This window comes from Rhamphochromis longiceps, linkage group LG7, assembly GCF_057381845.1.
Source record: "Rhamphochromis longiceps isolate RC_006_pf linkage group LG7, R_longiceps_female_GT1.1, whole genome shotgun sequence".
NCBI lineage: Eukaryota > Metazoa > Chordata > Actinopteri > Cichliformes > Cichlidae > Rhamphochromis > Rhamphochromis longiceps.
Genome location: NC_140563.1, coordinates 26,279,240 through 26,423,418, shown reverse-complemented (window position 1 = coordinate 26,423,418; position 144,179 = coordinate 26,279,240). Strand labels below are relative to the sequence as shown.

Here is a 144,179-nt window from a genome sequence, read left to right as displayed (position 1 = left end):
CCCTGGGATCACTGGGGCACACAAACCCCTTACCACGATAAGGTGGCGATTCACTTTGACCTCCTTATCAACATCCAGCACTGTGTACAGACCTAGCATTTCAGAAAGTGTACAAGAAAAAATATAAGGTTAGACATGGTTAAAACTGAGGAGAAATCGACAAAGCATACACTACACATACATGTGTGAGGCCATTCTCAAGGTCACTCCGACATATAAAATGTAATGTAAATGTAATGATATGGTGAAAATCATTTTGTCTTGGTAACTGTACAGGCTATGTACCAGAAGGTGGCACAAGCACCCAGACCTTGAAATAGCATAAGGCGGAGCACAGTGTAAATGATACATGAAGTGAAGAGAGGTCACTATGCCTACTTACATATCTTACATAAAGCAAAAGACCATCCTAATAAAACAATGTTAATTTTCAAAAGCTGAATTTTTTTAATGGATTCTTATAACATGTACAAATCACATTTAGGTTTCTGCACACAGTCATGTATAAATAGAAATCAAACCTTTCCACACACATTTGAATTAATTTATAATGTTTTATATTCAACATTACCATATATAATATTACTTATCCAAATACTGCTCTGTACTGCTCCTATTAACTTTAGCTAAGAAAGCGCTGTTAAACAACAAAGGAACAATTAGACCAAAGACTTGACTGGTTATAAACTACTGAGCAGTATGAGCAAAGCAGCACTTGTGCACCACTTTTCTGACACATTGTGTAGAATGTGCTGCCACAGGTAGCTGTGCTGTTTACCTGTGGCTCAAAGTTTGCTTGTGTATTTTAGAAGTGCACTGTATCCCCGGAGAGAGGCTTGGGTTTCATGCCTTTTGGAAAGTGCTAATTCAGCCATGTTTGACTGAGCTAGCCTGTGTAGGGCCTGTCAATGCAAGCTCATATCACACGCTCTGTACTGACGGAAAGCTGTATATGCCAGAAGAGCAGCTTCCCAGACAGCAGCTTAATACTCACTTTCAACCTGGGAGTTAAACTTTTTGAAGAAGTGACAAAAGCCTACTTTTTCAGAGGCGCTACAGTGTCCAGAGTTGTACGCAGTGCAAATGTAAAATTATTAATAAAGTAATCAACCTCTACTCGAGTAGAGAAAGACGAAACCTATTCCTGCATATTCTCCTTCTTTTATGTGCTCCTCCTGTTCCTGTTGCACACATAATTGTTTTCAGTGAGGTTAAAGTTGCTGTCCCTTTGGATAACTGTCCTCTGTGCACCAAGGGAAATCTATTCTATTCTAAAATGAGTGAGAACTTGTCTCCAAATTATAATGAGATGGTAAAATAGTTAAAAGGGACACTCAACAATGTAACGTGGACTTTCTATACTGCTGGAAAGCTTTCTCTCGTTTTTACTAGCTATCTTGCTCTTTGTGTTGATGTTTGTGGTTATCAGCACAGTAATACTTAAATAAGAGGTAATCAACAGGAAGTACTGAGCCGCACACTATCCCAGTCAGACAGATGCCATCATGCACCCAAAAGCTATTCAAAAGTTGTTAAAGTTACTTAAGAGGTTCAGCTGTGTGATCACATTTTCTGCCCTTTAATGCTTAAAGGTATGATAGCTTATCATATTGAACTTCGGAGTCATTTCAATCAAAAATAGCTCTAATAAAAAATGTAAATTCTATGTCTAAAATAATAAAATTCAGCTGTAGTTGGGCTTTAATGGAAAACCGATAATGTAGTTATGCCACTTGTCATATTTAATTGACATCAATTGGCAGGCTCAGTGTGTTTAAGGCCTGCAGCTACTGCTGCTCTATTTCGTCTTGTGTCTCTTTCTGGCCTTCTCTGCTGGGGGGGATCTTTTGCAAAAAAAATTTTTTTTTAAGAATTCTTTTTTACATACAATTACAATTTCATGTCAATAGCACCTTTAGACATATATTAGAAAACTGGCAACATGTTCAACCCCTGTCAGCTATATCAATCCAGACCAGTTTAAAATGCACATTGTACTGGACATCTGAGGTGAACGTTATTAGTCATTTTTTTAAATGGCTGGATACAGATACACACCTTTGGTTCAGTCTGTGTTCTCAACTGTCAGAGCTGGCACACACACCGTTTTATCTGAGCAACTTGAAAAGGGATCCAGTTCAAGTGATGAAGTGGGGTATTTTCACCCAGGACTGAGTTACACCAAAGGCTATTTTAGGCAGTGTCACCTCTGTCCTTCCTCCTGGACTGTTGGACAATAAAACAGGACCTGAAAAATGCTTACACTAGTACAGAAGCATTTTAATTCTCAGATAAGTAAACATGTCTGTTAATATACCATGACGCTTTACTCTGAACAAAAATAAATAATAAGTTCATCTAAATAAATGTGTCCATCTGTACCTTTTATATTCTTGTTAACTGAGATATTTTACTTTTACTGAGAATGCTAGATACTGAAAGTCAGTGGTAGCACTTAGTCTCCGTCTTACGGCTCCATACAGTATAGGAACTATTTGGTGAGAAACATTGTCACTAAGCAACCCTGTTAACCTGAACTGAGTTCACTGGAAGGAATTATTTTTACTGCTGGGTAACTTTAGCACAGTGAGAAGTATTGGAAACCAGTAGGACACTATGTTTTTCCATTATAAATATTTTAAACACATGGAAAGAACTTGTGGTATTACATCCTACTGAAAACATGGGGATATTTGTTCATGACACAATTCTTTTGGATGTCTACGCACTGCTTTAACTTTAGGTGTAATCTATCATGTCATGCAGCTCCTGAAATTCATGCATTGTGTTTACAGCTTTTAAATCCTACTCTAATAATCACTGCACTTATCCCCATATTTACCTATCATTAATCTAACTTTTCTGACTGAAACTTGAGACGTGTACCTGTTGAGTCATGAGGCAACATGAGACAAGACCAGAGCGTGGTTCACATGCCAAGATGATGTTCTGTTAAGTCTCGGAGATGACAAGCATTCAACTGTATGATTCTCTATTTCAGTAACCTAGACCACTGAAAACTCAAACATAACATGATAAAGTTAAGACAAAAAGCACCAAAATTGTTTGTGCTTTTAGTGGAACACACAAAACGAAACACAAGGTTTTCTCCACTGCAGTGTGATGACAGATGGGAATGTACAAGCCCATAACATGTAGTCTTTTACAAGAAGTTGGTCCAATATAAATCAAAGTTTATCAACCACTGAATTGAGCCAGACTGTCAGACTGACTAAAGGTGTTTTTTTTAAAAATGGTCCTTGAATCTCATATGTTCATGTGGCACATTTCATCTGCAAAAAGTGCTGGATATGTTCCTAGGAAATGTTCTTCATCAATCTGTCCATCCTTTAATTCTTAAAATGTACTAGTTAGATTTCCATGAAGTCATATTCAGTTTTGGTGACCTTACATTGTTTCCTGTAATGCCATAAGACCATAAAACTTGACTATACTATTACATTAGAGTAGGAAATAAATCTTAAAGCAGTTAAATGGTAAAAAATGGTCTGTATTTATATAGCGCTTTACTAGTCCCTAAGGACCCCAAAGCGCTTTACACATCCAGTCATCCACCCATTCAAACACACATTCACACACTGGTGATGGCAAGCTACATTGTAGCCACAGCTGTCCTGGGGCGCACTGAGTTAAGAAGATGGATGATTAGCAAATATTGGTGGTGTATTACAAAGTGCGGTTAATGGGTCAGAGAAATATGTTCAGCTTAAAGTCAGTTTTCAGAGTTACAAAGGTTGCTCTCTTTTTATCTTGCTAGATCACTATAGCAACTTATGCTGAACACAGAACCCGGAACAGGTTATATTCAGGTTGGAAGTCCCAGGGTTACACTGATGTTGACTTACAGTATAATTTAAATGCTATACAGAGTCTCTGCTGAACTAATATGTTTTATAAAAGCAGCCTGTTGAGCTGTATCTAACTAACACTACAGGAGTAAGCCATGCAGCAGGGCCACAGCAGCAGAAACTGCATCACAGGGATTTACACATATTCAGTTGATGAAAATGCATAAATGTTTTCAAGTTTTGCGCTAATCTGCTGCCAAGTCTGTTTGGAATTACAGCTGATAGAGCACAAATAAGAAAGCCCAGTTTGTTGGACATTTTTGACCAAAATATTTTATCAGTAAACTAGCTGGGACCACATCCTCATTTTAGGTTTGACAGCATTTCTAGTAGATAAGGGTAGATGGCTTAAGCGTGAATTGAGGCTGCAGTTTGGGGAAGGCCAGTAAGGGTACTGGTGGCGGCTCCTGGGACTGGGCAGATCCCCATATGAAAACAAGAATGAACAGCTTGTAGTGTTGGAGGGGTCATATATAGACCCACCTCCATGCACCCCCCTTCCGGTTGTCCCGCTCCTGAAATTCAGATAATTTATCTCCAATGAACAATTTTCCGCCAGCATTACTCTTTGATCTCTGTTACTCGTTCTTCTGTTATGTTTCTGATTGGAGTTGACTGGTTCTGTTTTCTGTGACTGGGGTCAAAAAGAAAGCCACAAAGAATTATTTACACCTGTAAAGTCAGAATGTCTCTTCCTGCTTAAGTAGATTATCCAATTTAACTGTCCATCAAACTGATTACAATCAGAACTGATAATAAAATAGCAGTGTTTATAGAGAGAGCACTTCCTAAAGCCACATTACAAAGTGCTTCACATAATGTAGCAACTTAATAACAAGCAAGTCTTATTACAGTACACAACATTCATAGTTCACTCAGGGATTTATAAACAACAGTCTATTGTTTTAACACATTGTTGAAAGTTTAAAATGTATAAACACTTAAAGTTATAGATACAGAAATTTCATTAATTTCGACTAGCAAACATCACCCACAGGCAGTTTTCTGGGCAGTCTTCATAGTGTATTTAATGGTGACAAAATTCTCATACAAATTTTGGTGGCTGTGAAGTTACATATGAGTGATGTGTGAAACAACACAACTGGAGAACCTTTGCAGGAATAATGAATACAAAAATTAAAAGAACTGGGTTTTAATGACTGTTTAAAACAAAACAAAACATATAGATGTGAATAATCGCTGTATGTGTGACAATATCAGTCGAAGGTTTCATTCAGAATGGCCTTTACTTAAATAGGAGATAGGGTATATGCATATATCAGTATAGTAAGATGATATGTGACAGTAAAGTCGAACACTATTTTTAGTGAGGCAGAGTGTAGATGTGCTTCTGAAGCATATTGTATCATGTCTGTTGGAATCACAATGTCTCCAATGGGTGCGATCTACTCCGTCAGTCATGTCATAGTCCTGATGTAGCACAGTTGTGCCCCCATTGTATTCCCAGGGTGAGCAAACCTCGCAACTAAAAACTGATTATTTGACCACACACACGTACACACACACAGTCACTCAGTCACTCTGGTGAGTGTGTGTGTAGCTCTTTGGTTGAAGTACTGGAGACAGGTGCCACGAACTGGAGCAGAGCCTCACCAACTGCAGTAATCAAGAGTCTACAAATATCCAGCTCTGCCACCACCTCACTGCCAGATCGTAGTCTCCAACGCAAATGTGCTTTAGCCATCCTTTGATCTAGTTAGTTATTCAAGGCGGACTTGCTGATATTCCCCTCCTGAAATAACTCTCTCCTCCCTCTTGCAGTGCCTCCAGGCCCTGCTCTCCTTTCCTTCTGGCCCACCCCTTCCACTGGAACCCAGTAATATTCTCAGACCAGTAACCGCAGCTTCTCAGTCTGGACAGTCACTCAGCTTCTTATCACCCTTTGCAATGCAAACCCAGTTATTTGCTACCAGCCTCCCTTCATTTGTGTCTCTTTTTAGGTTTATCAGTACAGCATATGAAGAGGGACGTTTTTAGTTGTTTTAGCCATTTTAACTCTTTTTAACTCCTGTAAAAAAATGAAATCAACCACATTTACCCTTTTATGTATTTCTCAAAGAAGTCAATGGCATTGTTGAACCAAGTATTTCAGTTATTAGGAGCTCCTAACCAAACACATTTTACCGCCCACTTTCTAAACCCTAGTCTGCTCTGTTGTTCATTTTTACATTCAGCTATCATCTGATGCACTGGTAATGTGTGACGTGAGACGTGCCAGCTCACCAAGCGTTTTAGTGCTTTTATGGGTGATTTTAACCATTTGCTGATTGATAGAACACAACTTTTGTCGTCAACATCGAGGACAGGCTGAATTAGAAGACCATCACAGAGGTTGTGTACAAGAAAGGGAGCTCTTTCAATATGTACAGCAAAATCCTGGAGGCTTTTTATCAGGCAGTTGGTGAGCACAGTGTTTGCTGATTAACTGCTGGAGTTTGCTGATTAACTAGCCACAGGAAGGCTGGCTCTGTGATTGGCTGTCAAATGGTGGTGAGGCCATCACTGAACAAACTGTTAGGCATCATAGATATTCTTGGCCATCCTCTGGACCACTTATTGAGCACACACTGATTCAGCTCACAGCCACGTGTAAATACTCTTTATAATAAAATATGTCTCTCTGGTGAAGAGCTATCTGCTCTTTCATTAATATTTTATTTCCTTTTAAAAATTCAGTTGTGGTTGCTTTGACTTTAAAGCAACCACAACTGAATTTTGCCAGCACCTGCTGGCAATCAGCTGTGATGACTGACCTGCTCCTCATCAGTGTTTTTTTTGTTGCTATGAAGTCTGACTCCCGTGAACCCTGTTGTGTGTGTGTGTGTGTGTGTGTGTGTACTAAACAGCCTGCAATATCAGACCGCTGTTGCTAGAACTCTTAACACCTGACCCTCCACTTTGTTATTGCCTTTGACCTTGCAAAATCCTGTAAATAAACCTGTTGAACCTTTACAGTGCTCGGTGATCATTCCATTAGTTTATGACATTAATACTGCTATTATTGTTACATTCATGTTGCTTTTTTATTATTATATGTATTATTTCAGCTGCAGTGACAGTGAGGTTCATGTGGTATTTCATTATAACATTATTTCTACATCATTTCAACTGCTGTGACAAAAGAATATCCCAATTATTGTAAACATGTATCATTTCATATATATACAACTTTCTTTTTGTTTCCTGCCCTCGCCAGGATAAATATCAACTTCTGTATAGCACTTCGCTGGGGACAGCACAACTTTCACTGCTCTCTCTGTGTACGCTACAGTCCATAGAGGCTAAAAACTATACATCACCATTGTAAACATATAGGAGCGCCTTCAAATCTAAGACACAAATCGTTTCAATTTTTTTAGTTTTATTTATATAGAGAGAAATCACAACAACAGTCATCTTGAGGAACTTGACATTGGAAGGTAAAGACCCTACAATAATACAAAGAAACTCTGGCAATTGGAAGACTCCCTATGAGCAAGTACTTGTGTGAAGGAAGAACTCTCTCCGGCAGACCCATGCTCAGTGAGGGCTGGTTGTCTGCCGCAGCGTTTGGGGGTGAGGGGAGCAAGACAAGACAAAATACTTACTGTGGAAGCGAGCCAGAGATTAATAATAACTCATAATTAAATTGAGAGGGGTGTATAAAGACACGGTTAGTGAAAATGGGTGAGAGAAGGAGAAACATTCATTGGATCATGGGAACCCCCCAGCAGCATAAAGTCTATTGCAGCATAACCAAGGGAGGATTCAGGGTCACCTGATCCACCTCTAACTATTAGCTTTGTCAAAAAGTAAAGTTTTAAGCTGTCACAGGGGCCCGGAGGTTGGTGCAATGATTTGGACCCAAGACCAGATTCAAACACGGAAGGCAATAGTATGATATAAGGGACTGGAGTGCACTGGTCCGAGCTGGGAGACATGGAATGTCGGTTGGATGCACATGGTAGCAGGAAGTTTAAGCTTGACAGCCGAATGACTGATTATGGACTTAACCTTGTAAGGACCGATGTAGTGGGGAGCAAGCTTGCGAGAGAGTGCCTTCAGAGGAATATCCTTAGCTGCCTTGGAGTATACCTGTTAGCCAATTGGCATAGTGGTATTGATGATTAGTGGCTTTGAGTAACGCCTTCCGAGTCTAAGCCCAGGCGCGGTGGCAATGCTGGAGATGGTGCTGGACTGAGGGAATGGCGAGGTCAGCCTCTTCCTCAGGAAATAGGGGTGGCTGATACCCTAGGGAGACAAGCCAGTTGCAGAAGATATGAGGGTGTTGTGTGCATACTCTATCCAAGGTAGATGAGAGGACCATGTCGCTGGGATGTAAGTGGTTAGGCAGTGGAGGTTAGACTCCAGACTGGTTGAGCCTCTCTGTCTGGCCATTGGACTACGGATGGTATCCAGAACTGAGACTGACCTTGGCTCCCAGAGTAGTGCAGAAGGCCTTCCAGACATGCGAGGTGAACTGTGATCCCTGTTCCGAAACAATCTCCAAAGGGATGCCATGAAGCCTGAAGACATGGTTAACCAGGAGCTTAGTAGTCTGAAGGGCTGAAGGGAGTTTGTCATGGGTGACGAAATGAGCAGCCTTTGAAAACCTGTCGAATATGGACAAAATGACAGTTCCCAGAAGAGACAGGTAAACCAGTGACAAAATCTATGGCTATGTGAGACCAGGGGCAATGGGGAATAGTTAAAAGTTGAAGGAATCCTGCCGGTTGTTGAGTTCTGTTCTTACTCCTAGCACAGATGGTACAAGCCGCCACATGCTATATTTTTTCCAGTTTTCTCCCCCATTTCTTTTTCAGCTTAGACATCGTCATACTACATATATAATGTAGTAACTGAAATAACACTAAAAGAAATAACAAAGGGCATCCCTTTCCAGGGCCTCCCACCAGAAGTACCATTTTAATAATGAAATGGTCCTACCTACGCCGGGGTGACAGGCGAACTTAGCAGTGTTGATCCAGTTGATTACTGTGGAATGGGCTGAGGAGGGGACAAAACAGCAGTCAGGTGAACCAGTGCCAGGATCAGGTTCATCCTGGAGGGCCTGGCGAATTGTCTTCTCCACATCCCAGGAAATTAAACCCTCCCTGCAGGTGGCGGGTAAGATGGTCTCCCCTTGTGAGTGATCGGTGTTTGTGGCGAATTGGCGGGAGAGAGCATCCGACTTGATATTCAGAGAACCTGGACAGTATGAGATGGAAAAAGTTAAAACCTACAAAAACACAGTGACCATCAAACCTGGCGGGCATTTAGTTGTTTTGTGGTCCACAGGTAAGTGATATTCCTCTGGTCTGTCCATCTAAGAAAAGGCTGCTCGGCTCAATCTAGTGGGTGACGCCATTCCTCAAATACCAGCTTAATTGCAAATTATTTACGGTCGCCTACATCATAATTTTGTTCTGCCAGAATGAAACAATGTGAGAAGAAGGCACAGGGTTGCAGCTTTGAATGTGGCCTGGACCGCTGGGAGAGTACCACTCCTACACCAGTGTCTACCTCTACTGCACCTGTTCACATTCATCCCGACCCCAAGATGTGTCATTTGTAGACCAATGTGCTAGAAACATTTTCAACGTTTTCTCGGACTTGCAAATATTTTACTGTTGCTTCACTTGGAACTACACTGTGTTCCACATTATTATGCAAATGATATTTTTCTCTGATTTTCCTAAATAGTCCATTCAAATGACAGTCAGCATATTTTTCGAGTCATCAACCGTTAGAGTATAAGTCAAATGTTACTGAACAAACCTCCCAATGAAAACAGTATGTTTTTCAAAAATAAAAAACTTAAAATGCACTGTTCCAAATTATTACGAACACAGAGTGTCAAAACATTTTATAGGTTATAGAGAATTGAAAATGGCTATTTGTCAAATTTGCAGCATTAGTAGATCAATTTTAGTGAAATCAAAAGCCATTTCAATCAAATGCATCTTAACAGGTCAAGTTACATATTAACATAGGAACCCTTTATTGATAGCAGTTTCACAATTCTTGCATCCATGGAACTTGTGAGTTTTTGGAAAGTGTCTGCTTGAATGTCTTTGCAGGATGTCAGAATATCCTCCCAGAGCTGCTGTTTGGATGTGAACTGCCTCCCACCCTCATAGACCTTTTGCTTGAGGATGCTCCAAAGGTTCTCAATAGGACTGGGGTCAGGGGAGGATGAGGGCCACACCATGAGTTCCTCTCCTTTTATGCTGATAGCAGCCAATGATACAGAGGCATTCCTTGTAGCATGAGATGGTGCATTGTCTTGCATGAAGGTGATTTTGCTGCAGAAAGCACAGTTCTTCTTTTTCTATCGTGTAAGAAAGTGGTCAGTCAGAAACTCCACATACTTTGCAGAGGTCCTTTTCACACCTTCAGAATCAGAATCAGAATCAGAAACTTTATTGTCATTGTCATGAGAACAACGAAATTAAGAATGGTCCCCGATCATTGCATCATCCCTAGCAATATCAAAATATAAATAAAACAATAAAATTCAATAAATAAAATAGATAGAATACTTAAAATACTAATAAGATATAACAGTAAAACATTCACATACATTCCCACACACATGCTTCAGACCGTGCATAGATTAACACAAGAGTGGCGTGATGGACATTTTTTTGTAGTATTCAGATGTGTTATTGCAGTTGGATAACAGCTGTGTTTGAGTCTATTCAGGGACCCTAAAGGGGCCGACCAGCTCTCTCCCTGTGATTCCGGCCCAAAACAAGACTCCACCACCTCCTTGCTGACGTCGCAGCCTTGTTGGGACATGGTGGCTGTCCACCAACCATCCACCACTGCATCCATCTTGACCATCCAGGGTTGCACTGCACTCATTGATGTTTTTAACGAACACCTTTTATTGCTTGTGATGCACAGACACACCAACAGAGGGCAGTAATATCTCTTCAACATACATTGTAAAATTACTATTACAACACTCCCACTTAATTTTACCATGGAGTTCACTTACTTGACTGCCATTGCTTATTTCTTTCAAAAAACAACATTATGCACCTATATCACGGTGTTACTAGAAAATAAACATTTTCTCTTTTGTTTTGAACTCACACAAAAAATGTACTGTGTCCATCTTAGACAAAACTATTATTCTTCATTACAGTTAAATGCTCACTATCTTAACATAAGCATAGTATAGGCATGTTAAGCATATGATAACCCTTTTAAACTGAACACAGTCCAATCTTCCCTCTGAGATACTCAAATTTTTGTCTAGGCAGCGGTTTGGTTAACATATCAGCCTTCATGTTTTCTGTACAGCAGTACTTCAGCTGGATTTGTCCATTTTGCACACATTCACGAATGTAGTGGTAACGAATGTCTATGTGCTTTGTTCTTGCATGATCGACTGGATTTTTTGCGATTGCAATTGCTCCTTGATTGTCCTCCAGGATCACTGTTGCTGTGGTTTCCATTCCAAGCTCAGTTAGTAGTCGTCTTAACCAAACTCCTTCTTGTGCAGCTTGGCTCAAAGCAATATACTCAGCCTCTGCAGTTGAAAGTGCAACTGTTGCTTGTTTCTTGCTAAGCCAACTGACTGCACCTCCTGCAAGTAGAAAGATGTTTCCAGTTGTAGAACGTCGATCGTCCTGATCACCTGCCCAATCAGCATCTGAATACCCAACCAAGGTTCCTGTTTCTGTTCTTTGATATTTGAGCCCCATGTTTAGAGTTCCTTTCAAATATCTCAGGATTCTTTTCACAGCTGTCAGGTGTGTAGTGTTTGGATTTGCATTGAACCTTGACACCACACTCACTGCTTGTGCAATATCTGGTCGTGTGGCCATGGCAGCATACAATAAACTTCCAACCATTGACTGATACATGCTTGGGTTTACAGGTTGACTGACATCATCACTCTTTCTTAATTTGACATTTGTGTCAGCTGGAGTTGCTACTGGATTGGCACTGTCCATTCCATACTTTTGTAGTATGTTTTCAATATACTGCCTCTGATGAAGCATAACATGGTTTTTGTCCTTGTCTTGGACCACTGAGATGCCCAGAATGTAGGATAGCTCACCCATGTCCTTCATTTTGTAGTGTTTCTTCAGAGTGTCCTTTAAGGTCTTCATGCTCTCTGCTGATTCTGTAATCAAAATCAGATCATCAACATACACAGCCAATATTTCCAACTCCTGACCTGTTCTAACAAACACACACTGATCTGAAGTACTCTGTGTAAAACCAATACTTTTCATGAACTCTGTAAAAGCTTTGCTCCAGCAACGTGGAGACTGCTTCAGTCCATATATTGACTTGTTTAGTTTGCACACTAGATGTTCCTGCCCAGGTTTGATGTAACCCTCTGGCTGCTCCATGTAGATTTCCTCTTCCAGGTGTCCATTCAAGAATGCAGTCACAACATCCATTTGATGCACATTTAGATTGTTTTGCACAGCAAATGACAACAATGTACGAATTGAACCAAATCGTACAACTGGAGAGAATGTTTCATCATAGTCTGCACCATAAATCTGTGAATAGCCTTTGGCAACAAGTCTGCACTTGTATCTTTCCACTTGTCCATCACTGTGATGCTTAACTTTAAAGACCCATTTTGATCCAACTGCTTTGCGATCCTTTGGTAGATCCACTAAATCCCATGTGCCATTTTCTAGCAGTGACTCATATTCCAAATCAGCTGCTTCTTTCCACTCCTTTGCATTTGGACTTGACATAGCCTCTTCTAGTGTATTTGGTTCTGTGACACAACAGATGTTTGCATAATGATCAACTGTAGCTGCATCAGCAAACTCCTCAAATCCATATCTCTTTGGAGGTCTTCTGATCCGCTGATCTCCTTTTGCAGCCTCACTGGTGACAGTCTCCTCAGTACTTGTTTGTCTTTCACCCGTGTGTAGTGTCACCTCATTCCCCAAACCGAGATCTTTTTCACTTTGTTTGCATTTAAACTCTGTTTCATTGAAGACCACATCTCGTCGAATCAGTGTTTTTCCTTTTTCCTCATCCCACAGTCGGTAGCCTTTTGCATTGGTTGCATTTCCCTGGAAACGAACTTTCACTGCCTTTTTGTCCAGCTTCTTTCTCTCTGTGTCTGGAACATGAGCATAAGCAACGCAACCAAATACTTTCATATGGCTAATGTCTGGTTTTTTTTCATACCATCTCTGATAGGGTGTTTCGTTCTTTAAAGCAGATGTTGGGAGCATATTCTGTGTGTAAGCTGCAGTAGCAACAGCTTCTGCCCAGAATGTGTTTGGCAACTTTGCATGTGATAGCATGCTTCTAGCTGATTCCACTAGAGTTCTGTTTTTTCTTTCTGCAACACCATTTTGCTGTGGTGTGTGTGGTACAGTCATTTCATGGTGGATGCCTTGAGCTTTCAAATATTCTTGAAACTCTTTAGATGTGTATTCCCCACCATTGTCAGTTCTGAGTCTTATTACTCCCTGTCCACATTCATTTGAGAAGATTCTTTCAAACTCTTTGAACTTGCTCAGGACTTCTGTTTTTTCTCTTATGAAATACACTTTACAACATCTGGAGTAGTCATCAATGAAAGTCACAAAGTACTTTTTTCCTCCAAGTGACTCAGTTTGAAAAGGACCACAAACGTCACTATGCACTAATTGCAACTTGCGTTTTGTTCGTATTTCTCCCACTGATTTGTAAGGTTTTCTTGATAATTTGCCCTCAACACAAGCTTCACAAAAAATGTCCTCCTCTTCATTTGTAAAGCTAACTCCTTTTACCAAGTTTTTGACCTTTTTCAGATTTGTAGTGTGACCTAGACGCTGATGCCACATACTTGCTGGAACTGAAGCAGTTGACGCTCCATGACAGGTTGTGCAGTTTCCCTCAATATCCAGCTGATACAATCCGTCAGATCTTTGTGTTCCCATTCCATGGAGAGCTCCATTCTTTCCTCTTATGTAGCAATGAGTCCTTTTGAACTTCACTGTGTTTCCCTTCTTGGCAGCAGCTCCCACTGAGAAAAGGTTCATTGATAATTTGGGAACATACAGCACATCATACATTGTGACATCTTTTCCATTACTAACTCTGAATGACATTTTCATTGTTATGTTGCCCAGACCTAAAGCCTCAACTACTCTGCCATCACCGAGTTTCACTGTTTGTGGTTCTGAAAACTCTTGGTAGTTTTGTAGAGCTTCTTTATTCCATGTCATGTGTTTTGACGCTCCTGAATCAATTAACCATTCTTCTTGTTGTGCATCACTTTTACATGACTCATTTACAACAAAAGCTCCCTCATATGAGTCCTCTTTGTCCTTATACACCACGCTTTTAGCCTTGTGGGCCTTGTATTTCTTTTTAATGCTTGGACAATCACGCTTGATATGTCCTTCCTTCCCACATTTGTAACATCTCCATGAGTCGGAGCTGTTTGCTCCCACTGTTTTTGATCCACTCTGTTCATTTCTATGCATCTGAGATGACATCGCTGATACACTACTGGACACAGTGGTGTTGTCAGTAAGCACTCGCTTTTGTTCCTCATTTATCAAGGCTTGTTGAACAAACTGTAGTGTCAGACTGTCCATCTTTGTCTCCAAAGCAGTAACAACAGTCGCATAGCTGGGTGGCAAACTACCTAGAAGGGTGACAATTTGATCTTCCTCTTCAATTACAGAACCTATTGCCCCTAGCTGATCAGTAAGTTCCTTCATCCTCTTTAAATGATCATTGAGATGTTCTCCTTCCTTCATTTCACACCGGAAGTACTTCTTCTTCAGAAATAGCTTGTTAGCAACAGTATCTCTTTCAAACTGTGCTTTTAGCATCTCCCATGCTTCTTTGGGGGTCTTACAGTTTGTTATCAAGTACAATTGGGGTGTACTTACATTCAGTACCAGCACTGAAAATGCCTTTTCTTTCTTCCGTTCAAATTCAGCTCGCGCTTGGGCATTAGCATCCGCAGCTAACTGCTCCGTCTCCTGTACCATACCCCACAGTCCTTTTGCCTTCAACAGGTGCTCCAGTTGAAATTTCCACGTTGCCCAATTCTCCGGTCCGCTCAGCTTGTCAATAAACAGTCTATCTTCCATTGTGAATCCCACAATTCTGTTTATGACTCCCAAAAGAAAACGTGTTAGCAGCTTCCCTTGGCGACCTCTGGGCCCATAACCTGATGTTTTTAACGAACACCTTTCATTGCTTGTAATGCACAGACACACCAACAGAGGGCAGTAATATCTCTTCAACATACATTGTAAAATTACTATTACAACACTCATCACTGAACAAGACTGTTTAAAATTAGTCTTCATGTAGTTCTCGGTCCACTGCAGCCATTGTGAGCATTAGTTAGGGGTGGTTTATGCACAACTGCTAGTCTCTGGTGTTATGTATGAACCAAGAATTATTGTGTGCTATGCAAGCCATCGCCAGTAGGGGGCACCACGCCCAGTTATGTGTGTATGTTACTTCTGTGTGATCCCAATAAAGAAGAAGTCAACTTGTAAACAAACTGTTGTATGTGCAGTCTGACTCGACATAATCCTTAATAGTGTATTGACACTACAGTGGAAATATAACATAAATTGGCGACGAGTTGTGACATCTGGAGGACTTGGCTGTCTACTGAGCATGAACTGACTGCGTGGCCGAGTTCGGACGGAAAACGGACGATCGCGTGGTGAATTAGCATCGGAGCTAGCTGCTAGCTGCTTTTCGCCGACGAGTCAAAAACGACAGTGTTGGCTGTGGACAGCGGATACATCATGGCTGGAATGATTGGACAGATGGACCCTTTTGATGATGCTGGTGAGCAATGGGCGACGTATATTGAACGTTTTGAGCATTACACCCTTGCTAATGACATTCAGCCTGAGAAACGGGTCCCGGTGCTGCTGAGTGTGATGGGTCCCAAGACGTACAGTCTGCTGCGTAATCTAGTGGCGCCAAGCAAGCCTGGGACAATGCAGTATGACAATATTGTGGGTGTTTTGCAAGCTCATTTTGCTCCCAAACCGCTGGTAATAGCTGAAAGGTTCCGGTTCCACAAGAGGAATCAGGGGGAAGAAGAAACGGTCGCACAGTATGTGGCGGTGCTGAAAAGACTGTCAGAACATTGCGAGTTTGGTGCGTATCTGGAAGATGCTCTACGAGACAGATTTGTGTGTGGATTAAAGTGTGAAACTGTGCAGAAGCGTCTTTTGACTGAGAAGGATCTCACGTTTCGCAAAGCAGTTGATTATGCTGTGTCGGCAGAGACAGCAACACGTGAAGTGCAGCAGTTGAGTGGTTCCCTTAAAGTGAATGCAGTGCTGTCACAAAGAGGTGAAAAATGCCGCCGCTGCGGGAAAATGAATCATACTGATGATGACTGCTGGTACAAAGACCGTGACTGTCACCAGTGTGGAAGGAAGGGCCACACGAAACGCATGTGCAAAGGTAGAGCCAGAAGCAGCCAAGATTGGAACAGGAAAGAGAAAGAGGGGAAACATGAGCTGAAAGGCAATGCAGTTAAAAACAGAGCAAAGGACAAAAAGAGGAGAATTCATCATGTTGCCGCTGAGGAGAGTGAAAGTGAAGGAACCAGACCCGACACTGATAGTGAGTTGGAGCTGTATTCTTTGTCACGAAAAGAGAAATATTCACGTATCTCCCTAATGCCTGTAGTTAACGGGAAGAAAATGGAGATGGAGCTGGATACAGGGGCTGCTGTGTCTTTGATTCCATGGGAACAATATAAAAGTATGCTGAGTCAGTTGCCGCTGCAACCCACTGACATCATGCTGAAAACGTACACTGGGGAGCCACTGGCACCAGAAGGGGTCATCAAGGTGCAAGTTGAACTGAATAAGCAGCGTGCAACTCTACCCTTGTACGTGGTAAAGGTGGATGCTCCACCACTGTTTGGTAGGGAGTGGCTGAGAGTGATTAAGCTGAACTGGAAAGACTTAAAGATGGTCCATGCCAGAGAGCAAAGCGGAAATGACAATCTGGAGGCTGTGCTAAAGAAACACTCTGCCGTTTTCTCTAAGGAGCTGGGCACAATGAAAGGAATTAAAGCCAGATTGACTCTTAGGCCTGATAGTGTCCCCAAATTCTGTCCACCACGTAACGTGCCTTATGCTCTCCGCCCTCGGGTGGAGGCAGAACTGAAACGCCTGACTGAGCTTGGGGTGATCACACCAGTGGAGCATAGTGATTGGGCTACGCCCGTGGTCCCTGTCAACAAGAAGGATGGCTCAGTGAGACTCTGTGGTGATTTCAAGGTCACTCTTAATTCGCAGCTCTGTGTGGATAAGTACCCACTTCCACGCATTGAGGACCTGTTTGCTTCTCTAGCAGGAGGTCAGCATTTCAGTAAGCTAGACTTAGCAAATGCCTACTTACAGATGGAGGTAGAAGAGGAGTCTAAGAAGCTGCTGACTATTTCGACACAAAAAGGGCTGTTCCGTTTCAATCGCTTGCCTTTTGGAGTGGCGTCTTCACCTGCATTGTTTCAGAAGGCTATGGATCAAGTGCTTCTCGGCCTACCATACACCCATTGTTATCTGGATGACATCCTCGTCAGTGGTCCAGATAAAGAGACACACCTGAGAACCCTTGAGGCAGGAGAAGTGCCTGTTTTTCCAAGAATCGGTGGAATACCTGGGCCACATAATTGATGCGGCAGGGTTACACAAATCACCAGAAAAGGTGCGTGCCGTTATGGAAGCTCCAGCACCAGCTGATGTCAGCCAGTTACGTTCTTTTCTGGGAATGCTCAACTATTATGGACGTTTCATACCTGATTTAGCTACGGTCCTGAAACCGCTGAATGAGCTACTCAGTAAAGAGAAGAAATGGCAGTGGACATCAGCCTGCGAGTCAGCTTTCCAGAATGCTAAAGAACGTCTGGCCTCACCAAAAATACTCACCCACTACAATCCTGAACTGCCTCTCCATTTGGCATGTGACGCTTCACCATATGGCGTTGGAGCCGTGCTCTCACATGTCATGCCTGATGGCCAAGAACGGCCAATTGCTTATGCTTCACGAACCCTCAGCAAAGCAGAACGAAACTATGCTCAGATCGAGAGGGAGGCGTTGGCAATTGTTTTTGGATTGCGCAAGTTTCACCAGTATCTCCATGGTAACAAGTTCACCTTGCTCACTGATCATCGCCCACTGACCTCAATTCTGAGTCCAGTAAAAGGTACACCATCAATGGCAGCTGCGCGAATGCAGCGTTGGGCGCTCCTTCTGTCAGCACATAATTACACCTTACAGTATCGGAAGGGGGCACATCACGCCAATGCTGACGGTCTGTCACGTTTACCTCTGCCCCTTGCACAGAAAGAGAAACAGGGAGCAGTTGAGGTATTCTACGCATCTCAGCTGGACACATTACCAGTCAGTGTCGCCGAGATCAGACGTGACACTTTGTCTGATGTCACTTTGTCTCGTGTGCTGGAAATGGTAATAACTGGACGTTTTCCAGCAACAAAGGACACAGATCAAGAGCTGTCACCCTATCTGATGCGCAGACATGAACTCACAATACAGCAGGGATGCCTCATGTGGGGCTTGAGGGTGGTTGTGCCACCTAAGCTGCGCTCTCATGTACTGAAAGAGCTCCACACTGCACATCCAGGGATGGTGAGGATGAAGAGCTTAGCTCGCAGCTATGTTTGGTGGCCTGGCATTGATTCTCAAATTGAGCTTCAAGCTAAAGCCTGCCACTCTTGTCAGCGTGTGCAAAAAGAGCCTGGGTTAGCGCCTTTACACCCTTGGCTGTGGCCTTCCTGTCCATGGGAACGGATCCATGTGGATTTTGCGGGTCCATTTGAAAGTCACATGTACCTGGTGGTGGTAGATGCACATTCCAAGTGGCCTGAAGTGCATATTATGGATAGCACCACAGCTGGTAAAACCATACAAGTGCTACGGGGTCTCTTTAGTCGCCATGGCATTCCCCACGTCCTGGTGAGTGATAACGGACCGCAGTTCTGTTCTGAGGAATTCAGGGTGTTCCTGAAAGCTAATGGAGTCAAACACATCCGCTCTGCGCCGTACCATCCTGCCACTAATGGTTTGGCTGAGCGTTTTGTGCAGACATTCAAGCATGCACTGAAAGCCTCCAGGGGTACAGCACCTGTGCAACAACGCCTTGACACGTTCCTCTTGACATATCGCAACACTCCCCATGCAACAACTAGAGAAACGCCAGCTATATTGTTCATTGGACGCAAGCTGCGCTCTCGACTGGATTTTTTGAAGCCCAGTGTGGCCGGAGCTGTGCGTCGGTCACAGGATGCGCAACAACAATGCCGACAGCAACACTCCAGGGACAGACGGTTCACTGTTGGCGAGCCTGTCCTGGTGCGCGATTATAGGAAGGGAGAGGACAAGTGGACGCACGGTGTCGTACTGGAGAAGACTGGGCCAGTGTCATACAAGGTGAATGTGGGAGCCCAAGGGGTGTGGAAACGTCATGTGGATCAGATGCTGACACGACCTGAGTCAGTATCTCAGCAGGTCACAGTGGATCCTCCGACAAGCTCTCAGATGTCACCAGCCCAGAGTGGTAGTGACACCATGCCTTACCCTTGTACAATTCTGCAGGAAGAGACTGTTGAACAAGTTATGGGGACCACCGTACCTCCAGATACACCCCAGTCTCTTAAATCATCACCGACTGACTGTACACAGGTTACAGAGCCTGTAAGACGTTACCCAGTGAGAGTCACCAAGCCACCCGCTCGTTATTGTGATGGGTGAGCGTATTAAGTAGTTCAGTGAGAGTGTTGGCGTTCAGAGACATTATTCTCAACTAAAAAGTAATTCATACAGAAAGCAACATTAGTTCCAGTTTTCATGAATGTTGTAATATAAAAAAAGAAAAAGGAAAAAGGTGCTACTTTGGTTATGGGAAATGTTTCTGCGGGTGGTGCCACGGTCGCATAGCTTAGTGGGGAGGAGATGTTATGTATGAACCAAGAATTATTGTGTGCTATGCAAGCCATCGCCAGTAGGGGGCACCACGCCCAGTTATGTGTGTATGTTACTTCTGTGTGATCCCAATAAAGAAGAAGTCAACTTGTAAACAAACTGTTGTATGTGCAGTCTGACTCGGCATAATCCTTAATAGTGTATTGACACTACAGTGGAAATATAACATCTGGAGGATCCTACACCTTGATGTTCGCAGGGCTCCAGAGGCACCAGTAGCTTCAAATATGTGTTTGCTGCTTTGTAATGGCCTTTTAGCAGCTGCTCTCTTAATCTGAAGTATTTGTCTGGCAGAAACCTTCCTCATTGTGCCTTTATCTGCATGAACCCGTGTGTGCTCTGACTCAGCCACAAATCTCTTAACATTATGGTGATCACGCTTAAGTTTTCGTGAAATATCTCTGGTTTTGGTTATGTGTCCAAGGCATTCAACTATTTCATGCAACAGCAGAGAGATCCTTTTTCTTACTCATATTGCTTGAAAATGGTGGTCTGCTTAATAATGTGGAACATCCTTCTTTAGTAGTTTTTCCTTTAATTGAGCTCACCTGTCAAACTCATGATCACAGGTCTCCGAGATTAATTCAGTGATCCACAAATCCCTGAGACACAATTCCATCCATGAGTTTAATTGAAAAACAACTTATTTAATCTTTATGACACTTAAACACAATGTGCATAATAACTTGGAACGCGATGTACAGCCAGGTAGCTGCACCTCTCACTCACCTCAAGTCCACCGAGATCCCCCTTCTACAGATCCCCTTCCGTTAAGTTAAAATATCTATTCACCGAATCCCAGAAAACATTGAAGATGTTTCCCAGATGTTGGTGTGGGCCATTACCTCACGACTAGAACGTTAGCTAGGTCTGTCTTCACCTGGCCTCCTGCTAGCATGTAGCCAAGAAGTGACTGAGGGTGAACGAAACTCACATATCTCTATTTTGACACATAACCGGCATTGAAGCATGCTCTGTCTTTCTAGTCCCTGTCAGTACTCTCAAGCAGTGTTGGTCAAGTTACTTGAAAAAAGTAATCAGTAACTAATTACTGATTACTTCCCCCCAAAAGTAATTAGTTACTTAGTTACTTATTAAAAAAATTATTTACAACCTGAATAGGTAAAAAAGCAATAGATCTTTCAGCCCAATTCTATTTTTTTTGTATAATCCATCATATAAAATGTAATCAAATGAAAAAGTTTCTTTTTGAAACTAGTTTTATTAGTTTTAATCTTTTAACTTTATGCGTGAAGCAAACATTAAATGATATGCAACATTCTCTGACTGGAAGAAATTTGTTTAACATTTAAACCTTTTTTCTGCATATTCCAGCATATAAAATAAAATGGTTTTTTCAATTCAATTCAATTCAATTTTATTTATATAGCGCCAAATCACAACAAAAGTTGCCTCAAGGCGCTTCATAGATACAGAGAAAACCCAACAATCATATGACCCCCTATGAGCAAGCACTTTGGCGACATTGGGAAGGAAAAACTCCCTTTTAACAGGAAGAAACCTCCGGCAGAACCAGGCTCAGGGAGGGGCGGCCATCTGCTGCGACCGGTTGGGGTGATAGAAGGAAGACAGGATAAAGACATGCTGTGGAAGAGAGACAGAAGTTAATAACAGATATGATTCAATGCAGAGAGGTCTATTAATACATAGTGAGTGAGAAAGGTGACTGGAAAGGAAAAACTCAATGCATCATGGGAATCCCCCGGCAGCCTACGTCTATTGCAGCATAACTAAGGGAGGATTCAGGGTCACATGGTCCAGCCCTAACTATATGCTTTAGCAAAAAGGAAAGTTTTAAGCCTAATATTAAAAGTAGAGATAGTGTCTGTCTCCCGAATCCAAACTGGAAGCTGGTTCCACAGAAGAGGGGCCTGAAAACTGAAGGCTCTGCCTCCCATTCTACTTTTAAATACTCTAGGAACAACAAGTAGGCCTGCAGAGCAAGAGCGAAGTGCTCTAATAGGGTGATATGGTACTACAAGGTCATTAAGATAAGATGGGGCCTGATTATTTAAGACCTTGTATGTGAGGAGCAGGATTTTGAATTCAATTCTGGATTTAACAGGAAGCCAATGAAGGGAAGCCAAAACAGGAGAAATATGCTCTCTCTTTCTAGTCCCTGTCAGGACTCTTGCTGCAGCATTTTGGATTAACTGACGGCTTTTCAGTGAGTTTTTTGGACATCCTGATAATAATGAATTACAGTAGTCCAGCCTGGAAGTAATAAATGCATGAACTAGTTTTTCAGCGTCACTCTGAGACAGGATATTTCTAATTTTAGAGATGTTGCGCAAATGGAAGAAAGCAGTCTTACATATTTGTTTAATATGTGCGTTGAAGGACATATCCTGGTCAAAAATGACTCCAAGGTTCCTCACAGCGTTACTGGAGGCCAAGGTAATGCCGTCCAGAGTAAGTATCTGGTTAGACACCATATTTCTAAGATTTTCAGGGCCGAGTACAATAACCTCAGTTTTATCTGAATTAAGAAGCAGAAAGTTAGCGGCCATCCAGGTCTTTATGTCTTTAAGACCTTCCTGCAGTTTAACTAATTGGTGTGTGTTATCTGGCTTCATGGACAGATAGAGCTGGGTGTCATCAGCATAGCAGTGAAAATGTATGCTATGTCTTCTAATGATGCTGCCTAAGGGAAGCATGTATAATGTAAACAGAATTGGTCCTAGCACTGAACCCTGTGGAACTCCATAATTAACCTCAGTGTGTGAAGAGGACTCTCCATTTACATGCACAAATTGGAGTCTATTAGATAGATATGATACAAACCACTGCAGTGCAGTACCTGTAATACCTACAGCATGTTCTAATCGCTCTAATAGGATATTATGGTCAACAGTATCGAATGCTGCACTAAGGTCTAGCAGGACAAGCACAGAGATGAGTCCACTGTCAGAGGCCATAAGAAGATCATTTGTAACTAGAGCTGGGCGATATATCGAGTTTTTAAAAAATATCGATATATTTTTATACGAGATATAAGATGTGACAATATCTTTTATATCGATATAGTCTATGTTACGTTATAATTATACTTGTGGAGCCGCAAGTTTCCCTCTCTTTCGTCCACTTTCGTCTTTTCGCAACGTTACTCGGACTCGCCTCTCCTTCACTGAACACAACTCCCCCTCCTCCCCCATCGCTTCACCTGCAGGAAGCGACAAGATGGACACGGCAAATCTCCGTTAACGAGTTACTGGACGGCGTCAACGTGTTAGCTAGCTAACCACGCTAACGAGCTAACCACGCTAATGCCATGCAGCCCAGAGGTGCTGCACGGACTAAAATCCTTTCATTTTCTCAAATGTTGACAGCGCGCCTTATGTATGAATTCGGGTTGTGCTTGATGGCCGCGAACCGATTTTATGTAGAACACGGCGCTCAGCAATCTGTCAAAAAATGTTTTAGTACGACTTTGGTAAGCTACGGAGCTGCACCGCTTGATGGTTTGTCGGAGCATTACGGCTGAGCCTTGCGGAGTGATACGTACTGTGCTTCAACGTAATATTACCTTACTGTGTATAAGGACCATAAATGGCACTTGTTAAGAGACATGGTTGCGAAGCAGATTTCAAACTCCAGGCTGTCAGTCACGCAGTACAAGTTGGGAACAGAGCAGCTGTGAAATCTGTCTTTGTTATTGTGCTCAGCGTCTTTTAGTTTACATTTTGACTGCACAATTGTGAGCTTTTTGTTATGCAGAAAAACAACATTGTTTTCTTTTATTTATGGAGCGTTATTATTTAATAAATGCTCATAATTTATTTTTGAGTAAATTTTATGTACATCTATGCTCTATGTTAATAAAAGTGCCTGTGTGACATCTGGGACACAGCTTTGACTAAGAACTCTCTTTTTGTTCTTACTTTATGGCTTTAAAAAATATATCGAGATATATATCTTATATCGCCATCCAGCTAAAAAATATCGAGATATAAATTTTGGGTCATATCGCCCAGCCCTATTTGTAACCTTCACTAAAGCTGTTTCTGTGCTGTGATGAGCTCTGAAACCTGACTGAAACTCTTCAAATAAACCATTCCTCTGCACAATGTGTTGGTCCTTTTGTGTTTACACACACTTTTTCAAATAGATGCACGTAAAACACAGCAAAAAATAAATAAAATCAAAGACTCAGCGGCCCTGTTGCTCTGTTTTCACCTGTATAGCAAGAGTGGGGCAGGCGGAAATTTGCCCTGGTGCAGGTGTGTCGTAGCGGTCAGTGGAAGGATCAGGCAGTTTCTCTGTGAATTTCACATTCCCGTGGCAGCTGTCGGTGCTTGCTTGGAAGTTTAGGGGGTTTTTTGCTGTAAAAAGAAGTTTTCTTCCCATGCAGTGAACAGCGGACGCTAATGTTTTTGTCACCTTTTACTGAATCAAACTCAAAGTAAGGTCAGTACTTCCACTCTTTAAAAGCTGCACGGTCATACTCTCTCCCGCACTCGATATATTATCCATTGTTGATCTGCACACAGCTGTTGCCACGAAAGTCACACTCGCTTACGTCACTGTCATGGAACACTCTCGCAAAAAAATCACGGTTTTAGTAACGCAGTAATGCAGCGTGCTTACGGGAAAGTAACAGTAATCAAATTACCTTTTTTGCAATAGTAATCCCTTACTTTACACGTTACTTGAAAAAGTAATCAGATTACAGTAACACATTACTTGTAATGCTCTCAAGGCTTTTTAGGGAGTTTTTAGGGCATCCTGATAATAACGAATTACAGTACAGTGGTCCCTCGTTTATCGCGGCAGTTACGTTCTAAAAAATAACTTGCAATAGGTGAAGTCCGCGAAGTATCCAACTTTATTTTTTACAATTATTATATATGTTTTAAGGCTGTAAAACCCCTCACTGCACACTTTATACAGTTTTCTCAGACAGGCAAGAACATTTTCACACTTTTCTCTCTTGTTTAAACACTCTCAAAGTTCAAAACTTCGTAGAAAAATAAGTCCAGTATTATAGAATGAAACCAAAGGCGCCTGCGGTTGCCTTTGACGATGCAAAATGTTTCGTCGACATTGTTGTTGTTTGTTGGGGAGAAAAATTACAAACATACAGTACAGCACTTCAGAGTCGCACTGCTAACGATCGAAGATTTATGTAAATTTGAAAAGCTGAATGCATTCTGTACTGTACAGGAGACACGCCACGAGATTGATTCACAATGGTCTACAGCCAATCAGGACGCAGAACACAATGCGATGTACAAAAAAAAAAAAAAAGCATGCAAAATTGCACAAAAAAATCCGTGAAACAGCGAGAAGGGAGACCGCGTTTTAGCGAGGGACCACTGTAGTCCAGCCTAGAAATAATAAACATACGAACTAGTTTTTCAGCATCACTGAAGGATGTTTCTAATGTTAGAGATAGTGCATAGAAGAAATGCACAAGGGAAGAAAGTCCTACAAATGTATTTAATGTGCGCACTGAAGTACATATCCTGATCACAAATGACTCCAAGAAATCTCACAGTGTTACTGTAGGCCAAGGTAATGCCATCCTGGGTAAGACTGCTCACTCAAAGCTGCAGAGAAACACAACAGAAAGAAAGAAGTCAGAGAAGGAACTTGAGTGAAAGACCGGAAATGATGGGCTTATATAAGGGAACAAACAAGGGAACGAGTAAGAAAATATCATGCTGAAAAGAAACAACAAATTCAGCTTGAACAACCTTTAACCCTAAAGCCTGGTGTAAAAAATATAACCACAGAAAAATGAGGAACAGACCAAGTAAGACATGCAATCCTAAAAGCCCAGAAGGTAAAGGCTACAATCCTGAAATCTAATGTTGAGAGTGTGAGATCAATTAAAACGCCTTTGGAAGAAAAACCTTGAAAGCTCTAGCAACAAATTTATCCAAGGGTCTTGAATGGTTTGAATGAAAAGCGTGCAGCATGTATAGGAAATTTTATTCAAATGTCTAGAAATAATGATAAAAAAAAGTAAAGCAAAAATGTATACACACACACACACACACACACACACACACACACACACACACACACACACACACACATATATATATATATATATATATATATATATATATATATATATATATATATATATGTAATGATCATCTCCCCACCTCTCTCCAGAGACAGAGGTGTCAGTCACGCACTCAGTGTGAGTGTGGAAAATCAGCATGTATAAGTAATGCAGGTACAAACACACACACACACACACACACACACACACACACACACACACACACACACACACACACACACACACACACACACACACACACACACACACACTATATAAATTCACCCCACCTGTCCTCTTGCACATACTGGTGTGTTATTTCACATTTAGGCTACTAACCAACAGCAGTCAAAAGACAGAAGGGCACAAGGGCACCCAATCAGGCGCTTATGAGTGCTACTAACTCCACACCCTCTACCTCCAGTAGTGCACACCACACTAAGTTTCCTTCACACTAACACCAAGTCAGAGGAGAAAACAAGAAAGGAAGGGAAAGAATCTCTTTTTATTTCCCATCTTTTCATTTAGATCCCAGCGTATGTGGATTAGACTGACAAATAAATAACCAGACAAACAGGGCAGCTGTTAACAGAAATCAGTGGAAGCAGTTACAATGTCTGTTTATGGCCAGAATCACTTTACTTGGAATGGTACTCTGAGAGATCTGCATGGCAGCTATACAGGCTTCTGCACAGGTAGGTAAGACTAAGTGTGTTTGTGTACATGTGTATCAGTCACATGTATTTTCATTTGAAATTAAGAATACCTTTTAAAAAAAAAGCCATAGACAGTAAAGTTATGAGGAATAGCTTTTATTTATCAATGGACTTCATGCAAACTGCAGTAAAGAGAAAGTCTTCTGTTACTCCTCTGAGGTTGAAATCAAAACTTGTGGGGTCCATACCATTTATTGGATGTTCTTGTGTCCTTCTGGTGATTCTCTGGGGCTCTTTAAAATGCAGTAAAATGAATCTAGGATTAAATGAAACTTTCTCATGCATATGAAAACATACAGATTGCATGTCTATGCTTACTCTCCTGATGAGAACACGGACAGGGGGTGGGGGCGGGGGTGGAGTTGACTTGGCAGCCTGTGTAAGGTTGGCATGAGTGCCTGTATGCTTGTACACATCAAGACCAAGCAGAATTCTGACTTGGCATTACTTGCAAGAGCATTCAGTTGCAGTTGACACATTTAATTGTGGTGTACTGTAAGGCTTGGAATTCATTACACATCCATTTATGCATAAAATACTTTTTTTCCACAGACAAATCTCAGTTTCCTCAGTTTCCTTACTTATAAACATTTGAACCAGACCACCAGTGCATTGATATGACTTCTGCTGTGATTGGGTACTCAATAAATAAATAATTTAAATCTAATCTCTTGTTTGTTACTATCACTTATTCTGAAAGAAGTAGTCATACTAACAAACTGCAGCTGTGAGTGTCAAAATGCAAAGAATGCCAGTTATGAAAAGCAACTTTTGCTTCTGTAGTCATGGAAAGGTTGCTTGAAAATATCTAGTGCCTCCAGTGCTAGTCAGACTGGAGTGCTATCTCTGCTATGTGGCTGTTATGTGCTCAATGTTACTGTGCATGCTGTGTCAACTCTCCACAGTAATAAGATGTCAGATCAGAGGCATAACAGAGAGGAGCAAAGTAGCATCCAGTGGGCTAATGACACATAAGTGATTTGAGTATGCTATAGGGTAGTCAAGGAAACTGTCACTCTTATTTATGGTTTAATGTCTTGGTAACGATAACATACTGTTTACTTGATAACAGTCTGAATTTACTGTTTGATATTTCTTTTTATGATCTCAGATCCCTGTGTACATTATAAGTTATCTAAAATCATATGAATTATGTCAGTGACTCATACACTTCTTTCTAGTTAGCAGTTAGTGAATGCAGTTCACCAGATTTTAGAAACCAACAGTGTCAATGAGAGTCTTGTAAAACTACAACTGAAGATGAATCCACTCAGCACACATCCTTAATTCTTATAGATGCAGAACATGAGTCAATAAACATGAGTAAATGTTAACTTGCAAAATAAGGGGCTTTGAGACAATTGTTGTTGTGTTTTAGTGCTGTAGAAATAAAGTTGAATTTAACTGAATGAGTCCATTCAACTGAGGGGAGGCCTTGCAATAGTTTTTGTTCGTTTTCTGTCATGGATCACTAGTAGACTTAACAGAAGATGAAAGAAAAGTCTGGAAAGGTTTAGGGCTGAACAACTACTAACTTGTTCGGCAATTTGAACTACAATAGCTCATTTGTTGAACTGGACCACATGGACTAGCCTTCGCTCGCTAAATGTGTTGGTGAGCCTTGGCCACCAATGATCTTATCACTGGTTTGCCACTTTTCCTTCCTTGGACTACTTTTGATGGATATTATACCACAACTGTAGTTCTGGAGATGCTCTGATACAATCATTTAGTCCAGCGGTCCCCAACCTTTTTTGCACCACGGACTGGTTTATGCCCGACAATATTTTCACGGACCGGCCTTTAAGGTGTCGTGGATACATACAACAAAATAAAACTAGTACCGGTACCGAAAAAAAGAAGATTTATTCATAACACACGTGAAAAGACCCAGGAAAACCGAGTAAACGATAAAAACGATAACAAAATAACGCTGAAAACCGATAAAAACCCTGAAAACCATACATTTCACACCTGAGCCTCAACTCTCGCGGCCCGGTACCAAACGACTCACGGACCGGTACCGGTCCAAGGCCCGGGGGTTGGGGACCGCTGATCTAGTCATCACAAGTTAGCCTTCTCAAAATCACTCAAATCCTTAAGCTTGTCTATTTTTCCTGCTTCTAATACGTCAACTTTGAGGACAAATTGTTTACTTGCTCCCTAATGTATCCCATCCACTCAAAGGTGCTGAAATTTTATGCCTGTATATGTATATATATGTTTCCCACTCATCCTGCAAACGGTCTTTGTTGGTCCTTTAAAGACTTGAGGTCCTCTACCAGATGCCTGGGAGCTGAGAGCATAGTATCTTTGTTGTTCATAGGACAGAGATCGATCGATAGATGTCGTTCCTGAGATCTGCTGGAGCCACTTGCCCAGTTTGGGGGTCACTGCTCTGAGTGCCACAGAAACATTGTTGTCTTCACCCTCTACATCTTCTCGAGCTCCTCTCTCAGCCCTCCTCTTTAAAAAAATTCTTTCACTGTACAACTACACCTACCACTATGGCTGTCTTCATTTTACCATGAAATTTTGAGATACTGTCCAGTAATGGACAGTGTGAATAGAAAAGTGCTATGGTAATGCAGATACACTGAAGGAGAATATTGTTTTTAAATAACATTTCATTTACTATTATGTGAAATAAGGCTGTGTAAATGCATATCTGTCCTTTTGCTTCTCCCTTGCTCTGTCTATCAGTCTGGATCATCTAGCCCGTGTGGATAAGGGTGGTGATTTATAGGTACATTCAATCGGAAAGGGCCTCCTTTGCTTCAAGTTTCCATTGCAGTGTGATTTACATCTGGGGGGAGGGGGCAGGGGCTTTAAAACTGGCATGCTTCAGATGCCGTGGGACTGTGGAACTGTTGAATCATGAGTAAATAAATAAGTCTGACAGTCCACTATCAGCCCCTAGAGGCTGAAGGGCTCAATGCCATGTGCCAATAATGTGCCAATACAGTGCAAAGCAGCTACCTGAACTGTACTCCCAGAGAGGCTGATTATCTTGTTGATAGTTTTACATCTTTTCTGCATACGACTCTGATACTGCAGCTCCTCTGAAAAGAAAGACACACATCAGAAGTATTTCAGTCCCTGGTGTAACTCTAAAATGCACATCTTACAAAATTGTTGCTATAGTTGTTACACCATAAAAAAGCCCTCTGTAAAGCTAGAACATCTTACGATTCATCACTAATTGAAGAAAAGAACAACCGCCCTAGGTTTTTCTTCAGAGAAAAATTCAGCACTCTGTCAAGAGTCTGTGAAGGTTCTCAGTGTTCCAGGTCATCGTAGTCAAAGGAGCTCGGAAAGAAAAGCGCCTGGACTTCTTTAAGTTGCTTGAAGACGTTTCACCTCTCATCCGAGAAGCTTCTTCAGTTCTAAGGTCAAATGGTGGAGAGTCCAAGATTTAAACCCAGTGGGAGTTTCCCCCCAAAGAGGGACAAAAGGACCCCCTGATGATCCTCTAATCGCCTGAGCCAAGGTGTGAAACTGGGTGTGGGTCACAATCAGCCAGGGTTTCGGGTGAGCTCATTGAGAAACCAGGCCCCACCCTATCATGTGATTTCCTGAGGTGAGATGGCCCAGGATGTGAGTGGGCGTTAAGGCGTCTGGGGAGGGAACTCAAAACTGGATTATAGATGGCAGACAGTTGGTGTCGTAAACCACCGCCTCTGTTCAAAGATGGTCGCTCACAGTGGACATAGATGGCTTCTTTCACTCCTCTTTCAAACCATCTGTCCTCTCTGTCCAAAATGTGAACATTGGCATCCTTAAAAGAGTGACCTTTGTCCTTTAGATGCAGATGGACCGCCGAGTCTTGTCCCGTGGAGGTGGCTCTTCTATGTTGTGCCATGCGCTTGTGAAGTGGCTGTTTGGTCTCTCCAGTGTAGAGGTCTAGGCATTCCTCGCTGCACTGTACAGCATACACCACGTTGTTAAGTTTGTGTGTTAAAGTGAATTGTTAAGTGTTGTCATTTTTATGCTTACCTCCTCTACATTGTTTCAAACTCTGTGATCAAGGAATTCCTTTGTCCGCCTCCCCAGCCTCTTGAGGTTCTGGGGGGAGGCTGTAGTGTTTTATCACAAGCACATCCCTTGTGAAGGTTTGTTTGATGTTTGGTAAGCTTCCTGCCCTTTTTATGGCTTCACTGTGTTGTGTATGGTGAACCAATACAGGAATTGAGCCATATATTGAGTGTGGGGGAGATTACCTTTTTATGACCAAGGATGTTGTTAGAAACAAATGTGATCAGGAAGTCACGCACATAGACACACACACACACACACACACACACACACACACACACACACACACACACACACACACACACACACACACACACAGTGCCTTGTCCTTGTAACCAAGGGGAGTTTTACGAGGGGAGGTGCTTGTGTAAACTATTGTTTATTGTAACAGTTTTTTCAATAAAAGGCAGCAAGCGGAGGCTGCAGTCGGGGTCATTTGTGATATTATTCGAAGTGCGTTCCTGAGATAGCGACCGATGCCTCCCTTGCGCAAGTAAATCGATTGATTGCTGTTACCTTGTTTTTTCCTTCACGGGAATAAGTCTCTGAGTCAGCGGGGTCTGAGTTTAGACTCCACATTGTGTTTAGGAATCTAAGGAGCTTGGAAAGAAAAGCATCTGGACTTCTTTAAGTTGCTTGAAGACATTTCACCTCTCATCCGAGAAGCTTCTTCAGTTCTAAGGTCAAATGGTGTTAAGTCCCCTCTTAGGGGCTGGGGATGCTTTCCCTAGCCTGGGATGCTAATTGGGGATGGGGCTTGTGGGGTGCGTCAGGTGACCTAGGTGCTGTGCGACTCACACCTGTGTGTCATGGTGGGATCTGGCCCTTTTGGGGCTTGGGGAGGGGATGGATTGGGCTGATCATGATTGCTTCTGCCAGACATGAGGTGACCTTGATGCAATTTGCGTTTATATGTCTGGCAGGCATTGTTCCATCCCCTCCACTGTCCCACCTCCCTCCAGTTGCTTGCTTTCGCCTCACCAATTTGACTGGACCAGTTGGCAGACATATCGGTGGGACTGGTTGTCCTGTGCCTCACCAATGTGGTTGTGCTGGCTGGTGTCTTTATTATCCTTTGGGTCTGTTCGCTGTCCCTCTGTGCTGTAGGCCTCAGTGGGGGCCTGGAAACTGGTGGAGACTTTCCTGCTTGTGTCTGGCAGAGCACACAGGTATTCAGGGTTTCTTGGTCTTGGTCTTTTGATTGGAGTAATGATATCTTTACAGTATAACTCACCACAATGCTTGTTTTTGTCTTTGTGTCATTGTGGTACATTTTGCTACTGAAGTGATGGTGATAATGTGGAAGATCATAGGCATAACTTAACAAATGGAGGGAACAAAATGATACATCACAAGTATATCAGTTCACTGATGTCTCAACCTGGCATGTTTGGACCCAAAATGCAGAACTGAAGCCAAACTTAATGAACAAACTAACCTTTATTCATGTGAAGTTGGGAACCAAATGTCCAATGAGCAGAAACCAAACATCCATGAATCCAAAAAAGAGAAAACACATGGCGGAGCGGAGACCTCTGGCAGAGACGAAGTAAAACCAGCAGACGAGGAAACTAGGGGTGCAACGATACACAAAATTCACGGTTCGGTTCGATACTTTGGTGTCACGGTTCGATATTTTTTAATTTGTCATTTATTAAAATTATAAATATATATTTTAACTCAAAAGTACAGTTTTTAAATTTAATGTTGCTGAAACAACAAAGTAATAAAAAAATAAATCTATCTGATTGAGAAATCACTCATCTTTGGAAAAGAGAGTTTATTACAGAGAAATGGCTCTTTCCAAAATAAAAGCTATACTATACGCTTCTTCTGGGCTATATTCTCAGCAGCATATTAAACATATCAGGTCCCCATAAGGAGAATCATGTGCTAACGGCTGTCTAAATGACTCGGGTAAAGTTTGTACCATGCGTGCTTGTTGTTTTTGTCTGCTTCCACTTGTCTTTGCACTAGGATGATGTCGGAGTAAATGTGCAGTCATATTCATTTTGTTCCCACTAGTGCTGTCAGCGTTAATCTCGTTGAAATGACGTTAACGCCATAACACGGCAAATCTCTGTTAACGACCTACCGCGGATCACCCCGTGCGTGGGGCTGGACGGCCAACACGTTAACGAGCTAACTGCGCTAACACACTAGTTCCCACCAATGTAAATGAGCATTGCGTGGCACATCCGACATACTGTTTTACTGTAGTCCATGACGCGCTTACCTTCAGGGTCATACGTCACATGAAAACCAAAATAGTTCCAAACGCCACATCTGAACTGGGGGGGGGGGGGGGGGGGGGGGGGGGGGGTCAATTTGCCATGTTGCAATAACCGTATGACTGTTCCCACCACTAACACATGACCCTACGCTGTGTTCACTGCATCATTCCATGTTTTGGCACTGATCACCACCTGCACTCATGTATATATCTATCTATCTACTTAGCACTTTTAATTCTTATTCCCATTTTTATTTTCATGTCTATTTAAGCTTAATTTATAACAGTATGTTTGCACTGAAGCACCGCAGCAATTTCCTAATGTTGTAAACCCGCTCAACATTTGGCAATAAAACCCTTTCTGATTCTGATTCTGATTCTGATTCTGCAACGAGAGCTTACCTTCTGTCTCGCTAGCTTGCCCTGCGCTCAGTGAATCTGCGTTCGACTACTCCGCCTAGGCTGCACTGTCGAGGGCAGATCCACTGAGCGTTCAACACAGACAGCAACGTAAGAGGGAAAGTTGATAAAATGAATTAAAAATTTTGTATTGTTCGATACATATGCGTACCGAACCAAAAGCACTGTATCGAACGGTTCAATATCGATACGAGTATCGTTGCACCCCTAGTGGAAACCTCTGGCAAAGACGAGGCACGGCCAGCAGGTTTGGAAACCTCTGGCAGCTGCTGCTGGGGCATGGGAACCTGGGAGTGGATGCATTCAGCTAGCTCCAGAGCGTGAATCCCTTCCCTGACTTCATGCAGATGTTTAATAAAATCAATAAAGCCTTACTAATTTTGGTCCTGAAGCCAGTCATTTCATCAAGTTTGGGCTGCCGACACCGGCACCCACAGTTTCTGTGTTGCTGCAACATGTTTTGCGTTTAGATGGTACTGTAAGGTTGAAGTGCTTCGGTGGTATGCAAACTCCATTTTGCACAGTTTGCACAAAATCACGCTTTTATCAAGGCTTCCGTCGAGCAGTCTTTTGCAATGAAATTCGCCTCTGATCTATGGCAAGCCATTAAAATGCCGTTTAATTATTCCGAAAACAGAGTTTTTTCTGCCACTCAGATGGGGTGTTCAAGGCGCCAGTCTGTGGCGTAAAAAAATGGTGTTCTGTTGGGACAAACTGCGGGGTTTTTCAGCGTTTTGAATAATTAAACAACGTTTTTTACGCCATTTCTTAACCAAACGGGTTAGAAAAGTGGCGATTTTTGGCTCTAATGGCTTGCCATACTGATCAGTCCTAGCGCTTTCTTCTGATTCTTCCATTTTTGAAGCCATGTGCATCAGTGTAATCGGTATACCAGGAAATCATGCATTGACAAAAGTTCCCCATTGCTTGGAATGCAAAGTGTGATTAAATGCGTTGATCTTTTTATGCTTTTTTTTTTTTTTCAAATTAATTAATCACAATTAACGTATTAAATTCCCACCCCTAATAATTATATAAATGAATCAGTTTGGCACCTGTCATTTAATAGTGATTTTATTCAATTGGAAATATGTAATTTTACTATGACATTTTATTAAGTGGGCAAATAGTGTTTCTTGTTTCTGACCTGTGTGTTATCAGTAATTTATACACTGATTATAATGAGAAAATGAAATAGACTACATACTCATGAGTGTTTTGTTGCATTTTGCTGAACAAGTTTTACCTAGCCATTGCAGTCTTGCAGCAGTAAACACATGTTTTTCTATAATTTTAATTGAAAACTAAATTAGTAAATAAAAAATTAAATGTAATGTTTCTAAATACCATGAAACAGGCTTACTGGGAGAAAATGGAAAAAAAAAACACCACTGGTTTTACAACAGCAGTAGTGAGTTGTGAGCAGCGTCTATGTGTGCTGCTCTGCTCAAATGAGTTATACATGGAAAGCCAAGACGTGCATATCAGTGTACCAGCCTGCTGTCTGAAGGCATCAGTGAAACTAGACAGCTGGAGCAACACTCAGGGTTCTCCCCTCATTATTGTGGAAATGGAAATGTGCGTGGGTGTGCAACATATAGCTGTGTCAAGCCCGGGGAATCCTCTCTGGGAGAGCAGTATGTCTTTGATTTCACCTGTGGATTAGGAGTTCCTGATGGGAATGTTATGGCATTTTTCAGTTGTTGATGTGATTTTCTTTTATTACCTATGTGTGTGCGCTTGTGCGTGTGTTTGTGAAATAGAGAGAGAGAGAGAGAGAGAGAGAGAGAGAGAGAGAGAGAGAGAGCGAGCAAACGAGTGAGAGACAGTAACAGAGAGACAGAATGACACAAGCTGAAGGGCACAGTGGTTGAGAATGTTCATCCTTAATCCCAACTTTCAACCAGCCAGCTCAAAGCCAGCTCTCCAGCCCATATGAACTTTAAAGCATGTTGACTCTTCTCATGAAGTCATAATGCACATATGTTTGCACACACACAGACACACACTAACAAGATAAGAAAGTAGTGACTGAAACAGAGTAATACATAATATATAGATTCCTTCAGGGTAGACGAGGACAACAGAATGAAACCAATGAAAGCACAGGTGTGGATTTTTTGGGTGGGACACAACAACTCTGACCTGTGAAGCAGTTATGGGCTGTGCTACCTAATTAGTCAGTCAGACGTTTATTCTGGTCAGCGGCTCTTTCTCCACAGTTCTTGGTATCTTCAAATGTAGTGCTGCACCAATGGTACTGCAGCCTGCTCCTCCTGGAAACTGATGTGGTTGCCTAGAAACAATGGTTACAACCCGCCATCCTTTAAAAGCAGTAAATTACTTTCCACATTGTCTTAGAATTTTATTTTTCAGAAGAGCTGTCAAAAACCAAATTGTGAACCCAAAAACCGAAAAGTGCTCTGTGTCTGTCAGTCTCCCTTACTGGCTGCCTTTCTGATTTAATTGTGTGTTTAGCATCACTTTTTTGTAAGTAGAATAAATTTAAAGGTGAATAAATTATTATATGGATCAACAGATGAGTACTTTCATCCTGGGAGTTAGTAAGACTGAGTCAGATAAGCAGCATTGAATACACTGTAGTGTTTTTTCTGGGTTAGAGTACGGTGGTACTGAATATAGTCTGTGCCCTGCAGCTGCCCTGCTGGTCTTGTCAAAGCCTTTTTATAGTGGCAGTCTTCTCAGCACCACAGCACAAATGTTTTCTGGAGCTCTTTATCCTAGAGGGGTAGGATTACACATGCAAAGTCACGTGTGCGCACTTAAACACAATAACACACACATATAATCACTTTTCTATAAAAATACTTTTCTTGTATTTTATGGTAGGAGGAATGTGTTTATTGTTATGTTTTTTGCATGTGTTTTATGATCGTGTAAAACAGACTGAGCAGAAATGACACACACTCTCAGGATGACATTAACTTTACTAATACACATGTCCAGCAATGACACACACACCAGCACGCGTGCCCCCTCCCTGGCCCTGTGAGTGTCACTCCGCTGTGTTTAGACACAGTATCGTTACAGCCTGTGCAGAGAGAAAAGCACACTGATGCTATAAGTGTGTCTGTGTGTGTTTGTTTGAAGTACTGCTTGCATGTTGCTGAGGAGACACTTCGGCTCTCAGACTGTCCAAGTTCTCATTGATGATCCCGTTTCATTTTGTCGTTTGTCTGTTTAAAAGTTTGTTCACCTTTCCTTCACTCTTTTGATTCGTCCATCTGTTGACTGGAACAGGACGAGGTCGACCAAGTATGACGGCCACCTTAAGCTCCTCCAGCGGCTTAGAGGTCCTCCTTTCCACTCTGCAGGTATGTGCTCCTGTATGTGACGTGTTGGTATAAAACACTGAAATAACAAATCAAAACAATTACTTAACTTCCATATTAGCTTTAATGTATGCTGAGCCCCTAATAGTCTGTTAGGGATATAAAAAAAAGGAGAAAAATAAAAGAAAAACTAAAATATGTTTTGCTTTGCCTCAGCTGATTTACTGAGAGGAATATCTGAGGTTTGCGTGTTTGGAATATTAACAAGATATGATTTTTGTACTTTGCGTGTGGTATATTTTGCAGGCTCGCATTGGGTAATTGCTGCATCAAACATGTATCAAATATACATCAAGCTCGATCCACATTCATATGCTGTATCATGTTCACATTATTTGGTTTGTGGTTGACACTGGATCCTTAAAAAGTTGAATGACGTAAAAAAAAATGTCAATAATATTGGACATAAACTTGGGTCCTGCATCAGCATTAAACTAGGATCTTTAAATAAAAGACATGTAACTGCAACACACTCATATGGAGCAGTGATGAAAACCTATCTATCTATCTATCTATCTATCTATCTATCTATCTATCTATCTATCTATCTATCTATCTATCTATCTATCTATCTATCTATCTATCTATCTGTCTGTCTGTCTGTCTGTCTGTCTGTCTGTCTGTCTGTCTGTCTGTCTATCTATCTGCTTGTTAAGGTATTGGTGAAAGGGACCGTGATGGTATGATACAAAACATCCCTGGGGTGCTACAGTTGGATACTGGGGGGTATAGGGGTGGAGAGATTGAAACAGCAGGTGGCATTACTGGCTGAACATCATTCTTTAAAAAGTGGCGGACTAACCTCACATTTTTAATGACAACACATTCTGACTACTGAGTCTGGGCAGTTCTTTCAAATAGTGTTTCATACCCACAGTCCTGAATTTACAGTTCAGTCAGTCTAAACCTAATCCCAGCATCTGAGAATGAACAGATTTCCTGAGTGTGGATGGACTGCCAGAAACCATTCTAACTGCAGATGAACCCTGAGTTGCTGAATCGGACTTAATAATACAATTCAAAGTACAGTTTTTAGTGACTGATCTTTATTAAGTGTTCCTCTGAAGGAACCTCAAAAGCCACGAAAGGTGGTCATATAGGATATCTCCTCTACAGAGAAAGTTTCTTTCAGCACTCCCCTATTAGCACAAAACAAACGAGGAAAGGAATATATTGGCTTTACATTGAACATATTCATGCAGCTCTTATCGATTTTTTGTTACTGCTAAAGGACACAAAGACAGACAATGTGAAAAATGAAGCGCACTACATGATTCAAAAGCTTGTAGAACAACCTTCAGCAGCATTATCCAGAAGCTATCATTTTCTGTAGGACTTTATCAGTCTCTGTGATCACTGAGGAGGAATTTTGTTCCATTCTTCTTTACAGTGTTGCTTCGCTCATTCAGGCTTGCAAGCAGTCATTTATACGCAGCTCTCTGAAGGTCTCAACACAGCATTTCAGCCAGTTTCAGACAAAGTTTAGCTGTCTGACCGATGGCCTCTCCTTTGACTCTAGAATATTTTGGTACACAGAGGAGTTCATGTTAGACTCGGTGACTGCGCCGTTCTTGGGTCCTGTGGCTGTAAATCCAGCTTAAATCATCCCCCCTCCACCACCGTGCTGACAGCTGGTATGAGGTGTTTGTGCTGATATATCGTATTTGGTTTTCTCCAAACGTGGTGTTGTCCATGAACACCAAGCATCTCCAGTTTGGTTTGTCCAAAGGCATTGGCCTTCATACCTCAATTTGATTTTACTTTACAAATAGATTTAGAAGTCCATTTCACACTTACAATCAAATGAAGACCTAACTGTGCTGGGAAAGTAAAGACAAATCTTTAAAATGAATACTACTATTACTACCACTACTACTAATAATAATATTAACAGTACCATAGCACTTAATTTACAAAGCACTTTTAAAAACAACAACCGGGCTGACCGAAGTGAGCAGTTTTCTAAAACATCATAGGCCACAAAATGTACAGAATTACACAAAAAAATACAAGGCATGTAAGGAAAACAAAGTGATAAAAGTAAAGACGTAGGCTTTATCCTTTTAATTTAAATATATTTAATTAATCTCACTCGTCTTAACTTAAATGGTCTTATCTTTCTTTCTTTCTTTTAAAAAATTGCAGTAAGTTTCTCATCTCAGGCTAACAGGACACTTACTTGTTCTCTTTCTTTTAGGGGAAATGACATCGAGCTTTCCTTTTTTTTTTTTATCAGGTGAAGCCTTTCTTTGTTATTTACTTAATTTTAAACGGTCATCACTCTCATAGAAACACTAAGAATGTTGTCCATTTTCTGGCTGAGTAGCTTTTCTACTCAGACTTTCTCCTTCTGTTTTGCCTTAGAGACGCACACTTCTCTCTTACATCGTCACCTCCAGATGAACCTGTTTCTTTGTATAGACAAATGGGGAGGGGTGGCTTTATGCAGATTATAGGCAGTATGTAGGATTTAAAATGACTGTGATTTATTAATATACGCACAGCAGTAAGAAAAAAACTGTGGCATAAATCTAACATGACTTTAATTGCAAACTCTTTTTTTGTAAGAAATTTCTCGTGCATTTATCAGCAAATGAGGCCCATTGTTTCAGAAGTCTTGTGGTTTGTTCAGGTTTCAGCTTTGCAAACCTATGTTACCTTCTGCAACCCTTCCTAACCTCCTTGCTCAGGGTTAACATTTATCATTGCTAATTGAGGCCTGTAAAGTTTTTTGCAGGTTCTCTTAGTATTGCATGCGCTGACCTTTGGGTGAAAATTTGCTGGGATGTCCACCTTTGGGAAAATTGTCAGCTGTCTTAAATGTTTTCCAGTTGTGAATAATAATAATAGCACTGTGGACTTCAAGTTGTTTGCAAATGAGCTCATAAAGGTTCCCAGATTATTGGGAATATTTATATTTTTTGTTACTGCCTGTTAAAGCAGCTCTTGCGGAATCAAACCTGTAGACATGATTATTCAATTTTGTGTTAGGGCAGTTTCTAAAAACTGTCAGATGAGAATCACAGTCTGAGGAACAGACATATTTAATTACTGTCACAGAATTTCCTCCCTTCTAAACATGTGAAACTTCAGAAGGGTAGAAATATTTCATGGGTAGACAGTCTGAGATACTGGCTCATTCAGTTCTCTACATCAGTGTAATGGGTCAACTTTGCTGTGAGTGCTCTTTTTTCACTGAGAGGGTGAAAAAAAATAATTAAAGCTCATTTAAAATTATGTATCTCAGTGTTAACTGAAAAGTCACACGTTTTCATATATGTCTGGACTATAAGACCTGAGCCAAGAAGCCACTGTCAGAAGCCTCATCATGGTTAGAATAGAACAGAATAATCCTTTAATTGTCCCAGAAGGGGAAATTTGGTTGTAACAGCAGCCAGAAAGAAAGGTTGAGTGCAGCACAAGCACCATTTTTATATGCAGGGTTTAAGTTACAAAAAAGTAAAGACAGTGCAAAAACAAAGCTCCCTCATCAAACATAGGGCCTTTTTTTAAAAATAGCTTTCAGGCTGTCACCCACTTCAGACTGGAACATGTGGTTGCAGTGAAAAGTGGCAAGTTGCTTCAACTGGTTAAGTTGACATAACCTGTCTATCCTATTTAAGATGTTATTACCTTTGTGTAGCAATCTTTGCTCAACACAAGCCTGTACTATTTTATTACTTTTCACACTGAATAGCTAGAACTAAAGACCAATGCAATTTGAGAAAATTCCAGTCGAGCGGCGTGTAAAGAAACACAAATTTACGTATTTACCGACTACTACACAAGAAAAATCTCGAGTCTTTCTTGTATAGCCCAGTCTGTTCCACTGGAATACCAGATGAGATCAGTGAGTTTGCAGGAAAATAGATGAGCAGAAGCAGCAAGGCAAGATCAGACTCAAGATTATGAATTTTACAGGGTAATGTGGAGGATTAAACATGAGATGGCCTCCCACAAGACCTCAAAATATTTTTACCTTAAATTTGACCATGAGCTAAGGTTGTTCCAATGGTTCCTAGTCCCTAGGGAAAGATCCTGTTGCGGAAACAAGACTATAGTTTCTATTTGAACAGGCAGATTGCTGGCCATCTAAACAGCCTGTCTGGATGCAACACATTAAGTTATTTATATCTGGCATCAGATATTCATCAGCGGCCTCATTTGGACATTGGAGAAGGTTTCTTCTTTAACGAGGGAGATGTTTGGCCACCTTAAAAGATTTCTGTTGAAACGGCAGAATTTAACACTTACATCACCACGGACTGCCATTTGGCTTTTTCTACCTTTAAAACCCGGAGAGCAGCCAAATGGCTTTTAGCTAAGCTTTAGCTTCAGCCAAGTGGAAGCTAAATTGGCTAGTCATTCATATGTATATTAGGTTGTTAGCTGGGAATTCTGGAGGGAGGGGAGTGGGGGTGTGTGGATGAGGGGGTGGGGGAGCTGCTAAAAGCTGTGAACTTCCTTTTGTGTTTCATCTTGATGCATTCTCAATCATCCAGGGAAATAAATCTCCAAAAGTCACCAACTTGGAGTGTTTCAGTTTGCCGTCTTAGGGAGAAATCAACACACATGGGTGTAGGTCCTTTGTTGCTGAGATTTATTGATAAAAACAGTACAAAAAACCAACCATTTGTACACATATTTACAAATAATAATAAAAAGTGAGTGAGTACATTTCAACATTATACCAGTGGTCTGATTGATGCCACAATGGAGCAAATCGAGCAAAGACTGATAAGTTCGCTGCAATTTCCAGTGTGTGGGGATCATTGGTCACCAACTGCATCACGTGCTACAACCCTGGTCTACATATCACCGTTGATGAACAGCTTTTCCCATCAAAGACTCGGTGCTGTTTCCTGCAGTATATTGCAAGTAAACCTGACAAGTTTGGGATCAAGTTTTGGGTGGCTTGCGACCTAAAATCCAAGTACATTTGCAATGTCTTCCCATATCTTGGCAAGGACCCCAATCGTCCCACTGGGGAGAGACTTTCTGAAAATGTAGTAATGAGGCTGATGGAACCATTCCTAGACAAGGGCAGAAATGTTACCACGGACAATTTTTTCACATCGCTTTCACTTGCGCAAAAACTTCTTAGACTGAAAACCACCATCCTCGGCACAGTCAACAAGATTCGCAGGGAAATTCCTCAATCCACTAGTGGATTGGCTAGTCATTCATATGTAAATGTGGTGGAGCTTGCAAGAGAGTTGGCTCACTCTCATGTAGCTGAGAAGAAGGCAAGAAAAGAACAGTTGCTTCGGACACAACCCTCCACACCTAGTCCTGGAAAAAGAGCCATGTGTCAGGTCAAACACAAATGCAAGAACAATCATGCCACTGTGCGATGTGTTCACTGCTACAGATACACATGTGGTAAAGGCAGACTACAGATACCATGGCAGTGCCAGGATTGTGAGTGATTGCTGAAAATGTTGAAATGTACTCACTCACTTTTTATTATTATTTGTAAATATGTGTACAAATGGTTGGTTTTTTGTACTGTTTTTATCAATAAATCTCAGCAACAAAGGACCTACACCCATGTGTGTTGATTTCTCCCTAACATGGCAAACTGAAACACTCCAAGTTGGTGACTTTTGGAGATTTATTTCCCTGGATGATTGAGAATGCATCAAGATGAAACACAAAAGGAAGTTCACAGCTTTTAGCAGCTCCCCCACCCCCTCATCCACACACCCCCACTCCCCTCCCTCCAGAATTCCCAGCTAACAACCTAATTTACATATGAATGACTAGCCAATTTAGCTTCCACTTGGCTGAAGCTAAAGCCTACCAGCCATTTGGCTGGTGGTGGGTTTTAAAGGTAGAAAGGTAGAAGCCTGGGACTCCTAGTGTTAATCAGCCAGATTGGGTAGTTGATAAGACCAGCAGACCTCTGCTCAGTCGGATCGTTTTGAAAATGTGGGATTAGAATCTCTGAGAAAATCCATCTGCATGTACATGTGGAGTAAATGTGACATAAGAAACATGTATATAAACTAATATCCTAGTGTCCATTAGTTTGGAAATATTGGACACATTTTATGTATATAAGGCCACGAGTCCGTCATGATTGGCTCCAGCTCCCCTGCAACGCTGATAAGGATAAAGGGAAGAGAGGTGTGTGTATAAAAGGTTTTTTTTTAAATATGGTGTCATCCACTGGAACTGTTTGTGCTCCATTACATGAAAGGAGCTGAATTTAACAGGAAGTAGGAAAAAATGGAAAAGCCTAAAAATATTGCCAGTGTAATTAATATGAAGACATTTCACAGCCAGGATTTCAACAGGCTATAGAAACATTTCTTCACAGTAACATGTCAAGGTCAGTGCCACTTTCTGCCCTGTCTGCATATAAAGTCCTGAAGCAAGCTATGCTCACACTGTGTTCCAGGACGTGTCAATGCAGGATGCAGAATTTCCATGAAACACATCTACTTGTTCAAATTCAAATTTTATTTGTCACACACACACACACACACACACACACACACACACACAGTATGACATGGGGGTGAAATGCTTGTAGCTGTACAATGCCCGACCATTAAATGACAGAAGAAAAGTTTTACAATATTTACAATTTACTACAAAAATTTACAAATTAACTTAGGAATTTACAGTAAAGAACGTGCAAATAGCAGAAGAGATTATAAAGATAAGGATTATAAATTATAGGAATTATAGGATTATAGGAAATGTGTGGTGGTGCGTGTGGTGACGTGTGTGAGAGTCCAGTCTTATAGTGACGTGTTTGGGAGAGTCCAGTCCTACACCTGGTTCAGGCCCCGAATAGCCTGGGGGAAGAAGCTCCTCTTCATTCTCTCTGTTTTGGCCTTAAGGGAGCGGAAGCGCTTCCCAGACCTCAACAGTGAGAAGAGTCCATTGTTGGGATGGGAGAGGTCCATCATAATCTTCCTAGCTTTGGACTTGCACCGCTTGGTGTAGATGGACAGCAGGTCAGGGAGCTCTGATTGAATGATGCGTTCTGCCGAGCGCACCACCCTTTGCAGATCTCGTCTATCCTGCTTGGTGCTGTTCCCAAACCAGGTGCAGATGTTTGACGTCAGGACGCTCTCGATGGTGCAGGAGTAGAAGTTCTTGAGCGCCTTCAGTGGCAGATGGAAGTCTAAGTCTTCTGAGGAAGAAGAGACGCTGACGGGCTTTCTTAACCAGGGTGTTGATGTGACAGGACCATGACAGGTCCTGAGTGATGTGGACACCCAGGTATCGGAAACTGTCCACTCTCTCCACTGGCGTGCCACTGATGATGAGGGGTTTGTAATTCCTCGCCTGCTTTGTAGTGAAGTCCACGATCAGCTCCTTAGTCTTGCTGATGTTTAGGAGGAGGTTATTCTCCTGGCACCAGGTCTCCAGGTTCCTAATCTCCTCCAGGTAGGCCGTCTCGATGTTGTCGGAGATTGTTAGGTGTGGCTGTGTGCAGGCAGGAATAGGACCCAAGGTGCAGACTCCGGAGACAGACGTGAACTCAAAAAGGCTTTAATTTGGTACTCAAAAATATAACATAACTGAAAAAACTCAAAACAAACTTAAACCAGAGGAATGACAGAACACACAGCTAAGAAAACGGTAGATCGCGACACAGACACTAAGAAACACAGGGCTTAAATACACAGAGGGAGCAATCAGGAAATGAGTAACAGGAGGGAAACACAGCTGGGGCAAATCAGAACTGACGAGACCAAAGAAGCGTAACCTGAACACACTGAGAAAAGACGGAGACCTTCAAAGTAAAACAGGAAACACATAACACAGACTGAACAAAGACACAGACTCACATGCAGGCACTACAGAGGGAACAGAGACGTGGGAACAGGGCAGACACAAACACTGACTGAACACGGGGATATAGGAACTTAAGATACACATAGACGCGAACTAGACAAGGGGATGCAGGTGATAGGGGAGACAGGGCAACTAAAGAAGACAGAGACCTAAGCCATAAGACAGAACTCAAAGAAACCAAAAACTAGACAGTATAAATAATATCATAAACTCAAAAACCCTGGGTCGATGACCCAGGCATCCTAACACTACTACACTCACCGTGTTCCATCTGGTCATAATCAGCTGACTGTGCTCAACTTTGGGATTGCAGGCCTCAGTCCTGACAGCTGATGACATGAAGACAATTATAAGAGATTCACAAAACATGAGAATTTGCAAAACAAATTGCAATCATTCCACTTTCATATAAACACAAGCAAGAAAAATCAGCTTTGTTGAGTGATAAAATCATTCAACAAAAACAAGAATAACAATATGTAGTGACAGTCACTAAAAAAGTGCAAAAACCACAACCATTAGTAGCAGCTGGGTTGTTTGGATTGTATATGGAGTCCACATTCTGATTTAGATACTGTGTGTCATGCTTCTCTGAGGTTCATCACTAACTGTAAATTTCAGACACACCACAGTTATACTCTCAGGTGGGAGGGGCTGCTTTGGCCAGTCGGAGGAACTCTCATTTATACAGTTTTATATATAAGGCAATACTCAGATTGCTGCCTTTCTATATGTGTTCCCTGCTTGCAATGAAACATGCTGATCGTTATTCTCTTCGTCCGCAAGGTTACTTGTTGCTTTCTGTTCCATTTGCCCGAACTGAACTTGGCAAAAGAGCTTTTGTCCATTTAGCACCCTTTGCTTATAACGAGCTGCAGAACGACTGGAAAATGACTGAATTCATTTCATTAAGTGCTTTTGAATCTAAACTAAGAATCCTTGTGACCAATTCCATAACATGCAACTGTTTCAATAAGATTGTTTGTCATTTTAACTGAATTTTAGAATTTTTATTTAATTTTATCTTTATTTATTTAATTAATTAATTAATTAATTTTTCATTTATTTTAGAATGTCTGTTGTTGCTGCCTGTGTTTAATTGAGTAATTTTTGTAACTGTGAGACATTTGCTGCTGCCTATCTTAGGCAGGTCTCCGTTCAAAAATATGTTTTTAATCTCAATGGGATCTTCCTGGTTAAATAAAAAAAAAGTAGGTTAGATGCATTCTAACTTTTTTATTCTTTTATTTTGTGGGTTTAAATGTCTTATATTCTCTCTCTCTCCCTCTCTCTCTCTGTGTGTGTGTGTGTGTGTGTGTGTGTGTGTGTGTGTGTGTGTGTGTGTGTGTGTGTGTGTGTGTGTGTGTGTGTGTGTTGTCTCTGCAGAATGTAGGGGATGTGGAGAGCACCTTAAATATCCTCAGTGTCTTGGATGAACTTCTGTCAGCTGGTAAGATCATCTTCTCACCATTTGGTTTCCATCCTTACGTAAAAAGTTGTTGTGCTATGGAAAATGCCAATAAACACACAAAGCCTTTAAAGGCACAGTCTGTTTTTTTAATTAAATATACTAAAAACTAAGTTACTAAGAACTCATAACTGTACTTAAATTCATGTGTAATTACATCTTCCAACAAGCAGATGCAATCTTTTGAACTTAGAATTCATCCGTTCACTTTTTTCCTCCATAAAGATGACATTTGACGACCTCCCCTGTACCTTTAAGATGAGTTTTGACTCCTCATTATATATATATCAATAAAAACATGACTTGATGATCATTAATAAAGTTTCCAGGTTTTTCCAAGGGTAGCTGCATAGTCAGAAACCTAGAAGCAGGTCTGAAATATGACAGAAACCTCTCAATTCAGAAAAGTTCTTCAAGCATTATTCCTACTAGCCTTTCAGGGAGTAAAGAGTTGAAAATACACAGGAGCGGGCAATGGTTTGAAGTCATCGTGCTGCCTCATCATCCTGAATAAAATAGCCGGGATGAACGTCACTGTTCCAACTAATTGCAATTTATGTACGAGGCTAGAGACCAGCTACAAATATAGTATACCAAGGGGGAAAGGAGAGGAGAACTCGTAGGCATTTGTGCTGGAGAGGCAAATTTTAATATGTGTCTGCACCTTTATGTCACAGTGTGGCAGAAGCAGACTGTGTGGATTGACAAAACGGACCCAAAACACAGATTCACAAAGTTTTAGATGAGTAAAAAAACACAAACAACCAACATATTGACAGCTGAGGTAAATAGTGGAGCCGCAACCCACACTCAGAGTGACAGTCTATGCAGATAAATATCAGCCACAGTTGTTTGTCATACAGCGGCCACTGTAGCTAGGATCACACACTTTAATTGGGAGGTGGAAGAAAACAGAGCTCATTTGACTTCAGCTGGCATCTAGGGCTGGGTGTAGCATGTGCCAAATGAATGGATGACAGTAATCCTATTTTTAGTAATGCAGTTATGTAATGCGTTACTGTACTAAATTCTGTAAATACATTAAAATTAATATTATTTTGTTACTTGCGTTACTTGTTTTTTCAGATATATGCACCAGGAAGGATAGGAAGAAAACAGCATACACATGTATGCTGGGAAGACAAAAAATATAGAGTGGTTTATAGCTTTTGAGAAGTGGCAATATGGACATTAATTTTATTTGTATTGCATGAAAGGACATAAGTGCAATGGTGAAATCCAAACAACATCCAAGACAGAAACAACTGCAGTATACTGCTAACAGAACTGTGGCTCTTAGACAGATTGCTAAGAAGCTAATCAACAACAAGTGATGTCAAAGATGAGTGTATTCAGACCCCAGCCCAGCAGCCAGAGGCTGAACTTCTGCAGGTAACAAAGGCAATGATGTGTCTATATATAGACATATAATAGGATCAAATGTGGAAACTGGTTACAGCTGAGTACATAGATAGAAAAACAAATAAAATAGGGGAATCGCAAAAAAGGTAAATAAATAAAAGAAGGGAAAAAAAGAGATTTTATTATCAGATAAGTAATATTTTTCAGAATTAGAAGGTGAGGGCACTTGGAAGATATCTGTGGCTGTCACACCCCTCGTATTCTGAGGATGACTAAGGTTTAAGTCTTCATTTGGAGCAGTAATGTCCTTTGCAATAAATAGAAGTACTTGATGAATGCCCATTTGAATGCGGCTTGTAGCATCCTTTATATTTTTTCAAAATAGTAAAAAAAGGCACTATTTATATTTCAGTCCCTTTCAGCCAAGCACTAACCTCTGCTCTCTGTTCAGGTACAGATCGGCGCATCCACTATATGATCAAGAAAGGTGGTAGTGAGGCTCTGCTGACTGCACTGGTTAAATATGGCCACACTTTCAGTCCCAACTACACTATACTCATACCACTCCTGCACCTGCTAGCTAAAGTTGGACACAAAGGTGGGAATGAACAAAACAACATGTATTGTGATAACTCTTTCTAACTCTTAAAGTTTGTTTAGGAAAGGTGAGATGATCTACAAAAATAGCACAGTGGTTCCTGATTCACTGACAGCTATGTTTGTGTGTGAATAATGAAAGCTTCTCACAGAGATATATCTGTGCTTATTTGTCTGACCAACAATTTAAATCATACTGAGGGTCATTGTATGTTACAATGTACATGGTATGAAGGCATATTCATAACATACCTTCATACCGTGTACATTGTAATATACCCATAATAGACCCATTTTTGTACCTTCATACCTATAACAGACCCATTTCTGTAATATATCTATATACCTATATTATTGCTAATATGTATTTTGTAATATATTTATATCATGGCTAAAGCACTTCTGGATGGATGCAAACTGCATTTCGTTGCCTTGTACTGTGACATGTGCAATGACAATAAAGTTGAATTCTATTCTATTCTAATTCTATGTTGCAATATTAAAAAAAAGCAAAAGGTCTATAATGGAAATACAAAGCAAACTGCTAATACATTTAGGTAGCACTTAGTTATTATTAGCAAGTGCTTAATTCATCATTTACATGTCATTACTAGTCCTTAATATGTCATTTAGAAATGCAGATATGTTTAGCCATCTGCTAATGTTACACCATGTCAAGCGATCACTGCTTGGTGTAACTATGTAGAGCTATTAATGCTACTACATCACTGCTAGTAATAATCACAATTACACTCATGGTAATTTTCCAAAGATGGAAAAAAATCATATAACTTTAATATTTGAATGCTACTATTTTAAGTACTTTTTCATTGGGGTTGCTGTTATTTTTGGATGTTTTTGACTTCTTGCATTCTTAAAATTTTCATCACTTACTTTCACAATACTTACTGTCACCATGCGTATTCATTGCAATGTATATATATATATGTAGACCGTCGTATTGGTATGAAAGCAGAAGAGGCAGGTGCAGTGCTGCTGACTCTGAATCTGCTGAAACACAATGGCCAGCATGCCAGGAGAACTGCTGCCTGCCTCTGGGTGATCCAAGTCTTCTGTTCATCAGGTAAACAATATAGTTGTTTTTGTCACCAGCTTGGAGTTAAATTCATATCCTGGAGGCTTACCCTAAAAATAATCATAGCTGCTATTTCTCTAAATTCTAATCCAAACTTTACCCTTATCCTAAACCCTACCTTATACATTGTCATCCAGAGTACTTTATTATTGAATTCTTCATTAACAAGTAAAGTCTCCACCTTAATTTTTAAGGGGAGAGTATTTCAGAAGCTTTACCTGTTGCTGTGTTTAAACTTATATGTTGATAATCTTAGTAACAGAGTTAAAGTCAGTTGTGTTGTCTTGACAGTTTCTACAGCAAACCTCATAGGAGAAAACCATGGACTGGATGTCATCTACCGCCTCATTCCTCAATACACAACCAAGCATCTGCATGCTATTAAGTAAGTATCCTAAGGGCTTTCTGCATTTTCCACTGATCAGTTTTACCATATAGATACAGTCAGGGCCATAGGCTTTTGAACAATTTTTCATCCAGAATCCAATAATGTTTTTGACACAATTTTTTTGTAATTTTGCTTTCTGCAGTACCGCAGTGGACTCTAAATTAAACAATCAAGGTGTGATTTAAGTGCAGACTTTTAGCATTAATTCAAGTGGTTTATAGAAATAGTTGATGAATTATAACTAGCTGTTTATAATACCAGTTTTGGAAGCTAGGGATCGGAGTGCCAGGACCTCTCGATCCACTAACACTGAAGCCCTATGTCGACTCCTGCGGGTGGTGGGCCCACAGGCGGACGGACCCATGTTGCTTTTCTGGCCCGGCCACCAGATGCTCACCAGACATTCACTCGAGACACTACCCTGGGCCTGGTGCGCTGGACCCTTGAATTGTTCTGGATGAACATTTTTGCAGCACATGATTGGCTGAAGTTCAGAATTCATGGACTCCCTTGGGACGCTCAGCTAGACTTTAACTGTAGATGCTTTCAGTTGCAGCTTGTTTGGGGATCTCTCTGACTACAGTACTGTCTTCAATACTGAAAAGCATGACTGAGATGAGGTTGCTGACATAGAAGAATATCCTATTTTTTTGCCTTGAGAAACCTTTGGGTGAGAACTGCGATAATAAATAAAGCCAATGACAACTATGATAGGCTATATTTGGATAAATAGTTCAAGTAATGGTTTTATTAAATCCTTCGAATTAAAGTCTGAACTTCAATACAATGTGACGGCATCAAGAACCAAACTTATAAAATTGTGTCACTGTCTACTGACCACTCATAGTTCTTTAAACTACAAGCCACATTTAACCATATATGAGAATATTTAACTGCCCCCCATTGATCCATCCATTTTCTTAATCGCCTGTCCAGTTAAGGGTTGCAGTGGGACCAGTAGCCTGTCCCAGCTCTCACTGGGTGACAGGCAGGGTGGTGGTCACCCATACGGAAAAGAAATAGTAAAAACTTATATGTGATTACTCATGAAAGTGGCCACTTTCGCATTACTTTCATACATTGTTTTAGTAAGTATCCAAAACATACACGTTTCATTATATAATTTTTCAAGGGATCTTATATCTGTTTTCACACTTATATGCTTTTCATACAAGTTTCACACAAGACAGATACAAATTTTATAAGATTTATATATATCTTTTCCATATGGGCAGAGAAACTGAGATTTTGTTATAGTCCAGGTATAGTACACTGTCACGGAGAAGTGTAGGCTTTAAAGATATTATCTCCCCCCTGCTTGTAATGCAACATCTGCATGCAGTAATACAACTTCTGCATGTGTGTCTATTTCCAGTTTTAAAGCAGCAAAGCATGAAATGGACATGGTGGACCGGCCTGTCTATTACATGTTTTCCTGTTTCCTGTAATACTGGGTTGGAGATTCCTGCTGGACCCACGTACTCGGTTTAAAAATTCATGGGGATATGACTTTTTGGGCAAGGTTGTGGATTTTTCTTCCACTGCCTTTACTCTGTAAACTCCACTGATTCATTTAAAAAACAGCTGAAGGCATACTGACAACCTTTAGGTAAATTGTTGTTTTATGTTTTTTTTTTTTTTGTTCATTCTTATGATATATTTTATTTCTGGTTTTATTGTAAAGTATATTGTGATTTTTACCTGTAAAAAGTGTTTATAAATGCATTTTACTTACTTACTTGACCTCAGTGTAGCATTTGACACCACAGACCACAAAATGTTAACACAGTGATTACAAAATGTGTTAGCCATTAAAGTTACTGCCCTGCAGTGGTTTGAATCATAGCTCGCTAATATCATTAACTCTAATTTGTTCGTGTAAATGGAGAGTCAAACACTAAGCACTGTTATAGAGTACCACAGGGTTCTGTTTTTGGACCAATTCTGTTTAAATTATACAGGCATAATACATTAGGCAGTATTGGTAGAAGCCATAACATACAGTGCATTCTCATTGCTATGCAGATGATACCTAGCTTTATCGATCCATGAAGCCAGATGACATACACCGATTAGTTAAACTGCATGAATGTCTTAAAGACATACAGACCTGGATGAACTCTAATGCCTTGTTTCTAAATTCAGATTAAATTGACTTTCTTGTACCATTTTACAAACACGATTCTTACTCTAGATGGCATTACCTTGACCTCCAGTAACACTTGGAGCCATTTTTGACTAAATGTCCTTCAATGCGTATATTAAAACAACCACATCTGTGTTATTAGCACAGTTATATTTAATATCTTAGTTACCGGTATATCTAAGGCAGTATTCAGGGTCAACTAATCCAGCCCTAACTATATGCTTTATCAAAAAGAAAAGTTTTCGGGTTAATCTTAAAGAATAGAAAGTGTCTTTTTCCCAGATCCAAACTCTACTTGGTTCCACAGGCTCAGTAAGCCAGCAGTTTGAGAGCAAAGTGCTCAATTGGGACAATATGGTACTCTGAAGCCTTTAAGAAAAGACAATTCAAGACCTTGTATGTAAGAAGAAAGATATTAAATTCAGTTCTGGAATTAACAGGTAGCTAAGACAAGGCAATACAGGAGAAAAATACTCACTTTCCAGTCCTTGTCAGTACTCTCACTGCAGCATTTTCGATCAACTGAAGGCTTTTCAGGGAGCTTTAGGACATCCTGACAAAAATGAACTACAGTAGTCCAGACTGGAAGTAATAATGAAGATGAATCAATTTTTCAGCGTCACCCTGAGTCAAGATGTTTCTAATTTTAGAAGTCAAATAATTTCATGTTCACTCATACATAAAGATTTACTTTGACAATTACAAATGCAATTCGTTTTTTATTTTAATTTGGTGTTGATTCAAATGAGTCAGACGTCACTTTTCTGTTTTTTTCCTAGGGCAGCCATTAATGCCTTTTCTGCTCTGCTGTGCACAAGTAAGTTTTTTTTATTACCTTGAGCATTCCTCAGCTGATGTTTCCATTTTCATCATCACCATCTTCATTACCATCATGTCACAACTGTTTCTCCGGGGACACATTGGCAATGCTTGATTTGTGAGGTCATTTTGTTTTCTTATGATTTTTGTGTCTAATTTCAAGGACCATAAAGATACCTTACACGGCATTTAGTGCAATGAAAATAGATTTAAATAGATATTGCATTTTTTTATGTACTATAGAATTTAACAGGTGGGGATCAGGCTAATATAAACTACTGCTTTCACAAAATAAAAAATAGGGCACTAACAAGAGCTGCATGCTTACTTGAGTTTAAGCTGGTTGACAAAAATGTAAGGCTTATACATTGGGGCAGTTTAGAACACAGCTCTCATATCTGTGGCTTCAAGGTGGAAGAGCCTAAGAGGAAGAGCTTTCCACATGATTCCAAGATAGTGTTTAAGTTATAACTACAGAAGGAATAAGCTAATGCATGATACTGTGCACAAGAACAGAGTCTGCAGAGAGGGATCAAGACAGGCCCATGAATGAGGGTTTAAAATGTTTGGTTAATTGTCACAAATTGACAGAACTTCCAGGAACCATTAAGCAGTTCATTTAAATGCATAAATACAGATGAACAGAACTGCAATTCAACGTTATTACATTTCAGAAGTTATTGTCATTAAAATCTTCTAATCGACAGTTTTGACATATGATCTGTTACTGACATGATCTGAATTTGTTGTTGTTGGCTTTTGGAGGTGTAATAAAAGTATATGTGCATTGCGCAGTGTCATTTTAAAAACTGGAGGTGAAGACTGAATTTACTCTCTCAGCTGTCAAGCTTTTGCTACTATAGTCAAAATTACATTACAAAAAACATTGGAAGTGCAGCTTAAAATTGAAGAAACAGTTTAATGTTTTATTTAAATTGTTTTCAATAAAATGTAGACAAAATAGATTAAAATTTGACAAGGGGTGGACCTCATCGACCCCTTTCATAAAGATGGGAACCACCACCCTGGTCGGCCAATCCAGGGGTACTGCCCCTGATCTCTATGCAACATTGTAGAAGCGTGTCAACCAAGACAGCCCTACTAGGACTCCTTCTTCAGTTTGGTGGCTCCCCTCACCTCTCCAAACATTTTTTTTACAAATAAATAACTGAAAAGTGGGGTGTGCGTAATTATTCAGCCCCCTGAGTCAATACTTTGTAGAACCACCTTTTGCTGCAATTACAGCTGCCAGTCTTTTAGGGTATGTCTCTACCTTTCCATTGTTGCCCTGGCTTTATGTTTAGGGTCGTTGTCCTGCTGGAAGGTGAACCTCCGCCCCAGTCTCAAGTCTTTTGCAGACTCCAAGAGGTTTTCTTCCAAGATTGCCCTGTATTTGGTTCCATCCATCCGTTTGCTGTGTCCCCCACATGGCTTGTGGCAAACTGCAAATGGGACTTCTTATGGTTTTCTGTTAACAATGGCTTTCTTCTTGCCACTCTTCCATAAAGGCCAACTTTGTGCCGTACACGACTAGTAGTTGTCCTATGGACAGATTCCCCCACCTGAGCTGTAGATCTCTGCAGCTCGTCCAGAGTCACCATGAGCCTCTTGGCTGCATTTCTGATCAGCGCTCTCCTTGTTCGGCCTGTGAGTTTACCTGGACGGCCTTGTCTTGGTAGGTTTACAGTTGTGCCATACTCCTTCCATTTCTGAATGATCGCTTGAACAATGCTCCGTGGGATGTTCAAGGCTTGGGAAATCTTTTTGTAGCCTAAACCTGCTTTAAATTTCTCAATAACTTTATCCCTGACCTGTCTGGTGTGTTCTTTGGACTTCATGGTGTTGTTGCTCCCAATATTCTCTTAGACAACGGTCGTGTCCAAATTCATGGGCTGCATCCTCCTGAGGACCCAGCCTTCGCGGTCTACGTGGGCCGGGTCCTCAGAAGGTCGGGTAGGCCGGAAGTAAACGGCTGTGGAATTGGACGGTCTAGCCTTCTGATTAGCGTCACCGCTATCTCGGTGGAGTTTAATAAACTCAGCCGTCTGCTCCTTTCTATCTAAAATATAACAGGACACTGGAGTAAATTCTCGACCATCTCACACTTCTGTTTAATCAGTTTTCTGTTTGACGTTTATTCAGCTGTGTGAAAACCAAGGAGGAGGGGGATTAATAAAGTTTTATTTTATCTAATCTAATCTAATAACTTTAATCTCAGCCAAACCGATTTACTCACAAAAACAACAAAACAAAAACAAAAAAACACTGAAAAAAGCCCAACAATAACATTTTTAGGTTGTCTAAGTGAATTATATATCACGTTTAACCTGAGTAGCGAAAGTCTGCGGTGATCTGAAAATGATGTGCCAGGAGTTGTGCCGTTCTCAGCGGCTTCAGTAACCCTCGAGCTCTCGGCTAGCTATCGAGCTGGTGGGTAACAGACGTCTCCGAAAACGTCGAACCACTTTTGCAACTATGCAATGTCTTGATAAACCGAGCAGATATTTGAAGTTTACACACCCACATTCTCGCCTGAAAATATGTTAAAAGTTTATTTTGTGACCCAGAACGATTAATAAGAGTAATTTTAAAACTTAGTAGCGGCCGCCATTGCTGGAAACTGGAGTTTGGCTGGGCCGCGCTACGAATTCTGGGATATGATAGGCCACGAAGGACACACCCGACCCATCCTTCAAATTCGGAGAAAAGGAGGACCCATTTGTCGGCTGCATTCGGAGGAGTCTACGAATTTGGACAGCCTTCGGTGCGTCGCTGTGACGTAATCGGTCTACAAATCCGTCCTCAGGAGGATGCAGCCCATGAATTTGGACACGACCAACCTCTGAGGCCATCACAGAGCAGCTGTATTTGTACTGACATTAGATTACACACAGGTGCACTCTATTTAGTCATTAGCACTCATCAGGCAATGTCTATGGGCAACTGACTGCACTCAGACCAAAGGGAGCTGAATAATTACGCACACCCCACTTTTCAGTTATTTATATGTGAAACATGTTTGGAATCATGTATGATTTTCGTTCCACTTCTCACGTGTGCACCACTTTGTGTTGGTCTTTCACGTGGAATTCCAATAAAATTGATTCATGTTTCATTCATTAATGTTTCTTTTGGCTGCGTTTCAACTAGCCCCAGATTTATTAATAATATTTATGTGACAATGCAGTTCAAACTATACTACGGAATGACATGAAAGTAATGTGACAAGTAGTTACTTTCTCCAATGAGTAATTAAGTACTCTTTTTAAGTAATGCATTGCAAAATGTAATGCATGTTCTTCAGCAAATGAAAAACCAGACAAAAATATTCAAAATAATCAGCTCAGAATTCATCACTAATTTCCTTGCACAAAAAGGAGGTTTCATGGAAATTTTTGAAGCCTGTACAACCAGCTCCAATGGACCATCACCCATGAAACTCTAATTATGAAAGCCTTTTTAAAGCCTTGGAAAAAGAGAGCAGCAGACATATAGACACATTTTATGCTTGAGCTCAAAGAATACAAGATGCCCTACCATGTGTCGCAGGGGCGACATTTGCAGACAATTCACCTTAAAAGGTAAGTGTGTTGAAGCTAACATAATGTTATGAGCTACTGATGCACTTTTGCCAAGCTATGAAGGAAAAAGCGCTAGTGGTCATCTAAAGTAAACATAACCGATCTGAGAAGTAGCATTAACTTTACATGAGATATGAAAAACTGTAACGCAGTTTTTACAAAAAAAAACAGAACTTTATTTTTATATCTCTTATTCACGTCACAGTTAAGAAAACCTCAAATGACAGCAGCTCTTCTAAGTGATTCTAAGTAGTAACAGGAAAAAGAGGAAGCTACTGTAAAAATTGATAGGATTATGCACAGGATTATCAGTCTGTACTATTAAAGACCAGGATCATGTTCATATGATGGAAACAGAAGTTAGTAAGATGACTGTTCCATAGAAAAGCAAAGAAACCTGATAGACAAACATTATGAAGATGAAATACAAAACTTCAGAAAGAAATAACAAAAAGGTATACAAGTATGTAAACAAGAGAATATACACATGAAGACAAAATAATCCCCAAATGGAATTGACAGATTTTGACAAAATTTTCCAAAATTGTGTCAAAAACAAAATAAATCAATTTAGATTAGGGAAAAGGACAAGTATGTATGTGCTTCACTAACTGCACATTTTGTCATATTACAGTCCTATTCCAAAATGGATTAAATTCCTTTTTCACCTCAAAATTCTACACACAATACCCCTAAATTGGAAAGAGAAAAATGTTTGCTTGACATTTCTGCACACACACACACACACACGCACGCACGCACGCACGCACGCACGCACACACACACACACACACACACACACACACATATATGTGTGTGGTTTGTGTTTGTGTTTTGTAAAACCTCTCCTCCTCCATCAGGTTGGAAGGGAAACACTAGTGCACAGCCATTTTCAGATCTCTCCAGAGATTTTCAATTGGGCTCAAGTCTGGGATCTGGCTGGGTCACTCAAAGACATTCACAGAATGGTCCCAAAGCCACTCCTTTGTTACGGTTGTGTGTTTAGGGTCATTTTCCTGTTGGAAGATGAACCTATGCCCCAGTCTGAGCTCTCAGGAGCAGGTTATCATCAAGGATGTCTCTGTACATTCCTGCATAAATTTCCCTTGACCCTGACAAGTCTCCCAGTTCTGGTTGGTGAAAAAAGACATACGCACAGCATGATGCTTCACTGTAGGGATGGTATTGGCCAGGTGACAATTGATGTCTGGTGCAGACATAATGCATGCCATTCAGGCCAAAGATTTCAATTCTTGTTTCATCAGACCAGATAATTTTGTTTCTCATGAACTGAGAACCCTTCAGCTGCCTTTTGGCTAGGCTGTTATGTGTCTTATGGCTTCTGTCTGGCCACACCATCATGGCCTGATTGGCAGAGTGCTGCAGGACAACCATTTTTATAGAGCAATGCTGGATCACTGTCAAAGTGACGATTCGGTTTTTGGTCACCTCCCTGACTAAGGCTCTTCTACTCTGATGGCTCAGATTGTTTGGATAGCCAGATCTAGGAAAAATCCTAGTGGCTCCCAACTTCTTGCATTTATGGTTGATGGAGGCCACTGGGCTCATGGAACTGTCAAAGCTGCAGACATTTTTCTGCATCCTTCCCCAGATCTGTGCTTTGCTAAAATTATTTTTAGAGCTCTACAGACATTTCCTTAAAAGTTATGGCTTACTTTGCTGTAGCTTCAGTACCTGAACGGCGATATATGCAATTTTCTCTGTAAGTGCAGCTGCCAATCAAAAATGATGTTGCGCATCAATTTAACAAATTAAAATCAAACTTATGATAAAGGAGACCCCTCAACATGATGAGAACAACTAATAATAATTGCTGAAACCATCTTTTGGAAAAATTTATCTCAGGAGAACTTTTACTTTGTCCCCGTTCCATCTTCTAATGTCGAGGGTGTGGGGTTTTTGAACAATACTGCAGCCAGACACCAGGGGGCGATAGAGACACTTTTGTGGAGTTGTTGGGTTTTCCATATTTTCTACACCAGTGGTTCTCAAACTAATGATGTGCGATACCACTGATTTCTTTTCCAATCCGATACCAAGTAAAATTCATGGTGGTATCGACAATACTGATCCGATACCGATACTTTGGAGTCACACAAACCACCTGCAACTCAACACCTCAAAGACTAAGGAACTGGTTGTGGACTTCGGGAGGTCCAGAGAAGGTCCACTGCCGGTTCAGATAGAGGGGGAGGAGGTGGAGGTGGTCAACAAGTACAAGTACCTCGGGCTGTGGGTGGACAATAAACTGGACTGGTCATGCAACACAGAGCACCTGTATAAAAAAGCCCAAAGCCGACTGTACTTCCTCAGGAGGCTGAGGTCTTTTAACATCTGCAGGAAGCTCCTGAGGATGTTTTACCAGTCGGTGGTTGCTGGAGTACTTTTCTATGCTGTGGTGTGCTGGGGGAGCAGCACAGCAAAGAAGGACTCATCCAGGCTGGAGAAACTGATCAGGAAGGCTAGCTCTGTGGTCGGCATGAAGCTGGACACTCTGGTGACAGTGGCAGAGAAAAGGACATTAAAGAAACTGCTGGACATTATGAACAATGCTGGGCATCCTCTGCACACGGCCATAAACAATCAGAAGAGTCTGTTCAGTGACAGGTTGCTTCTCCCAAAGACAAGAACTAACAGACTTAAAAACTCCTTTGTCCCACACGCCATCAGACTGTTTAACTCCTCTCTGGAGGGGAGAGGGAGGGGAAACAGGAGGACAAAGGAGGGGGGAACAACTAAGCTGTAGTGCCTCTTCACCTCACTGTGCAATACCTTGTGCAATACTTTTTGTAAATAGTCAACAGTGCAATAGACTCAATACTTGAAATGTGCAATTCACTTGTATTTTTATTTTTTATTCCTATTTATTCTATTTATCCCCTTTGTATATTTTATTTATATTTGTCTCTGTATTTATGTGTGTGTGTGTGTGTGTTTGTGTATATATATATATATATATATATATATATATATATATATATATATATATATATATATATATATATATATATATATATATATAACAATTCTGTAACTGTAACTTCGGTCGTTGCTGTGCTTTTTTTTGGAAGTCGAATTTCCCAGAGGAACCCACCCGAGGGATTAATAAAGTTCTATCTTATCTTATCTTATCTTTGTACAAAAATGTATTTTATTTATTGTATCTTTTATTGTATCTCAAATGATAGCGTCATCATGATTACAGGACATCAGATTACTTATTCTTATCACTTAATAATGCAGAATTCATCATATAGAAATAAAAAAAACTGAAGTCGTGCGCTATTTGGACTCCGCGAGAGATGTCTGTCTCCCCCTAGCAGCACCTGTCCCTGTCCACTCCTCCTCTTCAGTTCGCCTCAACATACGCTCGTCATAATCTGTGATATGATTTACTCTGAGGTGTTTGAGAAGGTTAGTGGTGTTGCCACAACACCTCACTGTCTTGCCACATGTATCGCAAACTACGTCTCAGCTGTTTGTGGAGGTAAAACACGTCCACACATGACTCCATTTACGCTCAGCCATTGTTGTGAATGCGCACGCCAAGGGGCTGCGACACATTTATACAGCCGTATTTTGCACATGACTATGGAAGGCAGAAGAGAAAGTAGTTCCTTCCAACGTAGACAATCCGAATGATATAGTTTCTTTCCACTCTGTTCCTGTTAATGATAAACTACAAATTTACCCTAAATTACTAAAATATCGATATTTTAATGTGAGAATCGATTCTAGAACATAAATGACTGGTATCGAAGGAATCGATATTTCAGTATTGATCCGCACATCACTATCTCAAACCTTTCACAATGAGTAGCACCTCATAAAATATGTGGATCTTGAAGTACCACCCTTATGACCAACATTAAAGTACAGTAGTAGAGGCCTATTTAACACCACATACAGTTTACATGTGGTGTCACTTATATGAATGTTATTTATTTTAACTGTCATAAACAGGATGTGACAAGTGATAATAATAACAGCTGTACTGCATTAAAACATTCACAGCAGGTAGATTATCCAGTCTCCAAGTGATGATGTATGAATCCTGCTTCCGGGTCCAAACTACTCTGCATTTATCAAGGCTGTTGTGTTTTTAACATGTTTTAATGCTTTATATTTTGTTCTATTTAATCTGAACAAGACCCTAAAAAAGGCAGTGATTAGATTAGATTAGATTAGATAGAACTTTATTAATCCCTCGGGTGGGTTCCTCTGGGAAATTCGATTTCCAAAAAAGCACAGCACCGACAGAAGTTACAGAGTTAAAGAATATTATATATATATATATATATATATATATATATATATATATATATATATATATATATATATATATATATATATATACACACACACACACACACACACACACACACACACACACACACACACACACACACACATATATATAAATACAGAGACAATATAAATAAAATATACGAAGGGGATAAATAGAATAAATAGGAATAAAAAATAAAAATACAAGTGAATTGCACATTTCAAGTATTGAGGTCTATTGCACTGTTGACTATTTACAAAAGTATTGCACAAGGTATTGCACAGTGAGGTGAAGAGGCACTACAGCTTAGTTGTTGCCCCCTCCTTTGTCCTCCTGTTTCCCCTCCCTCTCCCCTCCAGAGAGGAGTTAAACAGTCTGATGGCGTGTGGGACAAAGGAGTTTTTAAGTCTGTTAGTTCTTGTCTTTGGGAGAAGCAACCTGTCACTGAACAGACTCTTCTGGTTGTTAATGGCCGTGTGCAGAGGATGCCCAGCATTGTTCATAATGTCCAGCAGTTTCTTTAATGTCCTTTTCTCTGCCACTGTCACCAGAGTGTCCAGCTTCATGCCGACCACAGAGCTAGCCTTCCTGATCAGTTTCTCCAGCCTGGATGAGTCCTTCTTTGCTGTGCTGCTCCCCCAGCACACCACAGCATAGAAAAGTACTCCAGCAACCACCGACTGGTAAAACATCCTCAGGAGCTTCCTGCAGATGTTAAAAGACCTCAGCCTCCTGAGGAAGTACAGTCGGCTTTGGGCTTTTTTATACAGGTGCTCTGTGTTGCATGACCAGTCCAGTTTATTGTCCACCCACAGCCCGAGGTACTTGTACTTGTTGACCACCTCCACCTCCTCCCCCTCTATCTGAACCGGCAGTGGACCTGCTCTAGTCCACAACCAGTTCCTTAGTCTTTGAGGTGTTGAGTTGCAGGTGGTTTGTGTGACTCCATGCGACAAAGTTCCTCACCAGACTTCTGTACTCCTCTTCCTGATCATCCCAGATACACCCCACGATGGCCGTGTCATCTGCAAACTTCTGAATGTGGCATAATTCAGAGTTGTAGCAGAAGTCAGAGGTGTACAGGGTGAAGAGAAGAGGGGACAGCACAGTTCCCTGTGGTGCTCCTGTGCTGCTGACCACAGTGTCAGACGTGATGTCCTTCAGCCTGACGTACTGTGGTCTGTCGGTGAGGTAGTCGGAGATCCAAGCCACCAGGCAGGGGTCCACCTCCATCCTGTTCAGTTTTTCCTGAAGCATACAGGGCCGGATGGTATTAAAGGCACTGGAAAAGTCAAGAAACAGGATCCTGACCGTGCCTTTCCCCCCATCCAGGTGTGAGTGGGCTCTGTGTAGGAGGTACAGGATGGCATCCTCCACTCCGACACCCGCCTTGTATGCAAACTGTAGTGGGTCCTGGGCATGTTGTACCTGTGGTCGGAGGAGGTTGAGGAAGAGCCGCTCTAGGGTCTTCATAAGATGTGACGTCAGTGCCACCGGTCGGAAGTCATTCAGCTCATTGGGCCGGTTCTTTTTGGGGACCGGGACGATGCAGGATGTCTTCCATAGGGCGGGCACTCTCCCCAGTCGCAGACTGAGGTTGAAGACTCGTTGTAGCGGCTCCCCAAGTTCAGCAGCACACGCCTTTAGCATCCTAGGACACACCTTGTCTGGGCCTGCTGCCTTTCTGGGGCGAAGCTTCCTCAGTTGTCTCCTGACCTGATCCACTGTGACACTGGGAGATGTTTGGGAGGAGGGGAGGGGGGGAGATGTCTTGCTGCTGAGAGAGGGATTGGAGGAGGGGGGTGTCATGGTGTCAGGAAGGGGGGGAAGCGAGGGAGGTAGGAGAGTGGGGATTGGACTCTGTAGTGAGGGTGAGGGTGGGGGGGTTGTGGGCTGGTCAAACCTGTTGAAGAAGTTGTTGAGTTCGTTTGCCTTCTCCACAGTCCCCCCCGCTGTGCTTTTCTTGGTGTTGTGGCCTGTGATGGTTTTCACACCATTCCAGACCTCCCTCATATTGTTCCTCTCCAACTTCTGCTCCACCTTCCTCCTGTAGGTGTCCTTTGCTTCCCTCAGGCAGCGTTTCACCTCCCGCTGTGCTGCTTTCATCTCCTCCTTCACTTTGCTCCTGAAAGCCTTCTTCTTCATGTTGAGGACAGCTTTGACTTCCTGTGTTACCCACGGTTTGTTATTAGGATAACACCGTACCGTCTTAGCAGGGGCGACTGTGTCCACACAAAAGTTGAGATAGTCTGTAAGACAGTGTGTCGCCCCCTCTATGCCCTCACCATGTGGGCTCAGGAGCACATCCCAGTCTGTGGTTGTAACGTGCGGTGGAGATGAAGCCAGCCGCGGAGGTGTGCAGGTGGATAGCGAATGAGCAACAGCTTCTGACTTTCCAAAAAGTACTCATTTATTTACAATATCAAAAATAAGTGCTACCTCTACCACACATTACTGAAGAGCACACTAGTCCGCGTACACACGGGAGCATCCATTACAGGAGGAGTGCGAAGAAGAACAAAAAAGGGGGTGACACCAGTCGTGAGACAGGAGGCGCCGCCATGTGGTGATACACTGCATTACGATAGCAACTGTTACATAGTCCCCCCTGGTGAGAAAAAGGCTGTCCTCAGCCATACACAGCTGGAAAAGCACACACCACACCTAACAGTACCCTATACATAGAGGTTACAGCTAAGATTAGTGCACACACAGGGCAAAAGACCATTTAAAAATGAAATTGGTGAAAATAAGACGAACATGTACAGTGGAAAATCAGTCTTCTTAGTTTTTTCACTTTTTCCTTTTTTTTGTTTTTAAAGTAAATGCCAAGAATGAACCTTAACGCACTAAAGAGCCATAAAACTGGATTAAGTAGAGCAAACAGAAACATCTACATATCATGACTCAAAGTAGCAATGCAACAAGACAGCATCAAACAGGTTTAACCAGAACATTTCACTTCAGATCAAGCCTGGTTGTGTGAAAATCATTAGTCCATCTTTTGTTGCTCCAGCCAGACGTAACTCTGGGGCAACGTCTGAGCCTGAGATTGTAATATCCACCAGCAGCTGGGTGCTGGACAGATCTGGGTGAAACACTCTCTGGAACAGCGCCCACACCAGAAGAAGAGTCAATGTCCGGTAAATCAAAGGGGAATGGCTCAGAGCCAATGTCAGTGTCTGCAGGGGGGCCAGGGTGGGCCTGAGAGTCAGAGTTCAGACCCTCTGCGGTCTCTCTCTCGGCAGGCGATGAAACAGAATGTTCTTTGGAAGTGAGAGAGTCCCAGGTATGGAACGGTTGCATGTTCACAACATGATAAACACCTGCATCCACACCGGAGTCCACCCAAGTGAGCCTGTAATTAACATCACTGAGTCTCTGAGATACACACAATGGTCCCTGAAACAGTGGTGCAAGTTTAGCAGTAAAGTTAGACTGAGCATCTGACCTGGGGTGTGTCTTAACTCTCACAAGGTCACCAACACGAAACGTGGCATGTCGATGTCTCAAGTCATAGTAATGTTTTTGTCTGTCATGGCTATAGTCCAAAGCTGCTTTGGCGTGGTCGTGAGCTTCCTGCAGGGAGGCTCTCAGAGTCTCAGGGTAAGGCACACCCGGTTCATCAACACCTGCTGTAGAAGGCTGAGTGATAAGGTCAAGCGGGGTGTCTAACTCACGACCATAAAGCATCATGGCAGGAGTCAAACCTGTACTGTCATGAGGGGCGGTGCGCAGAGCAAAGCAAATCTGAGGGAGAAACTTGTCCCATGATGTGTGCTTATCACCTACATAAGCGCGGATTGCAGTTTTCAGAGTCCGGTTGACGCGTTCAGTAGCATTTGTCTGAGGGTGATATGCCGTAGTGAGTCTGTGCACCGAGCCTAATGCAGAAACAACATGTTCAAAAAGCTCACTCACAAAAGGAGACCCTCTGTCAGAAATCAGGTAAGTGGGTGTACCATGTCTAGCAAAAATGTCAGTGACGAATTTACCAGCTGCTACCTGAGATGTAGCTTCTTTGACAGCACTGGCTTCAACCCATTTAGTCAAATAGTCAACAAACACGATCAAATAAGCATTACCAGTGGGGGTGCGGGGAAGTGGCCCAACAAAATCCACACCCACATACTCCCAGGGTTTCTGGGGGACAATGGGAACCATAAGACCGGCTGCTTTTTTTTGACTTGGCTTGGTGAGTTGGCACACTGAGCATGAAATCACATAGTGTTTCACATCAGCTGCCATTTTGGGCCAGAAAAACCTAAAACGCAGTCTAGCCAATGTCTTAGAAACACCCAAGTGACCTGCTGTGGGGTGGTCGTGGTAATAGTCCAGCAAGGTGCCTCTAATGGAAGTAGGGGCAAACAGTTTCAGCTCTTTCAAAGGGTGCAAAGCACATGTGGACTTGGGTTCTCTGTGATACAAAAGAGAGTCATACACAACATACTGTAACAAGGTGGCATTGTCCGAGCTGTTCAGAGAGTCTGCTTCAATGTCTCTGAGGAGTGGACCTGTGACATGATCGTCTAACTGCAGCTGTCTCAATTGTGAACGGTCAGCCAGAATGACGGGGGGCAGAGTACGAATGTCCAGGCTGCCCATAACAGCATGATCTGGTAAAAGATCAGTCGGCCTGTCACAGGTCAGAGGCAAAGGGTTGCGTGACAGTGCGTCGGGAACTTTGTTCTGTGCACCAGGTTTGTGCACTATTGTGAAATCAAAGTCCTGCAAATGAAGTGACCAGCGGGCGAGTCGGCCCGTTGGGTTTTGACGAGACATGAGCCACCTGAGACTGTTGTGGTCAGTGAAGATAGTAACATGAACACCTTCAACATACGGGCGGAAGTGTTCCAGAGCCCATATCACAGCGAGGCACTCCTTCTCTGAAGTGCAGTAGGGGAGTTCAGCTTTGTGAAGGGAGCGACTAGCAAAAGCCACAACGTACTCACGACCCTTGTCATCCTTTTGCATCAACACTGCCCCAAGACCAATGTCACATGCATCGGCGTGAATGGAAAAGGGACGGTTGAAGTCTGGAAATGACAGGATCGGGGCTGATGTGACATGATCCTTCAAAGTGTCCATGGCCCTTCGACAGCTGTCGTCCCAGTGGAAAGCATTGTCCTTTCTGGTGATGGCGTGAAGAGGTTCGGCATGGCGGGCATAATTCTGAATGAAGCATCGATAATAGCCAGTCAAGCCAAGGAACTGACGGACGTGTTTCACTGAGGTTGGGGTATCAAACTCCTTAACCGCCTTTACTTTGTCTGGATCGGGCTTAACACCTGATGATGTGATGCGGTACCCGAGAAAGGTGAATTCATCGAGGCAGAATTGGCACTTTTTGAGCTTCAATGACAAGCCAGCAGCCTGGAGTCTGCCCAGCACCTCCTCAAGATCCACTAAGTGCTGTTCAAAGGTAGGTGAGGCAATAACAATGTCATCCAGGTAGACTGCACACGTTTTGTAAATGAGGCCAGCAAGCACAGAGTTCATGAGTCTCTGAAAAGTTGCAGGTGCGTTGCAGAGCCCAAAGGGCAGCACCCGAAACTGGAAGAGACCGCAGTGAGAGATGAAGGCAGTTTTAGGCTTCGAGTCCTCTGCTACAGCAACCTGCCAATAGCCTCGCGCTAAGTCCAATGTCGAGACAAACTTTCCTCTTGCCAGAAAGTCCAAAGACTCATCTACACGAGGCAGGGGATAAGAGTCTTTTCGGGTAACTTGGTTGAGCCCTCGAAAGTCCACACAAAACCTTGGTTCCGTGGCCGCTCTATTTACAATGACTACAGGAGCTGCCCAAGGGCTTGTGGAAGGTTCAATGATGTTGTCCTTCAACATTTGTTGTACTTGTTCTTCAATCACACGTTTCTTAGCAGGTGACGTGCGATAGGGTGGGAGATTGACAGGTGTTGCATTGCCAGTCTCTATGGCGTGCTCAGTGAGAGTCGTTCGACCAAGTTGACCATCAAACAAGGAGCTAAACTTGCTGAGCAGATTGAGTAAAGCATCCTTGTTGTTCTCTGAGAGACTTGCTTCAGACAGTTTGGCTGTTAAGTCTGAGCGAACCAAGTCCAAAGACATCAGTGTTCCAGGTGAATGTGAGTAATCATTTTGAAGGTCCTCTTCATCGTCTGCGAGTGGGCAGGGGATGTCCTCAATGTAGACGGTTCTAGTGGGAATGTGAATAGAAACAGAAGCTCTTGCCATAAAATCCATTCCCAGAATGAAAGGAGAGGACAAATCTGGTATTATTGCAAAACGCTGGTAAAAGTTCTTGTTCATGAATCCAATATTGAGCCAAATAACACCGTCAGGGATACAGGGAGCATTATTGGCAAGGTTAACTGCAGGACCATTCCACTCACTTGTGTTTCTAGGGTGAGAGTCATTTACTTGAATGAGATCTGTTCGTACAGCCGAGAGGGAAGCACCCGTGTCGAGGGTAGCATCCACAGATGAAGCATTGAAGTTCACTTTCGTTCTTAGTGGGGTATTCCAGTGGACTTGTGAAAAATTGTCTTCCAAGTGTCCAAGACTGTGTCCACCCTGTAGTGAATCGGGCGTGTGAGGCTCCGTTAGTAACTGGGGGAAGGTTGGCCTCTGTGAAATGTCCTCCCCCCCCTGTAGTTTCCCGACTGCCTGTATTGTGGCTGGGATGTGGTGCTGCTTAATTCCACCTTTTCATGGCCAGGGTCAGAGGGGCCAGGTGCCGGCAATGGCTGGACTGGGCCATGCCTAGCGGTGTTCGAGGCTCGTTGTGGCAAATGAGGTTGGGTGTTACAGTTTGGGCAGGTGCGTGTGGTGAACCCTGGCTGAGAGCATTTGAAGCAGTAAGGTTCAGGCTTATAGTTGTCTTTGCTACATAAAGCAGGCTGTGGTCTTTGTGGTCCAAGCACTGAGTGAAGCTCATGAGCACGTAGCAGCAGGTCCATTACAGAAGTGACATTAGCGCCATACAGGGCAACTCTGTATTTTTCAAGAGCATGTTTACTAATTAGGTCGATTCTGTCTTTTTCAGGTGGAGGACTCTTCAGTTTGTCAAACTCACTCAACATGTGGGCAACAAAGGTTGGGAGTGGTTCGTCCTGAGCCTGAACACGATCCAAAATTCCTCTCAGGATGCGTTCTTGGTTGTCGGAGGGCAGAAAAACTGTCTTAAACAGTTGACAGAATTGAGCCCATGATGTGATGTGGGAGCTCAATGCCTTGAACCATTTCCCGGGCTCTTTTGCAAGAAAGTGTGGCAGTTCGTTTAGCAATTGCCCATCGGTTAGGTTCAATGAGGCTTTGTATGTGCCAACTGCATTTAACCAGTCCTCAGGTTGCACTTTGCCGTCCCCAGCATACACAGGAGGCTCCAGTTTTGCGTGATGTAAAGCTGCCGCAATCACTCTGGAAGTGCTGCTGAGCTCAAGTGAGTGAGATGGGAGAAAAGGATTTGTAGGTTGAAATGGGTTGCTGGGCAGGAACGGATTGGTACTGTTGGTGGGTTCAGTTTTGTCTCTCGCAGGAACATGAGGTGTCGATGTGGCCATTGGGAAAACAGGAGACTGTGGGACTGCAGGAGGGGGAGAGCTCCCCATTGTGAGTTGGTCCCACTGCCTTAGTAAACTCTGCTGTATGTTCAGTGAGTCACGTAAACAATCACTAAGCTTATTCACCTCAGTTCTTAACTCCACCACTTGTTGGCTAAGGCTAGGAGTCACATTTTCAACTATCTGGCACATAGGTAACGAGGTAAGTTCCATGTCTGAGTCAGAGTCGTCTGGGCAGTGTGCCATTGTGATTTCAAAAAAATTAAGCCGCTCCAGGGCACAGTGTAGTTATTGATATAGTAGTAAAAGAGTCAGATCAGACTAGAAAGACAAAAATGCAAAGATTAATTTTAAATCGTTTCGTTATACTGAGCCGAAGACCAGCACCAACGGTTGTAGTCGGCCAAGTTCTCACTTACATGTGCTACAGTCAGTCTCAGCAGAGGGAAAGGGGAATGGAAAGCCAGCAGAAATGTTCATGTCCAGGCTCTCCACAGAAGAATTAATCCTTAGAAGACGAAACCAACAGCACGTCCAAATAACAAATCCACGGAGTCCATTCGCGTCGCGGAGTCAGCTTCTCTCTTTTTCTTTCTCCCAAGCAGAGCAGCGGCACACCGCGGTATCCAGAAATTAGTCGGGTCCCACCTGAGCTGAGGCTGCGGCCATGGCTGGAGAAAACGTCCGAGCGTCCGCAAAACTTGGGGGATTTCCGAGACAGTTCACGTGCTAGAAGAGAAGAATCCTCGGCGGGATGCAAAAATCGTCTGAAGTCCAAGGGGAAAAAGTTCGGGCGCCAGTTGTAACGTGCGGTGGAGATGAAGCCAGCCGCGGAGGTGTGCAGGTGGATAGCGAATGAGCAACAGCTTCTGACTTTCCAAAAAGTACTCATTTATTTACAATATCAAAAATAAGTGCTACCTCTACCACACATTACTGAAGAGCACACTAGTCCGCGTACACACGGGAGCATCCATTACAGGAGGAGTGCGAAGAAGAACAAAAAAGGGGGTGACACCAGTCGTGAGACAGGAGGCGCCGCCATGTGGTGATACACTGCATTACGATAGCAACTGTTACAGGTGTCATAACAGTCCCTCAGAGCATCCTCCTATTAATTTTTTCTGGGGTCCATCTCCGGATGGAGCGCGTTGTGACCGGCTGCCTTTGGACGAGGGGTGCGTATTGTGGCTGTAGGTAAACCAGGTTGTGGTCTGACTTCCCTAGTGGGGGGAGGGGGGTGGCTCTGTATGCATCTCTCACATTAGCATACAGTAGGTCAATTGTCCTGTTGCTCCTTGTGGGACAATTCACAAACTGGTGAAAAGCAGCCAGAGTAGAGTCCAGTGTGGCATGGTTAAAGTCTCCAGATATAATAATGAAAGCCTCGGGGTTTTGTGTCTGAAGTCTTGCTGTGACTGTGTGTATTTTCTCACAGGCAGCTGTTGCGTCGGGGCCTGTGCTTCGTACCGCACTAAGTGAGTTAGCTGGATTAGATTGTTGACGATTTCGCGTGATCCTGGATCGTTCGGTTCCCCGAAGCCCATCCGGGACTTGCTGTCATAGCAACAGAGCCGTAAGCGTAAACCTGCTGGGGAGCAGGTTTACTTTATGTAAACAGGATTAGATCGCGGCCACGCAGGTATGCCCGCGTCATTCATACGAAAGCAACAGCGATATTCCACCACTGTTTCACCATAAATAAATAACATCACTGTAACCAAAGATAATGCAGCACTTGATCCTTTTATTGATTTCACACAGATACATACAGGTCATTCCCTAAAAAAGGGAAATGTACTATTAACATTCTATTACATGTATGTGATTATTACAGATGTAATTCATATTTCAGAGTAGTAATTGTAAATTACTTCGTGTAATCAAGATGAGAGACCACGGCTATAAAAGCGAAGGTGGATTTGGGAAGTCTGTCGCAGTCATATCCTGTCCGTTTACGCGAGCAACCCATTGCGGAAGGTGAAAGATTGATAAGGAGAGTCCTCAGAATTCAGCGTATATTGCGGGACAGACAGGATCCTTTAGCTCAGCGCGACAGTGTGCTCATAGAGAGATATCGATTTTCCCGTGAGGGTATTATTCACTTAACCAACTTGTTGACGAGGGGGTGCAGGACCACCACCTGTCTTTTTTTTTGCTCTGCCCTTTTCTTGGTTGCTGTTATGAACAAACAAACAGAGTATTCCAGGGTCTCTTTCCAAGAGACGACAAGCAATATAAGTGATAAATATTACCATTCTGTAGAATATTCTTATATTTCACTTTTACTTGTTCCCATGTTCTAGTGGGTCCTGTTGTGGCTCTAATGTGAAAGGGGATATAATATAACATATTATAATATAATATAATGTAATATAATATTGGATAATATGGTGTGATATGATAAATCTACCCTACCGCCTACTGGTGTTGGCCAGAGGGGCCGATGGCGCAATATGGCAGCCTGGCTTCTGTCAGTCTGCCCCAGGGCAGCTGTGGCTACAACCGTAGCTGCCTCCACCAGTGTGTGAATGTGAGAGTGAATGAATAGTGGCATTGTAAAGCGCTTTGGGTGCCTTGAAAAGCGCTATATAAATCCACTCCATTATTATTGTTATTATTGAATTACTTACGAGTTTGATTTGTCAGCAACTTTCTGCCAGCCCTCTCTCCTTGCTTTTGCAGCCTTTGCAGTGTTCCCTTGCGTTTTAATTAAACTCTGAAACTCCTGAAATCCCTCACTCAAGAGTTCTTGCTCTGCTGCCGAAAAATACCGAGCGCGCTCCTTCGACATTTTCGCCGACCAATCAAAGGGTTGCCGATCAATGTTTCTACTATCGATGCGTAGCCCCTGTTGGGCCACCCAGTGATCTCACATTACTTCATCCAGCTATACTAATCGTCAACAACAGGTGTGTTCGGGGAACCGGAATAGCGAGCTCAGAGTTAGCGCGATGATTTGGTCTTGGATGTTTCATTTGATCTTGGATGTAGTAAGCGACGTACGAAGCACAGGGCCCGGCCCTCGGAGGGATGTAAACACACACACAGATCACATGACTGAACTCCCGAGGTAGATAATATGGCCGCAAGCTAACAGCTAGCAGCTCCAGGTCCGGACGGCATACCGAAACTTTAACGGAGACGTGTCCAGGGTTCACTGTCGGCCTCTGACGGTTTTTATTAACACTGTTTATTTTAAAGCCCAGTTTTTAAAACCTTACAATGTAACTACAGCCCAGCCCATGCAGCAGTATATTAATGACTAACCTCGTATTGTGATGAATTATCTCAGTTGTTCTCCTGACTGAAGTTTGGTCCGTTTACATCATCCCGACATGCGATTGCATTTGTCCCTAACCATCGGGAACTGTTATCGAGTGGAAAATAGTTAGTGTTCATGCTCAAGCTTCACTGTGCTAATGTGCTTATATTAAGCTAACCATAGCTGTGTAGCTAGCCACCACGCAGGACATCGTTTTATACCAGCTAGCCCAACTTCAGTAACCCTACAAACGTCACTGCTGTTTAGTTTCCATTTATGAAGTGATAACAGAGCTGTACGTTTTAATTTGTCAGAAATCCCTCAAGCAGAAAATGGTATATTATTTAATCATAAAAATTTTATTGGAGACTTCCCACGTACCACTAGAGGGAGCCCGTGTACCACAGTTTGAGAACCACTGTTCTACACGATCACATTGACATGGATATAGAATAGATCACAAATAACATGGCATGAGACAACTTGCTCACTAGTGAACAGCAAGAGCTTCTGCTGCCTTTTGCAATGGATACAGAAACTCTTCAGAATGACATTATATCTCTGGCGGTTCATTATCCTCTTTGGTCTGCTCAGCCACTTTGCCAACTTTTAAGGTCTTTATGGCAAGAACACTAGCCATCACAATTTTTCCACTCTTGTGCATAAAATGAAGGCTCCCTCTTTTTTGAACTTGAATTTGTGCTAAACACTTGTTGACATGACTGATGACACTATACAGGAACTGCTGAAACAGGAGTAAGAGTATGTGGTTCAATCCATTCAGTCACATTCACAAAGTGAGGATCAGTCTGAAGATAATGGACAAAGAATAGGAAGGAACCCTGACCCTAACCCAGTTATTAACAATTCAGATTACTACTGTAAGAAAATCCAAAACTGGTTATCTGTTACTGATGTTAAATAAATCTAATGATGTAATCTTTTGATGCCCAGTTTAATTTATGATGATGTACAATTGAATTTTGTTAAATGTCTTACATTTCAAAGTAAGTTATGGCAAAACTATTAGCAAACTTTCATGAACCATTGAGAAGCTCCATAATCTGCTGTTTGTGGGAGGAGGCGGGGGTGTCAGTTCAATCCATTACAGTCAAATGGTTGTTGATATGAAGAAAATTAAAATAACAAAAAGCATAAAAGTGGATATTTCGCTGATTGATTTACAATTTGTAAGTAAAAATGGCTTTTTCACATTTTTATTTAAAAGATACACACTGAAATGTTTTACAGTGAGACCAGACCCATGGCTTGGGTGACATCCATAAAAAATTCAACCTGCAGTTGACAGAGAGGGAAGACGGTAAGATTTTTAGATTAGATTCAATACAATTTACTCAACTTCTTGTTCACTGATGAGATAAAAGCTGAACCTTTTGAAAGATTTGACTGTGTTACATTGACATTAAATTATCACAGTATTTCATGAAAAGAATATCGTACCAACAGTGAAACATGGTTGTGGTAGTGTGAGGGTCTGGAGCTGCTTTGCTGCTTCAGGACCTGGATGACTTTCTGTAATTGATAAACTATGAACTCTAATCCATCAGTCCATCAGTTCATGTCCTGAAGCAAGACGTTAATCTAAAACACACCAACTAGCCCACCTCTAAATGACTCAATAATAATAATAATAATAATAATAATAATAATAATAATAATAATAATAATAATAATAATTTTGGACAACAACAAGTCTTCCAATTCATGCTTGAAACCCCTCCACTGTGGCTGAATTAAGAAGAGTGGGCCCAAATTCCTTCTCAGTGATGTGAAAAATTAATTGGCAGTTATGACACTTGATGGCACCTCCTGCTTTAGATCCAGTTATCAACAGTATTATTCCCTTAATTTTTAAATCCGAATGAAAATTTAGAACAGTGTTCTGGCAAAACATCTTATTAAACTTATTAATTTATTTAACTTCAGCCAGGATAAGTCACTAGAAGCTAAAGACTGCCACTTCTACGACTAAAGTCATTTGACTACTGTTGCTGACAGAACAATCTGGTGGAGAGTTTGATGTGGATGTAGCTTTAAGTACTCCACGTACTGATAAAGTAACAGTCAGGTGCCAGCCAGCGTTCAGTGGGAAAGCAGAGTAGAGCCATATTTGTTCTTGATGGTAATGTTATGTGGCCCTCTTAAAGCTTTGCAGAAGGTAAGGTTTTATTATCTGTGAATAAAAACAGAAACCAAGACAGACAATACCTGTAACCAGGTCATTGATTTATTTCTCTATCTAATGAGTCAAGATGAAAACTAGACAGAAGAATAGTAGCAGATTGCAGGTCTATGGCATTGTCATAACAGCACTGAAGGGTGATCTTTGCTAAATACCTCCCTGAGACAATGCATCAGGGGCTGATAAAAGGGTAGGAGGCTTTGCAGCTGGTGAGTCCCACTGATTGCTGAAATTCAGACTGGAAACAAGTATTATTCTCCTAAAACTAGAGTTAACTAGAGTTAATAAAGTAAGTGTGCACTTGCTTTTCTAAAGACGATAATGGCTCTACACAATCAAAGACCCTTCGCCTAATCAGAGAAATGAACCAGTGGAGTGATATATACAGTGCCCTTGATAATGTTTGGGACAGAAAAACATGTTTTGAAGTTTTGTCTTTGTAAACCACCACAGTAGATTTAAATCAACATGATTGAAGTGCAGACTTTCAGCTTTAATTGAAAGGGTTTTTTTAAAAATCTTTGCATGAACTAACATCCACTCACATCCTGGGCCATTTGACCTCAGTAAATTACATGATAGGATTGGGCAAGGTTTCACAATGGGTCCACCTAAAACCTTGGCTGACTGTGACCCACACCTGTTTTCACACATTGGCTTGTGCGATTAGGTAGAGGGTGAATAGGGAGTCCATGACCCTCTTGTGGACACTTCCATAGGGCTTAAAATCTGGGACTTTCCACCAATTGCACTTAGAACTGAAGAAGCTTCTTGGATGAGAGGTGAAATGTCTTCAAGAAAACTTAAAGAAATCCAGACGCTTTTCTTTCCAAGCTCCTTAGACTACAATGACCTGGATGACTGAGAACCTTTACACACAACCCAGTGAGTTTTTTATGGGCAAATGCCCTGTATATGGGGTCAATGTCAGCTGAACCAGCTCAACCTAATGAAAAGTACATTTCAATAATGATTTCTATAATACTAGTTAACAGTAGTATTATGGACAGACATTACCATATCAAGTCCGTGTTCCTGTGTTCTGTTACTTTGTGTTTTATTTTGATAGTCTGTCGTCTCATGTGCATTATGCTTAGATTGGCTTCCCTTGTCTCATTCTTTAGATTCAGTTTAGCTGAGTGTATTTTCCCCGCGTGTTTCCACTTCCCAAATTACCCTCCTATGCATATCATATATTATGTCAGTGTTTCTTTGTCAAGGCATCTGTTTTCCTTCCCCAGTGTTTCTCAGCCCTAGTGAGGTTTTTAGTTTCTGCAGCTTTCAGTTCCTAGTCTAGCCTTTATCGATATGCGGGATTGATAAAGGGACAAAAAAAAGGAAACAAAAAAAGTAAATGGCCACAATTTAGACTTTAATTACGTTATATTTTATAAGTGGTTTAGCAGCAACAGTAATGTGACGCAAAAGCAATTTGACAAACTTAAATGTTATTAAATATATGTATTGTTTTACAGTCAATGGCCACCTAATGTCTAGAACCCATGGAAACCAAATCTCTCTTGAGATGCTTTGCTCGTGGGCCTCTGTCTTCAGTTTTATATTCAGTAACTGAAACGTATGCTCTGTTCGGTTCAAGTGACTAAATTGGCAATTGGAGAATATTCTCTTTTCTTTCCTTGTCGTAAATGCCCTTCATTTGTATTCATGATGGCATTTTTGATTGAAGACTTTTTCAGTGATATACTGTACCTGTCTCCTGAAAACTGTTCTTGGTTTTCCAACATGATGTGAAAGGTGTTCTCTTAATCAATGAAAGATTTGTAATGATCTACTTTATTTTTCAGGCCATTTTAGGCCAAAAACTCACATTTGCCTAAGAAGCAAAGGAGCAGCTGAAGGTTGCTTTCACCTTGGTTGTCTTTCAGGGATTATGTTGGTGAGCTGTTTAGTCTGTTGGCAATTCACTCTATTTCAATTTCTTGTCTTGTCTTGTTAGACTCACATTGAAAATTCCAGCCTGCTAATTCCAAGTTCAACAGTAAACGATTCCAGATATTTAATCAAAATGTTTGCAGTTAATGGACTATCTGTTAAAAATCACAGAATTAAACCTGGAAGTGTGCAGTTCAATCGCATGTTGATCTTTTTTTCAAATCCACTGTAGTGTAAACACAATGAAGCACACAAAAGAAATGACACAGAAAAAGTATTTAAAATCTATTTAATATTTCGTGCAAAAATTCCAAGACATCTCTTGTGTAGATAAACTCGTAACAAGCATTTCTCATGTGTGATTTTGGCACATTTTTCCACACAAAACAACGAGTCTTCCAATCCTGAAAGTTCTGTGGGCTCCTTCTATGAACTCCAATTCTTAGCTTTAATCCTTTGCATAGATTTTCAACTGGATTCAGGTCAGATGATTGGCTGGGCCATTCTAGCAGCTTTCTTTCCCCTTTCCCTGAGACCAATGGAGAGTTTCCTTGTGTGTTTGGGATCATTATCTTGCTGGAACGTCCACACTCGTTTCATTTTAATCATCCTGGAAGATGGCAGCAGATTTCTAATCAAGAATGTCTCCCTACATTTTTCCTTTCATCCTTCATTCAATTGTACGAAGTAAACCAGTGCTGTATGTTGAAAAATGACCCCATGATTTTCCCACCTCCAAACGTCACTGATGGTATGGTGTTTTTGGGGTGATGTGCAGTGCCTTTTGACCTTTGAGCTACAAACATGGCGCATTTTATGGCATCCAAACAGTTCAATTTTGGTCTCATCTGACCAGACTATATTCTTCCAGTATTTCACAGGCTTGTCTAAATGTTGTTCGGTTGTTCGCAGCATCCTTTTTCTTCAGCTGTGGAGTCTTGCATGGTGAGTGTATATACAGGTCATGGTGGTTGAGTGCATTACTTATTTTTTTTCCTCTGAAACAATTGTACCTGCTGCATCCAGGTCTTGCTGTAGCTCTTGGACAAGTTTTCTGAAAAGTCTTTTCACTCCTCTGTCTGACATCCTGTGGTGAACACCTGGCTGTGGCCGGTTTATGTTGAAATGATCTTTCCACTTCTGGATTTTGGCCCCAACAGTTTCTCACTGGAACCTTCAGTAGTTCAGAAATTGTTCTGTAACCAATGCAATCAATAAGGTTTTAAAGACCTTAAGAGTATTCCTCTACTTGTATTCCTTTGTAATATTTCTTTTATCCTTAATTGAACTCTATTTTTCTGTAATTCAGATTTATGTATTTCCCTTTCCTGTCTATATTTCCCACATTCTAACATGTTCAAACCTTTCCTCTTGTCCACAAAATTCACAATTCCCTGTTGTGTGACACCTTGGTAATAGGTGGCAGGATTGCTTTTTAATTACTGATAGATTTCAGCTGGTGTCATGGCTTTTCATGCCTTTTTGCACCTTTGTTTCATCATGTGTTCAATACCTTTTCCCTGTGTCATTTCTCATTATTACACATTTGAATTTACGAAATTTATGGATTAATTTTATATCATTTGGAGCAATGCTTATTTATCTGCTGTGTGTGTGGATTTGGTTTGTCAAGATGTGATATGTGCACTTCAGAAAGATGCAGAGAAGGACCGAGTGACATTCTGAATGGCATCTTAAATATTCTGGATTTTCTTGTAACCTGGAGAATGATGCACTTACTAGATGACTGACCCAAAAATATGCAAGTGTGCGGTTTGTGATGACACTGACAGATAAATATTTTTTAAAAGGCTTAAAGTTTGTGTAAGTTTATTTTCCTGATTTTCAAGCAGGTTCAGTAGTCAGATTTGGGGTTCAGATTGGGACCCACAGTGTGGAGACTGAAATCAGCCAATACCTCAGTTCAGCAAGTGTCATTGTTTGCATCTGTGTAAGTCGCTGTAACTAACTGAACTTGAGCAGTGACCTTTTAGACAGTCACTGCCCTGCCAGAGACCCTGATGGCTTGCAGTTTTTTTGTGTGATTTATTTTACATAAAGAAAAATGTCCATGTTTCCACCCAATTTTATCCGCTTATCCACTTCAGGGGTGCTGTAACTTATTCCAGCTGTCACAGGGTGAAAGGAAGGTTTCGTCAGTCGGAATCCAAACAGTTTTCCTCCAAGTCTAAATTGTTCAGACAAAATATTTAGGCTAATGTTTACAGTATTTCAGTGCTTCAGCATTTAACAGAGTATAGAAGCATTCACACCAGCAGCATTTAATATATATATATTTGAAATAGTTAAAATTGTAAGATGAAATATTTTACTTAATATTGAATCATTTGGGTCTACATGTCTACTTCTGAGGAATGCAGTCGTCTTGTTAAACAATGTAAGAACTGCAAAAAACACAGCACTACGTGAAAAGTGGATTTTCTTGTTTGTTGGTTTGTTTTGATTGCTAAAAGTGAACAAAGTTACACACTAATGAGATTAGAAATAGTTCAGACTATTCAAAGGGCATTCTCACTTTTCTAGTTTATCTGGAATACATAGATGCATTTCTGCACTGCTTCCAGTCAGTTATTACTGAAGTAATATAGTATATATTAAGAAAAAATGATCCAAAATGTTAATGTACTTATGTCCTTTCCTGCTTTTTTTTTGTCTGTTTCTCCTTCACAGAGGCAAATGTTTGTTCTGCGGTATCTAAAGGATACATCTCTGGCTTCTTGTGGCTTTATGAGGACTGGCATAGCAAAGATAACCAAGATGTTGCCATAGCAATCCGTCATGCGCTCCTGTGCTGCCTCCTTAAGGCCACTGACAGCACTGCAGGCAGGCAGGCTTTTCTATCCCAGGGAGGTATCAGACTCCTATATCAAACTGCACAGGTGAGTTCAAATTGTTTCTAGGTGAAGTTAATCTGACTTCATGAGGTAGAAACCAAAGGCCTGTGTGCCAGTATAGTCCTTTTTCCATTAGTACCTACTTAAATCGACTCGACTCGGCTGTATTTGATCAACCTAATCTAAATGCATTTATCATGCTAAATTGCAAAGATTTTTAAGTTTTTGTTGAAGGGTGTGTCCATGGTGCCAAAGTGAATATCGATGATGTTTAGCATCAGGAGATACAACTTTATTGGCAATAAACACAACACTTTGATTGGATCAATATGTGATCCTCATATTTAATTTGTATGTTGACTAAGTTTTTTAACCCTTGGCTGTAAAAGGGTATTGTTGACACCCTGCTAGGTAGGCAGGCAGGTGGATAATGTGGACACCCAAGTTTGTGAATGCAAGAGCAAATTAATGGATTTCTTTTTAAATTTAGTTTCATATTGATACCATAGGTGTAGCTACTAAAAATCACGGACTAGTTTGAATCTCTGTGTCCTAGACATCAAGGTCAGGGGTCAGAGGTCACCTTTCCGAAAAAAGATTTTCTGAAAATCTTGCATCTGAGGGGTACCCCTGGCCACTGCCAGTAATTTTATATTTATTTTATATATCAGAACAGCAGGGCTGAACGTGCATTCAGCCAAGTCAATGACTACAATTAAAATGTTTTTTTTTACCACTCAGTGTGCTAAATCAACAGATTAACAATTTCCTGCTGCATTAATACTGTCCTTTTAAAAACCAGGTTGCATTTTACTGCTACTTGTCTTATGTTCTCTACAGTTATTATTTGATTTGCCACTTTGTATTTATTTTTTTTTGTACTATCTACCATGACATTTATTTAAGCTCTTTTGCTATACAATGGCAGCAATGATTCACTAATGCCCTGAGGAATTTGCAAGCTTGCTCATTTACTAGGAAATGAATATGCTTAAATTTTATAGTACTTTCATTTTAATAAGATAAGATAAGATAAGATAAGATAAGATAAGATAAGATAAGATAAGATAAGATAAGATAAGATAAGATAGAACTTTATTAATCCCTCGGGTGGGTTCCTCTGGGAAATTCGACTTCCAAAAAAAGCACAGCAACGACCGAAGTTACAGTTACAGAATTGTTATATATATATATACACACACACACACACACACACACACACACACACACACACACACACACACACACACACACACACACACACATAAATACAGAGACAAATATAAATAAAATATATGAAGGGGATAAATAGAATAAATAGGAATAAAAAATAAATAAAAATACAAGTGAATTGCACATTTCAAGTATTGAGTCTATTGCACTGTTGACTATTTACAAAAAGTATTGCACAAGGTATTGTACAGTGAGGTGAAGAGGCACTACAGCTTAGTTGTTCCCCCCTCCTTTGTCCTCCTGTTTCCTGTTTCCCCTCCCTCTCCCCTACAGAGAGGAGTTAAACAGTCTGATGGCGTGTGGGACAAAGGAGTTTTTAAGTCTGTTAGTTCTTGTCTTGGGGAGAAGCAACCTGTCACTGAACAGACTCTTCTGGTTGTTAATGGCCGTGTGCAGAGGATGCCCGGCATTGTTCATAATGTCCAGCAGTTTCTTTAATGTCCTTTTCTCTGCCACTGTCACCAGAGTGTCCAGCTTCATGCCGACCACAGAGCTAGCCTTCCTGATCAGTTTCTCCAGCCTGGATGAGTCCTTCTTTGCTGTGCTGCTCCCCCAGCACACCACAGCATAGAAAAGTACTCCAGCAACCACCGACTGGTAAAACATCCTCAGGAGCTTCCTGCAGATGTTAAAAGACCTCAGCCTCCTGAGGAAGTACAGTCGGCTTTGGGCTTTTTTATACAGGTGCTCTGTGTTGCATGACCAGTCCAGTTTATTGTCCACCCACAGCCCGAGGTACTTGTACTTGTTGACCACCTCCACCTCCTCCCCCTCTATCTGAACCGGCAGTGGACCTTCTCTGGACCTCCCGAAGTCCACAACCAGTTCCTTAGTCTTTGAGGTGTTGAGTTGCAGGTGGTTTGTGTGACTCCATGCGACAAAGTTCCTCACCAGACTTCTGTACTCCTCTTCCTGATCATCCCAGATACACCCCACGATGGCCGTGTCATCTGCAAACTTCTGAATGTGGCATAATTCAGAGTTGTAGCAGAAGTCAGAGGTGTACAGGGTGAAGAGAAGAGGGGACAGCACAGTTCCCTGTGGTGCTCCTGTGCTGCTGACCACTGTGTCAGACGTGATGTCCTTCAGCCTGACGTACTGTGGTCTGTCGGTGAGGTAGTCGGAGATCCAAGCCACCAGGCAGGGGTCCACCTCCATCCTGTTCAGTTTTTCCTGAAGCATACAGGGCCGGATGGTATTAAAGGCACTGGAAAAGTCAAGAAACAGGATCCTGACCGTGCCTTTTCCCCCATCCAGGTGTGAGTGGGCTCTGTGTAGGAGGTACAGGATGGCATCCTCCACTCCGACACCCGCCTTGTATGCAAACTGTAGTGGGTCCTGGGCATGTTGTACCTGTGGTCGGAGGAGGTTGAGGAAGAGCCGCTCTAGAGTCTTCATAAGATGTGACGTCAGTGCCACCGGTCGGAAGTCATTCAGCTCATTGGGCCGGTTCTTTTTGGGGACCGGGGCGATGCAGGATGTCTTCCATAGGGCGGGCACTCTCCCCAGTCGCAGACTGAGGTTGAAGACTCGTTGTAGCGGCTCCCCAAGTTCAGCAGCACACGCCTTTAGCATCCTAGGACACACCTTGTCTGGACCTGCTGCCTTTCTGGGGCGAAGCTTCCTCAGTTGCCTCCTGACCTGATCCACTGTGACACTGGGAGATGTTTGGGAGGAGGGGAGGGGAGGAGATGTCTTGCTGCTGAGAGGGGGATTGGAGGAGGGGGGTGTCATGGTGTCAGGAAGGGGGGGAAGCGAGGGAGGCAGGAGAGTGGGGAGAGGACTCTGTAGTGAAGGTGAGGGTGGGGGGGTTGTGGGCTGGTCAAACCTGTTGAAGAAGTTGTTGAGTTCGTTTGCCTTCTCCACAGTCCCCCCCACTGTGCTTTTCTTGGTGTTGTGGCCTGTGATGGTTTTCACACCATTCCAGACCTCCCTCATATTGTTCCTCTCCAACTTCTGCTCCACCTTCCTCCTGTAGGTGTCCTTTGCTTCCCTCAGGCAGCGTTTCACCTCCCGCTGTGCTGCTTTCATCTCCTCCTTCACTTTGCTCCTGAAAGCCTTCTTCTTCATGTTGAGGACAGCTTTGACTTCCTGTGTTACCCACGGTTTGTTATTAGGATAACACCGTACCGTCTTAGCAGGGGCGACTGTGTCCACACAAAAGTTGAGGTAGTCTGTAAGACAGTGTGTCGCCCCCTCTATGTCCTCACCATGTGGGCTCAGGAGCACATCCCAGTCTGTGGTGTCATAACAGTCCCTCAGAGCATCCTCCTTTTCTGGGGTCCATCTCCGGATGGAGCGCGTTGTGACAGGCTGCCTTTGGACGAGGGGTGTGTATTGTGGCTGTAGAGATAAAATAAATAGAGATAAAGGAGAATATCAACCAGAGAATCCAAAGAAAATGGAGAAAAGAAAATCACATAAAAATGATAAACTGTAATATACAAAAGACAAAATGAATGAAAGACAAATGTGAGTTTGGGAGGGTAGGTTTCGGCATTCTGTTGGTACAATATAGCTCATTCATTAACATTAAACTAATCTGTTAGCTCACATTTTTCTGGAGTTTTCATGTTGTTTCAATTTTCTTGTTTGTTTCTGTGCAGACATGTTTATTAAGCAAAAATCTGGAGTGTTTGGTGGAGCCATCCGTGCAGCTGATGAGGAAGTGTCTTCCTAGAATTCCTCTACCAGTCACATCAGATCAGTCTGCATATAGCTTTCTCCTGCCTGGTACACCTGCTTTCACGGATGTTAGTGAGACACCAGGTAAAGTCCCAGGATTCATAGACCTCCAAAAACTGTTTAGACCTCAGGAGCCCCAAACAGACTAATTAAATCTTTAGTTAATCTTATGTAGTCTGAGACTGGCCATTTTTATTCCATTAAGGGTTAATGGGGTATTTTCGTCACCCCACTGCGTGAGCAGGCAGCGTGGACACCCACGTTTGTAGATTTAATAACTTGAGAATGAGGCAACATAGCACTTTGATATTTATACCATAGGTGTATCTACTGAAAATGAACAAGACTGAATCCCGGTGACCTTGACCTCAAGGCCAACGTTTAATAAAATTAAATGTAATTAGGAAATGATGAGACATAAGAGGGTTTTCGGAATTCTGTTCCATAATCAGTTCCATAATCAGTTTCAGATCAAATTGTGCACATCCAACCTCGCTGCACATGGAGATTACTTCTGATTGGATCAATTAGAAGCTCACTCCACCTCTTTACACAACTTGATGTGTTCTGATTGGATCTTGTCTCTTCAGAACATTTTAATCTAATTTTTATTCATCAAAGTGTCAATACATTTCAACATAGTTTTTGTCCTTTGCATTTGTTTAAGTTTAAACCTAATTGAAGTTTAAGTATAATGAAATGTGCTAAATAAATTAAATGTCCATTATGATTGTAATTTTACTTTGGAGTCAACAGTCACTCTAACTTATCGGTTTTCTGTTGTGTATATATGTGTTGTAGATGAGAGCAGTGATGAGAGCGATGCTGAAGAAGCTGAAGATAACCATGAGGCCAACAACAGAGACTATGTGAGTCTATGCAGATGGAGTGCTTAGGATTGTCACCTCACTGCAAGAAAGTTTATGGTTTGAAATCTGGTTTTTGGCCTGTGCATACCTTCTGGGTACTGCAGCTACCTTCCACAGGTAGGTAGCTGCAGTACGGTGGATTTGATATATGCTGCTGTGAGTATATATTGAAGACTCATGAGTCATTATGCATTTGTGTGCATCTTTGTCCAGGATGATGACTTGGAGACTGACCTAAACAAACTTCGTCTTCCTCCTGACCCTGACAGACCTAAAGAGCTGCTTACACAGTACAGCTGCTTTTGTCCTGAGCTGTCACATGATTTCCAGGTATGCACCTCTCTCTCGCTCTCTGTCTTGTGTTTGTGTGTGTGCATTTGTTTGTTAGATGAATAAATTGTTAAATTCCGCAAATGTGTTGTTTCTTTGGACTTCAATCATCCGATTCAATAAAGAACACTAAACAAAGTAGTAGAATAAACTGTTTGGCATTGGCAACAACGATTCAGCAAGTTTCTCAAGCACCATTTAAGGTGAAATAAACAGACTTTCCACCAGTATAATATTCATTGCCAAGAAACATTGTTACAAAGAAATAACTGACCAAAGACAAACTTCCTTTTGTGCTAAGTTTATTTTTTTAAAGGCAAAAGATGTTGGCTTCATGTTTAATTCAACAAAAGTAATACGTGTGTTGTATTTTTTTTTGTCTCAAGACACTGCCGACATTTTTCTGTATGAAGCCAAACTTTAAACACAACCATAAAACTGAAATGTTACTAAGTAATTAAGTAGAAAGTAAGAAAATGGTACAGATCGATGAAAAAGATTTGATATTTTCTTAACCACTTGTCCAATTCAGGAATGCAGGGATCCTGTGCCAGCTGTCTACAGATCACCAGTCCATTACAGGGCTGTGTTATGACCTGGTTCATAAACCACAACATAAAATGGAGACTGAAACCACAACTTTATTTAAGCTGAAAAATGACAGCAAAAAGGAATCAGTTAGGAGAGCATAACAAGGTCCACCCTTTGTCAAGTACAGACAATTAGCAATTAAACCCAGTCAATTGGCAGTGCCACTTTAAAGGCAGGTAGTGCTTGCAGAGGGGTGTAACACCTCCCCCAGGAACTCAAAATGAATTTAGAGAAATCCCCCTGGAGTCTTTTCTAGTTGTTGACCTAAAAGACAAAATGGGGAAAGATGGAAAACAAGTGTGGCTCACAGCAGCCACAAACGAAGTTACTCCAATCAGTGGACACCTACAGCCAAGACACAGAGGCAGAATATCATTCCTGCCTAAGACCAATTTAAAGTCACCAATGAACCTTCTATGCATGCCTTTTGGATTGTGGTTTGAACCTGGCATACTGGAGAGATCACACAGTAAGAATATGCCAAGTCCACACAGCAATGCTTCAGGTAGCTGGCAGATTGAGACCTAGAATCTTCTTGCTGTGAGGCAACAGGGCTGACCTCTACACGACAGCTTCAAGTTGTATTTAAATTTGTAGTTAATTTCAGACATTTCTATGATATAGTGAAGAACAAACAAAACACGTGTTCGTATTGGTCATGACTGTACTGTACCGCATGAAATGGAATATGTTGTCACCTAATTAAGATTTTTCCATCTTGTAATGATACACTAAAGAGCCAACAGTAAAATCACTTATGAACTGATAACCTTTATCATCTTGTTACAATGCAGGGATGCACCTGCATTGAAAAACAAAATCAGACAAAATATTAAAGTGACGCTGAGGTTAGCACTGTCACTTCACAGCAGGAAGAGTTCTGATTCAAGTCTTTGAGATATCACGGCCTTTCTATATGGCATTTCCTGCACTTGTGCCTGTGTGAATTTCCTCACTTCGTGTTCCTCCCACTGTCCAAAGACTGCTCATGGATGTGAGGTAGATAGTGTGCTTAAATTATATAAAATAAAGCACTGTGTGGTTATGTGTGGCTTGTAGTCTGAAAGACTTTGAGTGGCCAGTTAGACTAGAAAAGCACAATATAGATGCTGTTACTGGCAGCTGATGTCACCGTGACGTCACCACGCAATGATTTTGTAGAGTGACAACAATATTGTCTGTAATATTTAACCACTATATGTATTTTCAGGTTTTAGAGTCAGTTTACCTGTATATATGTATAGTATGATCTATGTGGACCGGAAGCAAACAATGTGATGTCTAGAAATGTCATCTCATCACCCTCGGTGTGGAAGAAGGAGGCTAATAGGTAGACTCTTGTTTAACATGGCATACTTATTACGCTGGCAATCACGATTTCAACATAATTTTTTTCACTTTTGCACACATCATCCACATAATTTTCTATATAATCAAAACTTTGTAATGCCACATAGCCAGGTAACAGTTTTTTCAAAAGGCTCTCTATTATGTATTTGCTAGTTCCACACTCACCTCACCTTGGAAATAAATGATGCAGCATTGACTCTATAACTGAACATAGCTCATGTTTCAAAAGACCAAGGTATGTTTGTACATAGGCTACTGACTGGGTTAGCTCTCAACTGCCCACATGTTTACACAAAGCCTCTTCAGAAAAAATCAAGCATCTTTTGTGAGGTCTTGCAATGTACAGTTGGTGTTTTGCCAGAGTAAGACGTGACTATATCTGTGTTTTTCAGGAGCTGGATCTGAGTTCAGAGACAGGGGATAGTTCAACAGCATCATCATCATCAGATGATGAGGTAGTGCTGCTTAACAAGGACAGGACAAAGACTACTGCAAGTCGAGATTCCTCTACCTCTGATGGTTCTTACTCAGAGATGGAAATATCCAGTAGAGACATGCCAGGTCAGAGCCAGCTTAAACACACAGCAACACTGGTCCAAAAGTAGGGTCTCTACTTTACGAAAAGTTGCATTGAGATTTCTGTTGTGTTTTTGTGCTACGTAAAAAAATTGAATTGAACTGAAAAATTATGATCAATTACAAAAAGATAGCTCTGGATAATGACATCAGCCTATAGAGAAAGTGATGCATATTTCCAGCTTATGCTTATCCCTCTCACAAACAGAAGCAGAATGAGTAGCACTCTTTACCATCTACTTTTAAGAGCAAAATCATTAATATATTTGAATGTTTATAACAATGTTTTTAAACACAGCTTTATAACGGCTAAAAATGTTAACCTTTATTTAACCAGGAAAAAACTCTTGAGATTAAAAATCTCTTTTACACGAGTGTCCTGGCCAAGGACAGCATACGATAAGTTATATAAATTTATAGCACCTAAACATGCAAAGTTACCAGTTAAGTACAGTCAAAGAGTAAAAAACACAGCAAAGAAACCTTCTAATGAGGTTTTAACAACCTCATCAGAAATATTAAAGCAGCTTATTTACATTCATTCTTTATTATTGTTAGTTGTTGACAGATTTTTAAAATCAGTTTTTAATGATTAAATTATTCACTTTAATTAAAAGTTTAAAAGTTGACATTTATGAAATACTGAGCCAATTCTAAAACTAAAACAGACTAAAAATGTTTGCTTGAGTACCTCACAGCTAGTGAATTGAGTTAGTAACCTGATTACCGTTGATTACTGACCATGCCTTAAACTAATAAATTATAAGTTTACAATTCTGCCAGCAACTAATTACTGGTCAAATATCTGCAAAATAACACATTATTGTCTTTTTCACTCAATCGTGAATCTATTTTGTTTCTTTTGCAAGAAATATTGCACATTTCTTTTCATTCTCATTAATTCCACTGATTTTTATTTGCTCTGCTAAGTAAACAATACTCGGGACCTCTTCTAAGAATTACAAGTTAATTTCACAAAAATTCTTTCACATCACTGCATTAGCTCCTTCATTTGTTTTGTAGGAATTTAAAAACTCAATGGATTATTTTCCCTTTCTCACTCTTCAGCTGCTGCCCATTTAGAAGCGTGTGATTTCCACAGTCACAGCAGCATCCTGGGCACAAGCCCTGGGTTCAGGACCATGGTTAGAGGGGCAATGTAAGCTCAAAGTCTTCATGCTAACTGCATGTACTGCATGGACTAAGGTTCTGTCGAGCTGTTTTAACTGAAATGTAAATTATCCTGACAATGCAAAACAAACTGTCAAAAACTTAAATCTACTGCTTGTTAAACTGACAAGCGGCATGAGGCAGATTCAAGGCCAGAACTGTGGCATTTATTTACATGATGCAGAAATCCAACTTGCCTGATTCATCCATTCACACCTTCATTTTGTCTACAGAAGTGCTTTCTATTTAACATTCACATACTCGAATGGAATTGCAACTTGAGCAGCTTGGGGTTAGTATCTTGCGCGAGGATATTTGGGGTGTAGACTGGAGCAGACAGGGACCAACCTTCCAATTAGTAGAGGACATGGTCTACATTGTTATTCTTCTTCCAGCAGCACTATCACCCTAGTCCCGTCAGCCTAACTTTTATTTGGTTTTGTTTTGTTTGGTTTCTGGTGTTCGGCGACTAACTCCGTGTGCATCACTGAAAGAATTTAAATCTTTCTGACTTTGCTGTTGCTTTTGAATTCTCATCTTAGGAGTCTGACCTCATTCCTTTTTAATTCTAGGGGAGAAGCCTCCCCATGTCAGAGAGAAGATGAGCAAGATAATGAAGAAGATGGAACAGAAGAATTTTATCATCATACAATAATAGACAGGTTACTGGAGCGGCATGGAGCCGGTATTCCCCACCACGATCCCAAGCTATATTGTGCTGTAGCTTCCAAAACCAAATCCATTCCAGATTTTAGCATCCTGGCCTTTCCTGATTTCTGGGGTCATCTTCCACCACCAGGACATCAACCCATGGCCCCACGCAAACCCAACATACAGAGGTATTAGATACATGCAATAATAATGTAGTTCATGTAACAGGTACGTAGAAAGTTAGACCTCTAAGCATTTTTATAGTGAAAAGAATGGAGAGCGTTCACTCCAGAGGGCCACATGTTTACCACCAACCGTATTCCTAATATGGTAAGAAAAGCAACAGAGGCGATGACAGGGTTTTAGTACTGGACAATAGCAAACTATTAGCATGTAATATAATGAAACCTGGTGTAATGATGTGAAACACCTATGTCCAATCACAGCAAGAGGTGGCAGCAGGGGAAATGTTTAAACCTCCTGGATTGCTTTTGTATTTGATCAGCTTTATCCATTATACCATCACAGCTGGTGACACTAACAGACTGAATAAATTGACCAAAAACTTTTGTGAGCAGAAAAGAACAGATGACTGACTGATGTTACAGCCTAAAGAGGAAGTATAGCGATCACAGCAGGAGGTATATAAGTATTTGAGCAATAAGTATTTAATAATGACTCAGATATTTACTGCTGCTGTAAATATAAAGGATAGGTTTTTTAAACATATTTCAAGGACTGTGATTCGAATATTCGACGCTTGACTATGCTTGTGTGTTTATCAGACAGAAAGTGTTTGAAGATATTCAGCGTTTTCTGAAAACTGATGACATCATTAACCATGTTGTCTTTGACCTCGAAGATAGCAAGTAAGTTACCCTCCCCTCACCCCCTGCTCCCCATCTCCATTCTTTCTTTAATTGGTTGTTTTCCCGGGACGGACTTGGACTTGACGATTTGAGCTTGAAAGATTAAAACCTTAAACCTGAAACCAACATGTAGACTTGTGTTTCTGAGCTGATTAAAAGCTGTTGTGGTCCTCACAGCACAGCCTCTGCAAAACCTATGATTTTATTGAATATGAAGGTTTTTTCGAACCATAAACATCCTCAGCAGTAATACTGATCAATGTAATGCTGATGGGGAGCATTTTTCAGGAAAATAAATACTTCTATTTTTGATACTTGTAAATGTTAAATTTGACAGTAATACAGTTTTATGTGTTGTTTTATAGTATTTGTTGCTTTTGTTCCAAAATAATTCCTTCACCACTCATAAGAGAGTGTGAGTGATGTTTGAATCTAGTACAATTTGTCTTGGGAAAGACTAAAAGAAACTTTATTTTTATCTATGCATCAAGCCATTTTCTTCTGCTTATTCAATTCAGGGTCAGGGGAAGGAGGAAGGCGGGGTACAAGCTTGGACAGCTTACCAGTCTGTGGCGGGTCTAGAAAAGGCAACCATTCATTTTAACTTAATTACATTTTTTTGGAGGGGTTGCACCCAATGTTCCCACTAAGCTGCGCGTGCGCGCAGTTGCACACTGCTGGCACGGTCTCTGTGCACAGAAAATCTAACCTGAATTGAAATTAAAATTAATACTTTAACAATTCTGTTTGGCAGTGTTAGTCAGTAAGTGTCTGGCTGCTCCCGTATAGGATTAGAACGATGCCCAGTGTTGGGAAGGTTATTTTTAAAATGTATTCCACTACAGATTACAGAATACATTTTATTCTGTTACGTTACTCAATGAGAGTAACGTATTCTGAATACTTTGGATTGCTTAATATATTATCGTGCTTTTTACAACAACGTGAATGTCCTATTGCTGTGTGATTTATTACTATTACGGCTCCAAACCGTAGTAAAGGGACCTCTGACTAATACGGTGGGTTCCGTGTCGGGCTCGTAGCCGAAAAATAGCTTTACTTTGTTGCCTGGGTCAACTTTGCTAGCGAGAGAGAGACAGAGAGAGGCATTGAAAGGCTGCTCCAACGGAACTTACTGTTTCGGAGGAAAACACGAACACGGTGTACAGTCGAGTCTTAATAACTTACTTACAACTGGGCTCGGCAGGCACTCTTTTTGTCTGCAGTGATTATTATATTTACATGCTTCCAGCTCTCGTTTCTGCTCGATGTCAACTCGTACTTTTCTACCATACTTTTTCTCCCTCCTCGCGCTCACAAACACATAACGGGTATGGCAGTCCATTCTCCCTGCAGCACGGACTACACTGCCCATGAGGCTACATTCTTTAGTGCTATGCATTCTGCCTGTTAGCTTAGCACAACAACAACAAAAAGGTGCTTTCTCACCCAGGAAACACAGTCGCAGAGAGAGCGTCACCCTGTAACCATGGCAACCGTAACGCTGCTGCCTGGAACAACAGAACAAACAAAACCCAAACAGTCCTGACCCGCGACAATATGAAACAGGGAAGTACCGCAGTGTAATCCATTTATTTCAACAAAGTAACTGTATTCTGAATACCACCTTTTTAAACGGTAACTGTAACGGAATACAGTTACTCATATTTTGTTTTTTAAATACGTAACGGCGGTACATGTATTCCGTTACTCCCCAACACTGACGATGCCACCTTATCCCACAGTCCAGCCAATGATGCGATTCACATTCGCATCATTGGCTAATCAACGCAGCTAATCAACGTCGTTGACAGGCTATGACAGCGTCCTTATGTGCCGACACCGGTGTTTTAGCTAGCAAAGCGACGTGGCTGATGTGGAGTGAAGCAACGTTAATGACAACGTACACAACCATTGGAGATGTGAGCAGGACAGACTGAACAATTGACGGAAAAAGTGTGGACTTTATACCAGTTTTTAAATTGTGTTGATAGGCCACGTAAAACCAGAGTTACGATAAAAATATCTACAATGTTTGGTTTTCTTCCTGAATACTATGGCGTTATTTTTGTGCCACTATTCTGAGCGCACGTAAAAAAAGTTTGCAGGTGCAAGTGTTGCATTTTGAGGAGAAATTTATTTTGAGCGAAGACAAGCTGAATTTGAGTGAAGAAAATTCATTGCTGCGTGAAAAAAATTTATTTCAGTGTTTGCTATTATCCACACACACACACACAATAGCAGCCCCTCTCGCTCAGTTTTTGCATTTGCGCTCGCTCGCAATGTGTTGCTCGCGCTCTCAACATTTCTTTCTCTACACTGTTGTATCTGTTGCAACGGATGCAAAAATATCTGATTGGCTGTTCTGGTCTCCAATCAGCTCGAAATGACGAAATGCAATATCCCAGAATCCATTTCGTCCAAAGCTCAAACGAGGCAGTGGCGGAGGAACACAGAGTGTTTGAATACTACTCTTTCTGGATCACAAAATAAACTTTTAAGATATTTTCATGCGAGAATGGTGCTGTGTAAACTTAAAACATTTGCTCGATTTATCAAGACATCACATATTTGCATAAGTGCTCTAACGTTTTCGGAGATGCCTGTTACCCACCAGCTGACCGGGTGGTCACTCGGGTTAAACATAATATATAAGGCTGAACTGACAAAAACCAGGTAGGCTATTATAGGAAAAACCATAAAGCCTTTGAACTAAAACAAACGCTCTTGTGACACTGATGTACACTGTCGTGTTGGTATATATGCATGATTTGTATCACCTTCAAGTTTCCAAACCGATATCATGAGCAGCAGCTTTTACAGCTGTGGCTCCAGCAAACAGCTGATACTAGAAATTAATTTTAAATAACCTAACCCTAACCCTCTTGCTTACTTTTTTGCAAAAATCACAGCAAGAGACAGACAGATAGGTGTGTGTTCATGTAGGAATAGGGTGGTGTGTGTCCTAAAGACCGTCTGTGTCTCTCTTTGTTTCTCCGTCTTTCAGTCTTCAGTGTCACTCTGATTCTTTGAGGTTTTTTTCCAAGTTTGAATCTGGGAATCTGAGAAAGGCTGTTCAGGTCCGCAGGTATGTTGTGTTGAGACACACACACACACACACACACACACACACACACACACACACACACACACACACACACACACACACACACACACACACACAGTTTAGGAGATCTAAGCTTACATTTCATTATTACTAATTACTGAGAAAATAAATCATATTTCATTTTAAATGCAGTACAAAGCAACAATGTCCTCTCTTCTCTTCTCTTCTAGATATGAATATGACCTCATATTGAATCCAGATGTTAACTCTTCTCAGCATACCCAGTGGTTTTACTTTGAAGTTAGTAACATGGCAGCCGATGTCCCATACCGTTTTAATGTCATCAACTGTGAGAAGAGCAACAGCCAGTTCAACTATGGTGAGGTGGTTTGTGTGTGTGTGTGTGTGTGTGTTCCCTCATTTATAAACTTAATTTGTCACTATTGTCATTATTGCTTTATACATAAATCAGTGATGTCACATGGTACTTATTTACTCTCCAAATAGGCGCGCAAGTGTTCGTGAAGAAAATAAGCACTCTGTGGCATCATTTCATTTCATGTGTGACGAGAAAAAAAACTTTGCATTTAAGCATGACTGCAACTTTCCACACTGCATGATTATACAACCATGAAGCTGAAAGAATAACATGCTGGAGAGAGAGCCATTCACAATCACAACTGATTTAGTATCACCATTTTACCCAGTATGTACAGTGGGGCAAAAAAGTATTTAGTCAGCCACCGATTGTGCAAGTTCCCCCACTTAAAATGATGACAGAGGTCAGTAATTTGCACCAGAGGTACACTTCAACTGTGAGAGACAGAATGTGAAAAAAAAATCCATGAATCCACATGGTAGGATTTGTAAAGAATTTATTCGTAAATTAGGGTGGAAAATAAGTATTTGGTCACCTCAAACAAGGAAAATCTCTGGCTCTCACAGACCTGTAACGTCTTCTGTAAGAAGCTTTTCTGTCCCCCACTCGTTACCTGTATGAATGGCACCTGTTTGAACTCATCATCTGTATAAAAGACACCTGTCCACAGCCTCAAACAGTCAGACTCCAAACTCCGCCATGGCCAAGACCAAAGAGCTTTCGAAGGACACCAGGAAAAGTATTGTAGACCTGCACCAGACTGGGAAGAGTGAATCTACAATAGGCAAGCAGCTTGGTGTGAAAAAATCAACTGTGGGAGCAATCATCAGAAAATGGAAGACATACAAGACCACTGATAATCTCCCTCGATCTGGGGCTCCACGCAAGATCTCATCCCGTGGGGTCAAAATGATCATGAGAACGGTGAGCAAAGATCCCAGAACCACACGGGGGGACCTGGTGAATGACCTGCAGAGAGCTGGGACCAAAGTAACAAAGGTCACCATCAGTAACACACTACAACGGCAGGGAATCAAATCCCGCAGTGCCAGACGTGTTCCGCTGCTGAAGCCAGTGCATGTCCAGGCCCGTCTGAAGTTTGCCAGAGAGCACATGGATGATACAGCAGAGGATTGGGAGAATGTCATGTGGTCAGATGAAACCAAAGTAGAACTTTTTGGTATAAACTCAACTCGTCGTGTTTGGAGGAAGAAGAATACTGAGTTGCATCCCAAGAACACCATACCTACTGTGAAGCATGGGGGTGGAAACATCATGCTATGGGGCTGTTTTTCTGCCAAGGGGACAGGACGACTGATCCGTGTTAAGGACAGAATGAATGGGGCCATGTATCGTGAGATTTTGAGCCAAAATCTCCTTCCATCAGTGAGAACTTTGAAGATGAAACGAGGCTGGGTCTTCCAACATGACAATGATCCAAAACACACTGCCCGGGCAACAAAGGAGTGGCTCCGTAAGAAGCATTTGAAAGTCCTGGAGTGGCCTAGCCAGTCTCCAGACCTCAACCCCATAGAAAATCTGTGGCGGGAGTTGAAAGTCCGTGTTGCTCGGCAACAGCCCCAAAACATCACTGCTCTCGAGAAGATCTGCATGGAGGAATGGGCCAAAATACCAGCTACTGTGTTTGCAAACCTGGTAAAGACCTATAGTAAACGTTTGACCTCTGTTATTGCCAAGAAAGGTTATGTTACAAAGTATTGAGTTGTATTTTTGTTACTGACCAAATACTTATTTTCCACCCTGATTTACGAATAAATTCTTTACAAATCCTACCATGTGGATTCATGGATTTTTTTTTCACATTCTGTCTCTCACAGTTGAAGTGTACCTCTGGTGCAAATTACTGACCTCTGTCATCATTTTAGGTGGGGGAACTTGCACAATCGGTGGCTGACTAAATACTTTTTTGCCCCACTGTATGTTCTTAAACAGGAAGCTGGAGCACTGAGGGAGAACCCATGGGGACATCATAAAACTATACACTAAAAGTCACCCACTGACCAGTGTATTTGAACCCAGGAACTTCTTGATGTGAGCAGGCAGTGCTAACCGCTGGACCACTGTGTCACACTAGAAAGAGCCCATTAGATAAAAAACACTAATCAGAATATTCCATACGCAGCAATAACAGAATGAAACAACAGATTTTGTTTACTAGTCTGTCTCCACAGAGACTTTCAACCTAGCTGTGTTTTTGTTTTTGTTGTTGTTTTTTTGTTTTGTTTTTTGCAATAGCTGGCTTGATAAAACCTAAAACCCCAATCAGAGAGAGTTTTTTACAGCAGTTATCAGCTTTGTCTGTTACACTGGTCTTTGTGCATCAGGTTCAGTGTGTGCTCACCTACAGACATGGACTAATTTATCAGTACCCTTACACAATATGAAAAAAATGTGTGTGTGTGTGTGTGTGTGTGTGTGTGTGTACTGCAGGAATGCAGCCGGTCCTGTACTCAGTAAAAGAAGCCCTGGAAGGTAGACCACACTGGATCAGTACTGGAACGGAAATTTGTTATTTCAGGTATGAAAACATTTTACATATTTTTCATTAATTAGAGACATGTTGGAAATCCAAGTGTTGGAGAGTAGCTTTAGCAGGCTGCTGAAGGCAGGTCAGACCTCGAAAAACATTTAATTAGGGGCAAAAAAAACACACGGGTTTGAAACTTGTGTAAATTAGTCATAGGTCAAGCACAGAACTATGTGTGATTCTCCAATAGATACACTGAAAAAAATATGTTGTTGGATTTACTTAATTCAATGGTGGACATTTGTTGCACACAGATGTTTTGCTTTGGCAGCAACTTAAACAATTGAGTTAAATTAACACAATTTATTCATGTTCAATAAATCTGTGCAATTTGTGTTGATAAAATGTGACTTAAACATGTTTTGATGAAGTAATTTGAGCTCTTGAAATATTTTAATCCTTCACAATTTTCTCACTTTATCCCAACACCATTCAATAACTTTTACCCAATACTACTTGGTCACTTAAATACTACATGTTATCTTCAAATTACATTTTGCTATTATATTCTAGTATCAAATACACAATTTTCAAATGGAGGCCTTATAACAGATTGTATTGTTCTCTTCCAAGATGGTTGCTGGCATCCACCAGTAACCTTTCAAAACAACATGTCTAATTTCACTGCAGTAGTTAAAGAATTAAACTGACATTACTCCTCTACTGAATCTATATAAATCAACAGTTAAATAATGTCAGTTCTTCCGTGTTCTCTGGAATCAATCGCAGCAAAGAAATTAGACTGTTTCTTTAGAAAAATGTTGGGAAAGAACAATACAAAACATTCTATTTAAGGCCTCTGACATCAAGATTCAGTTAAACAACAATTATAACTAAACAATTTGAGGTAATGTTAGTTTCCATTAACATTAAATTAGGTTACTGAATTGGCAAACACCTTCCTATTAACACTACCCATTTTACCCCAATAACTAAAGAAATTAGCACTTGCAGGTCAAAACCTTTATTCAAGAGACGCAAAAATAACATTGATACAGTGACTGTCAAAAATTACAGCACTGATCATACTGTGACATCTTGGTTCAAAACAGCACACTTAGAAATATTCAACGTTCTTTACTTCAACTGAATGAAACTGAAAATACCATTTCACACGACCCATATGGGATATTTAGACTGTATAACTGTTCACGCTACATCTCTTCACTAGTAAAAGAAAGAAAAAATACAAAGAGAAATTTAAAAATGCTGCCAAACAGACAAACAGAACTTGTACAGAGCAAAAGGAAAAACAAACAACAACAAAAAACAGCTCGTCCTCATGGCAGTTGCAGAGTATATAAAAATGAACCCTGCGATCCGTTCCTGGAATTGAGCTTCAAAAATGCAGCAGAACAAGTGTGAGATTTAAATGTCCTCTCACCTAGAGCTGGTCACCTCACATGCATAACAGTGAGCTTCGTTGCAGGAGCAGTTTTGTCTTAGTTGTGAGCTTTTCTTGAGAGCTGAGTTGCATCCAACTCCATTACCACCCTTTGAATCACCTCAAAAGTGTAGCAGAGTTGTGATGGGTAACTCATGTTGAAGGAATAAAAAAGGTCCAAACAGCATGGCTACTGCAAAGGTCACGTTATCCAGATCTTGAAGAACAACATCAGAAAAGTCATTGCCTGGCGCATCTCTGGAGACAGATGTTCATTGTGGTTTTCTCAATCTGTGCAGTGGCCTCAGGCAAGTCCTGGTTAAACACAAAACATTTCTTTAAGATTCCTTTTTAAACTCATCTCTTTTGAATCTACCAGTTCTAATGTTAGAGTAATTTAAACCAATGCAAGCAACATAGTAAATAGCTATAGCCAAAGAGTGGCCTGCCATGCTGCCATTCATGGTCTAACAGAGGGTGAAAAACATAATAATTTCAAATGCTTTACATTAGTTTTTGTTAGAAAGACACCGGCCCATCAGAAATCCAGGTTATGTCACTCAGAAGATGTTAGAATTTAGACTTTCAGCCCCACAATTTGGTTAGCTGTTGGTCAGTTGGTCTTTTTTTTTTTTTTTCAAACAAAAGCTAATGTAAATACTGGTGGGATTTTCCTTTGTTCACTAGAATGACAAATTTAAAGTTTTTTCACACTGATGTGACCCCTAATACAGGGGTGGGGGTGGGGCCTCAAGGGCCGGCGGCTGAGTTCACTACCAGGCCTCATGTGAACTTCAAATTATTAAAGAGGACTACTGGTCCTAACCAGTCCAATGAGGATCAAGTGGATAACTAAATGCATTTTTAAATGTTGCAAATCCACAATCTACTCATAAAACACTCACCATGAACTCCTGCACCAAGATGTTGCAATTGTCTTTCACACAGATGCGGAGCACTTTGATGAGGGACTTCAAGCATTAATGTCATCCTTGACTATTATAACAAAGAAAACAAAGATTTGTGAACTTTTCAGTAGCACAGAAGAAAATGATCCCAGACAAAAACTCTTGACTTTTTAAACCAGTCAACATGCAACACCAGCATCTACAAAGCAATAGCAAAAGTTCCTGTTTGACATCAACTTTATGGATATATAGTTTCCAGAACATTTATTTTTTTAAAAAAGATAAATTTTTCTCAGTGGGCCAGTAAATGCATGACGAAAATTATGGCATCCTTTTAGTGGAATCATTACTCACAGGTAATAGTTGACTGTTTCAATGGATGTAGCATAAAAATCTTTTACTGACCTAATGCAATACATATACACTTTGTAGTTAAAGAATTTTAAAGTTCTTACTGTCATAATGGCAGCTACATCCTTTAGCTTTGTGCCCTGTTCCCCCGATCACTTTGCAAACACTTTCAGCAGACTGTCAGAGAGAAACTCAGCTCCGTCAGAAACCTTGACTGTAAAGGCATGGTTGGGATGCACTGGAATGCTGCATTTTATCTAAAATGACATAAAATTATTTTGAAATAACAGCAGGCACTGTGCTTGGTTAATCAGTAATGTTTTGTTGAATAAAAACTGTGTTTCCAGATCTTATGGGATTAAAAAAAATCCAAAGATGTTTGTTTCTGATTTGCAACCCAACAACCCACAAGTTACAACCTCATTTCAGTTCAAGTGTGCATTAATGCGAGTCCAGTAATCACCTTTCTGGCAATACATACAGGTATAAGTTAAACCTATGGCAGATTTTGGATTTCTCAGTTGTATTAATAGGGTGAGTATGCATGCACCTAATAATTATAAAAAACCTATTATAATTAAGTTACAGAAACGAAAATAGAATATACTTTCTTACCATAACACCTTGAACCCACAATCCATCAGCTGACTCCTGGTGAAATGCAGAATAGAGGTCATCTCTCAATGTGCAGCAAAAAAAACAAAAACAAAAACAAAAGGACAGCAGGTGAGGGCAGGAGGGGTAGGGATGTAAGCTAGCATAATGCCGCTGATGATATTAGCTAAAGCTGTTCAATGTCCAAAATCTCACTAACACCACGGTGCAGTAAATACACAATGTAACTGAAGAGTCAGTTGGCAAATCTATTCACACAGAAAACCAAATTATGTTATGAGTGCCTCGTAATTAGGTTTAATGTGATATTACGGCTCTTGTGCCAAAGACAAATTCAAATGAAAAAGCGCCAATTCTTTGACAACAGATAAAACAGCAAATAAGCTAACGGCTCTTTTTTAGCATGTTACATGGCGACACTCTAGACGTTTAACTACATTTGGCTGAAATATGGTAAATATTAATTCAAAAAATCAAGACATACCAAAAACGTAGAGTTGGCTGCTCGACTTGACTGAGATGGATGCCTTTTTTAAACCACGATCCAAAGCCCGCGAGATGAAATCACGCGTGGTTTCACGAGATTTAACGTTGCTATCTTATTGACTTACTTCACCTGAACATGATATGAACAATTTAATACACCCTTTCTGCATATCATGTAGTTTTTACACTATATAGTTACATTTAACTTTAAAACATGAGGCAATTGTGTTAAATACATGCAAGATGCTTACATAAATCCAAGAGATGGCCAGTCCCTTTTTTTCAGTGTACTTCAAATGAAGAAGTTCATTCATTAAAACCCCCCACTGAGACTAACTGTAACTGACAGCTGATTTCAGCTGTTCAAAACAGATGTTAGCAGTAGCAATTACCAGAGGCCTATCCATCCAAAGAGACAACCATTCACTCTCAATCTAGAAGCAGCAATTAACCTACCATGCATGTCTTTGGGAGCAAGCCAGAGTGCCCAGAGCAAAGATGCAATCTCTGCACAGAAAGGCCCAAGACTGGATTCAAACCCAGGATATTTTTGCTTTGACACAGCAGTCCCAATCGCTGCACCATTGTACAGTTTAACTTGGAAGCAGCAGTATGTGCAAAATACATTCCTCACATTTATCTTGTCATGTTAAAAATCCAAAATAAGGCCACATGTTTTATTTAAACACAGAAGAATTTCTCTCATACCTCCATCTCTGTTTTACCAGCTTCAGGCACACTGACCTCACTAGAAAAACAGTCAATAGCACCATCTGATGGACTGGGAAAAAAACCTCCCAAAACATTGTATTTTTGTACGTGTGCTATAATATTACCTACTGTTCGACTATGTTGTATCAGTTCCCCTGATTTAGATAGTCTACATATAACAAAACATTTTTTTTTCTCAATTTTCTCCAACAGAAACAACTTTTGTCCAGCACAGGGCAGAAGGAGAACTACCTTTTACACCCTGACCTTTACCATCACCTTCAAACACAGTGAGGATGTCTGCTACCTGGCCTACCATTATCCCTACACATATTCTGCTCTGATGGTATTTTTTTTTCATATAATAATCCCGTTTATTTACTTTGGTCAGAGTTTAAACTTAATGTTTTTGTAGAATGTTTATAACCCTATCACAAATAAAGCTGTGAAGCTGTGTAAAAGTGTAAACAAACTATGATGAGTTTCAAATCATACAAGTCTCAGTTAAATAATACAGTATAATTCACACTTCTATATACTAGCATATGTAAAAGTGTGACATATATAGTGTAAAAAATCAAGAATCTAATTAAGTTCATGAACATTAAATCATAAAAGTGACATATTATAGTCATTACACAAAGAAATACCTTAACACCTTTTTTGTTTGTTTGATTTTGATGATTATAGCATATTACCCACATCACTCAAAGCCTGAATATCTATAAAGTCTGTCAGCTGATGGACTCTTGTAGTGCCTTAAGATCTCCTATAATGACTTAATAAAACAGAGGACCAAAACCAGCCGATGACATGGCACCTTATATCACCTTAAACTGCAGAAACTTCACACTGGACTTCAAACGTTTTGGATCCTGTGTCTGTCCGTGCTCCCTCCAGACTCTAGGACCTTGATTTTCTAAATGAAATGCAAGTTTTACTTTCATCTGAAAAGACAACAGTTGAGTTCTTTCTCTGGCTCAAGAGTTTCTTGATATTGTGACATCTGCTGTCCCTGTCCAGAACATTTCTGTTCATGGTGGCTCTTGATACTCTGACACCAGCTTCAGTCCACTTCTCGGGAAGCTTGTTAATAGACAGTTCAAGGCTGCAGTCATCCCTGTTGCTTGTGCATCCTTTCGCAGCACACTTTCCCCCTCCAGTCAACCTTTGGCCGATAAGCTGCCAGTCTTTTCGATAGTAGCTCACCTTTCTTGTGGAATTTGTTGATAATTGTTATCTGGACTGTATGTATCTCTTTTTTTTTTTTTTCTTTTTTTTCTTTCTTCTTGAGTGAGATACATACAGGACTGTATGTATCTCACTCTAATCTTTGTGTACAGATATCGATACACATGTTGGGAAAAGCTGCATCAAGCCACGCAGATGACACAGTTAAATAATTTCAAATGTGAATCCATCTCTGTTATTTTAACAGCGACCATAAGCCCCATAACTATAACCTGAACATATTTTATAATATTTTATATTACAAAGACAGATAAGATGGTTACTAAGAACTCTTTTATTACCAGAAAAATCGTTATTTTTTGTTTTCTTTATATTTTAGATCATGCGCTGCCATCTGAGATGTCACAAGCAGGCTAAGTCAATATAAAATCTCTTCTTTCAGCTGCTCCCTTTAGGGGTTACCACAGCAGATCATCTGCCCCCATCTCATCCTATCATAGTATCCTCCTCTGCCAGACCAACCCCCTTGCATATTCTTCACTACATCCATGAATCTTTCAGTCTGGCAGCTCCATTTTCAGCATCTTTTATCCAGTATATATATTTACTAGTTCTCCTCTGCACATGTCCTGATCATCTCAGCCTTTACTCTCTAACTTTGTCTCCACCTGAGCTGTCCCTCTGATGTAATCATTTCAAATCCTATATCTTCTTGTCATTCCCAATGAAAGTCTTAACATCTTCAGCTCTGCCTCTCTGTACATCATAGCAGGTCTCACTACCTTCTTGTAAATCTTGCCTTTCTCTCTTGCTGCTGCTTCTTTCACAAATTACCTCCGATACTCATTTCCACTTACTCCACCCTGCCTTGACTCCCTTCTTCACCTCTCATGTACTGTCCGGTACTTTGGATGATTGACCTCATTTAAATTATTCGGCGTTCACTACCTCAGCTCAGCTCCCTCTTATTCACACACATGTATTCGGTCTTCTGGCTTCTAATGTCTTTCATTCGTTCTCTCTCCAGTACATACCTCCACCTCTCCAGGTTCTCCATATGCTCCTTATAGATCCCATGTCATCTGCAAACATCAGAGTCCACTCCTGCCTGATTTCACAAGTCAACCTGTCCATCATGACTGAAAACGAGAAGGGGCTCAGACCAGATCCCTGACCAAATCCCACCCCCAACAGCTTTATCCCCTGTAGTTACTACAGTTCTGCACCACACTCTTGTTCTGGAAAAACTGATCAATATGAAGCAGAAAATGTAATTTTATAGGTTCTATGTGAAGTTGGTTTATAAAGACTATTTTGTCTCAGACGACAAACATGAATTTTGAGTTTTTTAAGCTATGAGCAGTTCAGACGTGCAATCACTGTTTTTATGTGCACCCTTGTTCACCCTCATTTGCATCCCCTCCTATGTCATCTTGTTATTCAGGCTATGGTAAATCAGCTTTTTTATATTTAAACCTTTTTTAAAAAACTTTGTCTGCATTTGGGTCTTCCCTACTACAACTGAATTACTATTTTAGCTCTATTCTCTAAACCTCTGGGGGAAAATGTAACTCAATAAATAAGTACAATGTCTAAGTCTAATGTAAAAACAATGCAGTATAGATTTTGTACATCTTTTTATACATCATTTTCTTAAATGGCTGGCTGTGGAGTGCTTACTCTTTCTGTTGCTTTTCAACATACTGCACAACTTGCTCTGTGTTTTTCCCTCCACAGCTGCTATATAGTGAGGAAGGTTAATCACCAGATGCATGTCAGGTGTGTCATCCTCCCTAGCTGGCACCACACCTTTCCCTCCTGCAGTCACACCCCACTGGCACATAACTCCCACAGCCTGACTTTGGCTGGGAACCATCAAACCACCATCACCAGCAAATCTTCACATACCCTACCGGAAGTGTGAAGTTTTTCTCTCAAGTCCATAAGATGCTGAATTGGATATTTACTAGGACTTGGCACTTTCTCCTAGTTTTCTTTAAGTAGGTCAAAAATCCTGAACTGTAGTTCAAAGGGAGAAAATCCTGTCAAGGACCGGGGCACCCAATACAGGATCAAACCACTGGTCGCAACTGGTTTTAATGTCACTAATGAAATTTGCAATACTGTATTTTTATCCTATTCAAACCCTCAACCTGATCATCAATCTGTGGAGGAAACAAACGTGAAACATTAAATACAGTTCTTTCACCAGGCATGATATGAATGACATGCCCTGAGCCATCAAAACTGATGCAGGATATGACCAACTTGAGCTGCTGTGTTTGGAGGGAACAAAATGCAGACCCAAAGAACACAATCCCCACAGTCAATCATGGTGGAAATATTATGCTTTGGAATAGTTTTTCTGCTAAGGGTCCAAGGTCATGTATCATAAAAGTGTAGACGAGAACCTCCTTTCCTTCAGCCAGAACACTGAAGAGGAGTTGTGGATGGGTCTTTCAGCATGACATGAACCAAAACATATCACCAATCAAATATCCAATAATTATTTTCCCCCACTGTACAAAATTAGCTGTAATTCTTAAGTAGTTAAGGTAATACTCTTGTTAAACCCCTTGAATTAAATTTGAAAGTCTGAATTTCAAAAACATCTTGATTGTTTGACTTCAGCTCCGCTCTGGTGGTGTACAGAGGCAGAATTACAAGAGAAATATATCTGTTTTATAAATAATTAGAGACCTAAGTATATATTTGTTATTTTTGTCAGGCTCACTTGAAAATACTGCAGAAATCAGTGGATCCGGCCAAGGTGTTTTTCAAGCAGCAGACTCTTTGTAGCACTTTGGCTGGAAACTCCTGTCCAATAGTTACCATCACTGCCTGTCCAGTCAGCAGAAGGTGGAAAGACCTGCACCAGATGCGTAAGTAGTGCTTTGTAGTCCAGGAACTACTCATGTCAGGGGTACTTACGTGTTTACACAGCCACATTGGAATGGTAGAGAGACTGGTACTTATGAAGGACCTTTCTATTCAATTTGAGCACTCAAATAACTTTCTATTACAAGTGTCATTCACCCAGTCACACATTCATAACAGATTCTTCAATTTCATGGTGAACACATGAAATTGTCAACCTCACTCACTAACCCTATATGCGTGGAGAAATGTTTACATTTTTTCACATATAATTATCACTGGAAAATATTGTTATTTTCAGTTGTTAGACTCAGACTCTAAGATGCATATGTATACTGTCATGTTTCTCTACATGAGAACATATTGGAGCAGCTTTGGGCCCTCTGTGCAGAGTTTGAACATTCTCCCTGTATCTGTCTGGGTTCTCTCCACGTACTCCGCCTTCCTCCCAAAAACATGCAGTTAGTGGATTAATTGGTGACTCTAAATTGCCCATAGATGTGCAGAGTAGGCATTCTAACTTTTTACAGCAGAGAGTCATTGCCTCAGACTTATAAGTGATAATTCTCATTATTACTGCTTCATACTTTGCTGCAAACTGCTCCAGTGGAGGTCACCTACCGATGAAGCCAGAAGAATCACCAAATGTCTTCTTCAAATAAATTTTATTTTATTAGCGCCAAACCACAACAGTCACTTCAAGGCACTTTATCTAGTAAAGATCCTAGAATAGTACAGAGAAAGCACAAACAGTCAGACTAACTCCTATGAAAAAGCACTATGGCAACAGTGTGAAAGGAAAAATCTGTTTAAACAGTGAGAAACCTCCAGCAGAACCAGGCTCAGGAAGGGGCAGTCGTCTGTCACGACCAGTTGGGAGTGAAGGGAGATGGACAGGACAAATAAAAGAAAGAAAAAGCACTGTAAAAGAGAGCCAGAGATTAATTAATCATTAAATGCAGAGTTATGTATGAAGACATGGGGAGTAAAAAGAGGTGAGTAAAGAAGAAACACTCTTACTGCAGTGTAACTAAGGGAGAATTCACACTCACCTGATCTAGACTGAACTGTAACCAAAGGAAAGTTTTAAGCCTAGTCTTGAAAGTAGAGAGGGTGTCTGAATCTAAACTGGGAGCTGATTACATAAAAAGGGGGCCCGAAACCTCAAGGCTCTGCCTCCCATTCTGCTTTGAAAGACCTTAGAAATCACATATTCCTAGGGTATTGTATCATCCAGGTCTTTATGTCTTTAAGACATTTCTGCAGTTTAATTGATGTGTCTCATCTGGCTTCATGAATAGACAAAGCTACACTACTAGCCAAAAGTTTGGACACACATTCTCAATTAATGTTTTTTCTTTATTTTACTACTTTCTACATTGTAGATACAAACTGAAGGCATCAAATATATGAAGCAAGATATATGGAATTATGTAGCAAACAAAAAAGGATAAATAGCTCTAAATATGATATGTTAGATTCCTCAAAGTATCCACCCTTTGCCTTGTTGACAGAGCTGCACACCCTTCTCTTCTCTCAATGAGCTCCATGATGTAGTCACCTGAAATGGTTTTTAATTCACCAGGTGTGTCTTGTCAGGGTTCATTTGTGGAATTTTCTTGACTTCTTAATGGGGTTGGCTCCATCAGTTGTGCTGTGCAGAAGTCAGGTTGGTACACAGCTGACAGCCCTATTTGACAACTGCTAGAATTCATATTATGGCATGAACCAGTCAGCTAAGTAAAGAGAAACAACAGTCCATCATTACTTTAAGAACTGACGGTCAGTCAGTCTGGAAAACTGCTAAGAAACTGCTACTATGGAAAAGAAACAAGCAGAAGAGATTTGTTTGGGCCAAGAAACACAAGAAATGGGCATCAGACCAGTGGGAATCTGTGCTTTGGTCTGATGAGTCCACATTTGAGATCTTTTGGTTCCATTGGCAGTGTGATGCAAAAAAAGTGAACAGATGGTCTCTACATTCATGGTTCCCCACTGTGAATCATGGAAGAGGAGGATGTGTGATGGTGTGGCAGAACCACAGCATCCTGCAGCGACTCAGGACAGTGACCCCAACACGCACCTCCAGGCTGTGTAAGAGCCTTTTGAAGAAGAAGGAGAGTGATGGAGTGCTGCACCAGATCGCCTGGCTTCCACAGACCTAAACACAATTGTGATGGTTCAGCACAGTACTTCTAATTCCCCTGGCTTCTGACCTTCTTTTCACTCTAAAAGCAAACATTGCATCTGTAGTGCCATAATGCTCCTCACTAATTGTCACCTCTTTTTAGCTTAGCTTCAACAAGTCTTTGCCATATCTTTATGGCATAGCTCATTTTTTGTAGTCAATGCAGCTCACATCATCGTTGTTCTAGCATTCTTGGTGGTGCACAGGTTGGTCAGTCTGGTGTTGCAGTCTCAGACGACTGCTCTATCTGCTGGTAGCTGGTGTTTTGCCCCTATGGTATTCCTGCCGATTCCTTGGCACATACGACCCATATCCACAATGAGTGACAGGTTAACTTAAGAAAGCACCAGCAATAAGAAAAATGCTGCAAAAGCACACAAAACACAACGGAAATAGGAAAATTGAAAACGGAAATAGGAAAGAAAAGATGTGAGGTAAGAAAAGATGAGAGGTAAGTGTGTTAGCCTAACTATTAGCCTAAAAAATCCGTCATCAGTATTATATGAATCATGAGATTAAAACACACTTACCGAGCATGTTTTGGTTCCTGCAACTGGTCCGTAGGGTTATTGTCTCCCCAGTCACTTCCCTTGTGCTTTTGGAAATCTGTTTTTTCCTATTTCCATTTTCGTTTTTCCTATTTCTGTTGTGTTTTGTGTGCTTTTGCAGCATTTTTCTTATTGCTGGTGTTTTCTTAAGTTGCAGTCAGTTTGGCCTCTCAGGGCCACCGTATAAATTGGATGAAAACACTATACAGCTCTCCAAATGTGTCTGTCAGGACAAATGATCTTAAGATGATCTAAGATAAGCCTATATGCTGATGATACATTACTTTCCTTGGGAACACAAACCTCTCTTCTGAAGACAATCAGACTCACTGCTAAAATCCCATTCATATCAGACTACTCTGCTAACTGGAGTAAATTGACATTTCTGCCCCTAAATTGTAAATTTCAGAACACCTCCACCACTACACTACAGTTGGGTAACATTAATTATCTTCATGAATAAAAAAAACTGTTTGTATTACTCAATGTAGAAATGTACTTCTAGATCACATTAGTTTGTAGAAAATGCATGCCTCTTTAAAAATTTAATTGGATGAATTTATTTCTCTCTGATCTCTCTGATTAATTCCAGTGCTTAGTTGGCGTTGGTCGACTGTAGTCACATCTCCCTGTGTGTCTTGCACGTGGCTGGTGGTGGACACGGGGTCAGTGGAAGTCTAACAGTCTCCTGCGGGGGGCGGTTGGTGTTTTGGGGCATTGGTGTGTCTGCCTTGATTGCTGGTGAAGGTGGGTGGCTGGGGTGGGTGCAGGTGCTGTCTTGCAGTCTTGAGATGTGGAGCAGGTCCAGGTCTGGGGACTGGGGCCCTAGTTCCCAGGAATGCCCATTCTGGTTGGTTCCTGGTTGTTCCACCACATGGGGTGGGTTGGCCCACGTCTAGATGTCCAGTCCAGGTGGACTAGCCTTTGTGGTGGTGATGATGGGTGCTGGCTTATGGTGCGGCATTGCCCTGGGTTGCAGTTGACACAGGTCTGCTCTTCATCACCCTGTAGCATGATGTAGCATAGGCCACAGTTGGTAGGGCCATTGATGTGGCTTTGCTGGGTGTGCTGTGCTGCCATCCGCTGTCTCATGTCACATATCCTCCCTCAATTTTAATAACATCTGTGAGCTGTCAGCAGTGTTGGGAAGGTTACTTTTAAAATGTATTCCGTTACAGAATACAGAATACATGCCCCAAAATGTATTCTGTAACGTATTCCGTTACGTTACTCAATGACAGTAACGTATTCTGAATACTTTGGATTACTTAATATATTATCGTGCTTTTTACAACAACGTGAATGTACTATTGCTGTGTGATTTATTACTGTTACTGAAGGTCCGCGACTCCGAACTGTAGTAAAGGGACCTCTGACTAATACGGCGGGGTCCCTGTCGGCTCATAGCCGAAAAATAGCTTTACTTTGTTGTGTGGGTCAATTTTTCTTGCGAGAGACAGAGAGAGGCGTTGAAAGACTGCTCCAACGGAACTTATTGTTTTCGGAGGAAAACACGAACACGGTGTACAGTCGAGTCTTAATAGCTTACTTACAACTGGGCTCGTCAGGCACTCTTCTTGGCTGCAGTGGTTATTATTATATTTACATGCTTCCAGCTCCCGTTTTTCCTCGATGACAACTCGTACCTTTCCACTCCCCTTTTTCTCCCTCCTCGCGCTCACAGACCCATAACGTGTATGGCAGTCCATTCTCCCTGCAACACGGACTATACTGCCCATGATGCTACATTCTTTAGAGCAGGGGTCACCAACCTTTTTGAAAGTGAGAGCTACTTCTTGGGTACCGATTAATGTGAAGGGCTACCAGTTTGACACACACTTCTCAAATAACAAATTTCCTCAGTTTAACTTAATTATGTGTTATCATTAATAATTAATGATATTCATCTATGTACGGACACTAATTATGTTAATTATTTTTCACCATAATTATAAAGAATGCAATTAGGAAACAAGGTAGGAAACATAAATATCAATATGCAACGCTTTATTTCTATATATCTCTGCAAGTATTTACATTTTGAAGTGATCACTTCTACAACATTTTCACTTACCACTAACAAATTTTAACAAATCATGCACTGTTACATACATTATTTTTGTATGTATGTAACATACAAAAAATCAACTTTCAAATTTTACAGAACTTTTCACCAAATTGGCAGCATTTTAAAGCAAATTGCCACTGAGAACATCTAATATGGCTTTCTTTGTCTGTTAGTGGGAAACCTGGCATTGCATGCTGTTCACCAGTGTGTTGTAATCTGGGGTATAACTTGACACTGCAACTCTGAGTGAGTCTTGCAGATGTGCATCGGAGAGGCGTGTTCTGTGTTTGTTCTTGATGAAGTTCATGTCAGAAAAGGCTGATTCACAAAGAAAGGTTGAACCAAACAGGCTGGCAACCTTCATAGCTGCTGTGCACACACCACTGTACTTTTCTGTGTCAACAAGGCACCAAAAGTTTGGTGCACCCAGATAGGCTTTGAGGAGGACGTCATTTTGCAATGTTACAATTTCGATTTCCACCTGTCCAGCATCCAAGCTGAACATTGAACTTAGTTGCTCAGCAATGCATGTTGTGTCCACATTCATGAAAGGATTGGAAACAAATGAGACACATGGCTCAAGCTGATCAAGGTCACAAAACCTGTTCTCAAACTCTTGACCAAGTCAGTTTATGACTTGAGTGTACTTTTCTGCAACTTTGTCAAAAGTCTCAGATGCAGAAGCATTGTCTTTCAGCACCATCTGCACAGAGGGAAAGTGCAGCACCTTTTTTCTCTGTAAATGCACAGAGAAGATGCTCATCTGGGCTTTAAATCCATTTAAAGCACTTATCATGTCAGCAACAGTCTTACCTTTGCCTTGCAGCTCACAGTTCAAATGGTTCAGTTTCCCAGTAATGTCTGTTAAAAACACAAGGTCAAGTGTCCACTCAGTGTCCTCCAGCAGAGATGTGTCTTCCCCTTTGGATTGCATGAACTCCTTGATTTCACCCAAAAGTGACAAAAAACGAAGCAAAATCCGTCCCCTGCTGAGCCATCGGATTTCCGTATGTAGTAGCAGGTCACCATATTCAGCTGACAGCTCCTCCAATAGCACCTTGAATGTTCTGTGCTGTTTAGCTCTGGAGCGGATGCTGTTTATGATCTTCACGACGGGAGTCATGACGTGCTCGAAGCCGATCACCTTTGCGCATAACGCCTGCTGGTGAATGATGCAGTGGTAATGCATGAAGTTTGGGAACTCTGTGTCACCTTTACAGTGAGCGATGAATCCCGTATGTCGGCCGATCATAGCAGGAGCCCCGTCGGTAGTCACTGATACCAGCTTTTCCAACGGTACCTTTTTCTTCGCGAAAAACTCCTTCACCGCGTTATAGATGTCAACGCCCTTCGTTGTTGTCTTTAGCGGCAGTAGTGTCAGAAGTTCTTCTTTTGTGGAGAAACCATCAAATACCATCCGGATAAAGACCATCAGCTGTGCTGTACTGCTGCTGTCCACGGACTCGTCACACTGGATGCTAAACCAACTGCACTTTGCCAGATCCTGATCCAACTGATCGGCCAAGTTCCCGGACATAGCCGACACTCTTCTAACAATTGTAGTTGCCCCCAGCTGGACATCAGAGAGAGTGGAGATTACATCGTTTCCATATTTCTCGTCTTTAAGCACAGTTTTTGCAATTATCATCATTGCTTCTTTGAAATACTCCCCGTCTAAAAATGCCTTCTTTTCCTTAATCATGAAATGTGTAGCTCTAAATGAGGCTTCGGTTGCTTTTTGAGAGTTTTTCACCGGTCTCGTGAAAAAAGACTGCTGTTTGCTCAAACCTGCCTTTAATTCGCGGGCCTTTTCCGCTCGCAGTGTGCTGCCCTTTGGGTAGTTAGCATGGTAGCTTGTGTGACACGTTCGGAAATGTCTCTCCACGTTGTGCCGCTTTGCCGTTGCCACAGTTGCCCCGCAAATGAGACACACGCATGAATCTTTCACAGAGGTAAAAAAGAACTCTTCCTCCCATTCACTGTGAAAATTATGTTTTCTTCCTTTTTTCCGCCATGTTTTCCTCATCTCCTTACCTTTGCCTTTGCTGGTCTTCACGGCAACTGTTTCCGTGGAGACCAGCTAGCACTAAATATTAGATCATGATCTAATATTTAATAATAAACTTTTTTTTTTTAATATATTATCTCTAACAAATTAACGCCAATGCAATTGTGATAAAAAAAAATAGCAAGAAAAAATAAAAATAGATGCAGCTTACTGGTAAGTTGTTATGGTGAGCTATTTTTAGAACAGGCCCGCGGGCGACTCATGTGGTCCTTGCGGGCGACCTGGTGCCCGCGGGCACCGTGTTGGTGACCCCTGCTTTAGAGCTATGCTTGTAGCATTCTGCCTGTTAGCTTAGCACAACAACAACAACAACGAAAAGGCGCTCTCTCACCCAGGAAACACACAGTCGCAGAAAGAGAGAGAGAGCGTCGCCCTGTAACCATGGCAACCGTAACGCTGCCGCCTGGAACGAAAGAACGTAGCTGTCAAACAAAACCCAAACAGTCCTGACCCGCGACAAAATGAAACAGGAAAGTACCGCAGTGTAATCCATTTATTTCAACAAAGTAACTGTATTCTGAATACCACCTTTTTAAACGGTAACTGTAACGGAATACAGTTACTCATATTTTGTATTCTAAATACGTAACGGCGGTACATGTATTCCGTTATTCCCCAACACTGGCTGTCAGCTTTCAGCCCTGATGGTGTGTCCGTGCCGTCGGGTGAGAAAGCTGACACCTCACTGATCCTGATGCGGCGGGTCAGCGCTTTGTGTTTATGTCTTTGTGCAGAATCCGTGTACCTGCTCTCATTTACTGTTTTAGCTGTTTGGTGGTTGTCGAAATTTTGTGAGGTTTAACCTGAGATTCTGGTATTTCGGGCAAAACACATTTATATTTAAAAAGCGATTCAGGATTTTAATGAATCGATATCGCGTAATTCAAGCTAGAATCGGTTTTAATCGGAAAATCAATAATCAAAACCCACCCCTACCACTACTCCATTTCTCTTCCTGTCTTCCAACCAACAGTTGGACTCCACCTTCACTCCATCATATCAGCCACCTTTCTCACTTTACCAGTTATAGCCCGTACTCTCACCTCCAGACTCCAGCACCAGTTGTACTGTCTAGTTCACAGATCTGTTTGCTTGCTCTTTGTAGATCTTTCACATTAAAGTCACAGACACTCAGCTTGTTAACTGTATGTTAATTACGACTGTTCCACAGCCGTTGTAATTGGCTTCTGGGTCTCACCATCTTTGACTAAAGCTAAAGATTTTGTTAAACTAAAAATCTGATCTGGATAACTATGTTATCCAGATAGACATTATTAGTTGGTTTTAGATGTGAGCCATTAACATGCCTTGTTACATAGCATTTTTCTAATCTGCTTTAATACGTTGTACTTTATAAAAATGCTTGAAACGAGACCCAGTAAGTGGTTACAGAAAGAGGGTGATAGATTGCCAGAAGCAGAAAGAACAAGACAATGCTAGTGGCCAGACCTCATACAGGCTACACCCAGGGGAAGATGCTTGATGTCTAGAAACTAACTTCCTTGTTCAATATGTTATATCATTAGGCAAACTGATGATTGTGTAATAATAATTTTCCTAGGTAATCGCCCCTATATTGTACTGACCAGCCGTGTGCATCCTGGTGAGTCCAATGCCAGCTGGGTGATGAAGGGCACTTTGGAGTTTCTGTGCAGCAATGACCTGGTGGCCCAGAGTCTCAGGGAGGCCTTCGTCTTTAAGATCATCCCCATGCTCAACCCAGATGGAGTCATCAATGGCACGTGAGTGAGGAGCAGGAACATTGTTGGAATGGTTAAAAAAATGATATAATATACACTTTTACTTTACTTGAAACATGTAAGGAAACAATGCCCTTGGCTGCACTTACACTAGGCTTCTTAATAATGAAATGCTGCAGGTAGCATATGCTAATGTAACTACAATACAATATTACAATAACATTCACTGTTGATATAATTTTTGTCATTTTTGTGCTTTATGAGTTACTGACAGTTTGAACATTCTCATAATTTTACCTCTGAAATCCACTGTGGTGGTGTACAAACAGTTCTGATGCAATTGGAAAGCACACACTTTCAGCTTTAATTGAAAGGATTTAAGAAAAATATGGCATTAACTGTTCAAGAAATATATCAAGTTCTATACAAAAACTTTAATTTTCAGAGACGCAAAACACATTTCAAAATGAGGACCAAAGAAATGAAGCAAGGAGTGAAGGAGGTAAAAAAAAAAAAATCTATCAGAAATAATAACGTCTTTACTTAACCTTTACTTAACCAAATCACAGTCAGGCTACGAAGTCTGCAATCAAGGGATGCATTTATGAAAGTAAATACGAAAAAAACAAAACAAAACAGAACCCCAGATGAACTTGTGCCAGAAAGTAAGGAGGAGGAGAGAAACAGTTAATAATCTAAAACATCACATCATCTGTCAAACATGGTGGAAGCAATGTTATGGGATGGGTATGTATGGCCGCCAGTCAGCCTCGGCACTGGTGTTCATTGACTGCTGATAGAAGCAGCAGGATGAAGAGTCTACGGGACTGCACTCTGCTCACATTCAGACGAATGCTGCAACACTGATGGGACAAAGCTTCACAGTGCAGATGAATAATGATCCAAAGCAAACTGCAAAGTAACCCAACAGTTTCCTGAGTTTCCCAAGAAGCCTGGCAGAGCGTCTTGATCATACAGATATATGGTTTTGCTGAACCAGAAAGACTGTCATTAGAACATTTTGTCACGGTTCAGTGAAAAAAATACTTGAAACGAGACCCAGCAAGTGGTTACAGGAAGAGGGTGATAGATTGTCTGAAGCAGTCAGAACAAGAAAATACTACTGACGGAACCTCATACCACAGGCTATACCCAAGGGAAGATACGTCAAGTCTGTATGGCTTACTAAAGATACATAAACAGGGTGTACCTTTAAGACTAATTGTCTTAAAGGTACACCCTTTAAGTTTCAGACTTATTTCTGAATTCCAAAAAGACTTTTCCAGATATTGCAAACGCTTGATTGCAGTTGTTGCTTCCAAGGGCGGCCCAACCAGCTATTACGTTTAGGGGCAATCACTTTTTACATGGGGCCATGAAGATATCTCCCCCCCCTATCATAAACATCTTCATTTAGAAACTTCATTTTGTGTTTACTTGTGTTATCTTTGTGTAATATTTAAATGAGTTAAAAATAGGAAATCAGGAAAGGGGCAAACACTTTTTCAAACAACTCTAGATAAACTCAATTATAGCACTTCATAACATCCATGTCTCTCTGTCCCACCTCTCAACAACAAACAGTACTTTGCTACTGAAGGACACTATTATTCAGCCAAACAACAAGTAACGTTACAGTATTTGGTATATATCACAGATTTACCCCTCACAAATGAATTACAGTGCAAGTATTTGTTTTTGTTGTTGTCTGTCTCCTCAGAAATCGCTGTGACCTGAACAGCAAAGATCTGAATCGTCAGTGGAGTAAACCAGACCCTCTTCTGAGTCCAACCATCTACCACACCAAAGGCTTTCTCTACTACCTCAACATTATAGGACGGACTCCAGTGGTGAGATACACATGCTGTTATGTAATGTTTTCTTTTTGAAATGTTAAGCTCTTTGGTTTTGCTAAATATCTGTCCTGCATGTTTGACACACTTTCACACATTAGTTAATCTACATACATTAGATCCAAAAATTATTCACAGCTTTATTAAAAATTCTAATCAAAAATGCGTTGTAAAATGTACCATACAAAAAAAGATGTGCGTAAGTATTCGCAGCCTTTCAGTTCTTGTCTTGGAAATTCTGAATTTGTCGTTTAAGTATTAGGCTGTAATATCTAAACAGTGAACACTTCAGTTGAACCTGTTAAATTAAAATGACAAGTCTGTACTTTAATCACACATTAATTGTTTGATTTAAAATGCACTGTTTGGTTTCATAGGCAAAATCACAAATCAAAATATTTTATTGTCCAAATGCACAAGCTCTTTCTTTCTTCATATTTACTAGGTTTTCTGTGACTACCATGGCCACTCTCGAAAAAAGAATGTGTTCCTGTATGGCTGCAGCATTAAGGAGACTCTCTGGCAGTCTGGCTCTGCAGTTGACACTGTAGGATTGAAAGAGGATCCTGGATATAGGGTAAGAAAAGCACACACACAAAGCCAAGCAGGCCATAGGGGTTTCTGTTTTTGTTCTACTCGTTCACCAGCAGCAGTATTTCAAATTCTGAAACCAGATAAAATGTTTTGTTCCTCTCCATCTCTCTCTCTCGCTGTCTTTATCATTCTCATCGCCTTTCTAGACCATTCCAAAGACCTTGGATCGTATCGCACCGACCTTTTCTTTCAACAGCTGCAACTTTTTGGTAAAAGTTACAATACTAATAATAATTCTCATTTTGAAAATCACTGCATATAATAAATCCACAGCGTAGTTGTCAGTACAACTAAATACAACTACTAATTAATTCATATTGTTATCCTTCTCAGTATTGTAAGCAAAGTTGTACTTGTTGTCACTGTTAACTTCTTTATTATTAACACTGTCAGTTGTATAAAATAAATATCTCTGCCTGGAACAGCAGGTTAAATAAAGCATTATCTCAGCCATCTTCATGTATCATACCTCATCAACACCACTATCACTGTTATTGTCAGTAGTGTTTATATTTGTTAATGTGTGAATAGTTACATTCATTATTTTTCTTATTATATGGGCCATATTCTCTTACCTACCCTTAATTCTGATTTTAACCTGTCAGGTAGAGAAGTCTCGCTCTGCTACAGCCAGAGTGGTTGTCTGGAGGGAAATGGGAGTTCTGAGAAGTTATACTTTGGAGAATACTTACAATGGCTGCAACCAGGGAATATACAAGGTGTGTGTATGAGAGAGAAATTGGGTGAATTAGGGTACTCTAATAGAATTACTTAATGCTACTGTGCACTTTGTAACTTTTTACCATTCATTTTGTGCCATGTGTACAGGGAGTAACTATGTGACCAGTTTAAAGCAGTTTTATACCTGTAGCTCTGTAGAGCTCCAGAGTGGCAGGGTTGGTGTTGATAAGGAGATCCTGACCATGCTGTGCCAATAATACCTCAGTGGGTAAAGTGTTTCGCTGTCAGCCTGCACAGAATACTTTGTGTCTCTGCTCAACTTGCCTGATTTATTAGACCAGACATGGTCAGAACTGCCAGCCCCTCTTTTTTTATTGTCACACCACCAAACACCATCTTCTCTACATGACACATGTTGAACAAGGGTGGTTAGCAGAAGGAAAATCTGTTGCAATGCTGAATCACTGAATCTCATCTACTTGCTAATGCTATGTGTATTTCTCTATAAAGCCCAGGTCGTAACAGATCTCAGAGCAGCCAAAGATAACCCGTGGCACTTTCCTTCGCACACTGCTTTCCTCTCAGTTTACCAACACAGACCAGGGGTTTATTCACAATGCGTCTGTGCAAACCACTAGAAACAAGCTGCTGATCTCTCAGCTTGCCCAGCTCCAGTAATTGTTAAGGGGTAATGGACACACCCTCAGAGAGAGAGAGAGAACTAGACTTTGTTATGAGATTGAAATATGTTTTCAGGGACAATAGCTGACTGCGGCCGCAAGATAGCAAAAATGTAAAGGCTGGATGCACATATTAATTGACAGGTCTTTATGGGAGCACTGTCATTGGTTCACACTTGTATGCAACTTTGTTTTGTTCTTGATGTTTTTGTTTTTTGGAGCACAAGTTCCTTTTGAGCTGGACCACTTAGCCTATGCACTTATAAATCTAAATCAAAACAGAATGTAATGATATGCAAATTTCATAAATATGGTCATTTCCCAAAGATTGAGATGTTTAGCACCGGGTAGCATGATGTCTTCTTTTAACAACAGGCCATAAAAGTCTATAAACTGAGGTGAGCAGCTGCTGGACTTTTGGATGCCTCATTCTTGTCTGAGAGATGATTTTTTATTTTTATTATACAGGGAGTGCAGAATTATTAGGCAAATGAGTATTTTGTCCACATCATCCTCTTCATGCATGTTGTCTTACTCCAAGCTGTATAGGCTCGAAAGCCTACTACCAATTAAGCATATTAGCTGATGTGCATCTCTGTAATGAGAAGGGGTGTGGTCTAATGACATCAACACCCTATATCAGGTGTGCATAATTATTAGGCAACGTCCTTTCCTTTGGCAAAATGGGTCAAAAGAAGGACTTGACAGGCTCAGAAAAGTCAAAAATAGTGAGATATCTTGCAGAGGGATGCAGCAGTCTCAAAATTGCAAAGCTTCTGAAGCGTGATCATCGAACAATCAAGCGTTTCATTCAAAATAGTCAACAGGGTCGCAAGAAGCGTGTGGAAAAACCAAGGCGCAAAATAACTGCCCATGAAGTGAGAAAAGTCAAGCGTGCAGCTGCCAAGATGCCACTTGCCACCAGTTTGGCCATATTTCAGAGCTGCAACATCACTGGAGTGCCCAAAAGCACAAGGTGTGCAATACTCAGAGACATGGCCAAGGTAAGAAAGGCTGAAAGACGACCACCACTGAACAAGACACACAAGCTGAAACGTCAAGACTGGGCCAAGAAATATCTCAAGACTGGTTTTTCTAAGGTTTTATGGACTGATGAAATGAGAGTGAGTCTTGATGGGCCAGATGGATGGGCCCGTGGCTGGATTGGTAAAGGGCAGAGAGCTCCAGTCCGACTCAGACGCCAGCAAGGTGGAGGTGGAGTACTGGTTTGGGCTGGTATCATCAAAGATGAGCTTGTGGGGCCTTTTCGGGTTGAGGATGGAGTCAAGCTCAACTCCCAGTCCTACTGCCAGTTTCTGGGAGACACCTTCTTCAAGCAGTGGTACAGGAAGAAGACTGCATCCTTCAAGAAAAACATGATTTCCATGCAGGACAATGCTCCATCACACGCGTCCAAGTACTCCACAGCGTGGCTGGCAAGAAAGGGTATAAAAGAAGAAAAACTAATGACATGGCCTCCTTGTTCACCTGATCTGAACCCCATTGAGAACCTGTGGTCCATCATCAAATGTGAGATTTACAAGGAGGGAAAACAGTACACCTCTCTGAACAGTGTCTGGGAGGCTGTGGTTGCTGCTGCACGCAATGTTGATGGTGAACAGATCAAAACACTGACAGAATCCATGGATGGCAGGCTTTTGAGTGTCCTTGCAAAGAAAGGTGGCTATATTGGTCGCTGATTTGTTTTTGTTTTGTTTTTGAATGTCAGAAATGTATATTTGTGAATGTGGAGATGTTATATTGGTTTCACTGGTAAAAATAAATAATTGAAATGGGTATATATTTGTTTTTTGTTAAGTTGCCTAATAATTATGCACAGTAATAGTCACCTGCACACACAGATATTCCCCTAAAACAGCTAAAACTAAAAACAAACTAAAAACTACTTCCAAAAACATTCAGCTTTGATATTAATGAGTTTTTTGGGTTCATTGAGAACATGGTTGTTGTTCAATAATAAAATTATTCCTCAAAAATACAACTTGCCTAATAATTCTGCACTCCCTGTATGATGCTTCAAATGTTTTCAAATGGATAAAGCCAGTCTGGACTGCAGGCAGGCTAGTCCAGGTCATCTGCTGTTAGTGAGCAATGCTGTTGTCACAGTATGAGGTTTAGCATTGTCTTGCTGAGTCATGCAAGGACTTCCCCGAAAAAGCATCTGTTGCTAATCTTCTGGAGCCTTTCCAGATATGCAAGTTGTACAATTCTCTTAAACTATTTGGTGATTAGACTCAAATGACCCATCATAGCAGAACAGAATCCCACCAGTGATGGGACAGCACCCACCCCACACATCCACAGAAGAGCACTGAGATATAAAAATGTGCATAGACGAAGCTGATTTTCTTGGAAAAGGTGGGCAAAACATGACTGGGCTAGAGCAGTGATGTAAGAATTGAGTTTGGCAGCATGATAAAACGAATGTAAAGTAAAGAATAGCTAGTAGCTGCAAACCCAGGATAGCAGGGAGATGAGTGATTACAGATCTTCCTTATTGAACTTTTGCATAAGCTTTGCTTCAGAGAATCTTTTCCTGACTAAGATGCTCTTTTCATGCCCTATTATGTTACTGACATCTTGTCAGTTGTTCCAATTTGATGTAAACTGTTCCTTCTGCTGTGCCTCAGAAGGGCACTTTTGAGTCATGTTGGTCCATCAAATTAAAAAAAAAGATTAGTATTTTTAATTAAATAGTAAAATGTCTCAGTTTAAGCATTTACGATATTCTCTATGCTCTATTGTGAATAAAATATGCTTTTATGAGATTTGCAGATCTCTTTTTGTTTTCATTTGACACAGCATCGTAGCTTTTATTTGGATTGGGTTTGTAAAAAATCCAGTAGCGTGTTCCTAACAAATGTCTCTCATTGGGCAGTGTGCACAAATTTTCAGGATGTATAATATACTTAACTTGGCTCAGGAGGGGAGCGTGTCTGTGTGTGTGCCTGTGTGTTGTTACAGGGGCTGCAGACAGGAACCCAGGAGCACCAGGAAATGGGGATGAAGTTCTGCCACAGTCTGTTGTCTGTAACCAAAGACACAAGGATTCTATACAGCAGGAAACTCATCAACCATATTGACCTGGACCACAACATGCTGGACCACAAGTCTCACAAGTAAGCTACCGTTCTAGGGCGGCTTATCATATGTGGGTTTTCCATGTGGCAGCAGGGAGGACAGTGCTTAAACCAGGGCAGTTCGAGTGGAATTCAGGTATTTATGGGAAGAGGTGATGAACTCTTTCCCAGTTAAATTTAACCTTCATTCTAATTTGTGTTGTACAGTTATTTCATTTTTAACTTTAATTTTTATATTTTATTTTATTCCTTCCTAGTTAAATTTACCCTTTTTAATTTTCATATTTATTTCCTATCTTATTCATAGCCTTTTCTTTTTTTCTTTAGGTCACAAGCAGTTGTCTAAGCATTTCACTGCATATCGTACTGTGTATGACTGTGTACGTGACAAATAAAAATTTGAATTTTGAATTTGAATTTGAACAGCTGCTGATGCAAAACACACCTGATGCCACTGCTGCAAGCAAGCAAGCTGTGTGTTTACACAGTGTGTTTTACATAAAACTTAGTTTGTTGTTTTTGGTGAACAAGACTTAACATGGCAATTCTTTCTTCTTTCATGCAGCTGTTTTGAAGACGATGAGCCTCTGTGTGCTGAGGAGATCGAGTACTCTGGTGGCTGTCCCACACTTAAAGGCAGTGATTTGGATTCAGACATTGACAGCAACATGGCCCATGTTGATGATGATGACAAAGAGCACAGTGCTCAAAAACATCAGCAAGACAGCATCAGTCAGTCTCAGCAGTCAAGCATAAAGAACCACCTGTTTCCTCCACAAACCCGGCAGCCATCCGTTGATACACCTAGTGAGAGAAGAGACTTGCGTAATGGTTTGAGGATTTCAAAATGATAACTCACAAGTTTAAAGGTTTTTTTTTAATAATTTACTTTCTTAACGATAGTAAGAGAGCATCAGCTAATATGAGCTGTAGTCCTTTAAACACAGCAGACTGTTCTGGATGAAAATAATAATACTTGGGTTTGTAATTCAAAACCAGCTTAACTAGAATGTATTACTAAAGACTGAAAATACCAGGCATGTGATCAATACTTCATAACAGACTTTAACATAAACATGTATAGCCAAGTACAGCCATGACTTAAAGACTGGCTGTTTTACTTAGACCTAAATTTTCAGGAAAGGAATCTCATAACTCCACCAGTTATGAGATGAAATGACAATAGTTTCAATGAATGATGGATTAAAACCAGTTCTTATTGAATATTTATGTATGTAAAAGGTCATCAGCATAGTCTTAATGATACTGATAACATCACCAGTGAACAAAAATGCATGCTATAACGAATGAAAAATGCAACTATAACAGTGATCTGCATTTTGTCTGTCTTTGTCATTGGGTGAAAATAATTTCGTGTTAGCCTTTTTAGTTAATATCTACAACATCAGTTTAGTGTTCCAGCATCTTATTGTGACTGGCTTTTTTCTGTCTGTACTACTGCAGGCACTACTTTGATTATTAGTAGGTAATTAGCAAACTGAAACAAACTTGATTGTTGCTGTGTAAAACTTTTAAATCAACTTAGTTGTATTAATTACATGAAATACTGGGGACTGGTACTTATCTTTCCTCTTCTGTATCTTTGCAGAAAGAACAAAAACAAAAACAGGTGAATAGGTTTAACCTGCTTGGAGGAAAGAATTCGGCATGTTTCCCAAAATGTTCTCACCAAAATGTCAAGTTCAAATGTTATGCTGTATGTTATAGACTTAAAATGTGTAAACTGTAAGGCAAGGGGTGGTATTTGGCTTCTGAGTAAATATCAGCGATTTACTTTACAATTAATATCCTGCCAAGAACACATCCTGTACACAACTCCATGTTTTATCTTTTCAAGTTTCATTACAAACAAATCTCATAAAAGGTCAAAGAAACTCTGATGACTGATGGTGCATTTATTCAGAAGAACATTAATATTGACTGTAATATTATCACAGAACTGCAACTACGCTGCCTTTACAGCAGTTGTAGTTTGTTTTGTAATCCACAAAGGCACAATGCTGCTCTCAAGCGTCATGTATGAAATTATAAATGTTAACATTTTCCAGAAAGAATTTTTTTCCCAACATTTTTTGCTTAAACAAGCCTATGCTGATGGAATCTAAAATTTCTGAAAGTACATGAGTTTTTTTTTACCCAGTAGGTTAGCCTTTTAGCCTAAATTTGTGCAAGTGTACGATAAATGATATAGTTTATACATTTATACAGTTTGGGGATTCCATGGATGGAGGATCCGAACACAGAGCACACAGGGAACACAATAAAGCCCCAAATCCAAATCTTAAATCCAAAAGTAGACATCCAAGTAAAAGCAAACAAGCAAATAAATTCAGCAAAGCTAGGGAAAGGCAAAATCTAAAAATACTCCAAAGATTATAGATGAGAAGCTTGGAAGTCAGAACAAGGTAAAATAGAAAGAACATACAAGGTCTCTTTGTTTACATTGTACTGTATATACTGCACATGTTGTACTGCTGTGAGTACTCCTGCTATTTTTAACTCTTTTAACTCCATTTTGACTGCCTCCAGTCATTTTGCACCTTTAAATCACACTGGATCTTTTCCACTTTGAAGAAACAATTTGAACTTTAGAATTTTATTGTGAAAAGAGGATCACCCGCAGGAAGTCAAATCAGTTGATATCCATCCATTTGAGCTCAAGTTTGAAATTGCTGATGCAAAATACAAGTGGTCAAAACTGCGCTTGCAGGAGATGAATAAGCAGCAATGCCAGAAGTGGTCAAAAAGTTTACAGGGAGATTTTTAATTTAATAATTGGTTATGGGCAAAGTTAGGTGGGAGAAGTAGAAGAAGCTTTTATCACACCTAAATCCCATTCCTCCTCCCAGCTGTGAATTCTTTTTCTGCCATGAGACAGGGCATCTCATTGCCCACTGTCCCTATCTCCAGTGCAAAGAGCAAAAGTTGCCAACTTTTTTTTCAAAAGGTTCTGTATTTTTGATGGGCAAAGAGGAGGCTTGTGTTCTGATTATGGTTTTGCATGATATTGGAGCCATCAGCCCGACTCTTCTGGATAGGGGAGAAGATGTTGAGCTAATAGTAATGTGGGCGGATGTCTCTCCACTCTGCAGTGGTTGGTTGCATCAGTGGAGGTGATGAGCCAGAGTAGTGGGCTGTGGTAGACTCCTTTGTCATGTGGTGCTGAAGACGTTTTTTTGTTTTTGAAGCCCTTCAGTCTCAGATGCCGTCTGATGGTTATGGGACTGCAGTCAGCACCAGTAACGGCCTTAATTTGGGTTGAGGATCGTTCAGTGTCTTGACAGACGGCCAATTGGATCCTCCGGCTCAGTGCTGATGAATTTTTCTGGGGTCTTCCACTTGACGTTTTTGTTCCATAACCCTCAGGAACATTTAAGAAATTCCAAATGACTGTCACACTGCGTCCCACCTCAGCAGCGATGGCGTGCTGCAAGCTTATGCAGTTCAACAACCCGACCACGTTCAAAAAGGGAACGTTTTTGTGCCTTTGCCATCAAAACGTCATGACAGTGTGACAGAAATTGACAATGTGGTTCTAAATTTTTGATCAGCTGTAAAACAGCCTGTTTCAGTTTAAGCATTATCTTCAATAAATTACATGCTCAAAAGACTGTTTTGTCTCACTCCCAAAATAGGATTTTTTGCCATTGATCGGGACTGTAGGATGTACTGATTTTTCTGACATGCTCTTACACATGTTCAAGACTCCGGCATAGTCAAGATACATCCCTGTTTGAATATATCCATCATATCTACATCCCAAGACCCTCAAAATGACTACCAGATGTGTGTTAGCACAAGTACAAACATCTGCTATTTCAATGTGACAGGCTGCAATTGTGCTATGTCCAAAGCATGTTCCTTGATTTGCAAAATACCATCAGAAATAAAGGGATTTTAATGCCCCCAAACTGGCTGGGACACTTGATTTTGTTGAACTAACAAACATTTTAGGAAGGTTTATGACTTTTGCATTGGAGATTTAAGAGAGTCCAAGAATTTTATTTGATTGTCTCTAATATAGTTAGGTATTCTGAGTTTTACCATAAATTGGTGACTCAACCATTTGGTAGAGACCTCTATCTAAAAAAAAAAGACGGGGTTGTTTGAACAAAAGAATAAAGATTATATTTACTGTGGCCCCAAATGAGGAAAAAATACAGTGAAAAAATGTTTTCATGTTTTTTTTCTTGCCGCTGCCTTTAAAGGCTCAAGGTCACTGAAATTTGATCTCTGTTGTGATATTTTGATACCATGATAGCATTTACAGGATATTGTTTTATAGTTGATATCATACATGAAACTGTTACTCAATAAGGCCCATTTACTAGTTGTTTTTCTCTTTCTCTCTGACCCAAGAATTGATGTGTAAGACTCACAGGCTGGTACCCCAAGGTCGAAAACACCACAGAGACGAGACCACTTCCTTACTCCCATCCTCCCTTTTTCTTTATCTCTTAGAAAAAGGCTCGTTAAAGGCCAGGTGGTTTGTTTCAGAATTCACTAATGAAAGAACTCTGTATTCTATGTCTAGGAGTGTATTTTGCTGGGATGATCATAAATTGTAGCTGAACTGATAAACTACACAAAGGATACTTCTTTGCTCACAAGGCAGGAAGACGTTTCCTTATTTGGTCTGTACTGGTTTGAACTGAGAACTTGCTGACACACGAACCTTTTTTTCCTCTATATAAGCTGTTATGTACTAAATAAACCTTTGAGTCGATTGGGAAGGCAACCTAAAGCAGTCTCTGTTTTCTTGTTCTCCCAAGCTGCTCCCGAGCTCGTACTAACACGCTGAATGGCATACCTGAGTGTTACTTTAAATAATTAGGAATCTTAGAAGGAAAGGACAGAACTCTGCTTATCGCTCGTGCCTTGGAGGGAAAACCGGGATGGACATTTTTTTTCCTTCAATTTGGTGTCAGAAGTGGGATTGACTGACAGAAGGTAAATATGCGTCTTTCATATTTATATAAAGACCGTATTATACCTCTCTCAGTGATCGATCCATAAAAAAACGGGATATGCTGACGAAGTTTCACTTAGTGATCCAGAGAGATACACTGACGACTTCCTCAGTCCCCGAATAAAGTAAATTAACCCTTGTGTGGTGTTGGTGGACCCGCTAGAGTTGTGGCTTTCCAAATTAACACTATCAAACAATTTTATGTTAAATTACTATGAATTAATGTGCTTCTTGTTTTTCTTTTATATAAAATGTTATAAATAAATCAGTTATAATCAAGTGGAGTGAGTGGAAAGACACAACACATTTATACGTTAAAAAAAAAAAAAATTAATTGTTTAATTTTTCTTTTGAAAAAAAACAAAACAAAACAAAAAAACACGGGTCTCAAGGGTTAAAAGCAGTAAATTAAAAGCAGAAAGACACAGGAAGTTGCCTGTTGTTTTGCGAGAAGTTGCTCGTTAAGCGAGAAGTTGCTCGTTAAGTGAGAAGTTGCTCACCAAAAAGTGACACAGGAAGTTGCCTGTTGTTTTGCGAGAAGTTGCTCGTTAAGCGAGAAGTTGCTCGTTAAGTGAGAGTTGCTCACCCAAACAAAAATTGCTAGCAATAAATTTAAAGTGACCTCAGCTGTGCCGCAGCGAAAATACTAACCTAAATCCTCCTAGCGTGTAAACCCCTCTGGAAATCACTGAACATGGGTCAGAATAATTCAAAGACCACAGACAAGTCCGATAAAAAAATCAAAATTACCTGTAAAACCAAAAAAATTAAATTTAAAGTCTCAAACAACAGCTCAGTACGACTCCCATTTCCGGTTACGTGTAACCCACGTCCACGAATCGGTGAAGACGTCCATGATCACGTATCCAGAACATGCGGAAGTGCTTATGTGACTGACTTTGTTTACAACTTACGGACTGTAAGTTCAATGCATTCTAATTTATTTCCGGAGCCCTATCCCGAACGATTATCGCCAGAAAACAGGTCAGTAAAACTGAAGGCCAGTGCAGATACTACCACGAAAGCTAAAAGTGTTAAGATAAAGTTGAATTTTGATGTAGAAGGCTCAGAGGAAAGTGAGAAACTAATGTATGCAGGATTACCCGCTCCAGCACAGCAAGGAAGTTTCAGAGGACGGAAGGATAAAAGTAGAGATATGTGTTTTTATTGTGGCTCAGTTTTCCAGCAGCCGCAGACACCCGGAGCAAAGATGAATTTGTGTATTTCATTTAACATAAAGGGTGAAATGTTTGCTGACACTGATAACAGCTTATGTTTTCTCTGCCCTATGTACCGACATGATGGAGAAGGAACATCCTCTGTGTCAGCTGGACCCTCAGCAGAGAATGAACTCAACATCCTTTTTGTCCGGTACTCTATGTCACACACTGTGCCAAAAAAACGTGTACAGACGCCACTACCAGGTAATCCCATGACTGGGAGCCACACTTTTGTTTCTCTAAGGTCAAACAGTGATTTTGTCACATAACTCAGACATAGGTTATGACATAACTACACCATGTCGTCACATAGATCTAACCTACCCTATCCACTGTACTATTTCTGCACTTACGTTGCCAGCTGAATACCAGAATATGACATTGTGGTCTAAAAGTGAGAATGATATAGGATTTATTGACTGTACACTTTATCACGTACACCTATTAAAACACAACAAGCCAGTATATGTCAAGCAACATCCCATTTCTGCCGAAAAAGCCGCAGCCCTAGATGTCATCATAGGAGATTTAGAGACTACAGGAGTAATAAAGCCCACACTCCTGTCAATCCTGTGCCAAAGCCTAACAAACCTGGCGTATGGCGTTTCATACAAGACTTAAGGCAAATTAATGCAGTCAACATTCCTCTGCCACCTCTCGTTTCAGATGTTCACAGCATATTGACATGCATTGCATACACATTTTACCGTGGTGGATTTATGCTCCGCTCCTTTTTCTCAGTACCTGTGCATGAAGACACACAGCCGTTATTTGCATTCACACATAGAAATAAGCAGTACACTTGGACTCGTTTGCCCCAAGGCATGGTAGACAGCCCTGCTGCTTTCTCAATGGTGGTCCGTGCTACCCTGGACAGCTTCACTGCTCCAGGGCTGTACTGGATGACCTCCTCCTCTGTGCTGAAAGTGAAAAACTATGTCAAACTGCTACACACATGCTTCTCCAGCACCTCCAAAAGACTGGCCACAAAGCATCAGCAAAGAAAATGCAGTACTGTCAGACTTCTGTTCAATATTTGGGATTCACACTGTCTCACGGAAAACGTTCCATGACTACAGACAGGGTCAAAGCTGTGACCTCTGTCCCTCGGCCCACTACACAGAAGGAAATGTTGTCCTTCCTGGGCATGGTGAACTATTGCAGACAGTGGATACCAGACTGTTCTTTTCATGACCACATTCTGCGTGACTGTTGTAAAAAAGAGAAGCCTCCTCGAATACTGTGATCCACAGAAATGACAGCCTCTTTCAATGCATTAAAGGGAGTGCTGACCTCCGCCACTCAAAGGTGCTGCCTGAATTGTTCAGGGAATGCCGGCCTGCCTGAGGGCAGTAGCAGCTTGCTCTATCATGATAAGGGACTGCGAGAAGCTTACACTCTCACATGACACTATTCTACACACCAATCACCAGGTCACGACCATTCTAGCAAACATAACTACACAACATATGCAAATCTCACTATAAAAGCGAGCAGCACACCTGATTCGCCAGCACATTTATTGATCCTATGCTGTGTTCCTCTGACCGACAGGATGGCTCAGACAGGTTTGACGATCATGACTGCATAACACGTATACAGGAATCCACAGCACCACGTCCAGATTTAGAGCAAACACCTATCCCAGACTCAGCCACGGTTTATGTGGACGGGTCCTGTTCAAGGCCGAGTGACAACTCATTTCTTTGTGGCTATTCAGTGGTAACATTGCCTGACATCATACTAGAGGCTCACTCATTACCATTTCACTCAGCACAAAAAGCAGAGCTCATGGCTTTAATACGCGCCTGTGAGCTCCATTTGGATAGGCGTGTGACAATTTACGCAGACAGCCGCTATGCATTTGGCGTCGTACATGACTTTGGCACATTGTGGAGACAAAGAGGATTTAGATCTGCTGATGGAAAATAAATTGCTAATTCTGATCTTGTGCAAAGACTTTTTCAGGCTATACAGCTGCCATCGGCCGTTGCAGTTGTAAAAACGAAAGGACACAATACAGCTGACACAGACGAAGCAACAGGTAATGCTCTAGCAGACGTGACTGCCAAGGCTGCAGCTGCATCACAGCTCCCACCTCCGCAGGAAGTATTATCTGTGCCCCTACAGCTGCCACTTGTTACACTCCCAGACTATTTAGAAACAAATGTTGATTTAAAATTCATACAAGAGCAAGCCTCTGCATGTGATTACACCTATTGGGAGAATAATGACTGTACCTTAGATGACAGAGATGGCTTATACAAAAACTTAAGGGTTTGATTGCCCTCCCATATTCCCTGATGCCAGTCCTTGCCCGACATTTTCACGGTGTGAGTCATGTCGGACAAGGAGGGGTAATAGGGGCAATAAAATCAAGATTTGTAATTGAAAAAAACATCACATGCAGTAAAAAGCATATTAGCAACCTGTCTAACATGTGCACGAACTAATGTAGGAAAATCAAAAGCAAAACATCAGCATTTACCACAACCAGATTTTCCATTTCATACATTACAAATTGATTTTACACATATGCCAGCGCAAGGAAGCATCAAGTACTTACTGGTAATAGTGGATCAATTTAGTAAATGGGTAGAAGCTTATCCAACCTCAAAAGAAACTGCAGAAGTAGTCTATCAAAAGTTGAGCAATGAAATAATACCCAGATTTGGAATACCTCACCAAATTAACAGTGATAGAGGACCTTCATTTACATCAGAAGTAATTCAAAAGTGTGCTAAAACTCTAGGAATAGACTGGAAATATCATGTGCCATACCATCCTCAGAGTTCAGGAGTTGTAGAAAGAATGAATAGGACCATAAAAAATCGCCTGACTAAAGCAATGATAGAAACAGGAATGACCTGGGTCAAATTACTTCCTCAAATCCTCTGTGAGATTAGAATGACTCCATCCGCAGCAACCAAATTATCTCCATTTGAAATAATCATGGGAAGACCATTTCCAACACCATGGTCAGCTTCCAGAGGGGCACCGCTATTGGAAGGGGACATAGACACTGCATTGTCCGACTATGTCCACAATCTGGTAGAAACACTGAATAATAACTATCAGAAAGTTTGTCTCTCCCAGCCTCTCCCCTCCACAGATCCAACCCACAAGTGGAGACCAGGGGATGCGGTGTTAGTGAAGTCACTAAAACCAAGGACACTCGGGGAGGCCGCGTTTTCCAGCCCCCAGACTGTACTGGCAGTGACGAGAACCAGCATCCTTACGGACGGACAACCTCAGTGGATTCATGCCAGCAGGGTTAAGACCAGCCCAATCGGACCATCTCAGGCGTCGGATCAAGCAGATGACATCTCCGGCGGGCCAGCGCCGGGAACCAGAACAAATAAACACACACGGGTAGATGACATCTCAGGCGAGCCAGCGCCCGGATCCAATGTACATACACACACGCAATCACTGATTAACACACAACGTCTGAAAGAGCCACAGCAAGGTACTCAACATTCAGCAGGAACAGAAAGCTGAGAGTACCACATGATGTCTAATCTGATAAAGCTAGACTCATTACATCCTGATAATGGAGAAAATGAAATGCCCATTGTCATCATACGACATTTATTCTATGTCTCTCGAACCTGGGACCAGGCCAGGAGACAACTGAAGAACTGTTTTTCTTATATACTTTCTTATATATTTAGGTTATTTATCATATCTATCGCATTAACCTTAGGATTTTTCTTTGCTATTTTGTATTGAAAACTGCAACCATGTTCATATTTCTGCAGGTCATATTTTGCTGACGATACCTCATGCTCTATTTTGCAAGACACCTACTTAATGCACTCATTACGTTCCCTAAAATCAGTAAATAGCAACATAGACGCCACTAATAAACCATCTTATGCGCCCTCTAGAACAGGAGTCAACTCCTGGTATGAAAATGCCAGAACAGCCGCTCGTGATTTAGGAAACAGTAACTGTTATGTCTGTTCAAAGGCTAATCCAGAACAGGTAATAGTAGGATACCCCATATCCGGTTTCCCCCTCACTGAGGGACTAGAGGAAATCGGCGGAGATAATGCTCTCCTTAAAGACACTTTACAGTTGACTCTGAGCCCTCTCGACTGCCTACTTAGACACACACACACACCAACTAACCCTGAGACTCCATTAGGCGAATTATTGAAGTTATCTAATGACACCGCAGGGACCTGCGCCCCAATGAAACGCCCCAAGAATAGGTTAAAACCCTAACTGCCCTTAGGACAGATCCCTTTCCATTTTAATACTAGTATGATATGTCTGCACAGACTAAAGTTAACTGGCCCAGACACACACATAGATTATACAAAGGATAACTATACATTCTTCTCTGACTCCCCAGGTGCACGCTGTAATGAGACATGGCTAGCTGTCTCTGTGGCTGAAGTTTTATCATATCTGGAGGAACACACACACAGTTCAAGTTTGAGCGGAGAATCGATCATTGTTCCCCCAGAAGGTGTATTAAATGACACTGACTGGGGGGAGTTAGTTAAATCACACATGGTCACGCGCCTAACTAGAGCAATCCCTAACGCTTATTGGATGTGCAATAATACCCTTAGATTAGCTTTACCTGTTAATTGGACCGGTACCTGTGGTCTAGTGACCGTTGATGTATGCTGTACTTTCATTCCCAATAATACCGCCCCTAACAGTTCATTCACACAAGCTATGAATAAACTTGAAGCATTGAAGATAGAACTAATTGCCAATACAGGCCACGGTCAGTGGCTACATAAGTGGCTACAGGACACGTTTGGATAATGGAAGGAACTAATTGTAGCCTTTGTAACCGTTGCAGCATGTTTTCGATAATTATTGTCTGTTGTGTGATACCATATATACGCTCTCAGGATTTTTTGATATTAAGCTTGCTCGAAGGACCAGTTACATTTATGATTTGTTTCACATTTATGATTTGTCTTTATATTATGTTATTACATTCTGTCTTTATACTATGTTATCATTTCATGATAAAAGGAGGGAACTGTTGTGATATTTTGATACCATGATAGCATTTACAGGATATTGTTTTATAGTTGATATCATACATGAAACTGTTACTCAATAAGGCCCATTTACTAGTTGTTTTTCTCTTTCTCTCTGACCCAAGAATTGATGTGTAAGACTCACAGGCTGGTACCCCAAGGTCGAAAACACCACAGAGACGAGACCACTTCCTTACTCCCATCCTCCCTTTTTCTTTATCTCTTAGAAAAAGGCTCGTTAAAGGCCAGGTGGTTTGTTTCAGAATTCACTAATGAAAGAACTCTGTATTCTATGTCTAGGAGTGTATTTTGCTGGGATGATCATAAATTGTAGCTGAACTGATAAACTACACAAAGGATACTTCTTTGCTCACAAGGCAGGAAGACGTTTCCTTATTTGGTCTGTACTGGTTTGAACTGAGAACTTGCTGACACACGAACCTTTTTTTCCTCTATATAAGCTGTTATGTACTAAATAAACCTTTGAGTCGATTGGGAAGGCAACCTAAAGCAGTCTCTGTTTTCTTGTTCTCCCAAGCTGCTCCCGAGCTCGTACTAACACGCTGAATGGCATACCTGAGTGTTACTTTAAATAATTAGGAATCTTAGAAGGAAAGGACAGAACTCTGCTTATCGCTCGTGCCTTGGAGGGAAAACCGGGATGGACATTTTTTTTCCTTCAATCTCGTTCAAGATTTTTAGTAGATACACATATGGTATGAATTTGAAAATCCTGTCACTTTGTTCTCAAACTATCACGTTCACGAGATTGTCAGAAAACTTGACCTCTGACCTTAAGGCTGAGCTGAAGGTTTTTATAAGCTTAAAATTCATATGAGTTCAATTCAATTTTATCTACCGGTATTTAGCGCCAAATCACAGTGGATTAATTTGCTGATTAATTTCCCAGGTAACAGACTGATTGAAAATAATGAGAAATTCTAATGTCTAAATCTAAAAGAGCAGAAGTGTGAGAGTACAACAACAGCATGAACAAAAAGGTCTGAGGAACCACTGGAGCATAAATAAAAAGCAAGTGAACTTGGTTATCTTTCACCTCACAATGTGAACATAGAAATTTATCTTGGTCCACTTTTAGATCCATTTTGAAGAGGACTGTATGTAAAAACAAGATTTCAGGCTGCAAACAAGGTTTACAGTGTGCAACTTAAATGACAAACCCATGGACCCTATTTCAGAAAGCAGATTTTGTGAAAATTTGTGTTATTATTGCCAACAATGTTCTAACAGTGATCAATCACTGTGACAAAAAAAGACACACAAACACTGAAAATACATTTACAGGCACAATGGAGGCATACAGATGAACATACACATGAGACTGTGGTTCAGGGAATCATCTTGCACCCACAGACATCAATAATGGTGGACAGACATTTTAATTATTAATGCTCTGAATTAAGTATCTTTCTATTGCTCTACACTATGTCTGTGTGTGTGTGTGTGCGCGCGCGCACAGGCAAGGACATGGAACTCTACAATGCAGCATGCATAGTATAATACACGTTTCTATCTATCTATACACACACACACACACACACACACACACACACACACACACACACACACACACACACACACACACTTCTACGCTTTTTGACAGAGAGAGAGATAAAGCACTAAGGTGAGCCTAACTGTAAAATAAGGGGCTATTTTTCGTACAAGGCAACAACTGTCTAACTGTGCATATTAAGTACATAACAGTAACAGATGGATAAACATGTCGTAAATTACAAACTAAGGAGAGGTAATGCCATATAAATGATGTCTTAAGCACTTGCTAATACCTTGTTAAAGCTTAATAGCGTGACATTATTATGTGCTACTGTGTGGCTTGACTGTGTGGCTACAATTACAGGAGGAGATGTGTTATCACAGAGCGTGATACGACTGTCTCTGAAACACAATAAACAATACACAGGGCTATAATAGCTCTCTTGATACAATAACAGTTAATTAGGCTGGTGAAGTGGGAGCTGTATTGATTGGCTCAGTTAATTGGTCATTTAACTCTGCAATCCCACAGGCCCATTCAACACAGCTAGTGTTACAGGTAGTGTGTGAGAGAGTGTTTGGGAGTGTGTCTGTGTTTGTAAGAGTAAGCCTATACAACAAATAGTCTCATGCCTTTAAGCTACTAATGTTCTGCCTCACTGCTCTTATTTTTGCACAGAGTTGTTGTTGATGTCTAAGTTATAATTATGAATACATGGACTGGACTGGCGAATACGATTTACTCTAACTTTGCATTAAGCACTTTTTACTGCAAGCTTTATTCATCCAAGCAACCTAAATCCAGCCTAAACTAAACCTGTTTTAACCCATTTAAAGCCTTATGGACAATGGTAATGATTTAAAGCTGTATACATAATTTATGCACTGAATATTTAGATCTCAAATCACAGCATGCATTACTTCCACCGTCCTTCCAAGTTTTCAGTAAGAGACAAGATTTTTGTTTGCCATAAAAAAATGATTGTATCAAGAAAAAGAACTTCAATTTTAAAGCCTAAAGATCCTTTCAGTTCACAAACCAGCTTCTGACAAAGGTACAGTGCTCTGAAAAAGTATTTGGGCCTCTTTATTTTTTACATAACCTGAGTAAATACTGAATGCTTTTTAAAATAATTTTTCACAGTGCTGTAAACACGGAGCAGATAAACTGTTAACAAAGGCCATGTTTTAGTTACTTTGGGTTAATACTTCTTGGATTTTTGGATTTTGCCATTGATCAGTAAGATGGTAGAAGACAGGTCTCACTCTTGGAAAAATAAATGGATTTCTGTTAACTTGCTGAAATTTTTTAAATTATTTACACATAAATAACAAATAACTGGTATGTTCGCTGGCATTGGAAACTGTTTTTTTTTAGGCTAAATTTTATTTTATTTCATTTCAGTCCTCTGAAGTCATCGTTTCTTAAATAATGGATTATTTTTTAAAAATATAGCTCAGCATGCAGAGCCAACAAACTTAGTTGTCGCATGCATAAACAAAATAAAACATTGCAGTAATAAAGCTAAATTAAAACATTATCACAATAAATTAGCTGATCATTTGTCTTTTAAATCAGTTATTATATAATGTGTAAAATCAGAGGACTGTCCCACAACAGCTTCACTCACTGACACGTAAACATTATACGCTGTACTGCTATTCATATATTATTATTCAGTTAGAAAATACATCTAAAATGTGTGACTGCAGGGAAAACGTGTGAGGTGGAAAAAGCGAGTCAGAAGAACAAAAGAGAGTAAGGAAAGAGATATAGGAGGCTGCTCCTCAGAGGACCATCATCTACTATATCAGATTTTTAACATATCAAAATATGAAACTGGAGCATGGGGAGTGAAATCTGTTCTATGATTTCTGAGTAGTAAATTATTTATCAGTCTGAAAGCCCCTCTAACTACGGTAAGACCTATTGCCAAGGGGGGTTGTGAGTCATGTATATGTAATACTGCCTAATACCAGTGACAGAGACACTGACTGAGAATTACTCTACAGGTTTATATCTGCACTATGTTCCTCTGAAACTCATGGTGATGAGAAGACTCCAGGATGTTATTGCATACAGGCAAGAAACAGGAGGACATGTCACAGCTACCTTGGGTGATTTCCATTTCCTACACTGACAGTATACTTCCTATACACTTTATACTAGACCAATACAGTTAGTATAAAGGTGGAATTCGGTGAAATAATTAAGCGTCATCAGCTTAAAATGCAAATTATTCTGTAACACTTGATGTAACCAAACACTGACCATGAGCCTCACAGCCAGTGTTCAAATGTCCAACACAACTATAAATTCACTACAGTACGATAATCTAACATGTTTATCATGCACAAGACTACAAAGTATTTTCATGCAAGATTTGAATAACACAAACTTGATATGCTTTCTTTCACGTTTCATGATATGAAAAAACATAATTTGGCAAAACTCATTATATACAGATGCAATGTGTGTGTGCAATACTTCATACCATCCCTCAAAGCTTCTTAAATTTTATTTTTGCATTTAAATTAAACATAACATGCTTATACATAATCAACCAAGAACAATTACTGTTTTTAACATTTGTGAACTTATAAGCATGAAAGGAAAAAAAAAGAAAGGAAAAAAGAAGAAAAAGAAGAGGAAGAAAAAAAAAACAAAAAAAAAAAACAGTTCAGTTCAGTTCAGTTCAGTTCATTTTTATTTCAAACATTTCAAACATGTGCCTTCACAATCATTACAAAATATCATTCCATTATTTGTTTGAAAAGGAGTAGGCTGAAGTATTTACTTATTTGTCCCTACCCCCTCAAACAAATAAAATAATTCACGCGGAGTGTGAGGCATGAATTATGATCAGTTATTTTTTTAAGAATTCTAGAAATGGTTGCCAAATCATACAAAAACTCGCCAGTTTCCCCTCTCTATCAAATCTTATCTGCTCCACCCTGGCCACAGACACCATCTCATTAAGCCACCTGTTAAAACACGGGGCCGAAGAAGACCGCCACTGTAAAAGAATAAGTTTCTTTGCAGCCAGCATACCCATTGTAATTATCTGTTTTTGTGAAAAGGAAAAAGATTCGACTGATGCAAATGATCCAAGTATAGCCAATGTACCATCACGTGGTACTTTTTTCCTAAATTGGTTTGAAAACCACATAAAAATCCGGCTCCAAAAAGCATTCAAAACCGGGCAATGCCAAAATTAATGTGCAAGGGAACCTTCACCGACTTTACATCTGTCACATAAGGGGGATACAGAATTATAGATCCGGTTAAGTTTAAGTTTAGAAAAGTGTAGTCTATGAATGACTTTAAACTGGATTAGTTTATATCTGGCATTTATTGAGCCTTTCTGAATATTGGACAAACAATTTGACCATTGGTCTTCAGACAGAGGGACCCCGAGGTCTTCAGCCCATGTTTTCTTAATTCGGTCGGAATCAACTGGGATTGTAAAGCACTTAACAAACTGAGATATCAAATGTTTAAAATCTGCTTTCCGAATTATATCAAAGTAAGTATAACTTCGTGGCTTCAGTGGAAAGTCTGAAAAGTTTTGTTGAACAAAATTCCTTATTTGAAGATAACGAAAAAAATGTGATTGAGGTAATTGAAACTTTTCTTGAAGTTGAAGGAAGGACATAAATTTGTCATCTGTATATAAGTCCTCAATGTATTTCAATCCCTTTTCCCCCCATTCTAAAAACACCCTATCCATTTTACCTGGTTTAAACAAGTAGTTATGTATTATTGGCATTCCTACTGAAAAATCAGGTAGTTTGAGAGATTTCCTAATTTGACTTAATATCTTTAAGGAGTGTTTAACAACAAAATTACGACTGAGCGAATTGTTAAAAGAACCCGTGTTAGAAAACAATAAGACCGGTAATGAGGCTTCAGATACTGTTGCTGCCTCTACCTGGAGCCAGATCGGAAGCTTGTCATGACAATAATCAATAGGCAAACCCCACTGCCAGTGCAATAGAGCTCTTGAATTTGCTGCCCAATAATAATGTCTAAACACAGGGAGACCTAACCCCCCGCAGGAAGTGTTTTTTTTTTTGAAGATGAGCCATGGATATCCGAGGGGGTTTTCCTGCCCAAATGAATGAGTGAATCAATGAATCAAGCTGCTTAAAAAAGTTTAAGTGGCAAGTGAATAGGAAGGTTTTGAAAAAGATATAAAAATCGTGGCAAAGACACCATTCTAACCATCCCTCAAAGCTAACTGGTAAATGTGCTGGTACTTATATAATGCTTTTCTACTTAATTTGAGCATTCACAGGGCTGTCTTACTGGAAGCCTCATTCACCCATTTCCAACGCATTTTCTTTCTATGGCTAAGTGCTTTCAACCTAACATGCACACACTCACACTTTGATAGATGCATCTGGTGCAACTTTGAGAACAGTATCATGCCCCAGGATACTTCAGCATGCTGTTTGAATGGTTAGAATTCAATTTATTTCAATTTTATTTATATAGTGCAAAAACACAACAACAGACGCCCCAAGGGACGTAATCTTGTTAGGCAAAGACCTTCCAATATTAGACAGAAACCCCAACAATCAGATGACCCCCTATGAGCAAGCAGAGTTTTATTTATTTCTGGTTAAATAAACATTAAATAAAAAAATAAAAAAATAACGTGGCAGCTGTCGCACAAACCATATACTTCTGGGCATCCTCGTCTCTCTCTCTTATTTTCTTCTTTCATGAGCTTCTCAGAGTAGTCCTATCTTCTTAGCACATTTCTATTTCTACCCTTAATCACCCTAACCTGCTGCACATCCTTTCAAAATCACTCAAACTCACTATAACCCTTTGCCACATCTCTCTTTGTTGTACATCTTAACTTCAATTACTAGTGTATATTTCCTGGGTATCCCACTTTTTCTTTTCTAACCTCTTCCTTTGAATACTTTCCTGTACTTCCTCATTCCATCACCACGTCTCCTTATCGTCTTTCCTCTGTCCAGAGGATACACCAAATACCTTCTTGGCACTTTCTCTCATCACTTCAGCAGTCCTTTCCCAGTCATCTGGTAACTCTTCCCCACCCTAGAGCCAATCTTAATCCCTTCCTCTTTCCTAAATGACACAAAGTTTTCAGAAACATTATTTGGCTATTGCAAGGTTCTAACCTGTTGCAATATTATATTATCATTTCAGTGATAAAGTTTTATTTTCATTCTTAAATGCACTTGTTCATTATATTCCACTGGTTGTAAACTACTTTTGGTTGCTCCCTTATTCACACAAGGGTTTACTACAACAGTAGCTCTGCATAGATTTAAGAGATTTTTACACTGGACACTATTCCTTATGCAAAGCCTCCTACTGAACTTATTATAGACTCAAACAGCACTGCCCTCATCATAAATGGAGAATGGGTGGAATCTGTCTCCAGCTTTAGGTTTCTGGGCACCCACTCTCTGCCAGTCTCAACATTGGTGTTGTGGGTCACCAACAGAGATGGGCAGTGACGCGTTACTTGTAACGCGTTACTGTAATCTGATTGCTTTTTTCGAGTAATGAGTAAAGTAAGGGATTACTATTGCAAAAACGGTAATTAGATTACTGTTACTTTCCCGTAGGAACACTGCGTTACTAAAACCGTGATTTTTTGCAAGAATGTCTCATGACAGTGACGTAAGCGAGTGCGCCGTTAGTGACAACAGCTGTGTGCAGATCAACAATGGATCATATATCGATTGTGGGAGAGAGTATGAGCGTGCAGCGTTTAAAGCGTGGAAGTACTGACCTTACTTTGAGTTTGATTCCATAAAAAGTGACAAAAACATTAGTGTCTGTTAGGGCTGCCACGATTTGTCGACTAGTCACGATTACGTCGACTATTAAAATCGTCGTCGACTGATTTAATAGTCGACGCGTCGTTTGAAGCTTTGTAAGATCACAAAAGACGCAGGAATAAGTAGTAGGATTTAAGAGTGTAATAACGGACTGAAACAGAAGATGGCAGCACTGCATGTACAAGGATGCCAGCTGCCGTTAAACCCCGAAGAAGAAGAAGCTGTGTCCCAGAATTCATAGCGCAGCCCAGCTCAGTTTCCAACAATGGCGGCAGCTAGTTAGTTTTGATATTACTCTTATTATTCTTTCTGGGTCACAAAATAAACCTTTAACATATTTTCAGGCGAGAATGAAGCTGTGTAAACCTCAAATATCTGCTCAGTTTATCAAGACACCACATGTTTTCAAAAGCGCTCCGACGTTTTCGGAGACGTCTGTTACCCACTAGCTCGATAGCTAGCCGGGGGCAAGGCTAACTAGAGCCGTGAGAACACCGGACTCCTGGCAAATCATTTTCAAACCCACCGCTGTCTTTCGCTACTCAGGTTAAACATATATAAGTCACTTAGATAACTTATTGTTTGGCTTTTGTAGTATTTTATTAGTTCCTGAGTAAATCGGTTTGGCTGAGATTAAAGTTATAGTTTTTACACAGCTGAATAAACTTCAAGCAGACAGCTGATTATCAGAAGTGTGAGATGCTCGAGAGTTTACTCCGGTGTCCTGTTATATTTTAGATAGCAAGGAGTTTATTAAATTTTAATGAAATTTGCAGATTGTTTCGGTGAAGTTTAATAAACTATCATCTTGTCTTTATTTTTAGTTAGCACAGACCTTAAACACTTAAAGCTGTAAGCTAATGATAGTTATATAAGAGCAGATGCTGCTGGTGCAATAAGCTGTACGTTTTACGTCCAATGGATGATGATCTGATTAGTCGACTAATCGCAAAAATAATCGGTGACTAGTCGACTATCAAAATAATCGTTTGTGGCAGCCCTAGTGTCCGTTGTGCGTGGGAAGAAAACTTCTTTTTACAGCGAAAAAACCCCCTAAACTTCCAAGCAAGTACCGAGTGCGCAACAACATAATGGGAAACTCACAGAGAAACTCGCGGATTCTTCCACTGACCGCAGCACACCTGCACCAGGTTAAACCTCCGCCTACCGCAGTGCTGCTTAATAGGTGAAAATAGAGCAACAGGACCGCTGAGTCTTTGACTTTATTTATGTTCTGCTGTGTTTTACTTGCATCTATTTGAAAGAGTGAGTGTAAACACAAAAAATATTTTATTTTATGTGCTGGAATGTGCAGAAAATAGGTTTCAATGTTAAACTAATTTATTCAACTCAGAGAATGTTGCATATAATTAAATTTTTGCTTGATGCATAAAGTTAAAAGATTAAATCAGAATCAGAATCAGAATCAGAATACTTTATTGAAACTAATAAAACAAGTTTTGAAAAGAGACTTTTCCATTTGATTACATTTTGTATGATGGATTATGCAGAAAAAGTAGAATTGGGCTGAAAGATCTATCGCATAGGTGTCAAACTCTGGCCCGCGGGCCAAATCTGGCCCGCAGCCTAATTATATTTGGCCCGCGAAGCCATACCAAATTATTGTTAGAGCTGGCCTACTGGTATTATACAGCTAATATATATATTGTTTAGTATTAAGCTTTGCTTGTTCCATATTCAGTTTTTCAGCAAAACTTGTTTGAGTCCATAAGAAAAGATTCATTCTTATATCTAGAGGAAGATTTTTTTTTCAATAAATATTAACGTTAGCCCGCGACTTTGTTCCAGTTTTGAATTTTGGCCCACTGTGTATTTGAGTTTGACACCCCTGGTCTATCGCTTTATCACCTATTCAGGGTGTAAATCGTGTTTTTAAAAAGTAACTAAGTAACTAAGTAATTAATTACTTTTGAAAATAAGTAATCAGTAAAGTAATGGGATTACTTTTTTGGGGAAGTAATCAGTAATTAGTTACTGATTACTTTTTTCAAGTAACTTGACCAACACTGGTCACCAATGCCCTGGTAAAGATGAAGTGCAGCAGAGGCTGAACAGGAAGGCTGTGAAGAGGGTAATTATCACTGCCCAAAAATTCATTGGCTCTACCAGGGGTGGCCTCCATTGCCAGCTGCTCCTGTCTCAGGAAAACTAGGGCCAACAAAAGTTACCCCTTGCACCCTGCACACCGGTCCCACCCAACCCTGGACACACACACACACACACACACACACTACCCCTGGGCCACCCACCCACCAATCTGAGACAACCTTCGTAACCCTCATCACTCACACCACTCACATATGGACGCTACTCAGACTGAGTCCCTTGCACTACTTCCAAGCACTCTGCAACCTGTTCTTTAATGTGCCTTTTCTATTGTTTGTCTTTTTCTTATTTTGTATATATTTTTCATGTTTGTTATTTATACCTGCTGTCTTTCTATATATATTTCATTCCTGCACAGCTGATATGGAGCTCCCAAAATTTCGTTGTACATGTACAATGACAATAAAGGGCATTCTGTTCTATTTACTAAGTTTAATTAGCGTTTTTGCTATTACATCACTTTTATTTTTTTTGCTATTTTTAATCTATAATAATAACAATATAGGGCTGTTTACCACACGCCTGACCCAATTATGAAGAAGTTCTGGTTAATATCAGCTCAAATAACAAAATCAAATCTGACATCTTACCAGCACCCCTCTTAGATCACAGACCCACAGACGTTTCTTGAGATAAATGTCTCGGCACAGTACAAAACAAGAAAGGCAATATGTTGGAAAGCTGGATTTGTGTGTGTGTGTGTGTGTGTGTGTGTGTGTGTGTGTGTGTGTGTGTGTGTGTGTGTGTGTGTGTGTGTGTGTGTGTGTGTGTGCAGGAGAGGTGGTCTAAGTAATGGCAGATTGTGTGTCACTTAGGCAAAGAGACTCCCATGGGATGATGTGATAAAAGAGAGAAAATTTGATTAAAATACTGACAAGGCACTCAGAAGCACAGACACACTTACACACATGTAGAGTAGAAAGAGAAGACAGAGCAGGAGATGGAGCGATAAATGCAGTAAATGGAAGGAGCATACAAATATGGGGTGAGTGTGGGAAACAAAGACAAATACTTGACTTAAGTAGAGTGAAACTAATTGAAAAGAATTTCAGTTCATGCATAACAATAGATTGAATTTTCTGAACATTCAGATCCCAGTTTTAACCTTGGTCCATGAGTTTGTGAATAACAATACCCCAATAGTTCTCGTTCAGGTCACTTACTCGTTTAAAGAATTTTATTTTTATTGCATGTTACATGCATTACAGTACAGTGGCATGGTGGTTAGCACTGCTGCCTCACAGCCAGAAGGTCCAGAGTTGGACTCCACCATCTGCTCAGAGCCTTTCTGTGTGGAGTTTGCATCTTCTCGTGTTTGTGTAGGTTCTCTGTGGGTATTCCAGCTTCTTCCCAAAACCTAAAGACATGTTTGCTTAGGTTAACTGGTGATTCTAAATTGCCCATAGATGTGACTGTGAATGGTTGTGTGTCTCTCTGTGTTATCACTATGTTAGACTGCCAACCTATCCAGGGTGTACCCTGCCTGGATAGTGTATATATACATATATGCAGCTGTTTGCCGGGGTTACTTGCGTAGTAGCATTCCAACAACGCCCTGTTTTCGTCTCTTGCCCACCGATGCCTTCTTGTTCCAGTAGCCCACTTTTCGTCAGGGTGCCCTGGTTCCTCAACACCTGACGCGGACCTTGTTGATCCGGGCGACATCCGAGCCGGCATGCCTTCTTATTTATTTGTCTCGCTCATGTCTGCGGTAGGCTCGCTTAGCATAGGGGGTCTAGCCTTAGGACCCTTACTGGATACAGACGCCCCAGGCAGGAATCAAACTTGCGATCCTCTGTTCCAAAGGCGTGTAGTCTAACCACCATGGCTACAAATGATAGCTTTCAACTGGATCCAATTAAACATCAAAGCTTACTGCCCCATGGCCTTAAGGAGACATGGAAATCACTGTAGTTTGGAAGCTGATCAAACATGATTTGTAAAGGTGTATTCATGTGGGTCCATGAAGAGTGTCAATGAAATGTTTATTCTGTCAACAGACACAATGTATATGTTCAGTACACTGACTGACATCTCAAACCAAATTGTTTTTCCAAAATAGTCCAAAAGAATTTTTTAAAAAGTGTCCTTGTGCAAACATCCAACCGAGGTCCAACAGCATGATGTAGTTCTGCTTTCCTGTATTGTAAAAATTATATCTAAACACAAGAATTAATATAATTTGTGATTTCTTTTAATAAAATACACACACATACAATAGCACAACCTAACCCACTACTATTATAGTAGCAAGCTGCTTTCATGAGCTGCAGTAAATATGCCTCTAAAAAAACATTAAGAAGAGAGCAGCAGTCTGTAGTATGTGGTCAGTCAGTTGTATCATGTCTCCTTTAAAAATTCATTGGCACCAAAAGACTACTCCCTTATTATTGCTGATAAATTCACTCCAGACCATGTGGAGGCTGATAGGCAAGCATTTACCATGCAACTCTATACTTAAAGGTCACAAAGAGCAGTACAAGCCTGTGTGTGGTGTGTGCTATGCAGTAAGGATTCCAGCTTCAGTTAACACATGATATGGATTTGCTGTGTCTGTGTGTGACTTGGCTCATGTCCCTTCTGAGGATCAAATTTCATGGTTGACAATCTAGATAAAAAACCTAATGAAAATTAAAATGATAATATAATGTGTCCCCCTTGTAATACATAAATCCTATCACAGTTGGCACAGCTGTCAAAAAGACCAGTGCTGAATCACGCCAAATCACAGTAATGGTCACCTCAAAGTGCTTATTGTAATGTAAAGACCCTACAGTAATAAGGTGTAAAATGTAGCTGGCAACCTCTAGTTAGATACATATAGATAAAGTTGGGCTTGTCTAAATGCACAGGTTGAGCTCTGGAACCAGGTGGTGGAGAGGGGCTGGACCAATCTGGAGTTGCTGAGATGCAGATGACAAGGTTGGGTAGAGTTGTATCTGTACCTCAATTCAACAACTGAATCTGTTTTCCCTGGTGTATTAGAGATTTGCTTCTCCACGCCCTTGGCTTGGGGAAAAGGTCAAGACTGTTGTTTATGCTTATGTGACAAATAACAGTTCAGTGTACCCAAACTTCTTGGAGTAACTAGGCAAGGTGCTTGAAGATGTTTGAAAGTTCCCTGCTTGAGACTTACTGTGATATTGAAACCTTGATTCTATCTGTTCACACTGTTAGATATTTCAAGGTTTGGACACAAGTTTGATTTAGAGCCCTGCCTGTGTTTATGTAAAATAAAAATGAGTACGTCATCAAGGTGCATTGCCAGTCAAAAGTTTGGACATAACTTGTCATTTAATGGTTTTTCTTTATTTTGACTACTTTCTACACTGTAGACCAGGGGTGGGCAACTACTGGCCTTGAGGGCCAGTGTCCTGCAGGTTTTAGATGTTTCCTTGATCCAACACAGCTGATTCAAATGGTTAAATTCAGGTGTGTTGACCCAGGGTAATAGCAAAAACCTGCAGGACACCGGCCCTCGAGGCCTGGAGTTGCCCACCCCAGCTGTAGACACATACTGAAGACATCAGATATATGAAGCAAGATATATGGAATCTTGTAGCAAAGAAAAAATTGATAAATAACTCAATAACACATGCATTGCCTTATATTTTAGATTCCTCAAAGTAGCTACCCTTTGCTTTATTGACAGCGCTTTAAACCCTTGGCCTTCTCTCAATGTGCTTCATGATGTAGTCACCTGAAATGCTTTGCTGGTAACACTGTTGGGGATTTATTGAAAATTGAAGGCACGCTGAACCAACATGGTTACCACAGCATCCTGCAGCAACATGCCATCCTATCCGGTTTGCTTTTAGTTGGACCATCATTTATTTTTCAACAGGACAATGACCCCAAGCACACCTCAAAGCTGCGTAAGGGCTATTTGACCCGGAAGGAGGGTGATGGAGTGCTGCACCAGATGGCCACAGTCACCTGACCTAAACCCAATTGAAATGGTTTGGGATGAGATGAAGGCAAAAGGGCCAACAAGTGCTCAACATCTCTGGAAACTCCTTCAAGACTTTTGGAAAACCTTTTCAGGTGACAACCTCATGAAGCTCATCAAGAGAATGCCAAGAGTGTGCAAAGCAGCAATCAAAGCAAAGGAGGGCTAATTTGAAGAATCTAAAATATAAAACATGTTTTGAGTTATTTTGCACTTTTGGTTTACTACATAATTCCACGTGTGTTAATTCATAGTTTTGATGCCTTCAGTGAGAATCTACAATGTAAATAAAGAAAAACCATTAAATTTGAAGGTGTGTTCAAACTTTTGACTGCTGGAGTGCTTGTTAGACTGAAGGGCATAACCAGATATTCAAAGTTACATAAATGTGTTTTCTTTCATCTCCTTCCTTTATCCTAACGAAATGGTAGGTATTATGGAGGTCCAGTTTTTGTGAACATAGTAGCACCTTGGAGGAATTAGAGTAGGGAAAGTGGATATTTTACCATGACTTTATTTAGGCCATGAAAGTCAAGGATGGAGCGATTTATCTTTCTTTTCTACAAAGAACAAGTCCCAACCAAAAGACCCATAGATGGACCCAGTGCTTGGCAGTTTGGCAGTGACTTACTCCAGTAATGATGTCAAGGAAATTAGTCTGAGTTATGGCCTGAGTTCTATGTGTTGTGTCCAGCAGACAGGGAGAAAGGTTCAGGAAGCGGAACGGGAGATAAATATGAATGAGCAGCAAGAGAGTGATCAATACTATTTGACTCCGGAATCAATTAAAGCTTTGAGGAAGTACGTTTGACCGCTGACTGAGATTTTAGCTAGAAGCATGAGTCTTGGCATGTTTCCAGCAAACATGAAACACTAGAGACTTTGCCCGCCAATAACCCCATCGTTATTGGTGGGCACAACTTTTGGTATGGAAAACCCCCATGTTTCTCTAACTCACCATCTTTCTCTAACTAACTCAGGCGTAGGTAAAGGCCTTTTCAGAAAATTGGGTGGCGGCGATGGCTGCAGAACAACAGGTGGTGCGGGGCTGTGACGAACAGGTAGGTTAACCAGAAATTCAGTTACATGTGTTTGCATCATACCTTTCACTTCACCCAAGTGAAGGGTGATTGTGTTCATTTCTCCTGAGATGTGCTGCAGCATTTCTTCGTGCCAGCCCAGCTGTTCTTGTTGGTTTGCAAGGGCGCAACTCACTTGACCCGAGCCGGCTGGGTCCATCGGATC

General features: G+C 40.8%; 1 protein-coding gene and 2 long non-coding RNA genes across 6 annotated transcripts; 2 read left to right on the top strand and 1 right to left on the bottom strand.

The window, feature by feature from the left end:
- The first annotated feature begins 26,344 nt into the window (after positions 1–26,344).
- agbl1 (AGBL carboxypeptidase 1) lies at positions 26,345–122,220 on the top strand. Of its 2 annotated transcripts, XM_085413089.1 has the most exons (27): positions 26,345–26,579; positions 36,550–36,623; positions 45,843–45,906; positions 47,738–47,884; positions 48,836–48,967; positions 49,271–49,364; positions 52,293–52,330; positions 77,813–78,021; positions 81,816–81,978; positions 82,696–82,763; positions 82,977–83,093; positions 85,427–85,595; positions 86,679–86,769; positions 87,353–87,619; positions 88,217–88,300; positions 91,308–91,388; positions 91,598–91,746; positions 94,198–94,285; positions 98,963–99,095; positions 102,669–102,822; positions 111,251–111,431; positions 113,110–113,239; positions 113,688–113,819; positions 113,983–114,045; positions 114,442–114,555; positions 118,183–118,337; positions 118,864–122,220. In XM_085413089.1, the coding sequence occupies exons 1-27, from the start codon at positions 26,498–26,500 to the stop codon at positions 119,147–119,149; spliced, it is 3,465 nt and encodes a 1,154-aa protein (XP_085269215.1). In that variant the 5' UTR covers positions 26,345–26,497; the 3' UTR covers positions 119,150–122,220. The 2 variants fall into 2 exon arrangements, with proteins under 2 accessions (XP_085269215.1, XP_085269216.1); XM_085413090.1 differs by lacking the exons at positions 26,345–26,579; positions 36,550–36,623; positions 45,843–45,906; ... (2 more) ...; positions 49,271–49,364; positions 52,293–52,330 and adding an exon at positions 67,962–68,596.
- Positions 95,414–98,327, bottom strand: LOC146665415 (uncharacterized). 3 transcript variants are annotated; one of them, XR_014912605.1, is made up of 5 exons: positions 98,290–98,327; positions 97,553–98,168; positions 97,042–97,194; positions 96,584–96,669; positions 95,414–95,993 (listed from the first exon to the last, which is right to left on the bottom strand). It is a non-coding gene; the product is annotated as an uncharacterized LOC146665415 (long non-coding RNA). The 3 variants fall into 3 exon arrangements; XR_014912606.1 differs by lacking the exon at positions 98,290–98,327 and having other exon boundaries at positions 97,553–97,616; positions 98,037–98,275; XR_014912604.1 differs by lacking the exon at positions 98,290–98,327 and having other exon boundaries at positions 97,553–98,275.
- Positions 122,221–123,802: 1,582 nt separating the features above from the next.
- LOC146665413 (uncharacterized) lies at positions 123,803–124,701 on the top strand. Its single transcript, XR_014912603.1, has 2 exons — positions 123,803–124,272; positions 124,599–124,701. It is a non-coding gene; the product is annotated as an uncharacterized LOC146665413 (long non-coding RNA).
- The last annotated feature ends 19,478 nt before the right edge of the window (positions 124,702–144,179 follow it).

Coding starts and splice junctions, on each gene's coding strand:
- agbl1 (XM_085413089.1), top strand. CDS start 26,498: ATGTCTGTTTATGGCCAGAATCACTTTACTTGGAATGGTACTCTGAGA. Junction 91,389..91,597: donor AAGGCTGTTCAGGTCCGCAG/GTATGTTGTGTT, acceptor CTTCTCTTCTAG/ATATGAATATGACCTCATAT. Junction 94,286..98,962: donor ACGGAAATTTGTTATTTCAG/GTATGAAAACAT, acceptor TTTCTCCAACAG/AAACAACTTTTGTCCAGCAC.